Below are 136,143 nucleotides of genomic sequence, written 5' to 3' on the forward strand. Positions count from 1 at the left end.
AAAAAAAAAAAAAAAAAAAACGAAAATTCAGCCCTCAAAATGCGAACTTTTTTCCAAATTAACTCCATAATATTGACTGAAACATGGCAAACGTGGTTTAGAATCAATCCTCAAGGTGTTTTTCCACATATCTCTTCAATGATATATCCTTCGTGGAAGCCTGGTTTCTCCTTGCTCTCAAATGGAAAAATAATTGCACCTGGCTTTACGCTCCAATTTCGACGCAGGGACACCAGGCGGACACTTGGAAAATGTAGTCTCTTATGGTCAATCTTCCAATGATATGCCTACAAATACGTCACAATGCTGCTAACACTTTGGGGGAACGACAGAAAGTGTAGGCTCATTCCTTGCGCAATCACAGCCATATAAGGAGACAATGGAAAACAGAGCTTCAGAAATTCTGCTCATTTCCTGGTTGATGCATCATCTTGGTTTCGCCTGTAGAATGAGTTCTGGGGCACTTACAGACAATATCTTTGCAGATTCTGAAACTTCAGAGTGTTTTCTTTCAAAAACTGTCAAGAATATGCATAGTCGAGCATCTTTTCGTGACAAAATATCGCGCTTAAAACGGGAACGTTTTTTATCCAAAAATGAAATAGCGCCCCTAGAGATCAAAGAGGTTAAAGTGGCTAGTGATACATGTATTACATAAGGATACAGTCGATGATATAGAGTACAGTATATACGTATGCATATGAGATGAATAATGTAGGGTAAGTAACATTATATAAGGTAGCATTGTTTAAAGTGGCTAGTGATATATTTACATCATTTCGCATCAATTCCCATTATTAAAGTGGCTGGAGTTGAGTCAGTGTCAGTGTGTTGGCAGCAGCCACTCAGTGTTAGTGGTGGCTGTTTAACAGTCTGATGGCCTTGAGATAGAAGCTGTTTTTCAGTCTCTCGGTCCCAGCTTTGATGCACCTGTACTGAACTCGCCTTCTGGACGATAGCGGGGTGAACAGGCAGTGGCTCGGGTGGTTGATGTCCTTGATGATCTTTATGGCCTTCCTGTGACATCGGGTGGTGTAGGTGTCCTGGAGGGCAGGTAGTTTGCCCCCAGTGATGCGTTGTGCAGACCTCACTACCCTCTGGAGAGCCTTACGGTTGAGGGCGGTGCAGTTGCCGTACCAGGCGGCGATACAGCCCGCCAGGATGCTCTCGATTGTGCATCTGTAGAAGTTTGTGAGTGCTTTTGGTGACAAGCCGAATTTCTTCAGCCTCCTGAGGTTGAAGAGGCGCTGCTGCGCCTTCTTCACGATGCTGTCTGTGTGAGTGGACCAATTCAGTTTGTCTGTGATGTGTATGCCGAGGAACTTAAAACTTGCTACCCTCTCCACTACTGTTCCATCGATGTGGATAGGGGGGTGTTCCCTCTGCTGTTTCCTGAAGTCCACAATCATCTCCTTAGTTTTGTTGACGTTGAGTGTGAGGTTATTTTCCTGACACCACACTCCGAGGGCCCTCACCTCCTCCCTGTAGGCCGTCTCGTCGTTGTTGGTAATCAAGCCTACCACTGTTGTGTCGTCTGCAAACTTGATGATTGAGTTGGAGGCGTGCGTGGCCACGCAGTCGTGGGTGAACAGGGAGTACAGGAGAGGGCTCAGAACGCACCCTTGTGGGGCCCCAGTGTTGAGGATCAGCGGGGAGGAGATGTTGTTGCCTACCCTCACCACCTGGGGGCGGCCCGTCAGGAAGTCCAGTACCCAGTTGCACAGGGCGGGGTCGAGACCCAGGGTCTCGAGCTTGATGACGAGCTTGGAGGGTACTATGGTGTTGAATGCCGAGCTGTAGTCGATGAATAGCATTCTCACATAGGTATTCCTCTTGTCCAGATGGGTTAGGGCAGTGTGCAGTGTGGTTGAGATTGCATCGTCTGTGGACGTATTTGGGCGGTAAGCAAATTGGAGTGGGTCTAGGGTGTCAGGTAGGGTGGAGGTGATATGGTCCTTGACTAGTCTCTCAAAGCACTTAATGATGACGGATGTGAGCGCTACGGGGCGGTAGTCGTTTAGCTCAGTTACCTTAGCTTTCTTGGGAACAGGAACAATGGTGGCCCTCTTGAAGCATGTGGGAACAGCAGACTGGTATAGGGATTGATTGAATATGTCCGTAAACACACCGGCCAGCTGGTCTGCGCATGCTCTGAGGGCGCGGCTGGGGATGCCGTCTGGGCCTGCAGCCTTGCGAGGGTTAACACGTTTAAATGTCTTACTCACCTCGGCTGCAGTGAAGGAGAGACCGCATGTTTTCGTTGCAGGCCGTGTCAGTGGCACTGTATTGTCCTCAAAGCGGGCTAAAAAGTTATTTAGTCTGCCTGGGAGCAAGACATCCTGGTCCGTGACTCGGCTGGATTTCTTCCTGTAGTCCGTGATTGACTGTAGACCCTGCCACATGCCTCTTGTGTCTGAGCCGTTGAATTGAGATTCTACTTTGTCTCTGTACTGGCGCTTAGCTTGTTTGATAGCCTTGCGGAGGGAATAGCTGCACTGTTTGTATTCGGTCATGTTACCAGACACCTTGCCCTGATTAAAAGCAGTGGTTCACGCTTTCAGTTTCACACGAACGCTGCCATCAATCCACGGTTTCTGGTTAGGGATTGTTTTAATCGTTGCTATGGGAACGACATCTTCAACGCACGTTCTAATGAACTCGCACACCGAATCAGCGTATTCGTCAATGTTGTTATCTGACGCAATACAAAACATCTCCCAGTCCACGTGATGGAAGCAGTCTTGGAGTGTGGAGTCAGCTTGGTCGGACCAGCGTTGGACAGACCTCAGCGTGGGAGCCTCTTGTTTTAGTTTCTGTCTGTAGGCAGGGATCAACAAAATGGAGTCGTGGTCAGCTTTTCCGAAAGGGGGGCGGGGCAGGGCCTTATATGCGTCGCGGAAGTTAGAGTAACAATGATCCAATGTCTTTCCACCCCTGGTTGCGCAATCGATATGCTGATAAAATTTGGGGAGTCTTGTTTTCAGATTAGCCTTGTTAAAATCCCCAGCTACAATGAATGCAGCCTCCGGATAAATCGTTTCCAGTTTGCAGAGAGTTAAATAAAGTTCGTTCAGAGCCATCGATGTGTCTGCTTGGGGGGGGGGGATATATACGGCTGTGATTATAATCAAAGAGAATTCTCTTGGTAGATAATGCGGTCTACATTTGATTGTGAGGAATTCTAAATCAGGTGAACAGAAGGATTTGAGTTCCTGTATGTTTCTTTCATCACACCATGTCACGTTGGCCATGAGGCATACGCCCCCGCCCCTCTTCTTACCAGAAAGATGTTTGTTTCTATCAGCGCGATGCGTGGAGAAACCCGTTGGCTGCACCGCTTCGGATAGAGTCTCTCCAGTGAGCCATGTTTCAGTGAAGCAAAGGACGTTACAGTCTCTGATGTCCCTCTGGAATGCTACCCTTGCTCGGATTTCATCAACCTTGTTGTCAAGAGACTGGACATTGGCAAGAAGAATGCTAGGGAGTGGTGTACGGTGTGCCCGTCTCCGGAGTCTGACCAGAAGACTGCCTCGTTTCCCTCTCTTTCGGAGTCGTTTTTTTGGGTTGCTGCATAGGATCCACTCCGTTGTCCTGTTTGTAAGGCAGAACACAGGGTCCGCGTCGCGAAAAACATATTCTTGGTCGTACTGATGGTGAGTTGACGCTGATCTTATATTCAGTAGTTCTTCTCGACTGTATGTAATGAAACCTAAGATGACCTGGGGTACTAATGTAAGAAATAACACGTAAAAAAACAAAAAACTGCATAGTTTCCTAGGAACGCGAAGCAAGGCGGCCATCTCTGTCGGCGCCGGCTGTAGCCACTCTTTGCCTTGATGACAGCTTTGCACACTCTTGGCATTCTCTCAACCAGCTTCATGAGGCACGCTTTTCCAACAGTCTTGAAGAAGTTCCCACATATGCTGAGCACTTGTTGGCTGCTATTCCTTCACTCTGCGGTCAGTTCGGGTGATTGTGGAGGCCAGGTTATCTGATGTAGTACTCCATCACTCTCCTTCTTGGTCAAATGGGACGGCATATCACCGTAGAATTCTGTGGTAGCCATGCTGGTTAAGTGTGCCTTGAATTCTAAATAAATCACTGACAGTGTCACTGTAAGGGGTGTGTATCTGGTGGCAGGGAAGTCAGACGCAGGAGAGCAGAACTTGATATTAGCTGGAGCAGTTTAATAGTAAAACCAACAGCATATGAAATACAAAGTATATGCACAATTACCCGACGCGCACAAGTCAAACAAAATGTGCACAAGCACTTACAATAAACAATACCACACAAAGACATGGGGGGGAACAGAGGGTTAAATACACAACACATAATGAGGGAAATGAGAACCAGGTGTGTGGGAAAACGAGACAAAACAAATGGAAAATTAAAAATGGACTGCCAAACACAGCCCGAACAAGGAGAGTCATCGACTTCGGCAGAAGTCATGACAGTATCCCCCCCTCCAGCTGCGCGTCGACACCGGCCTCGGGACGACACGGAGGGCGAGGCGCAGGGCGATCCGGACGGAGACGGTGGAACTCTCGCAGCATTGAAGGATCCAACACGTCCTTCACCGGAACCCAATATCTCTCCTCCAGACCATACCCCTCCCATCCCAATCCACGAGGTACTGAAGGCCCATCGCCCGACGTCTTGAATCCAGGATGGAATGAACGGAGTACACCGGGGCCCCCACGATGTCCAGAGGGGGTGGAGGAACCTCCTGCACCTCAGACTCCTGGAGCGGGCCAGCCACCACCGGCCTGAGGAGAGACACATGGAACGAGGGGTTAATGCGGTAATTGGGGGGAAGCTGTAACCTGTAACAAACCTTGTTCACTCTCCTCAGGACTTTAAATGGCCCCACAAACCGCAGACCCAGCTTCCGACAGGGCAGGGAACCAGACTCAGTCCCCGGGGCCTCACTGCGGTTATGGTCTGCACCAACTTTCTGGCGCAGCACGGCGCGCTGAAGGTGAACATGGGCGACATCCCATGTTTCCTCCGCGCACCGGAACCAGTCGTCCACCGCAGGAGCCTCGGTCTGACTCTGATGCCAAGAAGCCAGAATCGACTGATACCCCAATACACACTGGAAGGGGGAGAGGTTAGTGGAGGAGTGGCGGATCGAGTACTGGGCCATCTCTGCCCAGGACACGAATGCTGCCCACTCCCCCGGCCGGTCCTGGCAATAGGACCTCAGAAACCTACCCACATCCTGGTTAACTCTCTCCACCTGCCCGTTACTCTCGGGGTGAAAACCTGAGGTAAGACTGATCGAGACCCCCAGACGTTCCATGAACGCCCTCCAGACCATCGAAATGAACTGGGGACTTGATCAGACACTATATCCTCAAGCCGTGCCGGAAGACGTGTGTAAACAAGGCCTCCGTAGTCTGTAAGGGCCGTTGGGAGATCGGGCGGAGGAAGGATATGGCAGGACTTAGAGAAACGATCCACAACAAGCAGGATCGTAGTGTTTCCCTGTGATTGGGGAAGATCAGTCAGGAAATCGATCGACAGGTGCGACCATGGCCGTTGTGGAACGGGTAAGGGATGTAGCTTACCTCTGGGCAGGTGCCTAGTAGCCTTACACTGGGCACACACCGAGCAGGAGGAAACATAAACCCTCACGTCCTTAGCCAAAGTAGGCCACAAGTACTTCCCAGTCAGACAGGGCACCGTCCGACTAATGCCTAGATGACCAGAGGAGGGTGATGTGTGGGCCCAATAGATCAACCGGTCATGGACAGCAGACGGAATATACAGATGCCCAGCGGGACACTGGAGTGGAGCGGGCTCTGCACGCAACGCCTGCTCAATGTCCGCGTCCAGCTCCCACACTACCGGCGCCACCAGGCAGGATGCCGGGAGTATGGGGGTGGGATCCATGGGCCGCTCCTCTGTGTCATACATCTGGGACAGTGTGTCTGCCTTCATGTTCTAGGAACCTGGTCTGTAAGAAAGGGTGAACTTCAAAACGGGTGAAAAACATGGCCCACCTTGCCTGGCGAGGATTCAGTCTCCTCGCCGCCCGGATGTACTCCAGATTGCGGTGGTCAGTCCAGACGATAAAAGGGTATTTAGCCCCCTCAAGCCAATGTCTCCACACCTTCAGAGCCTTGACGACAGCCAACAGCTCCCGGTCCCCCACGTCATAGTTTCACTCCACCGGGTTGAGCTTCCTCGAGAAGAAGACACAGGGGCGGAGCTTCGGTGGCGTGCCCGAGCGCTGAGAGAGCACGGCTCCTATCCCAGCCTTGGACGCGTCCACCTCCATGAATGCCAAAGAGGAATCAGGATGGGCCAGCACGGGAGCTGAGGTAAACAGAGCCCTCAGGTGACCAAAAGTCCTGTCCTCCTTCCCCACCACTGCAAACGCACTGGTCCTCCCTTCAGCAGTCAGGTAATGGGAGCCGCTACCTGCCCAAAACCCCGGATAAACCTCCGGTAGTTATTGGTAAACCCTAAAAACCGCTGCAACTCCTTTACTGTGGTGGGAGTCGGCCAATTACACAGCTGAAATGCGGCCACTCTTCATCTCCGCGGTAGCGGAGTATATCAGAATGTCATCAATATAGACCATTACACCCTACCCGTGCAGGTCCCTGGTGTGCAAGGTGCTTGGTCAACTGTTGGAGCATGACCTGTACGCCAAGGCTGAGAAAAGCCTGTTCTTTCAACAGTCCGTCTCCTTCCTAGGGTTTCACATTTCCACCTCGGGGGTGGAGATGGAGAGTGACCGCATTTCAGCCGTCTACAAATGGAAGACTGATGGAGCATTCATCAACCTGTACGGCATGACCAGCTCCTCATAATGCCCTTAGGTTGTACTGAATGCCTTCTTCCACTCATCTCCCTCCCAGATACGCAGCAGGTTGTTAGCACTCCTGAGATCAAGTTTGGTGAAGAAGCGCGCCCCCTGCATTGACTCAATCGCCGTAGTGATTAGAGGTAGCGGGTAACTGTACCCCACAGATATCTGATTAAGGCCTCGATAGTCAATACACAGGCGCAAACCTCACTCCTTCTTCTTCACAAAAAATAATCTCGAGGAGGCGGGTGATATGGAGGACCGAATGTACCCCTGACGCAGGGATTCTGAGACATATGTTTCCATAGCCACCATCTCCGGGGATACACGTGACTCCTGGAAAGTGCGATGTCTACCAGGAGACCCATCGCCCCCGTCGACGGGGTGGTAATTGAGTCGCCTTCTTTTTGGAGAAGGCTAGAGCCAAATTAGCATACTCGGGGGTAATGCGCACGGTGGAGACTGGTCTGGACTTTCCACCATAGTAGAACCTATGGAAACCCCTAAGCACCTCCCCGAGCACGCTCGCAACCACAACGTGAGAGCCCTCCGTTGCCATGAAATAGTGGGGTTATGACAAGCTAACCAGGGTAGACCTAGCACCACTGGAAACGCAGGAGAGTCAATGAGAAAGAGACTGATTTTCTCCGTGTGACAGCTCTGCGTCACCATGCCCAGAGGAGCGGTGGTCTCTCTAATCAATCCTGACCCTAATGGTCGACTATCTAAGGAGTGAACTGGGAAGGGAATTTCCACAGGAACGATGGGGATCGCTAAACTAAAAGCTAATGATCTGTCTATAAAATTCCCAGCCGTGCCTGAATCGACGAGTGCCTTATGCTGGGAATGCAAGGAAAATTCAGGAAACGTAACAAACAAAAACATTTGTGCAACAGAGGGCTCTGGATGAGAATGGTGCCTTCTCACCTGAGGTGATGCCAGAGTGCCCTGCCTGCTGCCTCGACTCCCAGAGGAACCAACCCGGCACTGACCGGCAGTGTGACCTCTGCGGCCACAGATGGTACACGAGACAGAACCTCTTCCGGTCTTCCTGAGTGCAGCACCTCCCAGCTCCATGGGCATCCCGTTCCGGCGGCCAGGGTCCGAAAGTCCAAAGCGAACTCCTGTGCGCTCCTCGTCCCGAACACCGCCCGAACAAGGAGAGGCTTCGACTTCGGCAGAAGTCGTGACAGTCACCAGCAAAACACCCCCACACCTTCACACCTCCTCCTCCATGCTTCATGGTGGGAACCACAAATGCGGAGATCATCCGTTCACCTATTCTGTGTCTCACAAAGACACGGCTGTTGGAACCAAAAATCGCAAATTTCGACCCATTAGACCAAAGGACAGATTTCCACCAGTCTAATGTCCATTGCTAGCGTTTCTTGGACCAAGCAAGTCTCTTCTTATTATTGGTGTCCTTTAGTAGTGGTTTCTTTGCACCAATTTGACCATGAAGGCCTGATTTACGCAGTCTCATCTGAACAGTTGATGTTGAGATGTGTCTGTTACTTGAACTCTGTAAAGCATTTATTTAGGCTGCAATTTCTGAGGCTGGTAACTCTAATGAACTTATCTGCAGCAGAGGTAACTCTGGGTCTTCCTTTTCTGTGGCGGTCCTTATGAGAGCTAGCTCCATCATAGCACTTGATGATTTTTGCAACTGCACTCAAATTTTTCTTTTAAGTTCTTGAAATCTTCCAGATTAATGGACCTTCATGTCTTAAAATAATGATTGACTGTCGTTTCTCTTTGCTTATATGAGCCATAATACGGACTTGGTCTTTTACCAAATATCTCCTGTATACCACCCCTATCTTGTCACAACACAACTGATTGGCTCAAACGCATGAAGAGGGAAAGACATTCTACAAATTAACTTTTAACAAGGCACACCTGTTAATTGAAATGTATTCCAGGTGACTACGTCATGAAGATGGTTGAGAGACTGCCAAGATTGTGCAAAGTTGTCATCAAGGTAAATAGTGGCTACTTTGAAGAATCTCAAATATAACACATATTTTGATTTGTTTTAACACTTTGTTGGTTACTACATGATTCCATATGTGTTATTTCATAGCTTTGATGTCTTCACTGTTATTCTACAATGTAAGAATGAAGAAAAACACTGGAATGAGTAGATGTGTCCAAACTTTTGACTGGTACTGTAAATAAACAATATCTTGCCAAAGGCTGTTCTATTTTGAGAATACATCATATTCTTAGTTAAATCTTACATAATGGTTGCTTTTCCAACAGTCCATATCACAGTGATTAATGGTAGGCCTAACCTATTGAACATTAAGAGATACAAAATCATCAGAAAAAAGTGATATGACAGAGCAATTTACTCGGGCAATCTGCCTTGCAAATCCACATGTTCAAGCGATTCAATTTACAATGAAGGTCACTCGCCACCATTTATAGCCTGCCATACCTGCATCAAACACATTTAAACCGAGCCGTTTTTACCTCCTCAATAAAGACCAAGCGAAAGAGGAGGGACTTGAAGGTGCAATTTGCTGGGAATACCGAGGTCTCGCTTTCCAAGCATTACATCCACAGAACAGCGCGAGGTGCCCCACGCGTACGAAACCGTCCAGCCATTCACATTTGCGCTCATACTTCCGACTGCGCTCAGGATACATGGACAACTTTTTCGTTTTGTGAATGTCAGCAGGGAACATCTCTGAAATTGTAGTCACAAAAAAACTGTTCACTTCTTAACTGTGTTTTGATACAAGTCGAAAATGTGATTTCTCTCATGGGGATATAGCGTCGTACCATGGTTTTGGAACCCGGCGTCTCCACCAGGACATGGTAAGTGTACTGTACGATTATAATTGTACCTTATTAGTTACCCCTTTATGTGGAAATAGCTTAAGTCATATTTGTATTGTATAAAGTGTGTATTATTGACGCCTTTATACACATTATTATGAAAGTTTATTCTAAGAAGGAGGACAGGGCAGCTACTATTTGCTGTTGTCCCCAACTTTTACACTCTAATTATGAAATTGCCATTCTCTTAAAGTTGTAAATCAATTTATTGATTTGTTTAGGAATCATGCTGTGGTATGGCCCCAGCTTTTCATACATGTGTTGTGAGAGCTACTGTATATCGGAGATGGCCCCCAGCACTGTCATAAGGTGTTGTAGTGTAGATAGCACAAATATGGATGAGTTATGGATTATGGACTGCTGTTACATATGACCATCAACGTATCATAGTTATTAAAAACTCAGACCAAATGTATACAAGGAGTATTGGAAACTATCTATGTTGAAGAAGATGAAACAGCACTGCATGCCTATAGCTACTCTAAAATAAATAATTAGAACAGTCACATTTTAGAAGGTTTCAAAGTAGCAAAACCCTCTTAATTTAACTACACACATTTTGTCCACATGTTGCCTACAGTACTATGTCATAACTCATTGTTATTAGTGTGTTTTTCAATGTATTTATATGAACACGGCAGTAACGTTACATCTGACACTTACGTGGACTCGTTCTTATTAATTTATTATTGAACCTTTATTTAACTATGCACACTGACACATTACGTACGCTAGCCATGCAGTCTATTTGTGAAAGCAATCAAGGCTAACCAATGTACCTTGATCAAAGTTTCTCCAGACATGCCTCTCTTCACCTGGCTCTGATAACATCCTGATTATCATTCAACTGTTTCCACACACCCTGTTATGTTTAGTTCCGCATTTATCTGTAATGCAGGCCTATATCATCCTTCACTTTCAGTCAGTATTTCCGTTGACTGACAGTCATATGCTACACTGGGCAGTAATTCCACTCTCTGACTCATCAAATCAAATGTATTATGCCTAAAAGCTTCACAAGAGTACACCTCTGATAAACCACAATAAATCTTTGGGCACTGTTTATGAATTCTTACGGGCACTGTTTATGAATTGTAATCAGTATCTACAGCAGCTATGCTTCTGTTGATGCAGGGGTTATAGATCACATGTGGTAATGTCTGTTTGGCTGATTCTCCGAGACAGACAGCGATCAGAGGTGTATAAAGCTGAGACTGAGAGCCAGGGGTCAAGGCAAGGCGAGTGTGTGCTGATGATTAGCTGGGACGACTAGAAGGGTGTTAATCTCTGCTCCATTGTGAGCTTCCCGTCTGTCCGCCCACCCGTCTGTTTGTCTGTCTATCTGTCTGTCTGTTTGTCTGTCTATCTGTCCTCCTGTCTACCTTACTGCTTGTCTTCCTGTCTGTCTATCTGCCTGTCTGCCTGCCTGACTGCCTGTCTGCCTGGTCAAAGTGAGCTTACGCAACAATCCAGGGGCCAGTCAATAAGCTGGTGACGGTGCCATGCGATGGGCATGGTAGATACTAGTGAGAGGATGTGTCCTGATTAATGGCACGGAATGGAGAGGGCCTTGTTGAAGGGTCAATAGTCTCCACTTTCACATCACATTAGAACTCTGTGGAGCTGAAGGTTAGACATGAAAACAAACTCTCTTATAGCTTCCATTCGAATGTACACTTTACTGCCAGTCCCAGAACTCCCTGGGAAGTTCTATATAATCTGAAGCTCTCTGTCTGTCTCATGGCCCGTACACAGCCAAGACTCACACCGTCCTGTCCTGTCCCATGAGTTGAGCTGAGGAGAAAGGGAGATTTCTCTCTATTCGATTACAGGACTCAGTGTAGACATCAAACTTTATCAAATGTATTTTTGATAGGTAGAGGTCTACTCCGCATGTTCACTTTGTAGAAGTCAGTTCATGGATTCGGCAGAGGAAGTACAGCACAGGATTCCTGTCCTTATACTCAGTTTGTAAAAAGAATAACTTGTTTAATGACTTTCTGCATTGCCATTTCTTCCACAATTACTCTCGGGCTCCTGAATACCGTTATCAGTGTGACGTGCGGAACATGAAAGCTGAATATAAGACTTTGTTTCACCCCAGTTGCTAATTCTAGACAATTTGCGCTGACCCCAGAGATGAACAGTGAGAGAACAATTAGGCATGTTTCTGTCTCTGCGGTTTCTCACCATTTCTCCTGTTGGTCCAACCTCAGTACTGTAGACAGATTTGCTGGGTAATATTTTTTTTTAACCTTTATTTAACTAGGCAAGTCAGTTATTAAGAACAAATTCTTATTTACAAGGTGTTGCTATTAATTTTTTATTGCAAGTGTTCCTACTATCGGTTATAATTACTGAACTGAGCCTCGACTGACTGTGTGAATGAAACAATTATCATAAGATTACTGAGGGAGTGGAAAACATTTAAAAAAGAAAACTAGTTTTCACAAAGTATTTAAAATAGTCCATAAAGCTTGTGAAAACAGTTTTAAAATAATTTGTTGGTTGTGGGTCATTTATGAGAAAAGAGGACTGAGACCCAATCACATTTTGTAGGAAAACCACAAGAGGGGAAAGTAGCTATTCAGCTTGCATACTGTAATAGTCCCTTTTGTTAATCCTCAGTAAACATAGTAAGTAATTGATTAAGTTATATCATTTGCATCATTGTGGAACAAATGTTTCAAAATCGGGCATAGAGGAATAAATAGATAATTATTATTATTTTCATTCCGTTATGGCAGTGCTGTACTTTCCCTAAGTGCTTCCCTTTTTTGATTCCATCTCTTGTATTTGCCCTGGGTGGAGAGAATCTTTTTTGATTCCATCTCTTGTATTTGCCCTGGGTGGAGAGAATCTTTTTTGATTCCATCTCTTGTATTTGCCCTGGGTGGAGAGAATCTTTTTTGATTCCATCTCTTGTATTTGCCCTGGGTGGAGAGAATCTTTTTTTTTGTGAGGATTTCTAAAACTCAGACAAGCAAGTAAGTAGTGGATCACCACAGGCACTGTCCTCATTATGAACATCCTATTTTTAGAGATGTTTTCACAAAACAGATATGCTGGCACACACACACACCCCCCCACACACACACACACACACACACACACACACACACACACACACACACACACACACACACACACACACACACTGAATTAACATAATATTTATATTTACATATAAATAAATGATATGCTATGATAGAGAGTTGAGTTCCACTCTAAATGTTATGAATGAAAATCATGAATTGGGGCCATGTTGACATAAAACAAGTCCTGTATGACACCTCTAAGTAATGTTTGTCACACATAAATATAATGATGTCACTTAACCATCACAGTACACCTGAGTGAGCAGGTGTAGACTGTAATGAGGGTAATACTTCCTTGTGTTTTTGTCATTAGAACCTTCTAACCTTCAGAGTTCCAAAATAATATGTTACTGTAAATATTATGTTACTGCAAATAATATGTTACTGTAAATAGTATGTTACTGTAAATAATGTTACTGCAAATAATATGTTGCTGTAAATAGTATGTTACTGTAAATAATGTTACTGCAAATAATATGTTACTGTAAATAATATATTACTGTAAATAATATGTTACTGCGAATAATCTATTTCTTCTAGACGTTTGGGGTTGGAATGGTGGACATATTTGTCAGCCTCAAACAAATTGTCAGCCTCAGACACCCAGTAGATAGATAACAAACTGTCAGCCTCAGACACCCAGTAGATAGAAAACAAATTGTCAGCCTCAGACACCCAGTAGATAGAAAACAAACTGTCAGCCTCAGACACCCAGTAGATAGAAAGCAAACTGTCAGCCTCAGACACCCAGTAGATAGAAAACAAATTGTCAGCCTCAGACACCCAGTAGATAGATAACAAACTGTCAGCCTCAGACACCCAGTAGATAGAAAACAAATTGTCAGCCTCAGACACCCAGTAGATAGAAAACAAATTGTCAGCCTCAGACACCCAGTAGATAGAAAACAAATTGTCAGCCTCAGACACCCAGTAGATAGATAACAAACTGTCAGCCTCAGACACCCAGTAGATAGAAAACAAATTGTCAGCCTCAGACACCCAGTAGATAGAAAACAAACTGTCAGCCTCAGACACCCAGTAGATAGAAAGCAAACTGTCAATCACAGACACCCAGTAGATAGAAAACAAACTGTCAGCCTCAGACACCCAGTAGATAGAAAACAAACTGTCAGCCTCAGACACCCAGTAGATAGAAAACAAACTGTCAGCCTCAGACACCCAGTATATAGATAACAAACTGTCAGCCTCAGACACCCAGTAGATAGAAAACAAACTGTCAGCCTCAGATACCCAGTATATATTTAAACAAAATGTCAGCCTCAGACACCCAGTATATATTTAAACAAACTGTCAGCCTCAGATACCCAGTAGATAGAAAACAAACTGTAAGTCTCAGACACCCAGTAGATAGATAACAAACTGTCAGCCTCAGACACCCAGTAGATAGAAAACAAACTGTCAGCCTCAGACACCCAGTAGATAGATAACAAACTGTAAGTCTCAGACATCCAGTAGATAGAAAACAAACTGTCAGCCTCAGACACTCAGGAACCAAAGTACTTGTAATTCCGCATGTATTCCCAAGAGCCAGGCCCTGAATAGACTCACAGAACCCTGCGTAAACACCCAGAGCCTGGCCCTGCATAGACTTTCAGAGCCTGGCCCTGCATAGACTCCCAGAGCCTGGCCCTGCATAGACTCCCAGAGCCTGGCCCTGAATAGACTTTCAGAGCCTGGCCCTGCATAGACTCCCAGAGTCATGCATAAACACCCAGAGCCTGGCCCTGAATAGTCTCACAGAGCCTGGCCCTGAATCGACTCACAGAGCCTGGCCCTGCATAGACTCCCAGAGCCTGGCCCTGCATAGACTCACAGAACCAGGCCCTGCATAAACACCCAGAGCCTGGCCCATAGATTCCCAGAGCCTGGCCCTGCATAGACTCCCAGAGCCTGGCCCTGCATAGACTCACAGAGCCATGCATAAACACCCAGGGCCTGGCCCTGAATAGTCTCACAGAACCAGGCCCTGCATAAACACCCAGAGCCTGGCCCATAGATTCCCAGAGCCTGGCCCTGCATAGACTCGCAGAGCCTGGCCCTGCATAGACTCACAGAGCCATGCATAAACACCCAGGGCCTGGCCCAGAATAGTCTCACAGAGCCAGGCCCTGCAGAAACACCCAGTGCCTTGCCCATAGACTCCCAGAGCCTGGCCCATAGACTCTCAGAGCCTGGCCTAAAGACTTGCACAGCCTGTCCCATAGACTCCGCGAGCCTGGCCCATAGACTCCCAGAGCATGGCCCATAGACTCCACGAGCCTGGCCCATAAACTCCCAGAGCCTGGCCCATAGACTCTCAGAGCCTTGCCCATAGACTCGCAGAGCCTGGCCCATAGACTCCCAGAGCATGGCCCATAGACTCCACGAGCCTGGCCCATAGACTCCCAGAGCCTGGCCCATAGACTCTCAGAGCCTTGCCCATAGACTCCACGAGCCTGGCCCATAGACTCCCAGAGCCTGGCCCATAGACTCTCAGAGCCTTGCCCATAGACTCGCAGAGCCTGGCCCATAGACTCCCAGAGCATGGCCCATAGACTCCACGAGCCTGGCCCATAGACTCCCAGAGCCTGGCCCATAGACTCTCAGAGCCTTGCCCATAGACTCGCAGAGCCTGGCCCATAGACTCTCAGAGCCTGGCCCAAAGACTCTCAGAGCCTAGCCCATAGACTCCGCGAGCCTGGCCCATAGACTCCCAGAGCCTGGCCAATAGACTCCCAGAGCCTGGTTCTGCATAAACTTGGGTGACTCGCTCTCCTCTCTTGAAATCTATTGCGCTCTGTTTGAGCGAGACTTTACTGAACAATTCTCCAGTTTATAGGTTTGTCTGAAATGTTAAAGCGTTCCTTATGTTATGTGCCAGATCAATTTGTCCACTGTTCCGGAATGAAAATGTACATTTGGTGAAGTTCATAAGAAAGAGAGAGATATGTGCCAATGGGAGCACTAGAGGTGGGCTAAATACATGGGATAGCATTCCACGGGATATCATGCCACGGGGATAGCATGTCACGGGGATAGCATGCCACGGGGATAGCATGCCACGGGAATAGCTTGCCACGGGATAGCATGCCACAGGGATAGCATGCCACGGGATAGCATGCCACGGGGATAGCATGCCACGGGAACAGCATGCCACAGGAACAGCATGCCACGAAGATAGCATGCCATGGGATAACATGCCGCAGTGATAGCATGCCACAGGAACAACATGCCACGGTGATAGCATGCCACAGGGATAGCATGCCACGGGATAACATGCCACAGGGATAGCATGCCACGGGATAACATGCCACAGGGATGGCAGAGTTTTAAGGATCCGTATCTGAATTTTGTTATACACATCACTGCCTTTATGAATTAGCTTTGTTGCTACAGCACCTGCTCTTATACTGACGTCAAGGAATGTCAACATAAACTTAGCCAGTCATGTATTCACGCAAACAAATGACTCTTATCTTTTCCCCTATCTTCAGTTTATTTGAGTTGAAGAAAGTTGCTCTACATTAAGTAAACACATTATTTATTCACTGTAGAACATCAGCAATTGAACAGTATTGGCAATCCTTCAATGAAAAGTTGTACCAGAGCGTTAACCGATATTTTTATACTTCAGAAGCTTGTGGTTAGGAGACCAGTCATACATTAGTTTTAATACACCTTCTTTTACACTCAGTGTAGTTAATGATATGTGCAATAGGAGGAACTACACTGAGTGTGAAAACATTTTGCATGGCGAAATATGAGCTGAAGTTTTCAAGGAAATGTCTGGCACAAAGCTGTAGCAACAGCAGCTGCTCTCAGTCTCTCTCTCGCTCTCTCTCCCTCTCTCTACCCACCACTGACACTTCCCATCTCTCTCTCTCTCTCTCCCTCTCTCTCCCCACCACTGACACTTCCCATCTCTCTCTCTCTCCCTGTCTCTCCCCACCACTGACACTTCCCATCTCTCTCTCTCTCCCTGTCTCTCCCCACCACTGACACTTCCCATCTCTCTCTCTCTCCCTGTCTCTCCCCACCACTGACACTTCCCATCTCTCTCTCTCTCTCTCTCTCTCTCTCTCTCTCTCTCTCTCTCTCTCTCTCTCTCTCTCTCTCTCTCTCTCTCTCTCTCTCATCTGTCTCTCTCTCTCTCTCTCATCTCTCTCTCCCCTCTCAATATTCCCGTCTCTCTCTTGCTTTCTCTCTGTCTCTCTCTCTCCCTGTCTCTCTCACGCTTTCTCTCTCTCTCTCTCTCTCTCTCTCTCTCTCTCTCTCTCTCTCTCTCTCTCTCTCTCTCTCTCTCTCTCTCTCTCTCTCTCTCTCTCTCTCTCTCTCTCTCTATATATATATATATATATATATATATATATATATATATATATATATATATATATATATATATATATATATATATTTTTTTTTTTTTCCCCCTCCGTCCAGACTTCAAACCATTCATTTACTCTACCCCCCTGACTGGCCAGGACAAGTCTCCCAAGTTTTCTTAGACCCCGGATGGAAGAGACAGGGCTTCATACACAGCAGACAGAGGCAGAGTACCTCTTTCTATAATCCATCACAACCTTCTACTCTCTACTCTGCTCAGTGGGATGGTTTGTATAAATTTGCACAGGAGGCGTGGAGCAGAGTAGAGTGGAGGCAGAATTCCTTGGCCTTGCAACATCGGATTTGACAGAAGTCCATGACAACCAGACTGCAAACTGTGAGCTGTGTTTACTCTTAACGCAAAGCAAGTGAGCAATCATGCTAGTTTATTACCCCAGGATGAGATGCCTGCCACTCTGTCCTCAACCCCATGACCTCTGAACTATGCTATAAATACACATAGCTCTGTCCTCCCTGGACTCTTCAACTGAATTTCACAACGCAGCATTCTCCCCTGTGAGTTGCATCAGTAATATCACAAATATGCACCCTAGCTTACTGTACAAAGGTTATGGGACTTTATTGTGAGATCAAATTTTCACTCTAGTCTGATTCAGGATGATATATGTCCAATTTCAGTTCCCATCAAGAGTTTAGTGGAGTCTAGTGTTGTTTACAGTTATAGTGCATTAGGAAAGTATTCAGACCCCTTGACTTTTTCAACATTTTGTTACGTTACAACCTTATTCAAAAATGTATTTTCCTCATCAATCTACACAATACCCCATAATAACAAAGCAAAAACAGGACATGAGATTTTTTGGGCAAATTAATACAAATTTAAAACTGAAATTTCATATTTACATAAGTATTCAGACCCTTTACTCAGTACTTTGTTGAAGAACCTTTGGCAGTGATTACAGCCTCGATTCTTCTTGGGTATGACGCTACAAGCTTGGCACACCTGTATTTGGGACGTTTCTCCCATTCTTCTCTAGAGTACCTCTCAAGCTCTGTCAGGTTGGATAGGGAGCGTCGCTGCACAGCTATTTTGAGGTCTCTCCAGAGATGTTCAAGTCCGGGCTCTGACTGGGCCACTCAAGGACATTCAGAGACTTGTCCCATATCCACTCATGCGTTGTCTTGGCTGTGTGCTTAGGGTCGTTGTTCTGTTGGAAGGTGAACCTTCGCCCCAGTCTGAGGTCCTGAGCTCTCTGGAGCAGGTTTTCATCAAGGATCCCTCTGTAATTTGCTCCATTCATCTTTGCCTCGATCCTGACTACTCTTTCAGTCCCAGACACTGAAGAACATCCCCACAGCATAATGCTGCCACCACCATGGTTGACTGTAGGGATGATGCCAAGTTTCCGTCAGATGTGACTCTTGGCATTCAGGCCAAAGAATTCAATCTTGGTTACTTCAGACCAGAGAATATTGTTTCTCTTGATCTGAAAGTCTGTAGGTACCTTTTGGCAAACTCCAAGCGGGCTGTCATGTGCCTTTTACTGAGGAGTGGCTTCCATCTGGCCACTCTACCATAAAGGCCTGAAAGGTGGAGTGCTGCAGAGATGATTGTCCTTCTGGAAGATTCTCCCACCTACACAGAGGTACTCTAGAGTTCTGTCAGAGTGACCATCGGGTTCTTGGTCACCTCCCTGACCAAGGCCCTCCTGATTGCTCAGTTTGGCCGGGCAGCCAGCTCTAGGAAGAGTCTTGGTGATTCCAAACTTCTTCCATTTAAGAATGATGGAGGCCACTGTGTTCTTGGGGACATTTAATGCTGCAAACATTCATATGTTATGAATTTGCTTTGCTTAAGATCCCAGAGTGTTGTCTTTAATCGTAGGATATAATGTTGATATAGGCCAGCTCTTTATTTTGGTCTGTTCTGCGGGAATTCCTGTCATGTTATTGTGTTTCTTGGGGAAATCTTTCATTTATTCGTATTATTTTTTAATATTGTGAAGAATGTTGCTTGTTTTCAAAGTGATCAACGCAACAGAGTTGTCTGGACAGCACCTGACTGGACCTAGATGGTGGTGGAACCTCCCTACATCCGGACACATAAAACATGTTAAATAGCGAAAGCTCCCAATATCTCTATCATGTGCTCATGTTCTTTTTAAGAATGATGTTTTTCCCATGAGAAAGGTTTGCAGTATGTACCATTCATTTTTATGTTCGGTTTTTGATTAGCAAAAAAAGGTTAAGGGGAAAGAGAAAACATTCTATTAGAGGAAGTGTCTAAATTTCAAATCAATAGCAAACTTGTTTCATTTTATGAAGCTCAAAGAGCCTCAGCATGCTGCCAATGGGAATGGGAATGACACTGATGCCAGCTGCTATTATTGATTTGTTTAAGCCACTGTTTTTAGAGGCTTTGGTGTGAATGGTGACGCTGCTTGACATCGGCTGAGTCATACAATTCACTATTCAGACCACCTGTGTCTGTGTTTGAAAGGCTCTGATCTTCCGGTTGAGCTTTCCCTGTTCTTTAGTCAGTTTTATGGTCAAATACTGCACATTTTTGACAGACATAGACCAGAAAACATATTTTCCATAAATGTTCTATTCATCCATTTGAAATGTTGTCCATAAAGGTTCACATTCACCCCCAGTATAAAGATAGGAAAATGTATACTAACACATTTGTTTTTAGGTTAATGTTTAATTCTAACCGAACAGGAACTGAATGTTAGTCGAGGTAATTGAGATAATATGTACATGTAGGTAGAGTTAATGTGACTATGCATAGATAATAAACTCTGAGTAGCAGCAGCGTAAAAAAGGGGAGAGGGGGGCAATGCAAATAGTCTGAGTAACCATTTGTCCAGCTGTTCAGGAGTCTTGAGGCTTGAGGGTAGAAGCTGTTAAGAAACCTTTTGGACCTAGATTTGGATCTCCGGTATGCCGTGCGGTAGCAGAGAGAACAGTATATGACTAGGGTGGCTGGAGTCTGACACTTTTTAGGGTCTTCCTCTGACACTGCCTGGTATAGAGGTCAAAAGCTGAGCAGTTGCCATACCAGGAAGTGATGCAACCAGGATGCTCTCGATGGTGCAGCTGTAGAACTTTTTGAGGATCTGAGGACCCATGCCAAATCTTTTCAGTCTCCTAAGGGGGAATAGGCTTTGTCGTGCCCTCTTCACGACTAGGGATGGGTATCGTTAAGATTTTAATGGTATTACTACTCATAACCGATACTGCTTATCGATCCAGTACTTTAACAGTATTCTTATCGATTATTTTTGTTATTTTTTTACAAAAACATTTTTACAAATTAAGAACCGAATTAACATTGCTTTATTTTCTGAAATGTAAAATAAATAAATAAACAATTATTAACAGCAAAATAAATAGCAATGTTTTGAACAAATCACTATTATAGACTCTATTGTGGTGAGGGAAATATTAAAAAAATGAAATAAGCAACATTTTCCTGCAAAAGATCTGGCAACGAGAGATGAACTACAAGCTAGGGAGTCAAACTGTGCATTTCTCTGCCTGTACATGATGCACTTTCCATAGATGTTTGGACAAATTGCTCGTGTTTCCGCCCTTACAAGCAAAAGTCGTATTGCACTTGTGGCAACAAGCATTGTCAGCATCTACTCTGGTGAAGCGTAACCACACTTTTGAACGTTTAGCTCTCTCCGCCATCGTCACTAAACCTCGACTCTTTCTTACTATTAGATGTCGTGCACCAGCTGTTGTTTACAAATATACACAGACCGCCACTCCTTGTCTTACCAGAGGCTACTGTTCTCTCCTGCTGATACTGTGTATAATCCGCCAGCTGTATGTTATTCATGTCGTCGTTCAGCCACGACTCGGTGAAACATAAGATATTACAGTTTTTAATGTCCCGTTGGTAGGATATACTGTATGTGATCGTAGTTCGTCTATTTTATTATCCAATGATTGTACGTTGGCTAATAGGACTGATGGTAAAGGCAGATTACCCACTCGCCGTCAGATCCTTACAAGGCACCCCGACCTACAGTATGTCCCCGATATCTCCGTCTCTTTCTCCAGCGAATGACGGGGATGAGGGCCTTGGCGGGTGTCTGAAGTAAATCCTTTGTGTCCGGCTTGTTAAAGAAAAAGTATTCTTCCAGTCCGAGGTGGGTAATCGCTATCCTGATATCTAGAAACGTTCCCAGTTCCTGCTTCTCCGTGTTAAACCGGCTGGCACAGACCAATGGGCCAGAGCCTCATTGGTTCATTGTTCCAAGTTTCCAACACTTTCCAAAGGAGGTATTTATAGTCTCGGGATTATTAGTGCATTCATAACTGCACACTACATGACATTTGGACAGACAGTCACATGAATCTCCCGTTTTAGTCATTTGTCTTTAATCAGGTTCATATGCCAGCCACACAGTCATGCAACACTTGTACTGCTTGCATAATGTCACCAGGATTATGGCACCAATAAACCGACTCATTCATCTTTGCCCCCAATTTCTTTATTATATGGCTTTGTGCTCTATACAGTTAGGTTAGAAATACACATTTATTTGGCTGTTAGTGTAGCCTACATAACTGTTTGGGTCTCAGGATCAAGGGATTTCACATACTTGTCAACATGTCTACGTCAAACTGGCAACCCGACAGTGTACATGAACATGAATTATATGACGTTTCTGTTGCCGTCACCCGTTTCCCTATTATTTGGAGCCGTTTATATCAAGGACCGTGTAATTGTCAAGTAATAGACCCTACAACTCTTATTTGTTACTTTTTTTGTTACGCTAATCAGTGTAATGGTCGTCATTATACTTGTGTATATGGCCCAGTAATATCATATCAGGCAGCATAGGGGCTACCTTTATGTTTGTCAATGTTGAATGATTATTACTGATGCAATGGGCCATAAAGTATGATGGGATAAACAAAGTGGTATCTTTCCCATTTCAGGATGCCAGGTTGGGCTTTTAGTAATCCTATACTCGATAAAGCTTTTTTATACCTTTAATGTACAGGCTCTTACGATGCTCTGACAGCATTCATCATTATTAAATATGCTTAACCCTTGAGGGAAGTTGATCGTTTTTTGTTGTTGACTATGCCTCGGATAGCTTTATTCTTCACAGTCAGGGACAACAATAATGATTTGCTCACTTTGAAATAATTAGAATATTGCCAATGTATGGCCGACGGGACTGAATAAGAAATGATGGACATTCTGGAAGACTTTGGACTTTGCTCAGAGGTCTTGAATACAGAGGAGGGAACCCAGACTGTTTCTTAGTGAATCGTAAAATTGTAGGGCGTGTTAGGTTGTAAAAATATGTAAACCATTCAAATCAGTGTGAGACAGGAGGTTGTATTGTTCGGAGGTGAAGCAGTCAGCTTGTGGTTAAATATACGCTCCTTTACAAGGCATTCTCCCTCCCATGTATTGGTGAGCAGGTCTGTGAAGTTGCCCCTGTACTCTTTTTAACGTGTTACTGTAAGGCCACCTCGATCAGCAGCACATTATAATGATATTGTAGGCCATATTAGTAAAGGTTCTTGCATATACACCCTTTTATGGTCTTTGTGAAAGTACAAGTCAACAGCACTCAAACAGTTATACAGGAATCCCATCTACTCTACTGGGAACGTTACTGAGGTTATTACTGTTTATGTCTGTGGCGTTATTAAAAACGTAGACATGAGAGGGACCTATAGGGATTTTAGACTTACCCATAAAGATACTGCATTCCAGATGGGAGGCCCAATACAAACCCTGACGATAAGTAACTTTAGCACTACCTCGCTGTTCTAAAACCCACTACCGCCAATGTCCGTGACCCAGAGGAAATGTAATTAGCATAATACAACAATACCCATCAACATCCATCTGTTTAAGCTAGAGATCTGGGTTTTTTTGTCAGCCCACCGCGTCCATCCATGTCGGCCTTCTGTATCTGCTGTGGAAGGTGGCAGAGCTACAGTGGTGTTTATTAGGCCTGGAGACATCCCCGAAATATCCATCTTCTCATGAAAACGTCTGTAGCGTCCAAATGGTATGGGCTATGGAAAGATGGTACTCTCACGAACACCATGGTGTTCTCTGTTTCATTCTACAACCGCCACAAGTGTCACAGGCCTGGTCTGAAGCAGAAGAGGCTGCTGAGGGGAGAACGGCCCGTAATAATGGCTGGAACGGAGCAAATGGAATTGTATCAAACACCTGGGATACCATTCCACCTCTTTCGCTCCAGCCATTACGATGAGCCTGTTCTTCCCAATTAAGGTGTCAACAACCTCCTGTGGTCTGAAGATAACCTGGTACCAGACTGAAAAATGAATGAAGTGAAGGTATACGGGTAATTCCACAATATTTTTTTCTTCTTTTTTTCTAACTTTCTTATATCTCTCAGATATAATGCAGGCACTTCAAAACGTACTTCCTTTTCATTTATTTTTGGACTATCTGTTTTTCCATGTGTGAGTCTGTTATTCACTGTGTTTCTATGGGATAATAGCAGTATGGCAAAATTCAATGTTTCATCAATCATTTTTTAATATATATCTTTTATATCTACAGGGGTCGTAAAATTTTCCATCTGAAAACAATTCCATATGTTAGCTTAGTTGAAACCCATCCCCGGGGCCCTTAGGCCTTTATTTATTTTTTATTTTTTACTTTGTTTAAAAAAAAAATATTTGTGTTTTTTATGTAACTTTTCTTTGGATTTCTTCCACTTTGACATACAGACAATAAATGGGCCTATGCTGTGTTACTATAGTGCTGAGGGTGCTTCACTTTGAAGTGTGTGTGTTTTTCAATTATACTTCTGCATTGAATGTGTGGCTTTTCAATAGTCATGGCAATGAGCATACCTTATAGGAGATGGAATGAGAGGGTACTAAGTACTGAATGGGACCGCTTTAGTTGTTACATCCCTTCAACAATAGCCACATTTCTAACACCACTCTAAAGTGTCTTCAGCCAGGTTGTCACAATCTGCCCTCGAGCCAATAGGTGCAGTTAGACTTTTATATCTTTGGCTATAGAATTTTAAAAGGCTCTGAGTCAGAATATTAAGGCCTACAATGAATTTATTCCTCTCAAGGCACTTCTGTAAAGTCCAGTGTTTTTATTGGTCCTACTCCTGCAGCTGGTATTCTATCAACAGAAGAGTCATTCTCTAATATTAGCAGCTCTAAGTAATACTGTTGAAACACACTGGTACAGTTTATTGCTATTTTGAACATTTGGGGATCACTTCAATCTGAGTGTTTGCTTTAGTGAATGGTTTGACAATCATCTCAGGTGTTGTATTTATACCTGCTAAAGTTCAGCTTCTTTCTGTTTCATAGAATCTTCCGAACTCTTTTTGGTGCTCTGAACCGTTCTGTCATTTACATTCGGGGGGAAAAAGTCTATGAAATATCATCGAATGACTTCTATTATATTGAATCAATATCATGCTGATAAACAACCCGAGAGGGGTTTAAGATAGTCAGTCACAGCAGAAACTTCTCTCTGTAATCTCTCGCAATGATATGAGTGGATTGTTAATTAGCCTACTGACTCCATAATCAATCATTAAACTCTCCTAATTCATTTTAAATAGTTGTTCTATACTTATAGGAAGTAATGTATGTTTTTGGAGATAAAGAGATACTCTGGAGGCATGGCTGCACACTGTACCCACATGATGTGCATTATTAATGGTTTGGCAAATTGCTATTTTAATACTCGGCTGCATCCACATGCCCAGAGCAGAGAGAGCGTTGGTGCCGTGCAGGAGAACTCAGTAAATATGATGTCAGGAGGAGCACAAGTAAGAGCATTAGGAGCCCCAAAACCATCATTAAACCCAAATTAGCATTTAAATGAAATTGGAAATCCATCAGGGAGAGTGTGTGTAGTATTCAGTATAATGAGAAAGTTTCCTTGAGGCTGATGCTGCTTTTGTGGCATGCGGCATCCCCCACCCCCAACAGTAACAGGCTGGCTTCTTTCTACCTGACACATATTAGGGAAAAGTTGAAAGGAAAATGTCTTCAATTTGTTGAGTAGTAATATATAAAATATCATTATATCATGGTAAGTGAAAAAAATACAGTTATATATCTTTATGTTTGAAGCCTGAAATGTGGCAAAAGGGCAGGGTGTCCCTCCACAGTCAGACTCGCAAAGTTCTACAGAGGCACATCCTTACTTGTAAGATTTCAAGGGGGCCCAATGTTGACCTAAATGAATACCTTCGCAAGGCACTGTATATGGCTTTTGGCAAAAAAACGTTAACAAATTACAAGCACAATATTTACAGTGCATTTGGAAAGTATTCAGACCCCTAGAATTGTTCTACATTTTGTTACGTTACAACCTAATTCTAAAATGGATTAAATTATTATAAAAACCTTATTCACATAAGTATTCAGACCCTTTGCTATGCGACTCGAAATTGAGCTCAGGTGCATCCTGTTTCCATTGATCATCCTTGATGAGGTCCATCTGTGGTAAATTCAAATGATTGGACATGATTTGGAAAGGCACACACCTATCTATATAATGTCCCACAGTTGACAGTGCATGTCAGAGCAAAAACCAAGCCATAAGTTCAAAGGAATTGTCCGTAGAGCTCTGGGACAGGATTGGGTCGAAACACAGATCTGGGGAAGGGTACCAAAGAAATTCTGCAGCATTGAATGTCCCTAAGAACACAGTGGCCTCCATCATTCTTAAATGGAAGAAGCTTGGGTCCACCAATACTCTTTCTAGAGCTAACTGCCTGGCCAAACTGAGCAATCGGGGGAGAAGGGCCTTGGACAGGGAGGTGACCAAGAACCCGATGGCCGCTCTGACAGAACTCCAGAGTTCCACTCCTCAGTAAAAGGCACACGGGAGCCTGCTTGGAGGTTGCCAAAAGGCACCTGGTCTGATGAAACCAAGATTGAACTCTTTGGCCTGAATGCCAAGCGTCACGTCTGGAGGAAACCTTGCCCCACCCCTACAGTGAAGTATTGTGGTGGCAGGGACTGGGAGACTAGTTAGGATTGGAGGTAAAGATGAACAAAGCAAAGTACAGAGGGATCCTTGATGGGAAACCTGCTCCAGAGTGATCAGGACCTCAGACTGGGGTGAAGGTTCACCTTCCAACAGGATAACGACCCTAAGCACACAGCCAAGACAATGCAGGAGTGGCTTCGGGACAAATCTCTGAATGTCCTTGAGTGGCCCAGCCAGAGCCCGGACTTGAACCTGATCAAACATCTCTGGAGAGACCTAAAAATAGCTGTGCACCGATTCTCCCTATCCAACCTGACAGAGCATGAGCGGATCTGCAGAGAAGAATTTGAGAAATTCCCCAAATACAGGTGTGCCAAGCTTGTAGCGTACTGAGTAAAAGGTCTGAATACTTATGTAAATGTGATATTTCCATTTTCTAAAATTTCTAATGACCTGTTTTTGATTTATCATTATGGGTTATTGTGTGTAGATTGATGAGGGGGGGGGGGGAACTATTTAATCCATTTTAGAATAAGGCTGTAATGTAACAAAATGTGGGAAAGGTCTGAATATTTTCCGAATGCTCTGTATGTTAGTCTGGAACGTTTCAAAGACTGAAGATATGGTGAGATGGAAGAGCAGATGAGACAGACATTATCTACAAAACACATTAGAGTTTGAACCGTGTAATTGTAAAGAGAATGGGTGATTGAAATAAAAGGGTGTTAGTATTTAAATTGTCTTCATCTTCAAATGAAAGACATTCCTCTCTGTTCCTCAAAAGGTTTTTGATATCTGGTTACGGCATATTATAGGATAAGTAATTAAGCAGTTTGACACCTCACCACTCAGAAGTTCCAATTATACCTACGATATCATGTATGAAATTGGTGTACATAATTTCATTTCTAAAATGATTAATGTGAGCAGAGAAACAAAGCTTGGGCACACTGTGTTAGCAAACACATTTGACAGCTATTCAGACAGACTGGTAATGAAGTCAAGGAATGCTGCAAGGCTCACTCTGTCAGATGTTTTAATTGTAAAGAAAAGGGAAGAACACATTAAAACATCACAGGATCTCAACGCACGTGAAATATATCAGGCTCATAGGGAATGTTTTTCACTTATTAAAATAGAAGAGAAATAAACACATTCCGTAAAAGGTCTTGAAAGTGACAAAATATGTGTTTAATGAAAACAAGGGCAGATTGTTCTATAACGCAACTGTAGACAATACCCTGTCTGGTGTACCTTTTCTTTCCCAAATTGATACAGTCCAGACTCCATGCAGCCAGTCCAGACTCCATGCAGCCAGTCCAGACTCCATGCAGACAGTCCAGACTCCATGCAGACAGTCCAGGCTCCATGCAGACAGTCCAGGCTCCATGCAGACAGTCCAGGCTCCATGCAGACAGTCCAGACTCCATGCAGACAGTCCAGACTCCATGCAGACAGTCCAGACTCCATGTAGACAGTCCAGACTCCATGCAGCCAGTCCAAACTCCATGCAGCCAGTCCAAACTCCATGCAGCCAGTCCAGACTCCATGCAGACAGTCCAGACTCCATAAAGACAGTCCAGACTCCATGCAGACAGTCCAGACTCCATGCAGACAGTCCAAACTCCATGCAGCCAGCCCAAACACCATGCAGCCAGTCCAGACTCCATGCAGACAGTCCAGGCTCCATGCAGAAAGTCCAGGCTCCATGCAGACAGTCCAGATTATCTGCAAACAGTCCAGTCTCCATGAAGCCAGTCTAGACCATGCAGACAGTCCAGACTCCATTCAGACAGTCCAGACTAGATGCAGACAGTCCAGACTCCATGCAACCAGTCCAGACTCCATGCAACCAGTCCAGACTCCATGCAACCAGTCCAGACTCTATGCAGTCAGTCCAGACTCCATGCAGACAGTCCAGACTCCATGCAGACAGACCAGACTCCATGTAGCCAGTCCAAACTCCATGTAGACAGACCAGACTCTATGCAGCCAGTCCAAACTCTATGCAGCCAGTCCAAACTCTATGCAGCCAGTCCAGACTCTATGCAGCCAGTCCAGACTCTATGCAGCCAGTCCAGACTCTATGCAGCCAGTCCAGACTCCATGTAGCCAGTCCAAATTCTATGCAGCCAGTCCAAACTCTATGCAGTCAGTCCAAACTCCATGCAGCCAGTCCAGAATCCATGTAGCCAGTCCAGAATCCATGTGGCCAGTCCAAACTCTATGCAGCCAGTCCAAACTCTATGCAGCCAGTCCAGACTCTATGCAGCCAGTCCAGAATCCATGCAGCCAGTCCAAACTCCATGCAGCCAGTCCAAACTCCATGCAGCCAGTCCAGACTCCATGCAGCCAGTCCAGACTCCATGCAGCCAGTCCAGACTCCATGCAGCCAGTCCAGACTCCATTCAGCCAGTCCAGACTCTATGCAGCCAGTCAGTGCTGCTGACACAGTTTCAGTGTGCTGACTGTTGTTTATCCATGTGTATTGAGCTGGTTCTGTGGCAGGACTTTTGAATGGAGTGAATGGAGCACATGTGTGGTGTATGTGTGATTGTGTGTACATGTGCAACGTTTGTTTGTGCAGCGTATGTGTTTGTAACATATACTGTATGTGTGTGTAGTGTGTCTGTCTGTGTCTGGAGAAAGACCACCTGTGACCACTCTGTCTGGAGGATATGGAGTCAGGGACCCCCGCTGCACAGTCTCTCCACCTAGAGGGTTGAATGACGCTATACCTGCCCATACCGTCCCTTTGAGAAAGCCAATAGCCTCAGTATAGCACATCATCATCTGCACATCTATCACTCCAGTGTTAATACTAAATTGTAATTATTTTCACCTCTAGGGCCTTCTACATTTGCACACACTGTACATAGGCTTTTCTATTGTGTTATTGGCTGTACTTTTGTTTTTGTGTAACTGTGTAGTTGTTTTTGTCGCACTGCTTTGCTTTATCTTGGCCAGGTCGCAGTTGTAAATGAGAGCTTGTTCTCAACTGACCTACCTGGTTAAATAAAGGTAAAATAAAATAAATGAAAATGTGTTTCCTTGTAAATATTGCCTTTCCCAGGTGTATATTTCAGCACATCAGAGATGTCAATTTTCGTGCTGAAAGACAAAGGCCCAGTGATGCTAACTGATGTGTTTGTGTGTGGAGCCAGGTGTTTATTGCTGACTGCTACAAATCACTTCATTCTAAACCAAATAACACATATCAGAGACCTGCCCGCTGCCTCTGGGCTCAGAGGAGAACCAATCAGGTCAGCTCTCAAGGTGTAAAGGTGTCATCGGTTGACAGTTCTAGTTAAACCTTACGTCCGTGCTTCATTCATAAACAACTGTAACAATTGTTTCCGTATGAATGAGAAGGGGTCATCTTAAGATCACAGGATCAGTTTTAAAGTCAAGGTATTGCATTGGCCATCATAAAGTTTTGACCTCAGCTCTATAGAAAGTTGTGGGCAGAACTGAAAAAGCGTGTGTGAGCAATGAGGCCTACAAACCTGACTCAGTTACACCAGCTCTGTCAGGAGGAAAGGGCCAAAATTCACCCAACTTATTGTGGGAATCTTGTGGAAGGCTACCCGAAACGTATGACCCAAGTTAAACAATGTAATGGCAATGCTACCAAATACTAATTGAGTGTATGTAAACTTCTGACCCACTGGGAATGTGATGAAAGAAATTAAAGCTGAAATAAATCATTCGCGCTAAGATTGTTCTGACATTTAACATTATTTGTCACACCCTGACCTTAGAGATCCTTTTGATTCTATTTGTTTGGTTAGGTCAGGGTGTGACCGTTATGTTATTAAAATTAAGTAGTGATCCTAACTGACCTAAGACATGGCATTTTTACTAGGATTAAATGTCAGGAATTGTGAAAAACAGAGTTATGGTGTATGTTTACTTTCGACTTCAACTGTATGTACAGTAGAACTACAATAGCACCAATCAACCACAATGTGAACTATGTCATTTTTACATTACTGTTTAGTCATTTAGCAGACAGTCAGTAGTGAGAATGTACATTTTCATACTTATTTTTCTCGTACCAGTCCCCAGTGGGAATCAAACCCACAACCCTGGCCTTGCAAATGGGCTACATGGGACCTTGTATAAATTAGATTTGAATCATGTTTTTAGAAATCAAACTGACACGATCACATGAAATTGAGAGAAATTACACACACATATATTATTACTCTAGAGGTAATCCTTCTGACGACATAGTATGGAAATACTCTGTATAATAAAAATATTCATATTTTGTAAATACATTCATAGGGATATATTTGCACACTGTACAGGGCCAGGCCCAAGTGACCAGATGCAGCCACGGTCAATGCGGTCAATGTGCAACCCTGTGACAAGTCATCTGGAGATTTTCCTTGTCCATTTTCCAAAAGGGAATTCCTGATATTGTAATACATGGAGATCATATCAGTGACGGTACAGATATGCATTTATCTGTTCACTCCACTAAGGGTGAAAAAACAGAAATGAAGTGTCTTCTCCACATTTTTAACAACTACCTCCTACTGTTGCTTGTGTTGCAGGACTGCTGCATAGCCCCCGTGGCAGCCTATTGTATTCATGCATCCCAAAAGGACACGCGAATACAATGAATTTCTTGAACAAAACGGGATTATGTGACCCAACCAGTAATACAACCAATAGCTCATATGACCATGGCAAGTGAAAACACAATTCAATATCTGCTACACTATTCTTGCATGCATTTAAACAATGAAGCGCAATCATTTGTCATTGGCTTCATGAATATGAAGTGGCATGTTCATGTTAATCAGTAATTAGAGGCATATTTTCATTTAGATTTTTTGATAAATATTTAAAGAACACTATTTTATTTTCCCTGGTCTCCTAAATCATCTAAATCATAGGTTCAAAATCTGGGCAGTTGTCAAACAATAAATCGCTGCTGACAGCCTTACAAAATGTGGTATAGTGAGTCATTTTCGGGGCATATCTATAAGGTCATAATGAATCCTAACTGCCTGAGTAACCTCTATTTCTCCTTGTTTCATAGGGAGTTTTGGCATTGATGGGTACATGAATCTAAGTTCCGGGGGCCCGATGCCTGTGATGGAGGAAGTAAATATCAGCAACAGTGAGAGGTAAGGACAGTACATGCCATCCATGAACACATTACTCTTAAATGAATAGGTACATTCCTCATTCTTTCATTCATTCAAGTGTTGGCACACATACAGGAGTGATTAGGTGTCATACACACATAGGGTAGCGTGAGGGATGGTGATGCTATGGGTAGTCTAAGGCTGCGTCCAAAATGACTTCCTATTCACTACATCAGTGGTTCTCCAACCCCTCCCCAGACATTTAATCATGTTGTTCTACAGTAGCGCTGAACTAGCTCACCTGATTCACCTAGTCAAGCGCTTGATGATTAGTTGACAAGTTGAATCAGGTGTGCTAGCTCTGGAATAATTCAAATACATGGAACGGATGGGTGTCCCATAGGAGAGAACCACTGACCTACATAATGTACTGCTTTTGACCAGGGCCTATGGGGCTCTGTGCACTATGTAGTGAAAAGAGTGCCATTTGGGATTCAGACTACAGTGCTTGGGGAAGGACATGCACTGTGGTCAGCTCTGCAGTAACCAGAGGCTTCCTCCTCAGGAATCATCTTTCCCTGCTTTTGTATCTGCTTGCCTTCTCACTGTATTCACGTGGTATCCTGTGACAGGCTTCCTATTAGGAGGAAATGTTTCTATAAAAAAATAGCATTATACAGAACATAGATCTTAAATGACAAGAGCACTTGGGCACTTACAAATGGACCCATTGCCCTCTCGACCTGGTCATCTTTTTTGACTGGATGACATACATAATTGTATACATGGCGGGTGTTAGAAATAGTTGGTATCATAAATGCAATGCAATGCAAATGCAATGGCTTTCCAGAATCATGTGTACAGTAGAAAACATGTGGCACGGCTTGCAAATTATCATGGATTACAAAGGGAAACCCAGCCGCGAGCTGTCCAGTGACACAATCCTATCAGACGAGCTAAATATCTACAATACTTGCTTAGAGGCTAGCAACACTGAACTATGCATGAGAACACCAGCTGTTCTGGACGACTATGTAATCCTCCTCTCCGTAGCCAATGTGAGTAAAACCTTCAAATAGGTTAACATTAACAAGGCAACAGGGCCAGACGGATTACCAGGACACGTACTCAGAGCATGCACTGACCAGTTGGTAATTGTCTTCACTGACATTTTCAACCTCTCCCTGACCCAGTCTGCAATAGCTACATGTTTCAAGCAGACCACCATAGTCCCTGTGACCAAGAACACCCACGTAACCTGCCTAAATTACGATTGCTTGTTAGCACACACATCTGTAGCCATGAAGTGCTTTGAAAGGCTGTTCATGGCTCAACACCACCAATCCAGACACCCTGGACCCACTCCAACTCGCATAACAGCCCAACAGATCGACAGATGATGCAATCTCTATTGCACTCCATACTGCGCTTTCCCACCTGGACAAAAGGAATACCTATGTGAGAATGCTGTTCATTGGCTATAGTTAAGCGTTCAACACCATAGTGCCCTCCAAGCTCATCATTAAGTTAAGGAGCCTGGGATTAAATACCTACCTCTGCAACTGGATCCTGGACCTCCTGACGGGCCACCCCTAGGTGGTGAAGTTAGGCAACAACACATCCAACATGCTGACCCTCAACAGGGAGTCCCCTCAGGGGTACGTGCTTAGTCCCTTCCGGTACTCCCTGTTCACCCACATCTGAGTTGCCAAGCACGACTCTAACACCATCATTAAGTTTGCCGACGACACGACGGCGATAGGCCTGATCACCGATGCCAATGAGACAGCCTACAAGGAGCAAGTCAGAGACCTGGCAGTGCGGTGCCAGGACAACAACCTCTCAGCAAGTCAAAGGAGCTGATCGTGGACCACAGGTCGAGAGCTTCAAGTTCCTCGGTGTCCACATCACTAAGGAGCTATCATGGTCCACACACATCAACACAGTCTTCAAGAGGCCACGACAACGCCTCTTCTCCCTCAGGATCGGCATGGGCCCTCAGATCCTGAAAAAGTCATACAGCGGCACCATTGAGAGCATCTTGATTGGCTGCATCACCGCTTGGTGTGGCAACTGCTTGGCATCCAATCGCAAGGCGCTGCAGAGGGTAGTGCGCACAGCCCAGTACATCACTGGGGCCAAGCTTCCTGCCATCCAGGACCTAAATAATAGGCGATGTCAGAGGAAGGCCATAAAAAGACTTCAGCCAGCCAAGTCATAGGCTGTTCTCTCATTGTGTATTTATTCCTTGTGCTATTATTTTCCTATTTTTCTACTATTTCTCTGCATTGTTGGGAAGGACCCGGAAGTAACCATGTCACTGTTAGTCTACACCTTTTGTTTACGAAGCATGTGACATAAAACAATTTGATTTGATTTGAAACATGTGTAGGAAACATATTCTCTAGACTAGAGACTGCTTTCATAGACAGTGTGTTTATTCAGCTCATGTTGATGTGCTCCTGATAAGCTGAAACCTATTGAAGAATGTACAAGAGACAACAACAACACCATGTGGTGCTGATTCGCTATAGTAATGTGCCTAACAAAGCTGCCAAAATATCCATTGATAAACGCATGTCCCCTGGGGCTCGGCTAGCAAATTATTTTCAGCTCAAGCAGTTGTGAGAAGACTGTTCCATTAGACATTGTTTAGGACACATTTGTGTGAACGTCTCGTGGCGTGATTTATGGCATATGTCAGTGATATCAGAGTACACCACATGTACAGTATCATCATTCCTTTTTCTACTCACTTTTTCGGGAAATGGTTTAGCAATGAAAAAATGCACCCATCTAAGACATTTGGCAGTACAAGAAGCTAGTGTTGTGAGAAAGTTTGAACACAGACTAACCACTTTTCTGCGATTCATCATCTTTCCTGTTCAGATCAATTACATATATAAGATATTCATTTGAGCCAGTTTGCTACAGCAGGAAAATAATACTGCATCAAAAGGAAATGTTAATAATTATGTGGCCGTTATTAGGGGTTTATAATACAGTTTTTTAGGGTAAATCAAGTCTGACATTTTAAAGTGGAAATTATGAACTGTAGAAGCCTTTTTAAACCTTGCATTCACTACAAGTATGCATTTCATTAAGAAAATAGTGATTACATTAAGATCCTACATCTGTGACTAAGGTGTTGGTGACAAGTGAAGTTAAGCCATGGTCTGCTGCATGTTTTTTTCCCAGATGTATTTGATACAGTCTCTCAGGACTGCAACTGTATTATAAAAACTTACTGTATTACTAAGTGAATGTTAATTATATTACAGATAGAAACACATGCTTGTGCCTGTCTAACCACTGTGAGTAACTGGTTGGGTTGTCGCACCTGGAGGGGGGATAATATGTGTTTGTTAAACAGAGTAAAAGACTAGAAGTAGATAATAGTATGCTAATACAGTAACTCTATCTCCTGGCAGTAACTATATCTCCTGGCAGTAACTCTATCTCCTGGCAGTAACTCTAGCTCCTGGCAGTAACTCTAGCTCCTGGCAGTAACTCTAGCTCCTGGCAGTAACTCTAGCTCCTGGCAGTAACACTACCTCCTGGCAGTATGTGCTGCTCATACTATTACAGTAACTATCTCCTTGCAGTATGTGCTGCTCATACTATTACAGTAACTATCTCCTGGCAGTATGTGCTGCTCATACTATTACAGTAACTATCTCCTGGCAGTATGTGCTGCTCATACTATTACAGTAACTATCTCCTGGCAGTATGTGCTGCTCATACTATTACAGTAACTATCTCCTGGCAGTATGTGCTGCTCATACTATTACAGTGACTATATATTCTGGCAGTATGTGCTGCTCATACTAACTGACTTGGTGTTTTCTGGAGGCCACAATGTTTTGTTTTGTCAGCTTTTTCATAATTGACACTAACATTATGGATAATGAAAAATGGCGCCGGAGGAGATGGGCCAGACGGATTAACAAGGCCGCAGGGCCAGACAGATTACCAGTACGTGCACTCCAAGAATGCGCTGACCAACTGGCAAGTGTCTTCGCTGATATTTTCAACCTCTCCCTGACTGAGTCTGTAATACCGACATGTTTCAAGCAGACCACCATAGTCCCTGTGGCCAAGAACACTAAGGTAACCTGCCTAAATGACTACGTGCTTTAAAAGGCTAGTCATGACTCACATCAACAACATTATCCCAGAAACCCTAGATCCACTCCAATTTGCATACCGCCCCAACAGATGCACAGATGATGCAAACTCTATTGCACTCCACACTGCCCTTTCCCACTTTAACAAAAGGAACACCTATGTGAGAATGCTATTCATTGACTACAGCTCAGTGTTCAACACCATAGTGACCTCAAAGTTCATCACTAAGCTAAGGACCCTGGGACTAAACACCTCCCTCTGCGACTGGATCCTGGACTTCCTGACGGGCCACCCCCAGATGGTATGGTTAGGTAACAGCACGTCGGCCATGCTGATCCTCAACACGCGGGGCCCCTCAGGCGTGCATGCTCAGTCCCCTCCTGTACTCCCTGTTCACTCATGACTGCATGCCCAGGCACATCTCCAACACCATCATTAAGTTTGCCGATGACACAACAGTGGTAGGCTTGATCACTGTCAATGATGCGACAGCCTGGCCGTGTTGTGTCGTCAGCAAACGTGATCAAGACAAAGGAGATGATTGTAGAATACAGGAAAAGGAGGACCGAGCACGCCCCCATTCTCACTGACGGGGCTGTATTGGAGCAAGTTGAGAGCTTCAAGTACATCACTGGGGCCAAGCTTCCTGCCATTCAGGACCTCTATACCAGGCGGTGTCAGAGGAAGGCCCTAAAAATGGTCAAAGACTCCAGCCACCCTAGTCATAGACTGCACGGCAAGCGGTACTGGAGCGCCAAATCTAGGTCCAAAAGGCTTCTTAACAGCTTTTACCCACAAGTCATAAGACTCCTGAACAGGTAATCAAATGGCTAACCAGACTATTTGCATTCTCCCCCTCCCTCCCTCTTTTACGCTGCTGCTTCTCTCTCTCTTTATTATCAATGCATAGTCACTTTAACTCTACCTACATGTACATATTACTTCAATTACCTTGACTAACCGGTGCCCCCGCACATTGACTCTGTACCGGTGGGATGTCTATGTTCCTTTTTCTCTGTACCCTGTATATAGCCTCACTACTGTTATTTTACTGCAGCTCTTTAATTATTTGTTATTTATTTTTTTTACTTAACACTTATTTTTCTTAAAACCTCATTGTTGGTTACGCGCTTGTAAGTAAGTATTTCACGGTTGTATTCGGCGCATGTGACAAATACAATTGTATTTGATTTGATTACATGTTCCTCAAAATCTGAATCAAAATACTATAGTCTTCATTTAAAATAAAGTTAAATCATTAGGTCAAACCTATGTTGATTTGTCCATATCCATAGTAGAACTCATGCTGTTTTCCAGTAATTATATACTGTAGGTAGCCTATTTGTTCTTGTGTTACTGTTCCTTTTCATTCATTTCCTCAACAATGATGAAACCAACAGTCTATATTCTATGCTTATTTAGTCTCATCCTGAAATATCATATTTTATTACCAAGATCCAGTTAATGGATTGAATGAGCAGTTGAATACAGTGAGCTTGCTCTGTCTCCTTCCTCTACGGCCATTGCAGTGGGAGTTCATGTGTGGGTCATTGGAATGACAGTGTGTAGAGGTCCAACATAACTCTATGTAAACAGAGCCCCGTTTCGAAGTCAATGACTCCTGCAATGTGACAGAGAGAGAGTTTCTCATGTGTTGGAATGACAGGACAAAATAAAAGTATCATCAAAGGCTTGCATTGAATTGAACCTTTATGTTTATATTATGCAAAAGCCTGTTTGTTGAATAATGATACATGTTTTGGGATGGATAATTGCTGTTTAGTCATTTATTACATGAGTCATTTCTGAGTCATTTCTTCAAAAGGGTTGTACCTGGAACCAGAAAGGATTTTACCTTAGACCAAAAAGGGTTCTCCTTTGGGGACAGCCGAAGAATCCTTTTGGAACCCTTTTTTCTAAGAGTGTAGCACTTCCGCTGAAAAAGTCAGGGTTCCAGAGCCACAAGTAGAACAGCATAAACTGGATCAGCAGCATGAACAGATGGACTGGGGATGGGGGAAACCAGGAGTCAGGCAAGGTATTCCTGAGGCATGGTCCTAGGGCCCAGAGAGAGGGAGAGAGGGAGAGAGAGAGAGAGAGAGAGAGAGAGAGAGAGAGAGAGAGAGAGAGAGAGAGAGAGAGAGAGAGAGAGAGAGAGAGAGAGAGAGAGAGAGAGAGAGAGAGAGAGAGAGAGAGAGAGAGAGAGAGAGAGAGAGAGAGAGAGAGAGAGAGAGAGAGAGAGAGAGAGAGAGAGAGAGAGAGAGAGAGAGAGAGAGAGAGAGAGAGAGAGAGAGAGAGAGAGAGAGCACACAGTTGAAGCCAAATACATTTAAACTCAGTTTTTCACAATTCCTGACATTTAATCCTAGTAAAAATGCCCTGTATTAGGTCAGTCAGTTAGGATCACCACTTTATTTTAAGAATGTGAAATGTCTAAATAATTGTAGGGAGAATGATTTATTTCAGCTTTAATTTCTTTCATCACATTCCCAGTGGGTCAGAAGTTTACATACACTCAATTAGTATTTGGTAGCATTGCCTTTAAATTGTTTAACTTGGGTCAAATGTTTTGGGTAGCCTTCCACAAACTACCCTCAATAAGTTGAATTTTGGCCCATTCCTCCTGACAGAGCTGGTGTAACTCAATCAGGTTTGTAGGCCTCCTTGCTCGCACATGCTTTTTCAGTTCTGCCCAGAAGTTTTCTATAGGGTTGAGGTCAGGGCTTTGTGATGGCCACTCCAATACCTTGACTTTGTTGTCCTTAAGCCATTTTGCCACAACTTTGGAAGTATGCTTGCATTGTCCATTTGGAAGACCCATTTGCGACCAAGCTTTAACTTCTTGACTGATGTCTTGATGCTGCCACCCCCGTGCTTCACGTTTGGGATGGTGTTCTTTGGCTTGCAAGCTTCCCCCTTTTTGCTCCAAACATAACGAATGTCATTATGGCCAAACAGTTATATTTTTGTTTCATCAGAGGACATTTCTCCAAAGATTATGATCTTTGTCCCTATGTGCAGTTGCAAACTGTAGTCTGGCTGTAACGCTTGTCTCTGACGAGGAGGAGTAGTAGGAAGGATTCCAAAATATTGGCTTCCAACCGTGCTGCCTCCTCATACCATCAGCTCTCGCTGCCTCCAGCTCTGCCTTGGGGTGGCGATACTCTCCCGGCTGTGCCCAGGGTCCCTTGCCATCCATGGTCTCCTTCCATATCCAGGAGTCTGGAGATCGCTGCTGCTGCCCATTACCATGCTGCTTGGTCCTTTGGTGTTGGGGGATTCTGTAATGCTTGTCTCCTCCTCTGACGAGGAGGAGTAGTAGGAGGACCAATGTGCAGCGTGGTAAGTGTCCATTTTAATATGCAAAACTGAACACTACAAAAATACAAAATAACAAAGTGAAAGAACAAACAAAAATCAAAACAGTCCCGTATGGTGCAAACACAGACACAGGAAACATAATCACCCACAACTCAAAAGTGAAACCAGGCTACCTAAGTATGATTCTCAATCAGGGACACCGAATGACAGCTGCCTCTGATTGAGAAGCATACCAGGCCAAACACAGAAATCCCAAATCATAGAAAAAGGAACATATACATTCCACCCAACTCACACCCTGACCATACTAAAACAAAGATGACGACGACACTGTGGTCCTTTCCAAAGTTACCCCTGGACATGGGCAACCAGGCGGGATATAACCCCACCCACTTTGCCTAAGCACAGCCCCTACACCGCAAAAGGGATATAAACAGACCACCAACTTTCTACCCTGAGACAAGGCCAAGTATAGCCCACTAAGATTTCCCAAACTGCACGAGCCCGAGGGGACAGGAAGATCAGCCTGACTCAACCCACTCAAGTCGAGTATTGTGAAAAAAGCCTGGCATAATGTAATGCAACCCTCTAGCAAGCCAGCGACTCATCCCCCGTAATAGGGTCAGAGGCAGAGAATCCTAGTGGTGGATCCCCTGTAAACAGTTTCCCTCTCCACTTGTTTTTACCCCCGTTTGAGGTTTTCAGATGTCAACTATAGATTTGAATCTACAGTATAGTTCAGGCAGAGACAGTAAGGGTTGTTCGTCACTCTAGAGTCTTACCGTTCACATTAACACCCCTGGGCCAGACTACACTTAATCATAGGACCTACTGAAGAGATGAGTCACCAGTAAAAACTTAAAGGTTGAGACCGAGTCTGCGTCTCTCACAAGGGTAGGCAGACCATTCTTTAAAAAATGGAGCTCTATAGTAAGAAAGTCCTGCCTCCAGCTGTTTGATTTGAAATTCAAGGGCAATAATGAGGCCTGAGTCTTTTGTCCGAAGCGTTCGTGTAGGTATGTACGGCAGGACCAAATCTGAGAGATAAGTAGGAGCAAGTCCATGTAATGCTTTGTAGGTTAATAATTAGCAGTATGGTGAAAAACTAAGACACAGTGCTTCTATTGGCAGATAACTGCTCAGTCTCTTAGTAGAATATGGAAAGTTGTTAGAGGCCACTACAGTCTAGGACAGGTCAGTGAGAACAATACACTCAGTTCAGTTTTAATTTGACTATATGCTTGAACTTTCCGATCGAGGCAAGCACTAAGAACATTATTCAATTTTAATAGGACAAATGGAAAGTGCTGGTTTAATTCTGTCTGCCTTTTTACCAAGGTGAAGACGTATCCAAGCAACAGAAAGGTTGCCCTTGTCTTACCTGGCCATTCTCTTGGAGAATATGACTCACTAGCTGTAATCCCTCACAGAAAAAACACATGATTCCTTATGTGGTAAATCACATGAGCAATCATGTGTTTTTGGATCACTTCACATGTGAAATGCATGTGTTTTTGGATCACTTCACATGTGAAATGCATGTGTTTTTGGATCACTTCACATGTGAAATGCGGGAGGGATGTGACTGCTCGGACTCTGATGCCTAACATTCAGCACACACAGATTTCTGAGTTTAGTGTCATTATTTTGATCATGATGTCCTTCCACACAGAGAGCAGAAGCGCTTTCCTTGATCTCTCCTCCTATCATTGACTCGAGCAGTTCTTCCCACCCAGGAGTCTTGTATGATCTGCAGCCTGGCATGGAGCATTGCTTTTTGCAAAACCATCTACATATAATGCATAACAATGATACCATGTTGTCCAGTATTCATTGTGATGACTGTCTGGATGGGCTTTATGGCAGGAGGTCTTCTTAATGTGTGTCTAGTTCATGATGTTGAGCTGCAGACTGGGTACAGATAGAGGTAGAATGGCCAGGAATAGAGGCAGAATGTGTATGGATAGTCCCTGTAGACAGACTGCGTACCATATAGGCCAGGAATAGAGGCAGAATGTGTATGGATAGTCCCTGTAGACAGACTGCGTACCATATAGGCCAGGAATAGAGGCAGAATGTGTATGGATAGTCCCTGTAGACAGACTGCGTACCATATAGGCCAGGAATAGAGGCAGAATGTGTATGGATAGTCCCTGTAGACAGACTGCGTACCATATAGGCCAGGAATAGAGGCAGAATGTGTATGGATAGTCCCTGTAGACAGACTGCGTACCATATAGGCCAGGAATAGAGGCAGAATGTGTATGGATAGTCCCTGTAGACAGACTGCGTACCATATAGGCCAGGAATAGAGGCAGAATGTGTATGGATAGTCCCTGTAGACAGACTGCGTACCATATAGGCCAGGAATAGAGGCAGAATGTGTATGGATAGTCCCTGTAGACAGACTGCGTACCATATAGGCCAGGAATAGAGGCAGAATGTGTATGGATAGTCCCTGTAGACAGACTGCGTACCATATAGGCCAGGAATAGAGGCAGAATGTGTATGGATAGTCCCTGTAGACAGACTTGTGGCACACCGTTGGATGGGTGAGGTCTTTCATGCATTGTATGGGTAGTAAAGTACAGAAGGTGGTACTTAGAACCACAAAGAGTTATTCAATTGTCCCCATAGGAGAACCATCTGAATATAAAAAAGGTTGGTTCCAAGTGCAACCCTTTCACCACTTAAAGGTTCTAAGTAGAAACTTTTTCACCACCAAAGGGTTCTACCTTGAACCAGAAAGGGTTCTCCTATGGGTGACAAACGAAGAACCCTTATTTTCTAAGAGTGTAGCCTTGCGATTCACCATGTCGAACATGCAATGTTGCTAGGCAACTCATACTGGTTTATGATGATGGTCAACATAGATGTGATTTCACAAGAATGTCAAGCATTGAAGTGACAAAAGAATGTATCACTGACACTGTATACAAACTGCCATATTCTGCTGTCCAGTATGATCTTGTAAAGCCCTACTCCGCTGCATGCTGCTGCTTTCACTGCTGCTCCTGACAACACTGGATGACATCGCTGAGGAATGGTGATCATCATCATTGTCAATCATCACCATCATCATTATTATCATTTATAATGATTACAGCGGAGGTGGTAATGTGGATTTTGACACATTTCTGAAATGTTTGGCAAAACCTCAACAATGTGAAGCATGCATGTTTATTTCACACAGTAATGTGAACAAATTGACTGTGTGCAGTGACTATACTGTTGGTGTGTAATGGAATAACGTGGTATAGTAGGCTTGGCTACGTCTGAATACAAGACAGAGAATGGAAGGCTTAAAATAAGAAATAATTCCATTTTAGAGTGTGTCAATCGTCTTTTCAGCATCAGCGCTAATTTAGTTCCACCCTAAAGGACCTTTTGTCCACTGGGACTGAAGGAAGTCACATTCATAGACAGTTGAAATGAGGAGCAATGAAATCCCATCCCAGGTGCAAGCCATTTACAGATGTCTTTTCCATTACATGCTACGCTGCAAACAGGAGGCAAATAAATGGTTGATAATGGCAAGGAAATCAATGTGTTCCTAAGAATCCGTCATATGTGATTGGTGGAGTTCAGCTCAATTGACCTGAATTTAGTTACACTGAATGCTGGAAGTTTTACTCATGATGAGAGTATTTACTTATAAATCATGTGCCTGAAATGATTATGTTCCTTGAATTATGCTCAACATTTAAATGTCTGTCTTTCTTTCAAAAGCATTTGCATTATTTGTTATTTGCATTATAAAGTGAAATACTCATTTGTACTTATTTAGACAGAATTGCCAAAGTTCTCTCATCACAACACATATCTTATTGCAGTCAGTCAGTCACATTCTCTTCACAGAAAGTAGAGATCTGATGTAGCTTATCTACCAGTCTGTCTGTCAGATGGCTAGCCAGTGTCTGGCATGATGAAGTACAAGAGGTTGATTATCTCAGTCAGAGTTCATTAGTTTTAACCAGCATGCCTGACACACTTTGCAGAGAGGAAGACAGCCTTGTCACATAGACTCTGCTGTGCCATTTCATGTGGCAGTTTGGGGGCCAGATCCCTGTGACTTGAATTGGCTCTTTGTCAACTGTCTTTACAGAAAAGAGGACTAGCACAAGTTAACAGAATGGAACATTATGGAATGCCTATGGTCTTGTCCTGTGTCCTTTTGGTGGGTCTGTACTGGGAAATATGAATCAAATGGCACCCTATTCCAGTGCACTAGTTTTGACCAAAGCCCTGGTCAAAGGTACTGTAGTGCACTACATAGGGAATAGGGTCCTGTCCAGGACATCCATTTAAATATCCATTAAAACAGAGACTCATCATTGATATGTTTTGGACAAGGAGATGGATCATTTTTAGTAACTGATGTAACTGATGTAACTGATGTAACTGATGTAACTGATGTAACTGATGTAACTGATGTCAAAATCTAACTTTTAACTTTGAGGGCTAATTTCAGGTTCCTCAGGGTCATATTATATTTCAGAAGATTGCTGTTGTCTGCCAGGGCTTGAAAGCTGAATATGCACTGAATATGTAGTGATGTAATTGTACTGTTTTATCAGTTCCTAGACCTACAGTATAGACCTGTTGTTCATCTATATGAAGTGATGATATAAAGAAACAAATATGGAAGAAAATTACATTCATTCTTCAAGAACCAATATCACTCCCTAGAAATACGACCCTACAGAACAATCCTTGGATAGAATTCACCAATAAAACTGGTCCACACGGAAAACTAAAGGCATAGAAACCGCAAATGACTTGGTAACAGGAAATACATTTATTTCCATGACAGAATTAAAAAGCCATTTTGGACTGACCAATGTAGATGTTTTCCAACACATGAACTTAAAAGTTAGATATCATGACATTTTGATTTGAAATCTTTTAGACATCAGAGCAACCTTAGGGGAATCTTATTTGAGTCAGGAAAAAATATGTTCATATGATAGGGAAGATATACAAAACCTTGCAGAGAGCATATCCATCTGACAATCTTTTAGAAAAAAAATTATAAACTATTGGAAACGAAAAGAACTGATGTTGTCACAAAATGTAGGGAATGTTGGAACATAACTAACTGAACAAAAAAGTATGCTTAATCCAGCATAAACTAATGCATAGAATGTATTATACAAGAGACACAAATCACACATTCTACAGCACAACAGCAGTAGAAGTCTTAAGTGTAAAACTAATAATCACGCAATAATTCATGCTTCTGGGAATGTCATGAAGTCCAGAAGTTATGGGTGGACCTAGAAAGTTATCTTTCAGAAGTATTCCAATGTAAACTCACATGTAATCTGTCTGTCTGCATATTTCAAGACATGTCATATGGGGGTGTAGTGAGATACCAATGGGCTGGACAATTCTCTTCTCATCACTCATCTTAAAAAACGTATTGTAAATACTAGGAAATTAATCTGCCATCATTAACACAATGAAAAAAAAGAATGATTTATTATTGCGATATTGAAATAGCATGAGTGACTGAGAAAAACTCATTTGTACAATTTAAGGCCAGGTGGAAAACAATGATGCAGCACAAGGGATGGGCACTGGAGATGTAGTTGTTGTTTGTGGATGTCTGAGAGTTATTGTTCGTATGTGTATGTTTATACGCCTTTCCTTCCAGTTCTCTGCTGCCTGTGACTGGAACGAATTGCAAAAATCGTTGAAGTTGGAGACTTTTATCTCCCTCAACAACTTTAAACATCTGCTATCTGAGCAGCTAACCGATCGCTGCAGCTGTACATAGTCCATCGGTAAATAGCCCACCCAATTTACCTACCTCATCCCCATACTGTTTTTATTTATTTACTTTTCTGCTCTTTTGCACACCAGTATCTCTACTTGCACATGACCATCTGACCATTTATCACTCCAGTGTTAATCTGCTAAATTGTAATTATTCGCCTACCTCCTAATTTCTTTTGCACACAATGTATATAGACTTTTTTAAATTTTATTTTTCTACTGTGTTATTGACTTGTTTATTGTTTACTCCATGTGTAACTCTGTGTTGTCTGTTCACACTGCTATGCTTTATCTTGGCCAGGTCGCAGTTGTAAATGAGAACTTGTTCTCAACTAGCCTACCTGGTTAAATAAAGGTGTTCTCAACTAGCCTACCTGGTTAAATAAAGGTGAAATAAAAAAATAAATAAAAAATATCTGGTGTAGAAAAAAATAAATATATAATAAACAAGGTGTCTCTTTCAAACTAGACATTTACAAACATAACACTAAGCAAATAGACACTGTGTTTGACTGAATCTCTCATTTAAGTTTGATGTTAAAATGCCTATTTACTCTGTTCCATCTGACTACACAATCCACTGTCTTATCAGCCCAGACAGGGAAGATGTAAACTTGATGTCCACTATAAAAAGCATCGAGACATGATCTCACATTTCTTTTCGACTAACATTTTGTTTTCAACAGCAGAGATTTGTGCGGAGATAAAACAAAACACAGCTAATTTACAGCCTTTCCAGCTTCAGTCTGAAGTGATTGTGTTACTTTGAAGTGATTGTGTTACTGTAGCTGTGTTGTTGGCTAGCTTCTCTGAACAACAGTGTCCAGACGAGTGAGCACATTTTCTATGCCAGGGGATATTGTGCCTCATTAGCTCATTGTTAAGGATGTATCCAAATAAATGTCACTAGAAAACAGCTTCAACAAATGCAATAGAAGCTACTTTGCTGTTATTCTGGCTGCTTTTTTGACGTGACTGTAAATTAGCCGTAGTTGACTAGCTAGCAAGCAGGGATAAAAACGTAGCCAGCCAGCATGACAATGGAACATTTATAACGAATGACTGAGTTGCGTCTATAGACACAGAACAAAAAGACTGAACAACTGGGTCGCGTCTCGAGCAACCCTAGATTTGTGTCGGCACTATATCTTGTGGAAGGATAAAATAGTAAGAGTAAATTAATAAAAATAAAGTTATTAATGAAAATATGTCAATCATTATTTGAATATGTTGGTAACCCATTGTATAAAAGTGATAATGCCTTCGAAGCCGGTGTTTGGAGGATATATTGGCACGGTTTGCCAACATAACAACATAACAATGCCAATAACGTGCCCATATATCCTCAAACACTGGCTTCTCGGGCATTATCACTTAACTAGGAAACTGCTTAGCAATATACCTCTCCAAAGTCCGAACCATGCATTTTGATATGTTTTCTCTGGTGTACTTGACATCTAAAATGTTTCTACCATATTGTATTTCAAGCATTCATTTATTTTCTCCCCTCCTAAACAATTTTTCACGAGAGGTAAAGATAACAGTAGGAAATTAGAATTACACTTGTCTGAAGCATTCTCCATCACTTAAATGTGTGAACATAAATGTGCCACAAGAGGCAAATGCAAGCAGAAGGGGTCTCGCAGAAAGGCTATGTCTTTGAAAAGAAAATAATCATTGGGAATAAATTAACATAGGTTGCTGCCTGGGGCCACGTAACTTCAAATCACAGCCTGGGTGCACTTTCAACCAAATCTTTACAAAAAATTATGTGTTACAAAAATGACGGATTAAGTCAAACTATTATTGACTATAGCTATAAATAACACGATTGTAAATGCAAGATCATCCTTCTTGTGTTTTTGTCTGTCAATGTCTGTGACCACCTGGATTGATGTTTCTCATAAACATATTCATTCATTTATTGAGTTGTATATATTCAGTTGTACAGATAGCAACACTCCTGAAAATAGACAAAACATTATTTGGTGTTTTTTAGAGGAATATAGTTGGGTTTATATTATTTTATATCATTTTCTCACCCTAGCTAGCATTGACATAAATTGTTCCTGACAGGTTGTGAGAAATCTCTCTGTATGAGTAAACAGGGTAGTGATTCCGTCGGATAGTTTGTCTAACAGTTTCTATGGTTGGTTCATGTTGAAACAAGGACTTACCCTTTGATTAATTGACTTCAGTTATATTTCAGTTATTTCTCTGTCAAACTACACAACTCTGCTTAAATTCACTTTTACGTTAAAGCTTTTAAGCTTAAAGGTACAGTGCTGTTAAAAACTAGTTTTTTCCTGTGTTTTTTTCACACTATAAGGTTGGAATAATACCGTGAAATTGTGATATTGGTGATAATGCCCTTCTAGTGTAAGAGCTGTTTGAAAAGAGCAGCCTGTTTTGGTGGAATAGAGTTTTGCCCTGCCTGGTGACATCACCAATTAAGAAAGAAAGTTCCAAAACGATCTGCTAGTTTTCAGTTTCTCCACTCAGACCACTCCCAGACAGTCCTACCAGCATTCTTGCTTTAGAGATTGCTCTTTGCTAAAAAGATATCTTTGAAGATACCATTTTAATTAAAAACAATCACAGTAGGGTACGTAATTGTTACCCAGAAATGATTTGATACTGAGATAAAAACAGGTGCATTGGACGTACTGCCCTCAATTTCTCCACGTCACACCAGTAGAACATTAGCATGGTCAGGGTTGATTGCAGTAGTGAGTGAGTGAATTTTTGGAGCAGACAGACCGATAGACAGACACTTTGCCCTGCAGTAGATGTCTACATAGTAGGTCGCTAGGACACTCCCGCTGAAAGGGAGCACTAATTCAATTTTCAAGCCCCGACAGTTTTTGTTTATAATGAACCATTTACATCAAGGACATCAGCAAGGCCAAGGGGCTATTTGTGGTTTGATAATATAAACCAAATCATTTCCCCGTGAATTTTTATAACGCCTCTGGCTTAGGTGTGATAATAAGAAAGAAATATGCAAAGTACCATATTGCGGTTGATTGTGACAGGGTACCCACTTGCACTTGTCCGTAGTGTGAGAACAGTATGTGGGTTAACAAGTCATTCAGAGTTAGATTCTGGTTTTAAAACTTGAGAGCTTTTGAGATTGTTTTAGATTTAAGACCACCATGCTGAACATCCAATCACCCGAGCATGTCTGCCTTTAAGCTTTTACATAAATCAAAGAACACTTAATATTTATATATATATATATATATATATATATATATATGGAGAGTGCTGTCATGTGACATTTCTATTTTTGTAGAAGTTTAAACTACTGGGCTGGTGTGGTCATTGAGCCTTGGGTCCTCAGTCCTGGAGTTGGAACTTTGATTGTGCCTGTTGCTGACTGATTGCCTGTTACGTATAGCTCAATTGTAGGGTTGAGGGTCAACTGTTTCAGGTGTCATCATCACACACGTGTAGCTGCATCACGTTAAGAAGGCTTGATATTCACAGGCTTCAATCTGAGTTCATCTGAGGGGGTTTGGGTAGGACCTTTGTACCATAGGACTTCCTTCATGCACTCTTAGAAAAAAGGTGCTATTTAGAACCTAAAAGGGTTATTCCTGCTGACCCAATAGGAGAACCCTTTACATAATCCTTTATTTGGTTCCATGTAGAACTCTTTTGGGTTACATGTAGAACACTTTTCACAGAGGGTTCTACATGGAACCCAAAATGGTTCTACCTGGAACCCATAAGGGTTCTCCTATGGGGACAACCGAATGACCCTTTTGGAACCCTTTTTTCTAAGAGTGTGGCGTCATATTAGTAGCGGGTCGAATATGAGAAGTACATTTAAAATGAAAATCAAACACTTACTAAACAATACTTGTCACGTTCTGACCATCGTTCGTGTGTGTTTTCCTTGTTTTAGTGTTGGTCAGGACGTGAGTTGGGTGGGCATTCTATGTTGGATGTCTTGTTTGTCTATTTCTATGTCTGGCCTGATATGGTTCTCAATCAGAGGCAGGTGTTAGTCATTGTCTCTGATTGGGAACCATATTTAGGTAGCCTGGGTTTCACTGTGTGTTTGATAGCCACCGTGCTTCTACCGTGCTAGTTTTTAGTAGCCACTGTGCTTCTACACCTGCATTGCTTGCTGTTTGGGGTTTTAGGCTGGGTTTCTGTACAGCACTTTGAGATATCAGCTGATGTACGAAGGGCTATATAAATAAATTTGATTTGATTTGATTTGTTTGTGGGTGATTGTCCTTGTTCCTGTCTCTGTGTTTGCACCAGATAGGACTGTTTAGGTTTTCACATTTCATTATTTTGTAATTTATTCATGTATAGTTTTTCCTTAATTAAACAAACATGAATCATCACAACGCTGCATTTTGGTCCGACTCTACTTCACCCGAAGAAAACCGTTACAATACTAGGATTTGTTAGAGGATAGATGAAAAAGCTATCAAGAAAGGCAGTATAATTTGTCTGCTTTCATCGTCAACTAGACGTTAGAATAATGCGTTAATGTTCTTGAAAGTAAATTGTCATCAGGAAGAGGTGGAAGACATTTTGACAACAAATCCTAGATTAAGTTTGTTTCATGTTGAGTTGACATCTTTCCCCACCTCTAGAACTAGTGGGTGTTGTTGCAATGCTAGAGGAACTGGATTCACAATGTTTCTGATTAAAACATACTCATATAAGCTGATGTCAAAGGGATGCAACATCTCAGAGAAATTATACTGAACAAAAAATATAAACGTGACAATTTCAACAATTTCAAGGAGTTACAGTTCATATAAGGAAATCAGTCAATTGAAATTAATTAATTATGCCCTAATCTATGGATTTCACATGACTGGGCAGGGGCGCAGCCATGGGTGGGCCTGGGAGGGCAAAGGCCCACCCACTTGGGAGCCAGACCCAGCCAATCGGAATTAGTTTTCCCCAAAAAAGGGCTTTATTACAGACAGAAATACTCCTCAGTTTCATCAGCTGTCCTGGTGGCTGGTCTCAGGCAATCCTGCAGGTGAAGAAGCCGGATGTGGAGGTCCCGGGCTGGCGTGGTTACACTTGGTCTGCAGTTGTGAGGCCGGTTGGACGTACTGCCAAATTCTCTAAAACGATGTTGGAGGTGGCTAATGGTATAGAAATTAACAAATTCTCTGGCAACAGCTCTGGTGGACATTCCTGCAGTCAGCATGCCAATTGCATGTTCCCTCAAAACTTGAGACATGGGTGGTATTGTGTTATGTGACAAAACTGCACATTTTAGAGTGGCCTTTTATTGTGCCCAGCACAAGCTGCACCTGTGCAATGATCATGCTGTTTAATCAGCTTCTCGATACGCCACACCTGTCAGGTGGATGGATTATCTTGGAAAAATACTTTTACTAACAGGAATGTAAACAAACTTGTGCACAACTATTTTTTGAGAAATAAGCTTTTTGTGTGTATGGAACATGTCTGGGATCTTTTATTTCAGCTCATGAAACATGGGACCAGCACTTTACTTGTTGCTTTTATATTTTTGTTCAGTAATACATTTCCTTCAAAAGTTTTTGTAATGCTGTGGGCATTCCTATTTGGGAAGTAGCTACATTAATAATTTGGTGATAGACAAATTCTTAAGTGAGGTACTTTTAAATTTGAGGTAAATTGAGGTAAAGCGACAGAACATAATGGCAAAAATGAAGGCAGCAAATATGATTGATCTGAAACTGATACCGGAACCATTTTTAAATATTGTACAGCTGGGTTGATACATGTATTCTACTATTTTCTGTATAAGCTACCATGAGTGACTACTGTAGGAGTGACGTCTTGTGTGAATACTGTAGATTGTAAAACCTGGAGTGTGAAAACCACAAACGTCAAGGGATTACAGTAATGTATTACAATTGTCAAACATTCACAAGCATACAAATCATTTTGAGGGATTTAAATCATTATCGTGACAGCTACTTACCTTGTATTACATACATGACAAATTAGCCTGGATTCTGGCAGAGTTTTCTGGACAATGCCTGCCCACACTGTCATGTTACCATGGGGACAATGGTAACATGATTTTTTCCCCTAGCACTACACAGCTGACCTGTGCTGCTCTCAGCTAGGGTTTTCCCCCTAGCACTACACACCTGACCTGTGCTGCTCTCAGCTAGGGTTTTCCCCCTAGCACTACACACCTGACCTGTGCTGCTCTCAGCTAGGGTTTTCCCTAGAACTACACACCTGACCTGTGCTGCTCTCAGCTAGGGTTTTCCCCTAGAACTACACACCTGACCTGTGCTGCTCTCAGCTAGGGTTTTCCCCCTAGCACTACACACCTGACCTGTGCTGCTCTCAGCTAGGGTTTTCCCCCTAGAACTACACACCTGACCTGTGCTGCTCTCAGCTAGGGTTTTCCCTCTAGCACTACACACCTGACCTGTGCTGCTCTCAGCTAGGGTTTTCCCCTAGCACTACACAGCTGATTCAAATAACCAACTCATCATCAAGCTTTGATTATTTGAGTCATGTGTGTAGTGCTAGGGCAAAACCCAAAACGTGCACCCAGGGGGGGCCCCAGGACTTTGGGAGTTTGGAAAACCAAGATTTACAGTACACTCTGCAATTCTGAACAAATACGTAACTTCAACTCACTATAAATTATAGTGTCAAAACAAACTTATACCTGTAACAGGTATCATGACGTTCCAATAACTCAGAATGTGTACTAATTTGTCCGGTTGACATTTACGTATTATTCAGAAATGGAAGGTTATGTATTCCACATTTAAATAACTTTCCAATCAGTTATTAATCTTGGCTTGTTTTTTATATATTCACTGACTGGTTGTCCCCTCTCCTGTCGTAACCACAGCAACAGCATGCCGAAGAGCATTGCTCTCATCTGCTTCCTGTCCCTGGTGATGCTCATGAGTGTCCTGGGGAACCTCCTGGTCATGACGGCTGTCTGCAAGGACCGCCAGCTCAGGTTAGTCTCTCCCTACGTCCTGCTCCCTCCGTCCGTCTGTCTGTCTGTCTGTCTGTCTGTCTGTCTGTCTGTCTGTCTGTCTGTCTGGCTGTCTGTCTGTCTGTCTGTCTGTCTGTCTGTCTGTCTGTCTGTCTGTCTGCAGCAGCAGCTCAGGTTAGTACAGCTATTGCTATTCTCTGTCTCTCTTTCTTCACTAAAGCTCTCTCTCTCCCTCTCTCCCTCTGTCTGTCTGTCTGAACTTTACTATCTTTCTCTTCTCTCCCTCTCTCCCTCTCTCTCTCTTTCTTCACTAGAGCTGTCTCTCTCCCTGTCTCTCTCTCTCTCCCTCTCTCCCTCTGTCTGTCTGTCTGAACTTTACTATCTTTCTCTTCTCTCCCTCTCTCCCTCTCTCTCTCTTTCTTCACTAGAGCTGTCTCCCTCTCTGTCTCTCCCTCTCTTTCTTCACTAGAGCTGTCTCTCTCCCTGTCTCTCTCTCTGTCTCTCTCGGAGTGTGTTTGTGAACAGAACAGAACAGTGTGCTTAACTATCTCGCTCTCCTCTCCCTCTTTCTCCTGCTGCTCTAGCCAAAGCAAATAATGTTCTTTCTTGTGCTTAGCACCTTATCACCTAGTTGCACTAGACTAAATAAATCAGCCCCAATTTGAATAATCCTGCTCTGAGAGTATTATGGAGTAATTGTTTTCTCGTTAAAAGAGAGCCTGCTACTGAGTGGTCGATTGCGATCCCAGTCCCTTGGTGGTTGAGCTATCAGCATGGCATGCAGTGACTATGGCATTACAACACACTCTGATGCTGAACTGCTGTTCAGTCTTTCTGGTAACCTGGGGAAAGTATCATCCCTCAGCACTCCTGTGCTTTGCAACTTTCACTTCAGACTAGAATGTATCTTCTGCATAATTGACTGTCAATCACCAAGCCAGTGTCAATACATGAAGAGCTGTGCGGGCAAAACACTTAAACGTGAGTCACTTTTGCTATTTCATTCTCCCTCAACTTTTTAAAGGATACATACTGTAGGTATATGTGAGCTTTTGTTATGGATGTGTTGACATGTAGAGTTAGAGAGAGTGACAGTATTCCATAGGGAGACATGTAGAGTTAGAGAGAGTGACAGTATTCCATAGGGAGACATGTAGAGTTAGAGAGTGACAGTATTCCATAGGGAGACATGTAGAGTTAGAGAGAGTCACACTATTCCATAGGGAGACATGTAGAGTTAGAGAGATTGACAGTATTCCATAGGGAGACATGTAGAGTTAGAGAGAGTGACAGTATTCCATAGGGAGACATGTAGAGTTAGAGAGAGTTACAGTATTCCATATTGAGACATGTAGAGTTAGAGAGAGTGGCAGTATTCCATAGGGAGACAGGTAGAGTTAGAGAGTGACAGTATTCCATAGGGAGACATGTAGAGTTAGAGAGAGTGACAGTATTCCATAGGGAGACATGTAGAGTTAGAGAGTGACAGTATTCCATAGGGAGACATGTAGAGTTAGAGAGTGACAGTATTCCATAGGGAGACATGTAGAGTTAGAGAGTGACAGTATTCCATAGGGAGACATGTAGAGTTAGAGAGAGTGACACTATTCCATGGGGAGACATGTAGAGTTAGAGAGTGACAGTATTCCATAGGGAGACATGTAGAGTTAGAGAGTGACAGTATTCCATAGGGAGACATGTATAGTTAGAGAGTGACAGTATTCCAAAGGGAGACATGTATAGTTAGAGAGTGACAGTATTCCATAGGGAGACATGTATAGTTAGAGAGAGTGACAGTTTTCCATAGGGAGACATGTAGAGTTAGAGAGTGACAGTATTCCATAGGGAGACATGTAGAGTTAGAGTGACAGTATTTCATATTGAGACATGTAGAGTTAGAGAGAGTGACCGTATTCCATAGGGAGACATGTAGAGTTAGAGAGTGACAGTATTCCATATGGAGACATGTAGAGTTAGAGAGAGTGACAGTATTCCATAGGGAGACATGTAGAGTTAGAGAGTGACAGTATTCCATAGGGAGACATGTAGAGTTAGAGAGTGACAGTATTCCATAGGGAGACATGTATAGTTAGATAGAGTGACAGTTTTCCATAGGGAGACATGTAGAGTTGGAGAGAGTGACAGTATTCCATAGGGAGACATATAGAGTTGGAGAGAGTGACAGTATTCCATATGGAGACATGTAGAGTTAGAGAGAGTGACAGTATTCCATATGGAGACATGTAGAGTTAGAGAGTGACAGTATTCCATAGGGAGACATGTAGAGTTAGAGTGACAGTATTTCATATTGAGACATGTAGAGTTAGAGAGAGTGACCGTATTCCATAGGGAGACATGTAGAGTTAGAGAGTGACAGTATTCCATATGGAGACATGTAGAGTTAGAGCGAGTGACAGTATTCCATAGGGAGACATGTAGAGTTAGAGAGTGACAGTATTCCATAGGGAGACATGTAGAGTTAGAGAGTGACAGTATTCCATAGGGAGACATGTATAGTTAGATAGAGTGACAGTTTTCCATAGGGAGACATGTAGAGTTGGAGAGAGTGACAGTATTCCATAGGGAGACATATAGAGTTGGAGAGAGTGACAGTATTCCATATGGAGACATGTAGAGTTAGAGAGTGACAGTATTCCATAGGGAGACATGTAGAGTTAGAGAGTGATAGTATTCCATAGGGAGACATGTAGAGTTAGAGAGTGACAGTATTCCATAGGGAGACATGTAGAGTTAGAGAGAGTGACAGTATTCATGTAGAGTTAGAGAGTGTGACATAGGGAGACATGTAGAGTTAGAGAGTGACAGTATTCCATAGGGAGACATGTAGAGTTAGAGAGTGACAGTATTCCATAGGGAGACATGTAGAGTTAGAGAGAGTGACAGTATTTCATATTGAGACATGTAGAGTTAGAGAGTGTGACAGTATTCCATATGGAGACAGCATATATAGGGAGACATTAGAGAGAGAGTTAGAGAGTGACAGTGTTCCATAGGGAGACATGTAGAGTTAGAAAGAGTGACAGTATTCCATAGGTAGACATGTAGAGTTAGAGAGTGACAGTATTCCATAGGGAGACATGTAGAGTTAGAGAGAGTGTCAGTATTTCATATTGAGACATGTAGAGTTAGAGAGTGTGACAGTATTCCATATGGAGACATATAGAGTTAGAGAGAGTGACAGTATTCCATAGGTAGATATGTAGAGTTAGAGAGTGACAGTATTCCATAGGGAGACATGTACAGTTAGAGAGAGTGACAGTATTCCATAGGGAGACATGTAGAGTTAGAGAGTGACAGTATTCCATAGGGAGACATGTAGAGTTAGAGAGTGACAGTATTCCATAGGTAGATATGTAGAGTTAGAGAGTGACAGTATTCCATAGGGAGACATGTATAGTTAGAGAGTGACAGTATTCCATAGGTAGACATGTAGAGTTAGAGAGAGTGACAGCATTCCATAGGGAGACATGTTGAGTTGGAGAATGACAGTATTCCATAGGGAGACATGTATAGTTAGAGAGAGTGACAGTTTTCCATAGGGAGACATGTAGAGTTAGAGAGTGACAGTATTCCATAGGGAGACATGTAGAGTTAGAGTGACAGTATTTCATATTGAGACATGTAGAGTTAGAGAGAGTGACCGTATTCCATAGGGAGACATGTAGAGTTAGAGAGTGACAGTATTCCATATGGAGACATGTAGAGTTAGAGAGAGTGACAGTATTCCATAGGGAGACATGTAGAGTTAGAGAGTGACAGTATTCCATAGGGAGACATGTAGAGTTAGAGAGTGACAGTATTCCATAGGGAGACATGTATAGTTAGATAGAGTGACAGTTTTCCATAGGGAGACATGTAGGGTTGGAGAGAGTGACAGTATTCCATAGGGAGACATATAGAGTTGGAGAGAGTGACAGTATTCCATATGGAGACATGTAGAGTTAGAGAGAGTGACAGTATTCCATATGGAGACATGTAGAGTTAGAGAGTGACAGTATTCCATAGGGAGACATGTAGAGTTAGAGAGTGATAGTATTCCATAGGGAGACATGTAGAGTTAGAGAGTGACAGTATTCCATAGGGAGACATGTAGAGTTAGAGAGAGTGACAGTATTCCATAGGGAGACATGTAGAGTTAGAGAGTGACAGTATTCCATAGGGAGACATGTAGAGTTAGAGAGTGACAGTATTCCATAGGGAGACATGTAGAGTTAGAGAGAGTGTCAGTATTTCATATTGAGACATGTAGAGTTAGAGAGTGACAGTATTCCATAGGGAGACATGTAGAGTTAGAGAGAGTGACAGTATTTCATATTGAGACATGTAGAGTTAGAGAGTGTGACAGTATTCCATATGGAGACATATAGAGTTAGAGAGAGTGACAGTGTTCCATAGGGAGACATGTAGAGTTAGAAAGAGTGACAGTATTCCATAGGTAGACATGTAGAGTTAGAGAGTGACAGTATTCCATAGGGAGACATGTAGAGTTAGAGAGAGTGTCAGTATTTCATATTGAGACATGTAGAGTTAGAGAGTGTGACAGTATTCCATATGGAGACATATAGAGTTAGAGAGAGTGACAGTATTCCATAGGTAGATATGTAGAGTTAGAGAGTGACAGTATTCCATAGGGAGACATGTACAGTTAGAGAGAGTGACAGTATTCCATAGGGAGACATGTAGAGTTAGAGAGTGACAGTATTCCATAGGGAGACATGTAGAGTTAGAGAGTGACAGGTAGATATGTAGAGTTAGAGAGTGACAGTATTCCATAGGGAGACATGTATAGTTAGAGAGTGACAGTATTCCATAGGTAGACATGTAGAGTTAGAGAGAGTGACAGCATTCCATAGGGAGACATGTTGAGTTGGAAATAGTGACATCTCAGATTTTAAGTAACTTTGACAATTAAAGTTTAGCCCAGACACGCATGCACACACGACACACACACACACACACACACACACACACACACACACACACACACACACACACACACACACACACACACACACACACACTCAGGAATTGACAGCACCGGGTAATGTTATCCTCAAATCTCCATTCATTAACATGTTCAGCCCCCAAAAGATCTCACATCTGTTCTGTTGATATGATCTCTGATAATGAAATACTTCATTACCACACACTTCACACACATCAAACCCCAGTTTGCCATTTCACTGCCCACCAGGACTTCCCAGCAGCTCAGAATAACAGTGACGTGAAGCAGTACCTCCACCACTATACCCTGGGGAATTCATCAGCAATCACCAATTTCCCTTTCAATAGCACACCTGTTACAGCCATCTGTAAAATGAGAGTTGTCATAAGACAGCTTCGCCATAATTGAAGACATTGTGCAGCTGGAGGCAGAGCCACAGAGCCAGGCCTATATTTGGACAACCTCTGTGACTTGTTTTGATTAGCAAACTGGAAAACTGGAAATGACCTTATTGACATTGACACATTGAATTGCCTCATCATGCCACACTATCAATCTAAACCTGTTTCTGCCATGTCCTCTCTCTCTCTCTCTGTCTCTCTCTGTCTCTCTCTGTCTCTCTCTCTCTCTCTCTCTCTCTCTCTCTCTCTCGCCTCATCCAGTCACTGGTTCAACACACATTTTGCCTAATTAATTTTTAAAAAGCATCTAATCAACAATGTGATTTTTTAAAATGAACTCTGCAACTTCTCCAACTATTAAACTGCCAACAGTTTAAATCCAAAACATTGACAGCAGATACATATTGACAAAGCTGTTATATTCTGAAGTTCTTAATAGGGCCACGAGATGTATTGTGATAGATTACATAAAATCCTTGAAAGATACCATCATTCTGGTAGTTTACTGGTAAACCTTCAACATTTCCAGTAATATACCCTCCCTTTGACAAGATGATATAGCTTTTTATGTTTAAAAATTCAGATTTATTTACTTCCTTTGCATCAATGCAAACATGATCTTCCATTCATTCGACAGTCCATCCAGTTTTGAGTCAAAGCCAGTGGGTTGAACATGTTTTATATGTTCTGCTCAACATGAAAGCATGTTGTTAACAGACAGCTGTTAAACAACTTTTATTGCATGTTTTCGTGAAATGACAACGTGATTTGATTCAACAGCCGTTAGCTGTTCTCAGTCAGTTATTTTTAGCTGAGCGGGCTCTGAGTGGTGTCCTCACCCAGAGTTGTATTAGTCATTAATGGCCCATGGCTCTGGTCTATATCAAATAGACTGAGAGGGGGGACGCCGCCACACCAGAGGCTCACCCGGTGGCTCTACATCAATGATTCTTTCATTCTCGTTCTCTCATTCTCTCCTCCTCTCGCTCTCTCTCTCTCTGATTCCCTCCCTCCCTCCCTCCCTCCCTCCCTCCCTCCCTCCCTCCCTCTTCTCTCTCTCTTTTCTCTCCTTCTCACCTCTTCTTATTTCATATATTTCGCTCCCTGAGTCTCTCTCTCTCTGTCCTTATACCTTATCCTCAGTCTCATACAGTTATCACAAATATTTACTGCAAGGTGGCAATTTAAAGTGTTTACAGTGAATGCTTATACAGTACTGTTCCATTAGCTAAATATGGTGAATGTGTTGTCATGGGTAACAGGTCCTTCAAAAATGGTTGTTGTTTAGTACATACTTCAGTACAGACTCTGACATGCCTATAAAATTGTATGTTTATGTGCATTTACCACTAGTCGACAGTTTGCTCTCTTCAGTGTGTTCTGAATTATTTCATATTTTTTTCCCAGTATGCCTCTAACATACTGTCGCCTTCGGATGAAGACCTTATCTCCAAAACATAAACTTTTCAGGAAATTAGATTAAAAGGCCACATTTTTCCAGTATTTTGAGTAAATGTTTTTGGTCCTATAGTCATGAAATGTTCAGAGTACATTGAGGGGTTACTGCTTTCATATAGCCTACGTCTGTATTTTTGGCAAAAGTGGAGTTAGGAGGTTTTCATCCAACAGCGACGATACCTGCTACCACATGATACACCTATGATTCAAGTGAACAATGGCAATCATATTTAGATATATAGTCAATAAGATACTTCTCATTCCACTTCTCTCCCAGAAAAATCAAGACCAATTACTTCATAGTATCGCTGGCCTTTGCAGACCTGATGGTGTCGGTGCTGGTGATGCCGTTTGGTGCCATTGAGCTGATCCACCAGAACTGGATATATGGAGAAACCTTCTGCCTGGTCCGAACATCTCTAGATGTTCTGTTGACAACAGCCTCCATATTACACCTGTGTTGCATAGCCTTGGACAGGTAAGCACCACTGCTGAACACCTGGCTTGGAAAGACACTTCTAGTCAACATTTAGTCAGTAGTTCTAGTATTTCATACTAACACTATCAACCTATCAACACATTTTAACATGCTATTTAATTAACTGATTTATGATGGCACTTCCTGTAATTGACTTTACCAAGATGCCGAGGGCTACTGTATGAGACCAGCTTTATGATGACATAATACATCTGCTGGGCTCACATGTGAACACCCAATGCATCAGCTCTCCCACCAGACCAGTGTGTTCTTGGTCTTGCCTTGCTGCAAAAGATGAAATTGTAGTTTTATTCAATGATGTGGATGGAGAGCAAAACTTGTGCAGAGTGTGTAAGTAGCACTAGTAACTGACTGGCTGCAGTGTGGAGAGACACAATGTGCCATAAACGAAATGATTTAGATGTCATTTCCTCTGTAGTGAAGATCCTCTTTAATTATCATCCTTATTGTCCACATTAAAATGATTAATGAGTCTGATGATGAAAGCGAATGGGAAATGAAGAGAGAATGCTTTTAAAGAATTACAGGAATATTATGCATTAATATATTAATCAATGCATTAATATGTGTTGTAAAAAGCTGCTGGGAAAATCCTGGTTTTGCGTAAAATGGTGGATAACATGTCAGCGTAATAGCTGCATGGTCAATCTGACGTCTGCATTGACCGTGCAGCATTTACAGTGATACGGCCTTTGTAGAAGTCAGGGCATTCATACTCATTGTGCTTCAAGGAGCAGTGCAGACCTGTTGAGCAGAGCTGTTGTGAAGGAAGTTGTCAAGGAATTTGTCAAGGAAGTGAATTTGTGTTTATACAGGACATCCCGCCCCCACCTACTTTCAACCAATCATGTCAATGCGAAGCTATACAGAGCCCTCCACATTGTTACAACATTTGTGTGGACGCGGCGATGTGGTACAGAGCTTAATTTGGCCTCTGCATGCCTCCGGAGGCTCCACAATTGATCACACCCTCCATATGGAGCCTCTGACCACACCTCTGAATCAAGCATAAATGGGCTTTTCAGGATTCTAACCATACACAACTATAGGATGCATGACTTCCACTGCATTGCAGAGTAGCTAGTTCGTTCAAAGTGCTTTCCATGCTGAGCTAAGTATTGGTGAATTCTATCAACAGAGGGGGCCGGTTTATGGCAGCTGAGCTCTGAGTGCAGCGATGGATAGGATTGGGTCACTCCGTCCCCTGCAGTTATTATTATGAAAGCAATGTTACAATAATAATGGTTCTTACCGGGGTCATAGGGCCAGACAGTAGGACGGAGAGAGAAGAGAGAAAGAAAAAGAGAGGGAGAGAGAAAAGGAGAGGATTTAGCCTTTTCCTCTGTCTCACTCCCTCTTATTTTTTTCTCTCTCTCCACCTCTCCTCTTAGCCCAGAGAAGAGAAGTGTTTTAAGTTTAAACCACTGACAGCTCTTCAATTAAATGGTAGTTTAAACCACTGACAGCTCTTCATTAATGTTAGTGGAGGATGGAATTTTGCCGTCCACATATTTTTGGGAGAGCCACACCATTCCCTAGAGACGACACCATTCCCTAGAGATATGAGTGTATATGAAATATAATTGTGTTTAAGGTGAAAATTGGATTTTATTATTTACGAATGAATGGTGAGATGTTCCATTTATTCATTGTTTTGTTCCTCAATGCTCAGTGAAGGGAAGTACGTTTTCCTCCAGTGTGTGGATTAATAGTTGTGTGCGTCAGGCACTAGAAGTTCCAGTAAGCTACGACCGCTAGCAGACAGTTATTACAATCATGAATCTTGCAGGAGGCTCATTTTTGGCTATTTCACAACCCATTTACCATTCCAAGTGTTTACAATGAGGAAGAAACATGCAACAAAAATGGTCTCTCGCCTGCCAGTCCTTTGGGCAGTCACTTAGTTAATGCATAAAACAATTTTAGCTATGTCAATGGTGTAAAACATGGAGTGCCCTGAATCCAAATGGCTCTGTCATCTCATATTTCCAATCTGCCCTTCAAACTTTAAATGTTCAAATTCTATTCGTCGGTGTTGTAGAAAGTGTGGTGTGTTTACTGTAGGTTGTCTTTGTGTTGTTCTCCAAACGGTCTTCTTGTCCTTCTTGTTGTGTTTTTTTGAATAGGAATTTCAATGAGCCACCAAATGATTTTGGGTCTTGTAGATGAATGTTATCAGTTCACACATCCCTGCTCTCTGTGCTTCCCTGTATACTATTAGTCTCGCGTTTTTGCACATGCTCAGACAGCCATACTCTTTCTAGAACAATGGCGATCCACTGACGGCGTGCAACATGCTTCAATGTGCCAGTAAATCAGCACAAGCTACTTTTACATTTTTTCAAATTGCCAGCTTCTTGGAGCTAGAATTGGGATTATGTATACTGTGCTAATGCCAATAATGCCAAAAGAGTAACAGAGATCAATGTATAATACAGCAAACTTAGCAAAACCAGGATTTTGTGGTAAGTACAGTACATGGGGGCTGCCATCGTAATGCAGATGAAGAATCACAGTCATTTCCAGAGATTGGCCGGGTAACATTACTTTTTGAACATGCAAATTGTATTGTTCCTCCTAAAAACCAATATACCTTGTACTTTATTATCGATACGTCGTCTTTCTGGTACCACATATTACTGTGACAGTAAGGCCTTGACATTGGCCAAGAGAAAGGAAGAGAAAAGCTTCAGGACATACAGCCATTCATTTGTCTCTGAGGGAATACAAACTTAAAGGATTCAAAATAGCTACAGTGAATGCTACACTCCTATGGTTCCAAAAGGGTTCTTCGGCTGACCCCATAGGGGAACCCTTTTTGGTTCCCGGTAGAACCCTTTTTTTCCCCCTGAGATAGCACCTTTTTATCTAAGAGTGTAAAAAGGCTAATGTGCGTTCTTAATGGAGATGTCTTCCAGTAAATCCTGTGTCTCTGTACAGATAAATAGAAAGGCAGTACTGGTTTGCTAAGAGTGGTGTATTTAAAAAGGGAAAGAATGCGCAGTGACCCTGAATGGACAATCTGTTTTTCATAGAACAGGGTTGAAATAAAGTGTTGGTAGTTAACGTTTTGGTCTCTGCTCTTACAGCACAGATGTCTGCTTTTCCTTTGCCTTCAGGTTAACATCTCCATAATGTACATTTGTGCGGTGCCAGCAGAGCTTGGAATTGAGTTTTACACAAGTTCCTATAATGCCCCCCCACTGGGCACAGACGTCAGTTCAACGTCTAGTTTTGATTTACATTTGGTTGAGTTGTGAATTCAATGTAAAATGTCAATTCAATGTAAATTCAACAAATCATTTCACCAAGTCATTGGATTTAGGTTAAAAGTTGGGTGAAAGAAATACTAAATGCCTTTACGTTGATGACTTTCTGCAAATCCATTCAGTTAATTCAACATCATCACATAGATTTGGGGGGTTGAAATGATGTCTAAATAATGTTGATTCAACCAGTTTTTGTCCAGCGGGCCTTTTCCAGCGTAAGACCAGAAGGAACATTTCAAATGAACGATGGATTGTTAAAACTCTTAAATCCGATTTACTAACAGCAGAATTCTGGATCACATGGAATTGAAGTTTAAGTACCTGGTTTGTTGATCCATCTGTTTTCCATTGAGGCTCTCCTTTAGGTAGCTATTGGTGGCCAAAGTTAGCTTAATAAGCAAGGTGAACAGATGTAGAAGGTTGGCCTGGTGTCAACAAACCACACGGCTGCTGTGCTTCTGGCCTTCTGACAGACAGGCTCGGTTTTGGCTAGGTGAGACAAGAAGTGGCGCAGTGCACGTACACAACCATGCTCCATCTAACCTAGACTCACAAACATGTTATTAATGAAGTCATGCTGTTTCAGAGCCATAATACACTCATTACTCAAGCAATACAGGGCAGGCTCACAAGATATCCTCGTCTTCTGAAAACCTGAGTACAAAACTGATGGAAGATGCCTCTCTGAACTTGGTAAACTGGCCTGGCACTATTTTCTTTCTAATGTGTCAGCTTTGTGTAGCAGTCCGACCGATCAGGTGCTCTCTTTATTTATTGATGTTGTTAACAGTTGGTGGCTCCAGTTCAGTTGACCTGCAATGAAATATTAAATGCCCTCACTAACATCTCTCTGAGTCATGAAGGGTGACAGAGAGAGTAAGCATAGTAGGTCCTTGAAGACATGGTGGGCTGTGGTGCTGTGGCATAGTGATACAGACTGCAATGGGCTGCAGTGGGCTGTGGTACAGTGATACAGGGTGCAATGGGGTGTGGTACAGTGATGCAAGGTGCAGTGGGCTGTGGTACAGTGATGCAAGGTGCAGTGGGCTGTGGTACAAGGTGCAATGGGCTGTGGTACAGTGATACAGGGTGCAATGGGCTGTGGTACAGGGTGCAATGGGCTGTGGTACAGTGATACAGACTGCAATGGGCTGTGATACAGGGTGCAATGGGCTGTGGTACAGTGATACAGACTGCAATGGGCTGTGGTACAGTGATACAGGGTGCAATGGGCTGTGGTACCGTGATACAGAATGCGATGGGCTGCAATGGGCTGCAATGGGCTGCAATGGGCTGCAATAGGCTGTTGTACAGTGATACAGGCTGCAATGGGCTGCAATGGGCTGTGGTACAGTGATACATACTGCAATGGGCTGCAATGGGCTGTGGTACAGTGATACAGACTGCAATGGGCTGTGGTACAGTGATACAGGGTGCAATGGGCTGTGGTACAGTGATACAGACTGCAATGGGCTGTGGTACAGTGATACAGACTGCAATGGGCTGTGGTACAGAGATACAGACTGCAATGGGCTGCAATGGGCTTTGGTACAGTGATACAGACTGCAATGGGCTGCAATGGGCTGTGGTACAGTGATACAGGCTGCAATGGGCTGTGGTACAGTGATACATACTGCAATGGGCTGCAATAGGCTGTGGTACAGTGATACAGGCTGCAATGGGCTGCAATGGGCTGTGGTACAGTGATACAGACTGCAATGGGCTGCAATGGGTGGCAATAGGCTGTGGTACAGTGATACAGACTGCAATGGGTGGCAATAGGCTGTGGTACAGTGATACAGACTGCAATGGGTGGCAATAGGCTGTGGTACATTGATACAGACTGCAATGGGCTGCAATGGGTGGCAATAGGCTGTGGTACAGTGATACAGACTGCAATGGGCTACAGTAGGCAGGCCCAGTCTTGCCATGAGAAATCACGGTGTGATGAACCCATTCCAGGAATGTAACACCGAGGCCAGGGGAAAGCGACTACATTGGGGATGTCCGTTCTGGAAGAGAGGGAAAGTAGTCTTCTCCCTTTGACAACGGCCATAGGAGTTGGCAAGACAGAACAGATCTGAGACCAGGCTATGCAGAGAGGGAGAGGTTTACCACTTTATATCCATTGTGTATCAAAGCTGACATGACAACCTGGGGACCAATACCCACCACCGGGCAGCCATCGCCGTGATCCTGTTGACTATTCATGTGATGTTTCAGCTAATCCCCATCCATTGTGGAGGATTGCCTGTGTCTTTTTACACAGTGAAATGGTGTCGGCGTACGCAAGAAATGATCGATATCAAGGTCTTTTTGTTTAGTGGAATAGGAATTAATTGAACTGTCAAACGTCAACGATCAGTTAAATACCACTCAGAAAGCAATCCCGTCGACAATGAGAGCTTCGACCTGGTTGCTGTGTGTTCATGTTGCCATAGTAACCTGAAGTCCCTGAAAGAGGAAGAGCAAGTCAAGTGAGGCCTCTGGGACATTAACCTCTCAAGCTCCACAGACAGAGGGTTCAGCCAAGTCAAGTAGCAATTTGTGACTGACGCCATTTCAGCAATTTTTTTGCCCCTTGTAAATAATTTAATGATCATGAAAAGTACACTCTAATATCACTTTCCCAGAAAAGAGGTAGAGATGTTTGATGTTGAAAATGTCCAAGATTAAGCAAATCTCTCAGCTACGCTCTGAACATGATAAGCACAGCTTTAAAAAGATCTCAGATAGCAACATCAAACCCTTTGAGATCACAACTATACCTTTTATCTGTGTTTCTCACAAGGATCATGTGGTTTTAACAAGGTGTCAATTTCAGGTGCAAGATACACTTGTTGACCCGGATTTTGTCCACTGAATAAAAAGCTTGCATTAAATATAATCATATCTATTTCCGATATGGAATCTTCCTTAGAAGTGTATCCTCTTCTTCTCTAGGTACTATGCCATCTGCTGCCAGCCGCTGGTCTACAGGAAGAAGATGACATCACTGAGAGTGGCTCTAATGTTAGGAGGATGCTGGGTAATCCCCACCTTTATATCCTTTCTACCCATTATGCAAGGATGGAACAGTATTGGAATAGACCATTTGGTGAGTTAAAACTATTTTCAGTTTTTATGTGTGTATACACTGTGAATATTTGACAAACCATGCAGTAAAACAAGGTCAAATTAAACGTGTTGTTTTGACTGTGCTACCTATATTGTAACCAATTCCATATGATGTCAAGGACACCTTCACACAACCAAAAGGGTTTTAGTGAAGATCTGTTCCATGCGCTATAGGGCACATGCTACCTGTTTCAGAGGATCACCTCCCAGCAGACTGAGATTGAATCTGTGTCTAGGATATGATACTGAAGCAGTAAAGCCCACCTCCCACTGCTGCTCATATGAAAACAATGGCTGAAGCAGTAAAGCCCACCTCCCACTGCTGCTCATATGAAAACAATGGTTGAAGCAGTAAAGCCCACCTCCCACTGCTACTCATATGAAAACAATGGCTGAAGCAGTAAAGCCCACCTCCCACTGCTGCTCATATGAAAACAATGGTTGAAACAGTAAAGCCCACCTCCCACTGCTGCTCATATGAAAACAATGGTTGAAGCAGTAAAGCCCACCTCCCACTACTGCTCATATGAAAACAATGGTTGAAGCAGTAACGCCCACCTCCTGCTACAGCTCATATGAAAACAATGGTTGAAGCAGTAAAGCCCACCTCCCACTGCTGCTCATATGAAAACAATGGTTGAAGCAGTAAAACCCACCTCCCACTGCTACTCATATGAAAACAATGGTTGAAGCAGTAAAGCTCACCTCCTGCTACTGCTCATATGAAAACAATGGCTGGAAGTGAAAGCTCAATGAAAGGCATTGGAGGACTGATACTGTGTGATGATTATGCTCAAATGAAACAACAGGGAGTCTGAATCGAAATGTCAGACCCAATTCTAATGTACCAACCCAAAACAAATGGACAGGGGGAGAGGGTGATGTAATGAAAAGTATTGGTCGAGATGGGGTAACCCTGTCTATGTCTATCATAATCATGAACTAGGGAATGGGATGAATATATTTAAAAACAGAACAACACAGACCCTGAAAAACTGGTTTTGTTAGATTTGTTTAAATGGAGGACATCTCTTTCTAATAATACTGTTCAGGTATGAACTGTGATTTGACTCCAGAAGGTAGGAGGTTATGTCATAAAGTTTAGTTTAATAATCATATTATTTGGTCCGTTGTTGAGTATTTACATCAGGGATTGGCAACCTACCCCCTTTTGAAGGCCCTCGGATCACCCCCCCAAAAAAATAATTACTCGCTGCACCTACTGTAACATCTACTAATGTTTGTGCGACCAATAAACTTTGATTCACATTTTTGAATACAGCACGTCTCTGATCTTGTCAATATCAAAGGATTTTATTTCATCATAATAGTACATTACAGTATATATCGTACTTTATATGTTTCTACTATACAGATATACATTTTCATTATGTAGTTCTCAAAATCTGTAGTAGATAAACCAATATGCATCTAAAATTGGTTGGCTTTAAATGACGAGCAGATTATAAAGGCTTTATATAGCGTTCAGACAGAACATACATGTGTTACAAATGATCTGTAACATATCACATGCTTTATATAGCGTTCAGACAGAACATACAGATCATTTGTAACACATGTAACCATGTGACATGCTTTATATAGCGTTCAGACAGAACATACATGTGTTACAAATGATCTGTAACATATCACATGCTTTATATAGCGTTCAGACAGAACATACAGATCATTTGTAACACATGTAACCATGTGACATGCTTTATATAGCGTTCAGACAGAACATATATGTGTTACAAATGATCTGTAACCATGTGACATGCTTTATATAGCGTTCAGACAGAACATACATGTGTTACAAATGATCTGTAACCATATGACATGCTTTATATAGCGTTCAGACAGAACATACATGTGTTACAAATGATCTGTAACCATATGACATGCTTTATATAGCGTTCAGACAGAACATACATGTGTTACAAATGATCTGTAACCATATGACATGCTTTATATAGCGTTCAGACAGAACATGTGTTACAAATGATCTGTAACCATATGACATGCTTTATATAGCGTTCAGACAGAACATATATGTGTTACAAATGATCTGTAACCATATGACATGCTTTATATAGCATTCAGACAGAACATACATGTGTTACAAATGATCTGTAACCATATGACATGCTTTATATAGCGTTCAGACAGAACATGTGTTACAAATGATCTGTAACCATATGACATGCTTTATATAGCGTTCAGACAGAACATACACGTGTTACAAATAATCTGTAACCATATGACATGCTTTATATAGCGTTCAGACAGAACATGTGTTACAAATGATCTGTAACCATATGACATGCTTTATAAAGGGTAGATTTTCCATATTCACAACATTACTTAAACCACATCAGGGGCGACTTTTGAAGTCTGTATAATGTAGTTGCCGTTTAATTCAGTGCACATGCCCTCAATGTTGTTTGATTAGAGGTTTTTCTGTAGCACTGTAAGAGGACATGTGGTGATTGTGTATTCCATGTACAATGACTTGAATTTGATATAGACTTGGTCTTTTACCAAATATGGCTATCTTCTGTATACTGTAAAATACATTTTGATATCTTTAGTGTTAGAGAAAATGTGCATGTTTTATAAAGGTCTCTCTTGATCAAAACGTCTGCCCTCATCGCTGTGAACGTCTCAAGGAGCTAAAGCTTGGCTTCCTCTTCTCATATTAATCTTGTCCATCTATGACAAACAGATAGTGTTTCGATTATCTATATTTTTTAATCGCTATAAATCAATCTCTGAATGTACAATAGGGATGAAACGATTGTCCCCTGATGCACTACGATGTAAGTATTGCAGGTATGCGCTGTCACGTTCCTCTCCTTGTTCGGGCGGTGTTCGGCGGTCGACGTCACCGGTCTTCTAGCCCTCGCCGATCCATTTTTCATTTTCCATTTGTTTTGTCTTGTTTTCCCACACACCTGGTTTTCATTCCCTCATTACGTGTTGTGTATTTAACCCTCTGTTCCCCCCATGTCTTTGTGTGGTATTGTTTGTTGTAAGTGCTTGTGCACATTTATGGTCTGGTGCGCGTCGGGTTTTGTACCCGTTCTTTATTATTCTGGATGCCGGTGGTTATATATATGTATAGTAAACTGCTCCGGTTATTACCCAGTTCTGCTCTCCTGCGTCTGACTTCGCTGCCACCAGATACACACGGCTTACATGCGCTTTGTTAGTGGTTGTGATGTAGGGTTGAGGCAGGAGGTGATGGACAGTGGGAGCAGATTAAATGGTAGGAGGGACATTCCAGCTTCAAGTGGTTTCAGATTTCAAATCCTACGTCACACAGGCAAAAAACATATGTATATTTCGATCTACGGTGTCCACAGATCGATTTATAAGCAAAATAGTTGGTTAGAACCAGTACCAGAACCACGCAGATCCCCTAAACAGGGGACTTTAAAATTAAGAGATTGTTAACAAAAGAGAAGAGAATTATATCAAAGTAATGCGAGCAGTGCATTGTAAAAGTCAGTTACTTAATATGAACATGTATTGCATTGTGAAATATGTATTTCCAGATGAAACACTGATTAATCTTGGTGAAGAAGTGATTTTATATGATTTTGTGTTTGCGTACTTTTACGCTGCTGCTACTCTGTTTATTATCTATGCATAGTCACTTTTCCCCTACCTACACATACATAATACCTCAATTACTTGGACCAACCGTACCCCTGCACATTGACTCGGTTCTGTAACCCCATGTATATAGCCTTAGTTATTGTTATTTTATTGTGCAACTCATTTTAAAATTGTTATTTAGTAAATACTTTTTTTACTCTTATTTTTCTTAAAACTGCATTGTTGATTAAGGCCTTGTAAGTAAGCATTTCACTGTCTGTTCTACACCTGTTGTATTTGGCGCATGTGACGAATACAATTTGATTTGATGTGCTTAGAGTTTTCACAACTGCCCCTTAGATGATCTGTTTTGAGTTGTGCACTAAGAGTTGTGAAAATGTACCACATGGTTGTGAACATGTACCCCATAGTTGTGAACATGTACCACATAGTTGTGAACATGTACCACATGGTTGTGAACATGTACTACATATGTGTGAACATGTACTACATATGTGTGAACATGTACTACATACGTGTGAACATGTACTACATAGTTGTGAACATGTACCATACATGTGTGAACATGTACCACACAGTTGTACGCATGTACCACATATTTGTGAACATGTACCATGCCATTGTGAACATGTCTCACATAGTTGTGAACATGTACCACATAGTTGTGAACATATAGTTGTGAACATGCACCATACAGTTGTGAACATGTACCACACAGTTGTAAGCATGTACCACACAGTTGTAAACATGTACCACATAGTTGTGAACATGTGTCACGCAGTTGTGAACATGTACCACATAGTTGTGAGACTTCCGGCGCCGACAGAGATGGCCGCCTCGCTTCGCGTTCCTAGGAAACTATGCAGTTTTTTTACGTGTTATTTCTTACATTAGTACCCCAGGTCATCTTAGGTTTCATCACATACAGTCGAGAAGAACTACTGAATATAAGATCAGCGTCAACTCACCATCAGTACGACCAAGAATACGCTTTTCGCGACGCGGATCCTGTGCTCTGCCTTACAAACAGGACAACGGAGTGGATCCCATGCAGCGACCCAAAAAAACGACTCCGAAAAAGAGGGAAACGAGGCGGTCTTCTGGTCAGACTCCAGAGACGGGCACATCGTGCACCATTCCCTAGCATTCTTCTTGCCAATGTCCAGTCTCTTGACAACAAGGTTGATGAAATCCGAGCAAGGGTAGCATTCCAGAGGGACATCAGAGACTGTAACGTTCTTTGCTTCACGGAAACGTGGCTTACTGGAGAGACGCTATCCGAAGCGGTGCAGCCAACAGGTTTCTCCACGCATCGCGCAGACAGGAAAAAACATCTTTCTGGTAAAAAGAGGGGCGGGGGCGTATGCCTTATGACTAACGTGACATGGTGTGATGAAAGAAACATACAGGAACTCAAATCCTTCTGTTCACCTGATTTAGAATTCCTCACAATCAAATGTAGACCGCATCATCTACCAAGAGAATTCTCTTCGATTATAATCACAGCCGTATATATCCCCCCCCAAGCAGACACATCGTTGGCTCTGAATGAACTTTATTTGACTCTTTGCAAACTGGAAACCATTTATCCGGAGGCTGCATTCATTGTAGCTGGGGATTTTAACAAGGCTAATCTGAAAACAAGACTCCCCAAATTTTATCAGCATATCGATTGCGCAACCAGGGGTGGAAAGACCTTGGATCATTGTTACTCTAACTTCCGCGACGCATATAAGGCCCTGCCCCGCCCCCCTTTCGGAAAAGCTGACCACGACTCCATTTTGTTGATCCCTGCCTACAGACAGAAACTAAAACAAGAGGCTCCCACGCTGAGGTCTGTCCAACGCTGGTCCGACCAAGCTGACTCCACACTCCAAGACTGCTTCCATCACGTGGACTGGGACATGTTTCGTATTGCGTCAGACAACAACATTGACGAATACGCTGATTCGGTGTGCGAGTTCATTAGAACGTGCGTTGAAGATGTCGTTCCCATAGCAACGATTAAAACATTCCCTAACCAGAAACCGTGGATTGATGGCAGCATTCGTGTGAAACTGAAAGCGCGAACCACTGCTTTTAATCAGGGCAAGGTGTCTGGTAACATGACCGAATACAAACAGTGCAGCTATTCCCTCCGCAAGGCTATCAAACAAGCTAAGCGTCAGTACAGAGACAAAGTAGAATCTCAATTCAACGGCTCAGACACAAGAGGCATGTGGCAGGGTCTACAGTCAATCACGGACTACAGGAAGAAATCCAGCCCAGTCACGGACCAGGATGTCCTGCTCCCAGGCAGACTAAATAACTTTTTTGCCCGCTTTGAGGACAATACAGTGCCACTGACACGGCCTGCAACGAAAACTTGCGGTCTCTCCTTCACTGCAGCTGAGGTGAGTAAGACATTTAAACGTGTTAACCCTCGCAAGGCTGCAGGCCCAGACGGCATCCCCAGCCGCGCCCTCAGAGCATGCGCAGACCAGCTGGCCGGTGTGTTTACGGACATATTCAATCAATCCCTATACCAGTCTGCTGTTCCCACATGCTTCAAGAGGGCCACCATTGTTCCTGTTCCCAAGAAAGCTAAGGTAACTGAGCTAAACGACTACCGCCCCGTAGCACTCACTTCCGTCATCATGAAGTGCTTTGAGAGACTAGTCAAGGACCATATCACCTCCACCCTACCTGACACCCTAGACCCACTCCAATTTGCTTACCGCCCAAATAGGTCCACAGACGATGCAATCTCAACCACACTGCACACTGCCCTAACCCATCTGGACAAGAGGAATACCTATGTGAGAATGCTGTTCATTGACTACAGCTCGGCATTCAACACCATAGTACCCTCCAAGCTCGTCATCAAGCTCGAGACCCTGGGTCTCGACCCCGCCCTGTGCAACTGGGTACTGGACTTCCTGACGGGCCGCCCCCAGGTGGTGAGGGTAGGCAACAACATCTCCTCCCCGCTGATCCTCAACACTGGGGCCCCACAAGGGTGCGTTCTGAGCCCTCTCCTGTACTCCCTGTTCACCCACGACTGCGTGGCCACGCACGCCTCCAACTCAATCATCAAGTTTGCGGACGACACAACAGTGGTAGGCTTGATTACCAACAACGACGAGACGGCCTACAGGGAGGAGGTGAGGGCCCTCGGAGTGTGGTGTCAGGAAAATAACCTCACACTCAACATCAACAAAACTAAGGAGATGATTGTGGACTTCAGGAAACAGCAGAGGGAACACCCCCCTATCCACATCGATGGAACAGTAGTGGAGAGGGTAGCAAGTTTTAAGTTCCTCGGCATACACATCACAGACAAACTGAATTGGTCCACTCACACAGACAGCATTGTGAAGAAGGCGCAGCAGCGCCTCTTCAACCTCAGGAGGCTGAAGAAATTTGGCTTGTCACCAAAAGCACTCACAAACTTCTACAGATGCACAATCGAGAGCATCCTGGCGGGCTGTATCACCGCCTGGTACGGCAACTGCTCCGCCCTCAACCGTAAGGCTCTCCAGAGGGTAGTGAGGTCTGCACAACGCATCACCGGGGGCAAACTACCTGCCCTCCAGGACACCTACACCACCCGATGTCACAGGAAGGCCATAAAGATCATCAAGGACATCAACCACCCGAGCCACTGCCTGTTCACCCCGCTATCATCCAGAAGGCGAGGTCAGTACAGGTGCATCAAAGCTGGGACCGAGAGACTGAAAAACAGCTACTATCTCAAGGCTATCAGACTGTTAAACAGCCACCACTAACATTGAGTGGCTGCTGCCAACACACTGACACTGACTCAACTCCAGCCACTTTAATAATGGGAATTGATGGGAAATGATGTAAATATATCACTAGCCACTTTAAACAATGCTACCTTATATAATGTTACTTACCCTACATTATTCATCTCATAGGCATACGTATATACTGTACTCTATATCATCGACTGTATCCTTATGTAATACATGTATCACTAGCCACTTTAACTATGCCACTTTGTTTACATACTCATCTCATATGTATATACTGTACTCGATACAATCTACTGTATCTGCCTATGCTGCTCTGTACCATCACTCATTCATATATCCTTATGTACATATTATTTATCCCCTCACACTGTGTACAAGACAGTAGTTTTGGAATTGTTAGTTAGATTACTTGTTGGTTATTACTGCATTGTCGGAACTAGAAGCACAAGCATTTCGCTACACTCGCATTAACATCTGCTAACCATGTGTATGTGACAAATAAAATTTGATTTGATTTGATTTGATTTGATGTACCACACAGTTGTGAACATTGCACCAAAGTGATAAAAAAAAACTGTAGCATGCAATAATGTAGCCTAAATCAAGTGTATTGATTTGCTCTTGACTCAAGTAGTAGTCTTAAATGCTCTATTCACCCTCGAGCTGAGGGTGTGTCCTGTTTTATCTGTCTTCACGTAACTTAGCCTAATTCAATATAATCAATCAATCGTTCATTCATGTCATACGAGTCATTCATGCCTTTGAAAGAGGGACTCAGCTAAATGACGTTGCCACGAGCAGCACCGCAGATATTGAGATGAGTGAGACACAAGACTTCGCTCTCACACAGTCACACACAGTATCTGCGCATGTGCACGAGCCAGGGAACCAAAACAGCAGAGGAGTTGAGCCTCACGCTTCAACGCTCTTAGTTGTTGTGAAAATTGACCCACTATGATGTTCACTCTGCATCTAAGTCATATCGCTGAGTATTCCTTTAAATACAAACAAGCATTTTATTTTGAAATGAAATAACAAAGGGAGCCTTGAATAATTAAACAATAAATAAAGAATGAGCTTTTCTGCCAAACACCTATTTGAATAATCGTTCAAAAGCCTGGTGATTTGAATACATGTTTGATTAGTAAAACATTTGGATCAGTTATGGGTCTACTTTGATAGTTTACAAGATCCAGCAAGGCACATTAGCAGGGCAGTCATACGCTGTGCGTACTGTATATATGCAGTGCGTATACCTATCAATCGTAGACTAGTGTCATTTATTTTCTCCAGAGTAGAGACAGGTATGACCTGAGGTGGCCAGAGATTCTGGCAGGGTGCCGGTGGAGGACAGTGATTAATGATCTGTTTCAAAGCCCTCATCTTCCCCACTCTGGACCTAGTCGCTACTTTCAGGAAATAGCATTGATGGAAGTTTGGTTTTGCACCATTCATCATTGCTCTCCTAGATACGTTTAAGGGTTTAGAAAATCTACTTGATGAACAGGAGCCTACAGGACTCCATTGTAAATGGTAGAAAACCCTGACAAGCTCAGTCCTCTTACCATAGACATAATTAATTGACAACATTTTTCACTGAACTGTATTGATCTGATTCATATAAACGTGCCATGTCATATACTTATTCTCTGAATGATTACTGTTCTGTGTCCGTGAAACTAATGTTTCATGAACTGACACATTAACCATGTGTTTTTTCTTCTTCTGTGATGTGTCTCTGTGTGTGTGTGTGTGTGTGTCTGTGTGTGTGTGTGTGTGTCTCTGTGGTGGTGGTGGTGTTACCACATCCCAACCCCTTGGTAGATAGAGGAACGGAAGATCAGCGGTGGTGCAGCCAACGCGACGGCGTGTGTCTTCATGGTCAATAAGCCCTACGCTCTGACGTGTTCCGTGGTGGCCTTCTACATCCCACTGGGGTTGATGGTGCTGGCCTACCAGCGCATCTATGTGACTGCACGGGAGCACGCACGCCAAATCAGTATGCTGCAACGGGCGGGGGCCGCCTCGGCAGACAGCGCCGACCACCAGCGCAACCACCGCATGCGTACAGAGACCAAGGCGGCCAAGACTCTGTGCATCATCATGGGCTGTTTCTGCCTGTGCTGGGCCCCTTTTTTTATCACCAACGTGGTGGACCCCTTTATAAACTACACAGTGCCGGGCCAGCTGTGGGCAGCATGCCTGTGGCTGGGCTACATTAACTCCATGCTTAATCCCATTCTCTATGCCTTCCTGAACAAGTCCTTCCGCCGTGCCTTCCTCATCATCCTCTGCTGTGGGAGAAAGCGTTACAGTGCCAGGCGACCATCCATACTGGGGCCGGGGCCCCCCTGCTCGGCCACACAGATCAACGGCTCCACCCATGTGCTCAAGTAAGTGTCTACTTCCTCCTCACCTACCTGAGAGCCCTTCACTAACTCTCTACAGCCCACAGATACTATTCAGATGGTGTTGGTGGCAGCTTGAGGTTTTATTATTAATATATTGAATGGGTTCTTAGGCAGAGGAGACATGGATCAAGTCCATGTGGATGAACTGTAGCCTACATGACCACCATGCAGCTGTCTTAACATTCCCACCATGTTCCTGGATCTGAGGACTGATGAGACATATTAGTTTACACAGATGACCATCTACAAAAGACTGTTTGCTTTTGTGTGAGACTTGGTGAGCTAGAGACTTGCAGTAGTACATCAATCAGCCGGCTTATTACATTTCAGCCACCCACCCAACTGTCCAATTTTAGAATTCTCAGACTATAATGGAATAAAAACTGTATTGCTCTGTCCACTCAATGCATAATTAATTTATCCCCTTGGCTGTTCTAGAGGAGGGACCTGATTTATGTTACATGGCTATTATACGGTCACTAGAGGTTAGACCTGATGTACGCTACATGGCTATTATAGGGTCACTAGAGGTTAGACCTGATGTATGTTACATGGCTATTATAGGGTCACTAGAGGCTGGACCTGATGTAAGCTACATGGCTATTATAGGGTCACTAGAGGTTAGACCTGATGCATGTTACATGGCTATAATAGGGTCACTAGAGGTTAGACCTGATGTATGTTACATGGCTATTATAGGGTCACTAGAGGCTGGACCTGATGTACGCTACATGGCTATTATAGGGTCACTAGACATTGGACCTGATGTACAGTACCAGTCAAAAAGTTTGGACACACCTACTCATTCGAAGGTTTATCTTTATTTGTACTATTTTCTACATTGTAGAATAATAGTGAAGACAACTATAAAATAACACATATGGAATCAAGTAGTAATAAGAATATATTTATATTTATATTCTATTTGAGATTCTTCAAAGTAGCCACCCTTTGCCTTGATGACAGTTTTAGCACACACTTGGCATTCTCTCAACCAGCTTCAACTGGAATGCTTTTCCAACGTTCTTGAAGGAGTTTCCACATATGCTGAGGACTTGTTGGCTGCTTTTCCTTCACTCATCCCAAACCATCTCATATGGGTTGAGGTCGGGTGATTGTTGAGGCCAGGTCATCTGATGCAGCACTCCATCATGCTCCTTCTTTGTCAAATTGCCGTTACACAACCTGGGAGGTATTTTGTCCCATTGTCCTGTTTAAAAACAAATGATAGTCCCACTAAGCGCAAACCAGATGGGATGTAAGTATCACCACCAAGCACCCCCCACACCATCACACCTCCTCCTCCATGCTTCACTGTGGGAACAACACATGCAGAGGTCATACATTCACCTACTCTGAGTCTCACTAAGACACAGCGGTTGGAACCAAAAATCTCAAATTTGGACTCATCAGACCAAAAGACAGATTTCCACCAGTCTAATGTCCATTACTCGTGTTTTTTTTTCTTATTGGTGTCCTTTAGTAGTGGTTTCTTTGCAGCAATTCGACCATGAAGGCCTGATTCATGCAGTCTCCTCTGAACAGTTGATGTTGAGATGTGTCTGTTATTGATGTGTCTGTTATTGTTATTGAAGCATTTATTTGGGCTGCAATTTCCGAGGCTGGTAACTTTAATGAACTTGTCCTTTGCAGCAGACGTAACTCTGGTTCTTCCTTTCCTGAAAGCCAGTTTTCATGGAAAGCCAGTTTTCCATGAAAGCCAGTTTCTTCACAGCGCTTTATGGTTTTTGCAACTGCACTTGAGGAAACTTTCAAAGTTCTGGAACTTCAAACTGGCTTCTGTATACCACCCCTACCTTGTCACAACACAACTGATTGGCTCAAACGCATTAAGAAGGAAAAACATTCCACAAATTCCATAAAGGGGGGGGTTATTAGCCAATACAAACGCACTGAATAACAGATTCCCTACATGGAACAACAGATAGGTGTAAGGTTCTGTATATATGTTCTTAGTCAACCTTGTGTTCTGTTTTGTTGTGTTCTTGAACGTAACCCTGTTTCTGTGTGTTCTTGAACGTAGCCCTGTCTTTCATTTTTGTTCATTGATTTCACCTGTGTTAGTTACTCACCTGGTCTCATCAACTCCTTATTTACTTCAGTTCATTCTGTTTGTGCCTTTGTGAGGTATTGTTCATTTTGACTCTACTAAGCCTTTTCCTAGCTCGTTTGTCAGAACCAGTTAGCCTTCAGTCCCAGTTTTGATTCACCTGGATGTTTGCCTACCTGTGTATGACCATTGCCTGCCTGTGACCACGATTCCTGCCTTCTGTGAAGGCAAAATAAACACCTGCCTATCCCTACTCCTCCGATGCCAGGTATCGTAACCCATAGCCCTCCTTCATTCATATCCATGCCTGGAAAATATGAAGGTTCACCTGGGAAATGTCAGGGATTTCTGATGCAATGCAGCAAATACATTGAGCACAACCCCACTAACTTCGCCGCCGACAAGAGCAGGATGGATTTTGTTGCGTCTCGACTCACAGGCAAAGCCCTGGAATGGGCCACCGCCATTTGGACTGCCAACAGCACAGAACTCGGATCTGTCACCCATTTCCACACCCTCTTCAAAGAGGTATTCGATCACTCTCCTTCCGGTCGTCCTATTGGAGACCTCTTAGAACTATAACAAGGATGCAATTCAGCTGCCCGAAGAGCTCTACCACCCAGGAACGCGACACCTTCTCTTTCCGTGATCCCTTCCTATTCTTTCAGAGCCCATGTAGTTGGGCCATGCACCTCTCCCATTTATCGAACGTCAAAGGCGGATCCAAGAAGGGCTCTGCCTATACTGTGGAGGGAAAGATCATCTTCTCAGCCATTGCCCTGTTCGTCCCCCACGGAGAGATGAGAAGGGTCCCTCCGCTGCCATGCAGGTAGGCGTGTCCTTATTTCTAAATATCTCCCAGAAGAAATTCTCCATCCCAGTATTGATAACCGTGAAGGGGGTTACTAAGTACATAAAGGGCTTGATAGATTCGGGAGCAGCAGGTAATAATATCGATCACCAGCTAGTACAAGAGTTTGACATTGATCTGACACCTGTCACCCCTCTCTTAAGGATTAACACCCAGGACGGGCAGCCATTGGGCACAGGCTTCATTACACACCTGATACAGAGCAGACTCCAGATTGGAGTCTTCCACACTGAAACCATTCAACTAATGGAACTCTCATCCACCAAACAGCCACTCATACTCAGACACCACCTGACTTTGTCGTCATAAGCCTGCCATGTCGTGGTGACAAGGCGAACGACAATCCTGGTCTTCTACCTGGAAGTTGTCCCGTCCTTCCCTGCAGAGCCACCACCATTGAGGACTCTTCCACTGCAGTGCCACCCACCATACCATCTGAATACGCCCAGTACAGCAATGTCTTCAGCAAAATCAAGGCCTCCACTTAGCCACCACATCGCCCAGGAGACTGTGCCATTGACTGACTCCCTGGAGTGTCCCCACCGAAGGGCCGTGTTTACCCCCTATTTATCCCAGAAAATGAGGCAATGGAGACCTACAGTACTACAGTGACCTATCACCTACAGTGATGAAACACTCAAACGGTTTCATTCGTCCTTCTTCCCCGGCTGTGTCCAGCTTCTTCTTCATTGGAAAAAAGGATGGTGGTCTCTGTCCATGTATTGATTACCATTCCCTAAATTATGTCACAATCAAGAACCGTTTCCCTCTTCCTCTGATCCCAGCGACTCTTGAACAAGTGGGCCGCGCTAACTTCTATACAAAACTCGACCTGCGAAGTGCATATAACCTTGTCCCTATACGTGAAGGCGGCGAATGGAAGACGGCCTTTATCACCGCACGAGGGCACTACAAATACCTGGTTATGCCCTACGGCCTTACTAACGCCTCCGCCGTCTTCAATCCTTCATGAATGAGTTTTTCCAGGATATGATCAACCGCTTTCTCATCGTCTACATTGATGACATCCTGATTTACTTCCACTCCCTGAAGGAACACATACAGCATGTGCAGGTTCTTCAACGGGTCCTTGACCATAACATTTTATGTTGAGACTGAAAAGAGCACCTCCATGTAACCTCAAATAACTTCCTCAGTTCCGTACTGACACCTGGAGGGGTCAGCATGGATGAGAACACAGTCACTGCCGTCAGTAACGGGTACAAACCCACCACCGTTAAGGAACGTTTCATTGGGTTCTCCAACTACTATCGCTGGTTCATTCGGAACTCCAGTTCTACTGCCGCTCCCCTCACTGCCCTTACCAGCCAAAATACCCAGACCCTTCAATGGACTGATTCCACCCTGACTGCTTTCAACAACTTGAAAACGCCTCTTCACCTCAGCTCCTGTACTTCGCAAACCTGTACTGCCAACCTGTACCTGCTCCTGTACTTCCTTTCACCCTGGAGGTGGATGCCTCCGAAGTAGGAGTAGGAGCCATAGTCTCTCTCAGCGGGTGGGAACACCTCCCACATCACATCCCTGTACCTTCTTCTCCAGGAACAGAACTCCTGGCTATTAAGCTGGCCATTGAAGAATGGCACCACTTGTTGGAGGGCGCACAACATCCCTTTCTCGTCCTACAGATCATTGTAATCTGGAATATATCAGAGGGGCCAAGAGGTTAAACTAGAGACAAGCCTGCTGGGCTCTCTTCACATGCTTCCATTGTCATGTGACTTACATCCTTGGAAGGAAAAACGTAAAAGCTGATGCTCTCAAACTGCTATCACCAGTCTGACCTTCCGACCAGTAACTCAGACCCTACACCTATTCTTCCTTGCTCTTGCATTATGGGCCAGTGGGAGGTTCCCTCTGCCATACAAGAAGCCCTAACCTCAGACCTCCTCCTGAGACACCAGCTGGGAGGAGTTACGTACCAGCAGCTGTTAGACCTCAACTGATGCAATGGTGTCACACGTCCTTGGGGTCAAGACATCCGGGCATTACACGAACCACCAAACTTCTAGCCCGGAAGTTCTGGTGGTCCTCACTGGCATCCGACGTAAGGGATTACGTACAGTCTGCACCCAAACCAAAAGCCCTCATCATCTCCCTTCCGGTAAGCTTCAACCTTTGCCAATCCCTCACAGACCCTGGTCCCACATAGCTGTTGATTTTTATCACAGACCTTCCTGAATCCTCTGGTAACACCACCATCCTTGTCATAGTAGACCGTTTTTCAAAAATGTGTCATCTGGTTCTTCCTCCTCATTTACCTAACGCCATGGAATTGGCTGAGTGTATGTTCCAGCAGGTGTTTTGTCTTTATGGGACTCCGGAGGACATAGTCTCTGACCGCAGGCCCCAGTTTGTCTCCCTGGTGTGGTGAGCCTTCTGTGACCGACTGGGGGTCGCCCTCAGCCTCTCCTCCGGGTGCCATCCCCAGACCAATGGGCAGGCGGAATGCCTGAACCAAGAAATAGGGAAGTACCTTCGCCAACAATGTTCTGCATCGCCACACGACTGGGGTCGGTATATGGCCTGGGCCGAATACGCTCAGAACTCACTCATGCATTCATCCCTCCACCCTAATCCGTTTCAGTGTGTACTTTATTTCGGCGTAGTGAGCGGGTATGGCAGACCGCTCACCAGCATCTGCAGGAAGCCTCTAATACCCAGAAACGCTTTGCCGACAGATGCCGCCGACCTATGCCACTCTTTCACCCCGGACAGCATGTGTGGCTCTCTACCAGAGACATCCGCCTCCCCTGCATGAGTTCTACCTGGAACCAAAAAGGGTTCTCCTAGGGGGACAGCTAAATAATGCTTTTGGAACCCTTTTTTCTGAAAGTGTTCGCATTTATTTAGTTCATAACTGCTTTTCCCTGACTGAAATATTACAACACAAGAGACTTCTTATTACACAATGTACGAATGCAGATATTACTGCAGACAAACTGAAACTTGATTTGTTTGTTTTGTTGCTACGGCGACATGAATGTTATTACCATTAATCAACAGGAAAAAGACAGAGTAGATATGTTAACTGACATAATGACTTTAAACTTGCTTTAATATTTGTAATTATATTGTCATGGGACTAAATTAAATAAGAGATCAAATAAAACAAATTATGTTTTGTCAACTTGCACCAGTCTCTCAGGCAAGTGAACCTCTGATATGGTCAGTTAACAATTCACTCTTTCTCTTCTGTCCTGTTGTAAAATACAGTTTACACTGAAACCTAGACAAAACACACATACCAAGTCTTGTTCGAACAGAAAAAGAAGGAAACTTCAAGTGTGCGTGTTTGAAAAACATTCACTACTGACAACCCTTTTGTTGCCATAGAAATAAGAAGTGTTCAGAAACAGACCATAGGACTGGGCCCTGTGACACTTGACTCTTTGAACTGGCAAAAGGGCTGAACATGAACACATAAGAAAACATAAATATGTGACTTATATTTAGTCAAGTGTGTAAGATTGTGTTTTTGTATGAAGTTATTTCAGAAAACTCAGGTGTGGGTACATTCAAGTATATATTGAATTTCTAAGTTAAGTGGTTAATGTTTTATAATACTAAATAGATTTTAAGAACTTGGGGCTCACGTCTAAGGGTTGAGAGACAGATTGTGCTAACAATCCTTAATTGAAAGCATATACGTTTGTAGTTTAGCAATGTTCTCCTCCGCCCTGGGAGCCTGCGCTGTAAACAGAACATGTTGAGAATATATCCAGATTGAAAAGTATAAATGACCATGAAAGACTCTCCACAATGTCCCCGCAAAAAATCGTTGTTTTCTGCTGCGGCACTTGGAAACTCTGGGAGAACATAAATCCCCGGAACAGTTTCCAAATGGTGGAGCTGTCAGCATGTTAATCGGGCTGATAAACAGAGAAGTGAAGTATGCTGGGATGTCTGTTGGTCGGAGCAGCTGTGGAGAGGCGCAAGGCGGCGGGCCCCAGCCCCTGTTGAGAGGCAACCACACTATAGACCTGAGAGAATTAGTTGTGGAAGGAACCCATGTAAAATGTAATGATCAGTGATTACTGAACACAGTAGAGTGTGATTAAAATACAGGCCCTACTAACAATCTCCTTCTGTCTTCATTCTTCACTCAGTGGGGCCCTGCTCCCAGTTAAACAGACTATATCAATATGTGGCTAGAGTGAAGGATGCATTGATCCTTCTCAGCAGCCAGGTGTAGATACATTGCACCGTAAAAGTACATTATTACCCCTGCTAGGAGCAGCTGATTCCTGACCACACCCCAAACTCCACCTTTACCGAGACAGTTTTTAACCCAGATGGGTAATAATGTCAACGTCGTGCTTGCGAGTGATCAAATGCTGTCTAGGGGCCAAGACCAGGCTATATAGGTGTACTGGGCAGAATGCCAGGTAGAGATACTGTAGGAAAACTGAACGTTGTGCACAAGTTACTCAAATTGGTGTAATTTGCTGCTGGCCACCACAGCTTCTTTAATAACACTAATTACCGCAGTGAATGGGGAGAAAGGTCATATTGTTGATCAAGTTTGATCTTTGGTTCTAGATGATTACCTCTGCAGTAAAATGGGAAAGAACAGCATGAGAGAGCACCACAAAGTCCATAATGAACAAAAGTTCAGAGGTAGAAATAGAAACCAGCCAATAGATTACATCACTAAGTGGTGAGTTGAAATGGGAATAAACTAAAGGAAATTAAAAATGAAGACATTAACTCAGATACTTTTACCTTCTGTCTGTTGTGGTAATTATGCAGAGTACATTTCAAATGTAATATTTAACAGCAATAAATGCCTGAAGTTGGTCACATTTTTCCCGACCTGTTCAAGAATCAGTACTTTCTCTCCTCTGGGACACATGGAGTTAAATACTGGTCGGTGTGATGCTCACAGGAGCTGACATGTACCCAGATGCAATGGTCAGATTCTTATCTACCACATGAATGAATGGGGCACATTTGGCCTCCTAGTAGTTATTTCTCTCTTGGCATGCTCCAACCTCATCTAACTCTAACCACACGATCCACATGATCACACAGCTTCCCTTCATTCTATTTCTATGGTTACGCCTGCTGCAGTTCCAGTCAGTTGTATGTAAACAAATAAGGATATGCAGGGATGTGAAGCCTTGACCTTCTGAGTACTGGAGTCACGCGTATGCCTTTTTGACTCCTGAGTAAAAGCAGATGAAATTGCCACCCACCCACACGGCTATTCAGTTGACCCCTTAAGTTAATCTTAAATCTACAGCATCATTACAAACATCTTGAATTTCAGGCCATTAAATCATATTATACAATTCTTTGTATACATTGCATGAAAACAACTGTCCAGAATAAATGCTGACGTCTGCAATCTGATCACGTACAATGTATTTGAAAGCTTTTATTTTTTACCCTCATTTAACTCGGCAGGTCAGTTAAGAACAAATTCTTATTTTCAATGACAGCATAGGAACAGTGGGTTAACTACCTTGTTCAGGGTTAGAATGACAGATTTTTACTTTGTCAGCTCTGGGATTTGATCTGAGCCTTTCGGTTACAAGTCCAATGCTCTAACCACTTGGCTACCTGCCGCACCAAAAGCTTGTTGAAGCATAATAGCCTGTTATGGTTTAAATGGCCAAATATAGAACACTGAAGCCGTTGATACAATCAGACTGTTGAAGTTAATATATTGGCCATTTTATACTTCCCAAAAACAACTAACAACATTCATAACAATTTCTCCAGAATTTACTAAGCCTTTAATGTACTACCTCATCACCTTGTGGGTCTAGTGGTTGTGGGTCTAGTGGTTGTAGGTCTAGTGGTTGCGGGTCTAGTGGTTGTAGGTCTAGTGGTTGTGGGTCTAGTGGTTGTGGGTCTAGTGGTTGGTAGGTCTAGTGGTTAGTGGGTCTAGTGGTTAGTAGGTCTAGTGGTTAGTAGGTCTAGTGGTTAGTAGGTCTAGTGGTTGTAGGTCTAGTGGTTAGTAGGTCTAGTGGTTAGTAGGTCTAGTGGTTGTAAGTATAGTGGTGTTAGGTCTAGTGGTTGTAGGTCTAGTGGTCTAGCGGTTGTAGGTCTAGTGGTGTTAGGTCTATTTGTTGTAGGTCTAGTGGTTGTAGGTCTAGTTGTGTTTTTCTCCCAGGAGCCATATTTCTAAGCCATGTTAAGTGAGCGTAGAGAGAAAGGCCAGCTCAGACGGTCGTTATGTCTGAGGCGCTAGAAGCCACTGTTTGTGTTGGTTCGCACTCCCTGGCTCCCTTCTGTGTGCCATAAATTACATTTATTCTGATTTATATTTTAAGTTAAAGCTCAATTATTTTATGACGTTTTGCTACTAATAATTTTCCCTGTTACTATATTACAATATCCACTTCTAAAGAGAGTTGTCAGAGGGATTTTGTGGTTATGTAAACATATTAGTTGTTCATCACAGGGACAGCTCTGAGAGAGGAACATTTGACCTTTTTCCACACTTTAAAAAAATGTATTTTTCAAAGACATGCTGACATACTGTCACTTGCTCTTGCCCCTCAGTGTTGACCCCTACATATGCTTCAAAGTTTCTCTAGAAATATTGAATAGTATTTTAAGGACTAGGTGGAAAGAGCATTCAGCTATAGATCAACAGCTCTAAAGACCTAGGAACTTTTTTTTCATCTGACCACATTTATTATGAATATATAAAACTGAAGGGGTTGCTGTTTTTCAGATGTGGAACGGTTGTGATGCATTATTCAGTCTACTCTTCCACAAGGTGTCTTACCTTGAACAAGAATGCCTCCTCTTTGACCTTCTCCTTTTTTTATGCGTGAGTAGAAGAGCTGTTATTGCGTGATTGTTGTATAAACTAATCCTTGGCCAATGTGTGTGTAGGGGAGATAAACCACATGGCAGTATCATGAACCAACAGCAGTGTTCTGCATCAGCTCCAGTGTTAATAGGGATTATACAACAGTATATGGACAGCTGCTCATCAAACATCTCACTCCAAAATCATAGGCATTAATATGGAATTGGTCCCCCCTTTGCTGCTATAACAGCCTCCAATCTTCTGGGAAGGCTTTCCACTAGATTTTGGAACATTTTTGCGCGGACTTGCTTCCATTCAACAACAAGAGCATTAGTGAGGTCAGGCACAGAAGTTGGGCGATTGGGCCTGGCTCGTAGTCAGCGTTCCAATTCAGCCCAAAGGTGTTCGATGGGGTTAAGGTCAGGGCTCTGTGCAGGCCAGTCAAGTTCGTCCACACCGATCTTGAAAAAACATTTCTGTACGGAACTTGCTTTGTGTAAAGGAGCATTGTCATGCTGAAATAGGAAATGGCCTTCCCCAAACTGTTGCCACAATGTTGGAAGCAAAGAATCCACGAGAATGTCATTATATGTTGTAGCATTAAGGGGCCTAGCCCGAACCATGATTTTACACACCTGTCAGCAATGGGGGTGGCTGAAATAGCCAAATCCACTCATTTGAAGGGGTGTCCACACACTTTCATATTTATTTTTACCTACGCAAGTCAGTTAAGAACAAATTCTTATTTACATTGACGGCCTAGGAACAGTGGGTTAACTGCCTTGTTCAGGGGTAGAACGACATATTTTTACCTTGTCATCTTGGGGATTCGATCTAGCAACCTTTTGGTTACTGGCCCAACGCTCTAACCACTAGGCTACCTGCCGCCCCTGTATATATAGTGTATATAGAGAAATAACAGAGAGCAGAGCCAGCAAAACCCAGTCCTACATTTGGTTTTCTCCCAGTCGACACTGCCACAGCGATGACAGCTCACCCCTGAGCTTAGCATTATTCTGTCAGGGGAGTGTGTAGCGATGCAAAGAAAACATGTACAGTCTCACAGACGCGGGGCTGCTTGTGAGCACCGGCTGGCATGGCATTGCAGATGAGTTTCACTGTGGTGGGCACCAACTGGGCACATTTGAAACCCTCTCAGTTCAGGATGATCAAATGCCCTTGGACTCCATCCCTCATTATGAATACAGAGCTATCAAATAACATAGACATATTCTAAACAGATATTTGCTCTACTGTGGTCCCCGTCTTATAGGCTACAGTGTACTGGATATATTATGGAGTATCTCTGGGTTAGCAGTCTTCACCAGATGCAGTGTGTCCCTCCGGGGTATTTGACCTCATTTTCACAGATTGCTTACCGGCTCCATCAGGCAGCATGTACAACACTGAGCAGCACACTGTATGCTATCTGTAATAGACTTCCTGTACTCACTCAGTCTGGACCTGGATGTTTGGTTCTGGTAGAATGGCTTTGAAACAATGCCACACATATGTGTGTATGTGTCAGGTCTGGACCAGACAATGTCTGGACAGCGTGGGGAGTCTGGGTTGTTTTGTCTGCTGGCAGAAGATAAACACAAAGAAACAGGAAGTTGCCAAAGCAGTGGTAAATATATTGACAGGAGTATGACATTGTCACCTGGCACCAAAACCGCATTGTGCATAAGAGCAGCCCTTACCCGTGTGTTGTTCACAATAATCAGTGGGTTCTCATGGCCTATTGCTTAATTATTACAATGTGATCACAAACTGAACTACATGTTTTCAGATCTTGTAAATTTATTTATGGGCTAAATGCAATGTATAGAGCATCTTGATTTCTCAGTGTGATTTGTGCTATATTTCTGTTTTAATAACCCTTTTTCCTCCTTACCATAACATCAATCAATAGCTATATAAGTTTGTCCGAGGACCTTCTTTAATTACCATATCATGATTGAGGAACATCAATCAATGTATGTACTGTAGGTTTGTCTGGGGACTCAGTAACATGTTATTGAGTGGGGACGGCTGCTATAGAAAGTGGTCAGGCTCACTCTATTCCTTAGACCTCTAGAGCAATTCAATACACCCTCCTCTGTCAACAACAACAACCCAACTCTCACTGTTGGGTAAAGACAATAAATGACGTTGAATCAACGCGGAATGGATGTTGACTTTAGCCCAGAAATAAAGATTGAGCCAGTCTGACTGATTTCATGGTCCCTGTTATCTCTGTTTTGTTGTCACGTCCTCTCAAAGCTTCTTCTATGTTATTAGCTACTGTACATATTTTTATATACATACTTTTTCAACCTCTCCTTTCATTCACTTTAATGATGGTGCATTAAATTTTCTCTGTTTGTTTTTTAATTAATCTAACTGCTTGAATAAAGCACCGTAATGAAACCAACATGATTAATGCTCTGACGAAAGGTCTTCCTAATTAGAGGAGAGCTGCCTCATACAGGACCTGGCTGCATGTACGCTAGCTGTGGGTTAGTAACTGCTGAATGAGTCACTTGGGTGTTGATTAACCAGATTTTTCCCCGCTCTCTTTCTCTCTCCCTCTCACCTCTTCTCCTCTGCCTTTTCCTTCTTCTTCCTTTTATGTTATTTTCCTTCCCTCCCTCTGCTCTCTCTTCCTCTGTCTGGACTTCTGCTCCTGCTACCCTGTGCTGCCTCTTCCTTCCCCCTCCTTCTCCGCCTCCCCCTCCCCCTTCTCCTCCAGTGGCTGCTCCTCTCTCTCCAAACTCCTGCTCTGGTTCTGCAACACTAGGCCTGTTCCTGTCTAGTGCTGCTTGACAACCTCTCAAGTGAGTCTATTTCACACAAACCTCACCCCCTCAACCTGTTCTGTGTCCCACTGTCTGAAGTGAGTCTATTTCACACAAACCTCACCCCCTCAACCTCTTCTGTGTCCCACTGTCTGAAGTGAGTCTATTTCACACAAACCTCACCCCCTCAACCTGTTCTGTGTCCGCTGTCTGAAGTGAGTCTATTTCACACAAACCTCACCCCCTCAACCTGTTCTGTGTCCGCTGTCTGAAGTGAGTCTATTTCACACAAACCTCACCCCCTCAACCTGTTCTGTGTCCGCTGTCTGAAGTGAGTCTATTTCACACAAACCTCACCCCCTCAACCTGTTCTGTGTCCGCTGTCTGAAGTGAGTCTATTTCACACAAACCTCACCCCCTCAACCTGTTCTGTGTCCCACTGTCTGAAGTGAGTCTATTTCACACAAACCTCACCCCCTCAACCTGTTCTGTGTCCACTGTCTGAAGTGAGTCTATTTCACAGAACCCCCCCCCCACCTGTTCTATGTCCGCTGTCTGAAGTGAGTCTATTTCACAGAACCCCCCCTCAACCTGTTCTATGTCCGCTGTCTATCTTACATGCTAGTTCAGATTGCATGCATGACTTGTAGGGGCCTGTATTTTGGACAATCATGTGACTTGCCTGGATCTGAACATTTATTGAAAAGTTTTTCATCAAACTGTCCCCTTTTCTTTTTATGTCAGATGGTCCAGCACCATCCTCAGACAATGCCTTTTATTTTGTGTATTTCTCATTTCTGGATAAGGCTTAAAATACAGGATAAAATTGTTCTCTGTCACATGATTGTGCAAAACATAGGGCCCCCTTATGATGTGTGATTTAGGGGGCCATTAGCATAGCGGTTAAGAGTGTTGGGCTAGTAACCAAAACATTTCTGGTTTGAATCCTGAGCCAACTAGTTGAATAGTCTGCATGTAAGTCGTTCTGGAAAAGAGTGTCAGCTAAATTATTAAAATATGATGTGCATCGATTTAATGGTCAATTGCATGTTTTTATGTCCAATTGCACAATTGCATTATCATTATCTGTATTTCAAGAAGGATGTTGATCATGTGTCTGGCATCTGTTCTGTGTGTGCTTGCGTGCCCACCTCTCCATATCTTGACAGTTTTTAATTACCAGCCAGTCAGCCAGATTACCCGTTGAGCCTGTTGAGCAGCTGAATAGGCCTGACTGACCACTTGTTGTTAATCTGATTCTGGCCCCTGATACAGTATAATCCAATGGGAGCTATCTGCTCCTTAATACACAGATGTTTGATTAGATTGTAATATAAACTCTATATCAATGTAGTCCCTCAGTGCAAGATACAGTATTATGCATTCAGGGCATCACTTTTACTGTTCATGTTTACACGTGATGTTTATTGTGAATTAGGCTCAGGGTGGCAGGGAGCCTTGTGGTTAGAGTGGTGGACCAGTATCCCCAAGCCGACAATGTGAAATATCTGTTGATGTACCCTTGAGCAAGGCACTTAACCATACTGTAATTTACTCCAGGGATGCCATACTACTATGTCTGACCCTGTAAAACAACACAATTCACTGCACATATCTGGTGTTTGTTACAATAAAACATGTTTATTTTTGCATGCAGTACTTCCGGTGCAGGTTGCTGGAAGAGAAGAGCCCTGCTGTAATGTAGAGTTAAAGCTTGGTGAGATACTGTATGTGGTTGTCCCACCTAGCTTTCTTAAGATGAATGCACTAACTGCAAGTTGCTCTGGATAAAGATGACTCAAATCTAAATGTGTTATTGTCTCAAAGCTTAAACGGTTTCTGCTTCTGGAATGACACAAAGAAACACAATTCAAAATGATGTTATGAACAGCCAAGACACAAATTATATCACTGGCTAATTCAATGGCAGTCCTTACAGTCTCAGAATAAGAGATGATTGCGATAATTAAAGTCTACTCACAGAACGGTGGTGCACAATACTGTGTTTCTCACTATCATTTAAGAAACAGATCTCCAGAAAGACAGAACACCAGCCTTGAATAGCACACGCTGGAACAGACATTCGTCAACAAAGAGGAGATCAGATATTCCATAGTTATTCCAGTGTACGGGCAATTGTTCTTGTATTGTATAGATAACAAGGGTTGGGTAGGTTACTTTTTTAAATGTAATCCGTTACAGTTACCTGTCTAAAATTGTAAATTGTATTTAACTAGGCAAGTCAGTTAAGAACAAATTCTTATTTACTATGACAGCCTACTGGGGAACAGTGGGTTAATTGCTTTGTTCAGGGGCAGAACGACTCGGGGATTCGATCCAGCAACCTTTCGGTTACTGGCCCAACACTCTAACCACTAGGGTACATTCTGCCCCCAGTAGTATACCTTTTTTATTTTGTATTATTTTATTTCCCCTTTATTTAACCAGGTAGGCCAGTTGAGAACAAGTTCTCATTTCAACTGCGACTTGGCCAAGGTAAAGGAAAGCAGTGCGACACAAACAAGACAGAGTTACACATGGGATAAACAAACGTACAGTCAATAACACAATAGAAAAATCTATATACAGTGTGTGCAAATGTAGTAATATTAGGGCGGGTAGGTCATAGTGGCGAAATAATTATAATTCAGCAATTAAACACTGGAGTGACAGATGTGCAGTAGATGAATATGCAAGTAGAGATACTGGGGTGCAAAGGAGCAAAAAAAGAAATAACAATATGGGGATGAGGTAGTTGGGTTGGCTATTTACACATGGGCTGTATACTGGTGCAATGATCGGTAAGCTGCGCTGACAGCTGATGCTTAACGTTAGTGAGGGAAATATAAGACTCCAGCTTCAGTGATTTTTGCAATTCGTTCCAGTCATTGGCAGCAGAGAACTGGAAGGAAAGGCGGCCAAAGGAAGAGTTGGCTTTGGGGATGACCAGTGAAATATACCTGCTGGAGCGCACGCTATGGCTGGGTGCTGCTATGGTGACCAGTGAGCTGAGATAAGGCGGGGCTTTACCTAGCAAAGACCTATAGATGACCTGGAGCCAGTGGGTTTGGCTACTAATTACATTTTGGATTACCTTAAATAGTAACGTAATCGGATTACTTTCAGTTACTTTTGGATTACTTCACCCATAAAACACATAAGGAGAAAAAAAATATTATTACCAATTTAACAACATTTATTGCAGGATGTTTGAGCAACTAAGCAGAGCCACATTAGAACACATCACAAAACGTTGTGACAAAAATGTATTTAAGCCCTGTATACCTGCCTCTAACATGCGTCCTTCATCCTTTGTCCATTTACACCTATAAAATCTGATCACAGTCACACCACAATGTGTTTTTGAATCATATACACCTGTCTAAAATTGTGGGCACAAACACATTGTGCAGAACAAAGGATGCATGTTAAAACCAGGTATAAGTAAGGGCTTAAGTAACACAGCAACATGGATGGTGCTGAACACGTATCCCATCGGACAGTACAAAAAAAGTATGAAAATGTATGCACTCACTACTGTAGGTCGCTCTGGATAAGAGCGTCTGCTAAATGACAAAAATGAGAAATAGAAATATGAGGACAATGTTTTTTTACAACATGCACAGTGTAATCACACATTTAGCCCACCAGGTAGTTGATCATTTTAAGCAAAAAAAGTGCAGCTAGATGCAATCTACCCACATATCCGACATGACATTGCAGTAGACTTGTTCTGAAGCTAGCCCACTCGGATGATTGCTGTTGTATCACAGCAAGAGGAAATCCTCTAGATGAGCATCAGACATCCTGTTTGGCTGAGGGGTAAACAGGTTTCCACCATAGCTGAAAAGGTGCTCAACTGGGGCACTGGAGGGCAGTGTAGTCTTGTACTTCAGAAACAAGTTCTGGACTATGGGGGACGATTTCAAGGAGTCAAAAGACTTGTCTTTGTCTTCAAAGTACTTCCTCACCTCATCCTCTGCAATGCCTAGGCCCTTGTTGTTGCACCGCCGAACGCAAAAAAAAAGTGTCTTGACTCATCAGACTCGTTCTGTGCTCCCTCACCACCTCTTCGGAGTGTGTGTTCTCCATAGAAGCTGTTTCTTGAACTAATGTGCTCCGCATCTCCTCTCTCTTTCCATGGTTGAGCCAAAACAGTGAAAACTTTGGCACGTTAGCAGTTGCCATTTTTGATTCACTTAGCATAGGTCCAAACCGGCGATCTATAGCCTCAATGACTGCAGTGAGGATGTGTGCATAGAATGTTGTAAGAGGTACTTTCAGTACTTTCTCTGGGAGCTTAGACTTCAAGTTTATGATTGTTGGGGAAAGCCAAGAAAACACTTCCTCTCCCTGAAGAAGATCAATAGAGAACGTGAGTGGCTGTAGGACTGTACTGTACTTCTTGAGAAAAGCAATCTCACAAGGATGTAGTTTGCTGCTCACACCTAGGTCTTCACAGATTTGCCCCAGCTGGTCATCTGTGAGGGCTATGAGTTTGGAGATGGCACGGTACTCTGAGCTCCATCTTGTCACACATGGCTCAGTTACTTTCTTGCTTGCAATGTCCTCTGTTGCCTCTGAAGCTAATGTGGACCTGTATGCTTTGCTCCAAATGCTGGAATATTTTGACATTGCACTTCTGTACAATATTCGTGACGGACCTTGGGATTCAGCTTTGTCCACCTCATTGGTGGAGATAAGGTTGAGGGTGTGTGCATCACAATGTTGATGTGGAGGGAGAAAAAAAGTTCAGTTTTTGCTCAACCTCCTCAAGAATCTCACCCACATCAAACCTCACTCCATCATCCGTCTCATCTTACTCGTCTTCATTTCCACTGAACTCCCGGAATGCCTTTACAAAGATCCTTCAATTATCTGTCACTGTGGCCCTCACTTTGTGTTGAATTTTAAAGTCTGCATGTATTTCACTTAACTTGGCAGCAGTCACATCGTAGGTATGACATCCTCTCAGTCTCGCACAAGTCAAAGCAGCTGACTTCCTCTCCAAGGTGACCTTGGCTAGCTAGCTAGAAATCTGACTAACTAGCTAGCTAGTGCTCTCTGAAATCTCTGACCTATGCTGGAACATTGGTAACATTGTGAAGACAACCTGTCTGTCTCCAGAGACTAGCTAGCTAAGCAAGCTAACGCGCCACACCTGCCAATAGTCATCCTTGTTTCTTCAGGTTGGAAGTGGAGTCTGGATGTTGACAGCAGCTTTACCGTGGGCAAACATAGTTTCCATTGAACTGTTACATTCCTGCCCTCTTCATTGAACACAAATTGTTCTTTGAAACGCCATCCAAAAAGTGCAGGGTGTTGACGCACCATACCTTTTTCTTTTGTGACCGTGTATATTGCTCAGGCGGGAAGATCAAAGTAGCACGTTTTCGGTTAATAACTGACGTTAATTTGAAAGTTAATTAAGAAAACATGCAATCGTTTCATGGACATTTTCTGCAAACATCCCTTCTAAATTTGAAAGTAATCCTAGAAGTAATTTTCTACTTTTTCAAAAGTATCGGTGATCTGATTACAATATTTTTGCTGGTAACATAACAGATTACAGTTACAGTTTTTTTGTAATCCATTACATGTAACAGATTACATGTCATCCATTACTCCCCAACCCTGTGGATAACAAGCCGTGGGAGATGGAAGCCTAACATATTTTAAACCATAGAGATAGAATCCCCTTCTATGTTTTAAGCCATCTGCTGATTGCAGGTCAGATTTGTATTTTTATTTCACCTTTATCTCTACTTGCACATGATCATCTGATCATTTATCACTCCAGTGTTAATCTGCTAAATTGTAATTATTCGCCTACCTTCTCATGCCTTTTGCACACAATGTATATAGACTCTTTTTTTTCTACTGTGTTATTGACTTGTTAATTGTTTACTCCATGTGTAACTCTGTATTGTTGTCTGTTCACACTGCTATGCTTTATCTTGGCCAGGTCGCAGTTGTAAATGAGAACTTGTTCTCAACTAGGCTAGTTGAACAGACAACAACACAGAGTTACACATGGAGTAAACAATAAACAAGTCAATAACACAGTAGAAAAAAAAGAGTCTATATACATTGTGTGCAAAAGGCATGAGGATGTAGGCAAATAATTACAATTTAGCAGATTAACACTGGAGTGATAAATGATCAGATGATCATGTGCAAGTAGAGATACTGGTGTGCAAAACAGCAGAAAAATCAATTAATAAAAACAGTATGGGGATGAGGTAGGTAAATTGGGTGGGCTATTTACAGATGGACTATGTACAGCTGCAGCGATCGGTTAGCTGCTCAGATAGCAGATGTTTAAAGTTTGTGAGGGAAATAAAAGTCTCCAACTTCAGCGATTTTTGCAATTCGTTCCAGTCACAGGCAGCAGAGAACTGGAAAGAAAGGCGGCCAAATTAGGTGTTGGCTTCAGGGATGATCAGTGAGATACACCTGCTGGAGCGCGTGCTACCATCGTGACCTGTGAACTGAGATAAGGCAGAGCTTTACCTAGCATGGACTTGTAGATGACCTGGAGCCAGTGGGTCTGGCGACGAATATTGTCCCATATTGTCACGTCCGTCATAAGGAGTAGACCAAGATGCAGCGTGGTATGTTTCCATCCTTTATTTTGGAAATTAAAACTTCAAACAACAAAACAAACAACCGAAACGTGAAGCTAATAAAAATGCTCACTGGCAACTATATCTAGACAAGATCCCACAAAGCACAATGGGAAAATGGCTACCTAAATATGATCCCCAATCAGAGACAACGATAAACAGCTGCCTCTGATTGGGAACCATATCACGCCGCCATAGAAATACAATTCCCCTAGATAACCCACCCTAAATCACACCCCGACCCAACCAACATAGAGAATAAACAGCTCTCTATGGTCAGGGCGTGACACAATTGGTCAAGTGACTTCCACAACTTTCTTGAGAGCTTTCTTAACAATTTAACCAAAGACATCACACACCAAAAGGTGAAAGTGAATACACAGCTAGGGTATTTGACGAATAGATTTGACTGAAGTGGGGGCCGTTTACTCTGACAACACAGGGGTTCATCTGACACAATGGTCAATATAGCTCCCTAAACCTGTGTTACATTTACTGTAAGGACAGCTTAAGGGCATTAAAGTGTCAGCTCAGCGCGTTTGTGACTTTTTTAAAAGTACAACCGGGAGGGACAGACCACAGAGTATCTAGAGACTTTTTCTACCCACCACTCAGCTGTCCTCTCATTCACTGGTTTCTTCTTCCTCTTCTTCCAAAGACAGATTGGCAGTACATAGTGGGTTAATTACAAAAATCCTCTACACAGTGAGCTCACCAGTTGTGTTGTCAAGCTGTCTGTTCCCATGGGGGAGATAGATATTTGTTTCAGAAATTAAGGAAACGTGTAATGTGTGAGCGGAAAGGGGGGAGGCACAGATGGTTGAATTCATTAAGAGATGAAGACTGTATTCCTGTTTCAAAAGCACAACTGTTGAACATCCCAACTCTAATTAAATGCAAACAGACGCTGGCTCCTGGCTTATAATACCTTTCCCATCATGTCGTATTTTCTGTGTTAATTTGCTGCATCCAGACTTGACAGGAGTACTTTCAGACAACAGCAGTGTGATACTTGACAGATCATGATAACTGGATTACTTAACCTTTTCTTGCTTTGCTTGACTGACTTTTGCCTGCCAGAAGACGCCCAGATGCAGTGTGGTACAGATTGCAGCGCCATTTACAGAGCTATAAGCATGATGGTTGTCATAGCTCTTTGAATGGTACTGCCATATGTGCTGAGATACCAGCTCTATCATCCACCAACGCAGGCAGGCAGACATCTGCAACTTCACTTATCATTACTTGATGCATGTGTATAGAGTATGTGGAAATATATTTGTTTTTATGTCATGGTGAATATGGATGAATGATGAATTATGTAAATCTGTGAATCTGTTGTGCCCTTTTATGCCAAGTGTATCAATGTTCAGGAAAGTGATACACTTGTGTTTCACAAGAGGATTGTATCAGTAGTAGCAATGATAGGATCACATGTTACAAGTCGTCAGAAGTATAAAGTCACACAGATACAAGGTCACTAACTACTGCTAACACAACGTTTACTCGGTATTATGCAGGATTACAGGATAGTTTACAAGATGTTGGTAACGTTGAAATCTGACATACAAAACAAACGTGTTTTACTAGTGGATTTATTAAGACGTGCATGTGCAACTTTACATATTCACCAGGTTTTAAAGTATGTAAACCGAAAGTGAAATCTATTATTAGTTTTAAATGAGTAAAGTTCCCGGTGCTGCTGGTTTTCAGCATCAAGGACCTTTAACATCATTTTTTCTCTGTCTGTCATTGTATGGGTTCTGGAGGACATGCCTGTCTTTGTACTGGTCTCTGAGTAGCGCTTCTCAACTGTTAGTTGATCGTTGAATGAAAGGACTGCATTTACTTGAACCTTCTCAACATGTGACGGCTCTTATGTCAACAGCAGTACTTTAGCCGACATGTCATAGACATTTCCACTTACACATTGTGAATTAGGCCAGCACATTTATTTGACAAATTGTAGAGAATATCACCAATCCTCCCACCTGTGGCAACTCTACCTACATGGACTATGACAAAAACCATGTAGGCAACATGAATGCACCTGTGATTTAAAAAAAAATCAAAGTTGACATATAAGTTGACCTATGAATTAAAGAACACAAGTGCAAGCTTGACATTCAACACATGCTCCCCTAGTTCCAGAAAAGAGCACCAACCAATCAGTTCATAGCCTATCTGATGGAAACATTGTTGAGCCGTAGAGGACAAGCTCTACCACGGAATTCACAGGAACGGAACCTCGCTCTCTCTCTGTGTTTCAACCTTAACAATGAGTTTCATTTTTTTTATTAACTCCGTACATATGATTCAAAGATGTTTGTTTTACACTGTCAGGGCATCACATAAATATGAGGATTTTTCCTCTTTAAATGGACTGTAGGAAGTGAATTTTTTTCTACATAGAAAAGAAAGCACCCTGGGCTACATTGGATGCAGTCCAGCTGCAGGTTTCTTGCAGAGCCCTTTGATTTGTATAGTTACTGGGCTCTGCTCATTGTCATAGTAATGCATAATGTATAAATTATCACTAAAGGAAATGTTTATAGCTTGAAAAGTAACTTGTGTATGAAACACCCCACTTTGTTCTAACCATCTGAATCATAAACGCCAAGGCTCTTCTGTTAGCTATGAGCAGGTAAACAGCAGCTGGTTGTTTACTATCTTGTGTTTGCTAACTTTTCCTATATTCAAATGCACTGAGTGGACAAAACATTAAGAACACCTTCCTACTATTTAGTTGCAACCCCCTTTTGTCCTCAGAACAGCCTCAATTAATCTGGGCATCGAATCTATAAGGTGTTGAAAGCGTTGCACAGGGATGCCCGCCCCTGATGACTCCAATGCTTCCCACAGTTGTGTCAAGGTTGCTGGATGTCCTTTGGGTGGTGGACCATTCTTGAGACAAACAGGAAACTGTTGAGCATGAATAACCCAACAGCGTGGCAGTTCTTGACACAAACCGGTGCGCATAGAACCTACTACCATACCCCGTTCAAAGGCACTTAAATATTTTGTCTTGCCCATTCACCCTCTGAATGGCACACATATACAATCCATGTCTCAAGGCTTAAAAATCCTTCTTTAACCTTTCTCCTCCCCTTCATCTACTCTGATTGAAGTGGATTTAACAAGTGAGTCAACACTCTTCACCCTTCCCTTGGCTTCTCTGGCTCTGTGGCTCACAGTGATGAGGTAGATGTTCTGTTTCCCCTAGGGGATGGAAGGGAAGGGACTTCCTTTAGTGCTTCCCTCATGTAAACTTCAGGCAATGGGGCCGGCCTGTGAAAATTTATAGCAAGATTTTTATCTGCAGGCAAAAAGGAATCAGACTTGCACATTTACAGCACACTTCACTCCACAACATACTTGTATTATCATGTTCACACACAAAGGTGTACCCTTATGTCTTATTCTCATGCTTCAACACTCTCTCTCTCTCTCTGTCTCACACACACACACACACACACACACACACACACACACACACACACACACACACACACACACACACACACACACACACACACACACACACACACACACAGTCCATCTGAACTGAAGAGGGTGGTGTGTATAAGGTAAACACAGACTTCTTCTCTCCCAGGGGACTTGTAGGTACTTTTCTTCTCTCTATGTTTGCTCTCTCCATGTCTGCTCCTCATTCCAGTCAAAGAAACAATCAGGTCAGGAATGCTGCACCACTGCAACTCAACCGTCACTCAGCTAAAAGTAATCAACCTTCTACCTTTGTTCCATTGAGAGATTCAGCATGTTCAGCAGCATTCCTCCAACCACCACAGCTGTCTGCCCTGTGTGTTAGCTAGCCTGGACACCCACAGCTGTCTGCCCTATGTGTTAGCTAGCCTGGACACCCACAGCTGTCTGCCCTGTGTGTTAGCTAGCCTGGACACCCACAGCTGTCTGCCCTGTGTGTTAGCTAGCCTGGACACCCACAGCTGTCTGCCCTGTGTGTTAGCTAGCCTGGACACCCACAGCTGTCTGCCCTGTGGGTTAACTAGCCTGGACACCCACAGCTGTCTGCCCTATGTGTTAGCTAGCCTGGAAACCCACAGCTTTCTGCCCTGTGTGTTAGCTAGCCTGGACACCCACAGATGTCTACCCTGTGTGTTAACTAGCCTGGACACCCACAGCTGTCTGCCCTGTGTGTTAGCTAGTCTGGACACCCACAGCTGTCTGCCCTGTGTGTTAGCTAGCCTGGACACCCACAGCTGTCTGCCCTGTGTGTTAGCCAGCCTGTCTGGCCCTGATTGTGTGCGTGCAAGTCTAGCCAGCGAGCTGTCCGTACCTTGGACCCTTCACTTAGAGATCAATCACACTGCTTAACTTCTCCCCACAGCCCTGCCAGGCTGGCACTGGGCCCTTTTTGGAGCTGCATGTCTATATCCAGACTAGCATACAGTATGGGAATTCTGTATGATGGAGCTCCGTTTCTATATCCAGACTAGCATACAGTATGGGAATTATGTCTGATGGAGCTCCGTGTCTATATCCAGACTAGCATACAGTATGGGCATTCTGTCTGATGGAGCTCCGTTTCTATATCCAGACTAGCATACAGTATGGGAATTCTGTATGATGGAGCTCCGTGTCTATATCCAGACTAGCATACAGTATGGGCATTCTGTATGATGGAGCTGCATGTCTATATCCAGACTAGCACACAGTATGGGAATTCTGTATGATGGAGCTCCATGTCTATATCCAGACTAGCTTGTGGGCATTCTGTATGATGGAGCTCCGTGTCTATATCCAGACTAGCTTGTGGGAATTCTGTATGATGGTGCTCCATGTCTATATCCAGACTAGCATACAGTATGGGAATTCTGTAAGATGGAGCTGCATGTCTATATCCAGACTAGCTTATGGGAATTCTGTATGATGGAGCTCCGTGTCTATATCCAGACTAGCATACAGTATGGGAATTCTGTCTGATGGAGCTGCATGTCTATATCCAGACTAGCATACAGTATAGGAATTCTGTATGATGGAGCTCCATGTCTATATCCAGACCAGCATACAGTATAGGAATTCTGTATGATGGAGCTCTGTGTCTATATCCAGACTAGCATACTGTATGGGAATTCTGTATGATGGAGCTCCATGTCTATATCCAGACCAGCATACAGTATAGGAATTCTGTATGATGGAGCTCCATGTCTATATCCAGACTAGCATACAGTATGGGAATTCTGTATGATGGAGCTCTGTGTCTATATCCAGACTAGCATACTGTATGGGAATTATGTCTGATGGAGCTCCATGTCTATATCCAGACTAGAATACAGTATAGAAATTCTGTATGATGGAGCTGCATGTCTATATCCAGACTAGAATACAGTATAGGAATTCTGTATGATGGAGCTCCATGTCTATATCCAGACTAGCATACAGTATAGGAATTCTGTATGATGGAGCTCCATGTCTATATCCAGACTAGCATACAGTATAGGAATTCTGTATGATGGAGCTCCATGTCTATATCCAGACTAGCATACTGTATGGGAATTCTGTATGATGGAGCTCCATGTCTATATCCAGACTAGCTTATGTGCATTCTGTATGATGGAGCTCTGTGTCTATATCCAGATTAGCATACAGTATGGGAATTCTGTATGATGGAGCTCCATGTCTATATCCAGACTAGTATACAGTATGGGCATTCTGTATGATAGAGCTCCGTGTCTATATCCAGACTAGCATACAGTATGGGAATTCTGTATGATGGAGCTCCATGTCTATATCCAGACTAGCATAAAGTATGGGCATTCTGTATGATGGAGCTCTGTGTCTATATCCAGACTAGAATACAGTATGGGAATTCTGTATGATGGAGCTCCATGTCTATATCCAGACTAGCTTGTGGGCATTCTGTATGATGGAGCTACATGTCTATATCCAGACTAGCATATCGGCAATCTGTATGATGGAACGTCTCATTTAAGTCTTTCTTCAAAAAGAGATTCCTATGTTAATTACTACAGTCGGCTAAATCATACCCAATTTTGAGTTTCCATCCCATTATTATACTTTATATACATCACAGAAAAAGCCACTAGGTAATTTGACTGCAGGAATGGGCTACTGCGACAGCATACATAAATACTAGAAACAACAGTGGGTAGTGGCTGAGGCGGAGTATTATTCATTCAGCCTGCATCCCTAGAGAGACAATAGCTCACTTAATCAGGCTGGTATCATTCAAGTCAAATCTGGGGCCCCCTGCCCGTGACCCCCTGCCGTCCTGCCTGTCCCTCTTCTGGAGAATGACAAGTGGAATGTGAGCCCCAGTGAAATGAAGGGATGCTGTTCCTGCTGTGCCCTGATGCCCTCCCTGTGCCCTGGTGTGAACTAGAACATGTTGGAGTAGATTAGTATATAATAGATTTCCTCTCCCCCTGCAAAGGAAGCTTGGAATTGCAGGATTGCAGATCACCAAGAGGTGCAAGTTGTCTGGGTTTTACTTTTCTAACTAATCCCATACAGCTCAGTGAGGAGGCTCCTGGTCCTTAGCAGGAGGACAATCTATAGCAGTGTTTTTATTCTTCACTCTGATGTTCCCAAGGTAACCAGAAAAACAAAATCGAGAACATGTATTGATCTAATCCTTTTTCTTTTTCTTGTTGTTTAGTTTCCCGGTCATTTCATTTCACAGTTTATATTTTCAAACTGATGTCCAGCTGTTTAGTCATTCTCCGAACAAAGGTGTTCATCCAAAATTTGTCAGGATGAGCAGATTTATTCTACTGGGTCAAAGTTGAGAAGTTAAATCCCTCTTACAGTAAATTATGGAGTTCACTTTGAACTGCCATCCTCTACCAGAGTAGCTGCAATTGTATACAATAATTCCTAATAGAGTTGCCAGCCTTCTACTCTCAGTGTATGTGATTGGCAGTATTCTACAGTTCACAGTATGGAGTAGGTTGTGGTCTCTGTAGTGTGTGGGTCCCTGGGCAAGAAGCGTCTATCCCACAGTGCAGCATATGGCACAGATCAAACACTTGACTGCTGTGGTCAAATCTAAGTGGCTGCTATGCTGTAGTCAGTGGTAAAGAGCCATTATTACCAATAAGATGAGAGCTGAGTTGGATGTCTTTAACACATCTTTGATCATCCAGCGCTAGTTTGAATACAGAGCAGGTAAAAGAAGGCAGGTATTTGTTCTTATTTGTAAAACTTGGCCAAGTAACGCTATTGGATTCAGGAAGCCTGAGTATGTTTTAGATTGATTGTATTAAAATGTCAGTCTTTTCAAAGGTATTTACAATACACACACTACTAGTGAAAGTACAGTAGGCTAAATATCTGATCTGAGCTCATTGATGTCATAGATTGTTTTGTTTGTGTAATTGTAATTGTGGAGATTGAGGCTACCATTTCAACACGATAGATCATGTGAGCATGCATACATGAGGACAAACTGAAGACCATGAATAGATGAGATGTACTGTAGTCAGCCTTGGCTTGAAAGACCAACATCCAGCCATATGACTTGTTTGGTGAAAAGAGCGGTTAAGTGTTAGGTGTTAAGTCAGGATGAGAGTCAGAGAGAGAGCAGTGGAGAGTGGGCAGCAGAGACATCCCAGTCAAGCGGAAGGAAGGTCAGACAGACAGACAGACAGACAGACAGACAGACAGACACACGGCGGGGGCTCTGGCCTATGGCAGCGTATATGTTTCTGTAGCCCCATCCTTAGTATATAGAGCTTAGGGCCTGGCCCGTATCCACAAAGCATCTCAGAGTAGGAGGGCTGATCTAGGATCTGTCCATACAATCATAAAATATAAAACTGATCCTAGATCAGCACTCATACTCTGAGACACTTTGTGGACACAGGCCTAGGACCTGAGGGGCTGATATAGGGACACATAGAAAAAGAGGATCTCCCCCTTGAACACAGTCATGTGTTTCCAGAGCATGTGATCCATTAGGAGCAGTGTCATCATCTTCCGTTCAGTCTGTGGTCCTTTCTGTGGGTAGGTGGTAGCACTTGTTGGGTTAAACACTGCAATGTGGCAGCAATTTTGGTTTCTGCTAAACATTAGAGAACATTAGAGAGATCTGAGTTTTTTTGAAGGTACATTTCACGGCCAATTTCTAAGCAGGAATCACCTTTGGTTTGGTTGTTTATAAAAACATCTCCTAATGAGAGAGTGAGTCTACATTACAGGGAAATATTTAATTCACTTCTGTGTAAGCAATTTACTCCAGAGAAATCACTCATTATATGGTTTCCAAATGGTCTTTTTTTATCATCTGTTTGATGAATTTCTGTTTTGCACGTTTAAAATGTAATTTAGTGAGTATGATTGTTAATGTAATGGTATCACCCATAATTCTGCCAATCCAGGATTTTGCTATATTCATTTATTAGAGTTAATTACCTTACCTTATTGAATATTGCCTAACCAGTATATGAATATCATTCTGAAACCCTTGGTTGGAAATAAAATCCAAGATGCCATTGGTTTAAATGTGGTGTCTGTCTTGACCGATGCAACTGGCCTTATTAAAATTATACCCATGTTTAACACAGAACTCAAACCGGCGCACACGCCATCGTGCGCCATTGTGCATAAATGTATTTTGTCACCCCACACCAAACGTGATTACGACATGCAGGTTAAAATATCAAATCAAACTCTGAACCAATTACATTAATTTGGGGACAGGTTGAAACATGCACATGCTAGCTAATTTGTCCTATTTAGCTAGCTTGCTGTCGCTAGCTAATTTGTCCTGGGATATAAACATTGAGTTGTTCTTTTACCTGAAATGCACAAGGTCCTCTACTCCGACAATTAATCCACACATAAAACAGTCAACCGTATCATTTCTAGTAATCTCTCCTCCTTCCAGGCTTTTTCATCTTTGAACTTTATGGTGATTGGCATCTAAACTTTCATAGTATTACCACGTCGACCGGCAAAACAGTTTGTCTTTCAATCACCCACGTGGGTATAACCAATGAGGAGATGGCACATGGGTACCTGCTTCTATAAACCAATGAGGATATGGGAGAGGTAGGACCTGCAGAGCGATCTGCATCAGAAATAGGAATTACTTCTATTTTAGCCCTTGGCAACGCAGACGCTCGTTGGTGCGCGCGGGCACTGTGGGTGCAATAATTGAATAACATGGATTTCAAAATGTATTTTGCAACGCTCGCACACGCGACGTGTCCGGTCTGGTCAGCATGTTAGACATTAAAACCACAGGCTTTAATTGGTCTTTGGGTTAATAGGATTCAAATTCTCCCTCTACAACCACCCCCATTACAACCCCAGTCATATGATATCTCAAATATGAAGTGAAAGAGAGGTTATTTCTGGACAAGCCTTTCAATCATGCAGACATAGTCCTATAGCATGGTCATTTGACTGCTTTTCCAAAGCCTTGGACCATGTCAAGAAATGTCTCAATTTTCCTCAATAGAATGTTATATGAGTCAAGTGAATGTATGATCACATTACAGTAAATGGGAGTTCATGCCAGTTTCTGATTGTATGTCCTTTGCGGGGAGATGATCAAAACATCCCTGAAATTGAACTCCATATGAAACAGTTGATCATCATCTTCCTCATCTGAGAGTCACCGTGTCCGGAAAAATAAGGATTAATAAAACATCTGTGGCCCTAAACTTGTCAAAGTAAATTGATGGCATGACTAAAATGTGCAGCTCGATGGTTTTAAATCATCATTCTTTATTGTCTCGATTCTCCAACATGACACTATTTCAGTCATCCATTAAAGTCTAAATGTCTGCCTATATGCCAATCTGGTGTATCTTCAAGTTCTCATGATGCCAGATGGTGAAAGGGAGAGTTGTCATCTCAAGTAGGAGTCTCGCTGTCTTGACTCAGCCTTACATCCCACTTGTTCATGTCACATCATATAATTGGAGGGGTATAGTTGTATACTGAACAGTGTATGTGTATATGGTCGTTATAAAGCACTCTGACTACATTATAGCTTCCTCACTAATCCTGGTTGACCATGGCCCTTAGGGAACCAGTTAAGGTTTCACTGTAGTTCCACTCGTGTATTGCTGCCAACAACAACCTCAGAGAAGAGAAAGTATGGCTCATCTCCTCAGAGCCAAACCCAATGTACTGTCATCCCAGAGCTTCATGTTAACCAGACTGCTTGAACCTGGCAGTAGAGACGTGCTGCTCTCTTTATGTGGGATTTAAGTTACTCAACAATACCTCTCTTCGTTCCAGGGTTGGCTATAATTTCAGCAAAACAGTGAATCCTAAATTAAATATATTGTTATGCACTTTCTGTAATCTGTGTGCTGTGTGTGTCTTAGGAATGTTGATACATCTCAGAATATTGAAGCACATTGAATGATAACCCCATGTCACTTTGAAACTAATGTTACATTCTGTGTTTCGTATCATTTCAGGTATGCTGCCCTGCATAATGGAAACCACATTGAACAGGAAAAGCAGTCGTTGCAAAGAGAGGACACAGAGTCACAGGAGTCCTGCTTCTGACAACCACAGACAGATAGACAGTCAGACAGACACCTCCCCATGCAGGCTGAGACAGGGACTGGGTCAGAACCATCCCTAGAGGGGGTCATTCTAAAACAGCCTCTCCAACTGAGAGACAGCCAACTCGACAACGTCTCCGGACTTCATTCTTAGTAGCAGGATTTGATTATGGACTGTGGAACACTACAAGGTGAACAATGTTGCCAAAGCTATTTGATATGAACTTGGTTTTAAGATATGTCCTTCCATATTTCCTTTGCTTAGAAAAGGAAGGAAAACACTCCAAATCTCTCTGGTCCACTATAGCTCCGTTAGAAGAGAGAATGTTTCAGTAAGGCTTAGTGTCACTTAGAATGAAGCATTAACTTGAAATGTTCTAATTTAAAAAATGTAAAGGTCTCTTATCTCTCCCTGTCATTGGTGCCCTGTACTCAATCACTAGCAGCCTACATCATCTGATTTCTCTTGATGTTCTGCACAATCTTCAAAAGCCGAAAGGGATAGAAAGTAATTGAACACACCTACGGTAAAGTATGAAGTAATTCAGCTCTTGATCGACTCTTGATGAGTATTATTAGCTGCTAAAATATATAAAGGATCCATCCCTTCCCTGTCATGACTCATCTCTCATATGCCTACAAGGATGGTCCATGCAATAAGATGGACATGTTTCCATGAAAGCTTTTAAAAAGTTCTGGTTGCTGGAGTAATCTTGGTCACAGTATTTTGCCTCCTACTGCTGCTGTGTGGTAGTACACTATCGTACTCTGTACAGTACGTGTGTGCATACTTGAGATCATGTCCTCTGCTTTTTGAAGTGCCGCTCTCAAAATCACGTGTGTTTAGTCCAGTCCACAGTAACATCCAACGTCTTATACATGACTAACAGTAGCCTGTAAACATGTGCCAGAATGTACTCACATTTTCATTCATTTTATATTCATAAACAATCAAAGGTGTCCTTGAAATGTATACGCAGCACTTCAGTCAATGTTTACTTGCACCTGAAATGTAAACATTGGCTTTTTCACTTAGGTTATTTTCCTGTGCAATTTCAGAGCAAACCAATCCACTTGCTGAGTCCTTCAGTAGGCTACCAATGAGGTCTAGCTCATGTAAGGTATTCGCCACCAAAGCCAGCATTTAATTTTCTATGAGTCACCAAATAGAGGACCAGTGGTTCAGTTAATTATATTTTCTGTCCAAAGCACTGGGAATATTTACTTTCAGTAAGCAATGTAAAGAGATCAACCAACAGAAATACCAACTGTATTTTCCCCCACACATCCATTCTGTTAAACACACATTCAATTTAAACTAAATGACCCTGTTGGTTGAACTTCCTGATGAAATGTCCAACTTTTGTAGATATCTGCTTTTGATGGGCTAACAGTACGGTCCTCATGTTTCTGTAATGCATAGAATGTAGATGACCAATCAGATGTCTCAGAGTGGGGTGTTGACGGCAGGGTCAAGTGTGTTACACAGTGTCCAGAAGCATTAAGCCATTTATCATTACATTCATCCCGTCTTCCTCCTTACAAAACTGAAACTTCAGTCACACACTCCTTCATCCTGTCCTTGGATTCAATCGTTCCCCTGGAGATTAATGAGAAGTAATAATAACGATGAATTTTATTTTAGGAATATTTATACTTTTCAGGGGAAGGTTTTGACAGTTCTGCTATTCCAGAGGGTCTTGGTCGATACAAATGTTCTTGTTTTTTCCTGCAGTAACTGACAGCTAAATGTATTTAGAATATATAGTCAGAGCATTTACAGTGCTATACCCTCCCGCTACAGACATCAAAACAATGTTTTTTTGTTCGTTTTTTAAAATTCTCCTTTTAAAAAACGATTTCACTCACTGTGACCTCTTCCTTAATTGAAGCACTAGCACTTTTGTAAAATATAGATGATAATGTAAAAAGATGATTCCATAGTCTTCTCATCTGTTGATTGTCCCGAGACCAACATGATGTAAACCATGAATAGGTATTTTGATCACTTAAGTTATTAACTTTCCTTTTCATTCATCCTGAGGATTTAATTTAATTTTTTATTTTATTTTTGGTGATACATTCAGAAAATGTTGTTATGTCATTTAAAAGAAAAAGATGAATATAAAAGTAACTACAATGTGTATAATCCATTCTAATTATATAAACATCTTCTCAAATGATTCCTTTTGTGCGTAAGACCGTGCACTTTGTACAAACAATGCAACATCATGTTAGTTCACGGACAATCTTAACATTTCATTTGTCTATTTTGTTTTGTGTTTGTGTTTTTTAGAAAGTGAATTCAGCCAATGAAGCAGATTATGCATCGTTCTGTCAGCATAATGAAGGCTTCTGTTTCTGAGATTTTAAAGTTTAAATAGTGATGTATTTTTCTGCAAAGAGTGTAAAATGAGTCTGTGTCTGTTCAGTGGGCAATTATAATGACTTTATATTCTCCATTCCAGTAGCTCTGCTGGCCTATCCTTCAGTATATTGGTAAAGGCTGAACATGTATGCTACCATATACTACGACTGATGCAGTCTCATACAGCTGTTGATTGAGCTTTGTTATGTTCAAGATGTTTATAAACCTTGTACATCACAACATTCTATTGCCAGTTTTCAGTGGACGTGGCCACCATAATCATTTCAGCCAAACTAAAAAGTGTGTCCCATCATGTTTTGTTTGTGATAATAGGTACAGGATTCTGCATACGCACTCCCCCGGGCCTGGCGGTTACCATGACACCTGGAATATAAAGCTATGTGATCGACATGGTACATTATGTGTTGGTGGTTGAAAGTCCAGAATTAGAATACTGCCTGTAGAGATTTAAAAAGGACAACCTCCTGTGTTAATAACACACCTTTCATGTTTAATATAGTACTTTACATGCAAGAGGTAGATTTGAAAGGAGAACCATCCACTAGCACGTATTTGACAGCTGATAATGGGAAGTGTGGAAATTCATTGTATCATCTGCTTTGTCCAGTAGGAGCTCCTTTTAATCCTTTGTGGATAACATACACATATGTAAAAGGTCAAAGTGATGATATATTCAATGATTCACCTGTTCATTAGTGATAAGAACCACAGGCATCTTCTAGTCCCTGTGGTGTATTCTAACACCCCCAGACTCTGCATACTCAGGACATCTGAAGCCCCATTTATACCTGCAGCTAACATGCATCCTTCGTCCTGATCTTGTCCGTTTACACTTATAAGATCTGATCAAAGTCTTTGAACCGTCCATACCTGTCTGGAAATGTGGGTACAATCAGAATGTGGAGATGATCCGGACACAGGACGCATGTTAACCTATAAACCTATAAATGGGTCTTGAGAGAGGCTGAGCTTTGAGGTCAGTTGTCAAGAGGCGAAAGTCAAGGGACTGCACCTCACATAGAGCTACAATGTAATAGGCAGATCAAGTCAGTCGTACATAACTCATCTGGGGAGATATTAGACAATGAGGAAGAAAAAATGAAATGTGCAGTTTCAATAAACCATTTTTGTTAAGCCAATTTAAAACATACACAAATGTTGGTACTTTTAAATCTCAACAAAGCATTGCCTTCTAGATGCAACAACGTCATAGAAAGAGTTGTATCTCAAAGCCATACATTCCCTTACGGTTTGGACATTTTGGTTCAATCCTTTTTCCGTTTTCGTCATGTCGTCACCGTCACCACAACTCTTAGGGTGTCGCCTCTGAAAGCTGCCCTGAAGGCAGAGCAAGCTCACAGCATGAAGGTGCTCTACAGTAAATCTCCCAACAAGGTTGTTGAAGAATAAACTTTTGTAATAACACTCAGTATTTCTTTTGATGGAAGAAAGATGGGTCACTATTTTCATGTACTCTGGCTTCTTCTCTGCCAGGGAGCTATAACGTGGATGACTTTCTCTGTTGCTATGTGACAGCTTTAATAAATGATAATGAATGATAATTGAAGACGGAGAGACGGAGAGACGTTACTTACCCCTGGCGTCAGGTTTCCTTTTGGCGTCACCTGGCTCTGATAGAGAGCATGCTAGTCATTTACATTACAGATAATAATGTCCTTCAAGCACTCCATAAACAATTCCTGTTAGTTCCAAATGCTAAGCATTCAAAGTCTCTCCCTCTCTTTCTACAGAATCAGCGAGGGAGGGATTGGAGTGTTCATTGGCTGCCTGGCTTGTTATATAATAGTGAATAGAGCAGGTAACATAGGTTGGGACCTTTTGCCCTTTTCCCATAAGCAATGGCCCTCAGTTCCAGTCCAGTTAGAATACAGCCTGTTGATTCAGAAAGCCGGAGCTCATTTCTCCTTCAGCCAATACAAGATAAATGGTATGCGTCACTTCCAACCTCTCAGTACATGTGGAATGCATCTGACTGAGAGTCCTTAGAATAAGTATACCTCATGTACCAGGTAAAAGCAAACTTATGTGTGTGTTCCTCTTATCATGTTCTACATTGGAGTCCCATGGGTCAGTAATTATGCTAGTCATGTTAGCATAACGTCACATTAATGTCTCCTTAGGTGTACAGTAATGTTAACGCTAACCAAATCACACACATAGGTCATCAAACATGTAGTTTCTTGTACAAGATGGGTTGCTGCCGTCATTCTGGTCCCAAAGCTGGTGACCATATGGCTCAGCTTGGTTACAAGCAGACCTTTGACAGACAAGTACCACACATCCTGGTTCCCAGACAGACTTATGACAGACAGACGTGAGCCTCATCACACGATGGCATGTTTAAATCAGATGGAAACCATTACAGAATCACAATATCTTGCAGATGTCAAAGCAACAACGTTTTCCATAACTGGTTTAACAGATGGACTTGCCACCTTGGGGTTTTGTCTCCCCATTCTGGACTACAGTAGGCTATGTGCCTGACACACAACGTAGTCTCCTTCTTTCTTCGTCTGCTTCTTTGCTTTAAAATTAATTTACTGTGTATCCTGACACTCTATGCATAAGCTAACATACACACTCATACTCACACCAAACTACAGTATGAGGCATCCTGCTGTAGATTAATTTTACAGTGCAATGACAGGTTGGACTATTATACCACCATAGAACAAAATGTTTGGCAGCTAGCACAGATACAACTGGTTCCAGGATATACAAAACTTTTCTCAATAAGCAATCACATTGGCAAAGTCAAGGAGGTTTTTCCTTTCTGAAGCTGATTGGCCATAGCATGCAGAGACTCATTTCCTGCTTATTGATTTGATCTACTTCCTCTTTATTTCTCATACCTGACATTCCGTAATTTATTTCTCAGTCTATTCAGTGTGAATATAATTTGGAGAGAGTTGTTCGCTCCTCAAACACTATTGTTTTGAGATAAACTTCAGTTTAAATGGAAACAGTTATCTATTGATTTCCATTACCATGCTGAGGTTAACCGACATTGATGATACAAGCTTCATCAAGTATTTTCTACAAAATCGTTGAGCCAGTAGAACTTCAGCTCTAATTCCTGTGGAGTTCACAGTTTGGCCTGATTACAAAGAGGATTCTTGGTCCCTAACAGTTATCAAGCACCATGCAGAAGCCAACCGTATAATTATTGCATGGAAACTGAACAATGTCTCTCCCTGATTGTCTCGTGGAGGAGTTTCAGAGCCCATTCATCATTCCCTCCCTCCCTGTGAGGATCAGGCCATGTTTCATTTAAAAATAGAGTAGAAAAAGCAGCATTATAACAAGCGAAAATGTCAGAGTACTAATGGACTGTGCACTTACTGACGTAGTGAGCCTCTCCTTGGGTCGTCACTAGTTACCACAGCCACAAAGTCATAAACCCCACCTATTTCTAACATTTCTGTTCTTAAAATCTGATTTTAAACCTAACCCTAACCTCAACCCTAACCTTAGCTACACTGTTAACTTTATGCCTAACCTTAACCTTGAGTAGAGAGATCGTGACATCGCAACTAAAGCTTGCCTAACATGGTAAAAATGCTCCTTTCACCGATTTATTTAGCTGATTATTTTTCCCGGGTGCTATTTCCCATGGCACTCTCTCATAACTGTCTCAACTTGACCTTTAAACATACATTCTAGATTTTAATGACTTTGTAAGCTTTCTAATAATGCATCTAACCTTTAGAACAGGGATGCGCAACTCCAGTCCTCGGGGGCCAGAGATGTCAGACTATTCCCCCCATCCCTAGCAAACACAGATGATTAAACTAATTACATTCTAAGTCCTTAGGAGTCTAAGCCGGGGGGGGGGGGGGGGCATATGGAATTGTTTTAAGAAGGTCAGACCAAGGATAATTTAGCCATTTGATTTTGAATTGTAGAACACCTTTAGGTATTCAAATATAAAACAATTATTAGATGAAACATTGAATTTGGCCTTACTGCTATTAGCCCATAGAAACACATTGAATAACATATTTATACATGCAATAACACCTGTGGAGTCTCAAAAATGTAATAAAAAAATGACGTTTTTTTGTGTAGTGTCTGTCCTATATCTGAGAGATAGAAAGATCAAGTTTTGTTTGACACCTGTTATCCATCTTATTTTAGGCACTAAACTACTTTCATATATTCTATACATCCATCATTTTTTTAAACTGGTACCAGGCTACCTTCTGACGAATCTTGAGAGGCTTGTGGGGCATCCTAGAGCAAAACACGTACGTGTTCATGAGAGTCTCACCTTTCCTCAGAGGGGTCATATTAGTGTGTAGCCAAACTGTTCAGGCGCTACAGACAGACGTTGGCAGATCGGTGGTACCGACTTCAGGCGTGTCCAATACCGCATCTGGGGGTTATAGAGCAAAATGGAGATCGCCATCGTGTTTTTGAGTCTCCTCTTTCCATAGAGTGGTCATACTATTTCGGATGCTACCGACGTTTTCGTGAGAAGATCGATTTTCAGGATGTCTCTTGGTCTGACAAAGACCTCTGTACTGTAGTTCGGCCACCTTCCAATGCAGATGTGGAAGGTCGACATCGGCGAATGCAGTGGATTGAGATGCAGCCCGCGCAACAAAACAGATCTTCAACAGACAGACTTCAATGGGGATTTTCTCATTTTGCTGATTAGATTTCCATGTGTGTTAGCTGGGGCTGGGGAAAACGTGACACCAGTTAGACCCCTGAGAACTGGAGATGCTGATCTCTGCTTTAGAGGTTCAGAGGATCTCACTCTCTCAGCTCAACTTGGATGAAGGTTGGCCCTTATACTATGGGGCTCTCCAGTGTAATCCAGAGATGAGAGCTATGTTCGTTTGGAACAGTACACTCCAATGTGAGGAGACGCTCAAGGGACAGCCAAGTTGAGCTAACCCTTCTCTTCCTCTGGTAGGATTATGGAGGATGGTGCCTCTCAGGGATCAAAAGGTGATCGAATGAAGATTTTAGCTGTGTTTAGCTTTGTTTGATGTACTGTTATCGTGTTCTGTATTTGCTCTTGGTAGAAATGGGTATGAAGGAGAGCTCTGAAATGTGAATGGGAAGCAGTTGTCCAAGAAGTGCTTATTATAACGCAACTGAATAAAGAGATGTTTTGTCAGGAGCACTGTCTGTGAACCCCCGCCACTCACTTAATGTCTTCATCAAATGTGTCCTTTCGTCTTTACGTTTTGTCTGCCTTGCTTGGTGCACCAACTCTTCCCCTAATACATTTTTTTAAAGGCCAGCCTGTCAAAGCAGGGTAATGCTTCAGCATATCCTTTACAGTTTAAGATGTTTTGTTTAAGATACTAGTTGCCATTCTACTCAAATAAATCACAGGAAAAACATTGCACCCCTTTTAAAGTAGCTGCAGTGATGGCATACTAAGCCAAATGTATGTTCTTTCTCCCACACATTCCATAGATATTTAGAGCGCGGTCTCTCTGCTTGGAATGGGTTTACTAGTAGTGTCCTAAAGTGTCTCCTGCTGATTCCTATCTGTGAAGTGTTTTACGACAGACGCTCCCTCCTTCATTCTCAGCAGCACCTCTGTCCTCTTTTATTTTACGAGCTTTGAGCTGGGGGAGAGGTGAAGAGAGGTGCCAAAGTTCCACTGGACTGATGCAGATGATGACTCCCACAGGCATGAGTCTCAGAGTATGACTGCTGAAATGGTAGTATGCCATTTCTGCCCCATGCAACATTGCACAAGATCACATTTTCTACATGAATTGTTAACAGAAACAGCGTCACTTGTCTTTCTACTTGAAATTCCAATCTTTAGGTGACTTTTTGGCAAACTCCAAGCAGGCTGTCTTGCATTTTACTGAGGAGTCGCTTCTGGCTTCCTGTCTCAGACTCTACGACAATTCCTTCGACCTCATGGCTTGGTTTTGGCTTTGACATGACCTGTCAACTGTGGGACCTTATATAGACAGGTGTGTGGCTTCCAGGGCATCTCTTTGGCCTGAATGCCAAGCATCACGTCTGGAGGAAACCTGGCACCATCCCTACTACGGTGAAGCATGGTGGTGGCAGCATCATTCTGTGGGGATGTTTTTCAGTGGCAGGGATTACAGGATTTACTTTTAGATAATATTGAAGAACATTACATGGACAGGGGGAGCCTGATCCTGAATCAGCACTCCTATACTCTAGAGCCCCCAGAACATTGTCAATACAGGGGGGGACTCAGTTGTGCTTTGACTCCAGGTATCATATGAACATACATAAGACATGGTAAAATGTGCAGAATGGCAGGAAATGAGCATTAAAAATGCAAAACAATTGTGTAAACAGTTTGAATATTTTGGGATTGCATGGGTTGAGAGGTGGGGTTTGTTGCTACAATGATAAATGATAATATCCATCCGGACCTTTTCCACCTGGGAAATCTGTGTGATTTGACCTTCTCAGATAGTAGTTGAGTACCCTGATGTAGAGTCTGAGATGAGCACTGAGCCATGGAGGGAGATGAAGAACTGACATACCTACTTCCATGCTGATGTGGCTCCTTTTAAACAGAACATACCAGGGCATCTCAGAGTAGGATTGCTGATCTAAGATCAGTTTTGCTATGTTGGTCAAATGAATGAGATTACATGGACAAGGGCGAACTGATCCTAGATCTGCATTCCTATTCTGAGACTGCTTATTCTGACGGAGCGCTGAGGCACAACTTTGTTGTTATGTCTGGTTTTCCATTACTTTAACAAGAGAGAGATTCAATGATGCCATGGCGTGTAGTAACATACTGCAGAATCCCAGTGTCTGATGAGGTTCCAGGGGATCAATGTAAGATCCAGATCCATCCTAACTTCAAGCTCAGAGCTAATTATATCTTTCCATGGCCTTCAGTCATTTAGGTCATATTCTTTCAGATATCAAGTCATGTACATGCTTTTGCTTCCTCCAGTCTAGACATAAGTGAGTTTAGAATTCATTTGAATGTATTTTTGTTTCTTTGGGACCACACTGTTTGTCAAATAATGTGCTCAAAGTGAGTGAAGGACTTGTCTGTCTGCAAGGGATATTGAATATGTTCCATGTCAAACGCCCCACAGTGACAGCAGGAAACCACTACCAGGCACAAATCATAAATCACAAAGCCATATTATCCACTTTGACTGGAGAAATGTTTAAGTCCAGGTGTTTTTCCTGAAATAAAGCCTTGTTCTACTCCTCTGTCATGATTTATAGAAACCTATATCCCTAGATGTGCTGTTGTACTTTTATCCCAAACCAATCTCAACACAATCAACACTGATATCTGAGCTACCTCTGTTTATCAGTAGATTCTACTAGGTAGTTTTCAGCAAAGACTCCGGTTGCAATAGATTCAATTTGCTGGGCTCTGTGTAGTTTGGCACAAGCCAGGAGAACCCACTGTTGTCAGCGCTGTGGCAATTTTGAGTGTGTGTTCCCTTCCCTCCAACCCTGCAAAAACACTTATGGTTAAGTTGGATCACAAATCAAGCCAACTCCCAACTCAATGAAGAATGCCCCTGCTTTCCACATAATCAGATTTAGTTAAATAGAAGTAGGAGCAAGTTAATTCAACAATGTGTTGGGCGGATTTCCTTTTGAATGGGACATCAAGTGGCTAGTGTTGAGCACTTGATGGTAATGGCTTTGCCGGATTTGACCACAGGATTTACAGCCATAGGACAAGCTGAATATTGGCCTACCTTATCATTGGTTTACAAAGGCCAATGTCACAGCCATTTCTAGTTTTCATTCCTACACACATTGAAAGCTCTGTATGACACTTAGAAAACCAACTAGGTGTTTATAAACCCTTTAAAATGTTTCTAAATGTAGCCACTCAGACATTGAGATTAAATCAAAGCTATGATACACTTTAGGTTGGTAATTAAAACTATAAAAAGACGATCAGGATATTTATAGATCCCTATGGATACATTCCTTAATTGCATTTCATATTTCATTTAAATTGACAGCAGATTAACATATGTTTCAAGTTTTGTTGTCACATGCACCAGTACAGTGAAATGCCTTTCTTGCAAGCTCTAAACCCAACAATGCAGTAATCAATAACAATGTAATCAAATCAAAACAAATGTTATTGGTCACATACACATGGTTAGCAGATGTTAATGCGAGTGTAGCGAAATGCTTGTGCTTCTAGTTCCGACCGTGCTGTAATATCTAACAAGTAATCAAACAATTTCCCACCTACTACTTTATACACACACAAGTGTAAAGGAATGAATAAGGAATATGTACATATAAATATAATGATAAGTGATGGCCGTGCGGCATAGGCAAGATGCAGTGAATGAAATAGAGTACAGTATATACATATGAGATGAGTAATGTAGGGTATGTAAACATTATATAAAGTGGCATTTTTAAAGTGACTAGTGATGCGTTTATTTCATCCAATTATTAATTATTAAAGTGGCTAGAGATTTGAGTCAGTATGTTGGCAGCAGCCACACAATGTTAGTAATGGCTGTTTAACAGTCTGATGGTCTTGCGATAGAAGCTGTTTTTCAGGCTCTCTGTCCCAGCTTTGTTACACCTGTACTGACCTCGCCTTCTGGATGATAGAGGGGTGAACAGGCTTGCGTGGTTTGGGTGGTTATTGTCCTTGATGATATTTTATGCCTTCCTGTGACATCGGGTGGTGTAGGTGTCCTGGAGGGCAGATAGTTTGTGATGCGGTGATGCGTTGTGCAGACCTCACTACCTTCTGGAGAGCCTTACGGTTGTGGGCGGAGCAGTTGCCATACCAGGCGGTGATACAGCTAGACAGGATGCTCTCGATTGTGCATCTGTAAAAGTTTGTGAGTGTTTACGGTGACAAGCCAAATTTCTTCAGCCTCTTGAGGTTGAAGAGGCGCTGTTGCGCCTTCTTCACCACGCTGTCTGTGTGGGTGGACCATTTAAGTTTGTCCATGACGTGTACGCCGAGGAACTTAAAACTTTCCACCTTCTACACTGCTGTCCCGTCAATGTGGAATGGGTGGTGCTACCTGTTTCCTAAAGTCCACGATCATCTCCTTTGTTTTATTGACGTTGAGTGTGAGGTTATTTTCCTGACACCACACTCCGAGGGCCCTCACCTCCTCCCTGTAGGCCGTCTCGTCATTGTTGGTAATCAAGCCTACCACTGTAGTGTCATTTGCACTCTTGATGATTGGCGGCGTGCATGGCCACACAGTCATGGGTGAACAGGGAGTACAGGAGAGGGCTGAGAACACACCCTTGTGGGGCCCCAGTGTTGGGGATCAGCGGGGTGGAGATATTGTTTCCTACCCTCACCACCTGGGGGCGGCCCGTCAGAAAGTCCAGGACACAGTTGCACAGGGCGGGGTCCAGACCCAGAGTCTTAAGCTTAATGACGAGTTTGGAGGGTACTATGGTGTTAAATGCTGAGCTTTAATCGATGAACAGCATTCTTACATAGGTATTCCTCTTGTCCAGATGGGTTAGGGCAGTGTGCAGTGTGATTGTGATTGCGTCGCCTGTGGACCTATTGGGGCAGTAAGCAAATTGGTGTGGGTCTAGGGTGTCAGGTAGGGTGGAGGTGATATGATCCTTGACTATGGTGGCCCTCTTGAAGCATGTGGGAATAGCAGACTAGGATAGGGATTGATTGAATATTTCCGTAAACACAACAGCCAGCTGGTCTGCGTATGCTCTGAGGACGCGGCTAGGGATGCCATCTGGGCCGGCAGCCTTGCGAGGGTTAACATGTTTAAATGTTTTACTCACGTTGGCTGTGGTGAAGGAGAGCCCACAGGTTTTGGTAACAGGCTATGTCAGTGGCACTGTATTGTCCTCAACGCGACCAAAGATGTTGTTTCATTTTTCTGCGAGCAAGACTTTGGTGTCCGTGACGGGGCTGTTTTTCTTTTTGTAATCCGTGATTGACTGTAGACCCTGCCACATACGTCTTGTGTCTGATCCATTTAATTGTGACTCCACTTTGTCTTTATACTGACGCTTAGCTTGCTTGATGGCCTTGCCGAGGGAATAGCTACACTGTTTGTATTCGGTCATGTTTCTGGTCGCCTGCCATGATTAAAAGCAGTGGATTGCACTTTCAGTTTTGTGCGAATGCTGCCATCAATCCAAGGTTTTAATAGTCACCGTGGGTACAACATCACCAATGCACTTGCTAATAAATTCACTCACCGAATCAGTGTATACATCAATGTTGTTGTCTGAGGCTATCCGGAACATATCCCAGTCCATGTGATCGAAGCAATCTTGAAGCGTGGAATCAGATTGGTTGGACCAGCATTGAACAGACCTGAGTATGGGTGTTTCCTGTTTTAGTTTCTGTCTATAGGCTGGGAGCAACAAAATTTAGTTGTGGTCAGATTTTTTGAAAGGAGGGTGTAGTAGCCATGATCCAGAATGCTGCCAGCCCAGGTCGCGCATTCGATATGCTGATAAAATTTAGGGAGCCTTGTTTTCAGATTAGCTTTGTTAAAATCCCCAGCTACAATAAATGCTGCCTCGGGATATGTGGTTTCCAGTTTACATAGATTCCAATGAAGTTCTTTCAGGGCTGTCGAGGTGTCTGCTTGGGTGGGATATACACGTCTGTGATAATAATCTAAAATAATTATCTTGGTAGATAATGTGGTCGGCATTTGATTGTAAAGATTTCTAGGTCAGGTGAACAAAATTACTTGAGTTCCTGTACGTTGTTATGATCACACCACGACTCGTTAATCAAGGCATACAACCCGCCCTTCTTCTTACCAGAGAGATGTTTGTTTCTGTCAGCGCGATTTGTGAAGAAACCGGGGGGCTGTACCGAATCTCATAACGTATCCCAAGTGAGCCATGTTTCCATGAAAAGAAAATGTTACAATCTCTGATGTCTCCCTGGAAGGCAACCCCTGCTTGAATTTCGTCTACCTTGTTGTCAAGAGATTAGACATTGGCGAGTAGTATACTCGGGAGCGATGAGTGATGTGCCCGTCTACGGAGCCTGTCCAGAAGACTGCTCCGTCTGCCCCTTCTGCAGCGCCCTTGTTTTGGTTCGCCTACTGGGATCCGATCCATTGTCCTGGGTGGTGGACCAAACAGAGGGTCCGCTTTGGGAAAGTCGTATTCCTGGTCGTAATGTTGGTAATTTGCTCTTACATCCAATAGTTCTTCCCGGGCTGTGTGTTATAAGACTTAAGATTTCCAGGGGTAACAATGTAAAACACGTAAAAAAACAGAATACTGCATAGTTTCCTAAGAACGCAGAGCAAGGCGACCATCTCTGTCGGCGCCATGTTGATATTAGAAATAACAAGTTAGAACAAAAACACATGACAAATAAAAATAAGAACACAATCAAGTAAGTAAGCATGCAATATACAAGGTCAGTTCGAGTACCATATTTACAATGTGCAGGGAAACTGGATGGATAGAGGTAGATTTGTAAAGGGATATGGTGACTAGGCATCAGGATATATGATAAATAGAGTAGCAGCAGCGAATATAGTGATTGTATGTGAGTCTGTAGAGTCAGTGTAAATGTATGTGCATGTGTGTGTGAGCAAATGATGGTGTGAGTGTTTGTCTGTGTGTTGGAGTATCAGTGTGCGTAGTGTGTAAAGCCCACAGAGTGCAAATATAAGAATCAAATACAAAGGTAATCTCAGATAGTCTGAGTCATTTTGTTAGCTATTTGATTAGCTATTTAGCAGTCTTATGGCATGGGGATAGAAGCTGTTAAGGAGCCTGTTGGTGTCTTGATGCACAGGTAGCAGAGAGAATAGTTTATTGCTTGGGTGGTTGGAGTCTTGAACGATTTCCTGGGTCTTCCTTTCACACCACCTGATACAGAGGTCCTGGATGGCAGGAATCTGGGCCCCTGATGGCAGGGAGCTGGGCCAATCAAAGGTGGTGCTATTGTCATACCAAGCAGTGATGCAGCCAGTCAAGATGCTCTCAGCTGTATAACTTTTAGAATATTTGAGGGCCCATGTCAAACCGTTTCAACTAGCATATATTTTGATGATAAATGACCATGGCAGACACAAGCATAAGAGACAATGTGCTTGTGCTGCAGAACATGTCAAGTATATCTACCAAATCAGTTTAATGCAAGTCTGACTCACCACCCATCCATCAGTGTGTATGTACAAGCCTACAGTTAGTCGTCAGATTTACAACCCTGTGATTTCTTTTGACCATAGAGATGTAGGTCTATATATGTAGAGATATGTAGGTACATGTAGGTCTATATACAGTGGGGAGAACAAGTATTTGATACACTGCCAATTTTGCAGGTTTTCATACTTACAAAGCATGTAGAGGTCTGTAATTTTATCATAGGTACACTTCAACTGTGAGAGACGGAATCTAAAACAAAAATCCAGAAAATCTCATTGTATGATTTTTAAGTAATTAATTTGCATTTTATTGCATGACATAAGTATTTGATCACCTACCAACCAGTAAGAATTCCGGCTCTCACAAACCTGTTGTGAGGCTGGGATGGGCTACAGGACAATAGGCAAGCAGCTTGGTGAGAAGGCAACAACAGTTGGCGCAATTATTAGAAAATGGAAGAAGTTCAAGATGACGGTCAATCACCCTTGGTCTGGGGTTCCATGCAAGATTTCACCTCGTGGGGCATCAATTATCATGAGGAAGGTGAGGGATCAGCCCAGAACTACACGGCAGGACCTGGTCAATGACCTGAAGAGAGCTGGGACAACAGTCTCAAAGAAAACCATTAGTAACACACTACGCCGTCATGGATTAAAATCCTGCAGCGCACTCAAGGTCTCCGTGCTCAAGCCAGCGCATGTCCAGGCCCGTCTGAAGTTTGCCAATGACCATCTGGATGATCCAGAGGAGGAATGGGAGCAGGTCATGTGGTCTGATGAGACAAAGATAGAGCTTTTTGGTCTAAACCCCACTCGCCATGTTTGGAGGAAGAAGAAGGATGAGTACAACCTCAAGAACACCATCCCAACCGTGAGGCATGGAGGTGGAAACATCATTCTTTGGGGATGCTTTTCTGCAAAGGGGACAGGACGACTGCACCGTATTGAGGGGAGGATGGATGGGGCCATGTATCGCAAGATCTTGGCCAACAACCTCCTTCCCTCAGTAAGAGCATTGAAGATGGGTCGTGGCTGGGTCTTCCAGCATGACAACGACCCGAAACACACAGCCAGGGCAACTAAGGAGTGGCTCCGTGAGAAGCATCTCAAGGTCCTGGAGTTGCCTAGCCAGTCTCCAGACCTGAACCCAACTTCTCATTTTGTCTGTCATAGTTGAAGTGATGATGATGAAAATTACAGGCCTCTCTCATATTTTTAAGTGGGAGAACTTGCACAATTGGTGGCTGACTAAATAAAGGGAACACTAAAATAACACATCCTAGATCTGAATTAATTAAATATTCTTATTAAATACTTTTTTCTTTACATAGTTGAATGTGCTGACAACAAAATCACACAAAAATGATCAATGGAAATCAAATGTATCAACCCATGGAGGTCTGGATTTGGAGTCACACTCAAAATTAAAGTGGAAAACCACACTACAGGCTGATCCAACTTTGATGTAATGTCCTTAAAAGAAGTCAAAATGAGGCTCAGTAGTGTTTTGTGGCCTCCACGTGCCTGTATGACCTCCCTACAACGCCTGGGCATGCTCCTGATGAGGTGGCGGATGGTCTCCTGAGGGATCTCCTCCCAGACCTGGACTAAAGCATCCGCCAACTCCTGGACAGTGGTGCAACGTGGCGTTGGTGGATGGAGCGAGACATGATGTCCCAGATGGGCTCAATTGGATTCAGGTCTGGGGAACGGGCGGGCCAGTCCATAGCATCAATGCCTTCCTCTTGCAGGAACTGCTGACACACTCCAGCCACATTAGGTCTAGCATTGTCTTGCATTAGGAGGAACCCAGGGCCAACCGCACCAGCATATGGTTTCACAAGGGGTCTGAAGATCTCATCTCGGGACCTAATGGCAGTCAGGCTACCTCTGGCAAGCACATGGCTGTGCGGCCCCCCAAAGAAATGCCACCCCACACCATGACTGACCCACCGCCAAACCGGGCATGCTGGAAGATGTTGCAGGCAGCAGAACGTTTTCCACGGCGTCTCCAGACTGTCACGTCTATCACATGTGCTCAGTGTGAACCTGCTTTCATCCGTGAAGAGCACAGGGCGCCAGTGGCGAATTTGCCAATTTTGGTGTTCTCTGGCAAATGCCAAACGTCCTGCACAGTGTTGGGCTGTAAGCACAACCCCCACCTGTGGACGTCGGGCCCTCATACCACCCTCATGGACCGTTTGAGCAGACACATTCACATTTGTGGCCCGCTGGAGGTCATTTTGCAGGGCTCTGGCAGTGCTTCTCCTGCTCCTCCTTGCACAAAGGCGGAGGTAGCGGTCCTGCTGCTGGGTGTTGCCCTCCTACGGCCTCCTCCACGTCTCCTGATGTACTGGCCTGTCTCCTGGTAGCGCCTCCATGCTCTGGACACTACGCTGACAGACACAGCAAACCTTCTTGCCACAGCTCGCATTGATGTTCCATCCTGGATGAGCTGCACTACCTGAGCCACTTGTGTGGGTTGTAGACTCCGTCTCATGCTACCACTAGAATGAAAGCATCGCCAGCATTCAAAAGTGACCAAAACATCAGCCAGGAAGCATAGGAACTGAGAAGTGGTCTGTGGTCACCAGCTGCAGAACCACTCCTTTATTGGGGCTGTCTTGCTAATTGCCTATAATTTCCACCTGTTGTCTATTCCATTTGCACAACAGCATGTGAAATTTATTGTCAATCAGTGTTGCTTCCTAAGTGGACAGTTTGATTTCACAAAAGTGTGATTGACTTGGAGTTACATTGTGTTGTTTAAGTGTTCCCTTTATTTTTTTGAGCAGTGTATGTAGAGATATGTACAGTTGAAGTCGGAAGTTTACATACATCTTAGCCAAATACATTTAAACTCAGTTTTTCAAAATTCCTGACATTTAATCCTAGTAAAAATTCCCTGTCTTAGGTCAGTTAGGATCATCACTTTATTTTAAGAATGTGAAATGTCAGAATAATAGTAGAGAGAATTATTTATTTCAGCTTTTGTTTCTTTCATCACGTTCCCAGTGAGTCAGAAGTTTAAATACACAATTAGTATTTGGTAGCATTGCCTTTAAACTGTTTAACTTGAATCAAACATTTCGGGTAGCCTTCTACAAGCTTTCCACAATGAGTTGGGTGAATTTTGTCGCCTTCCTCCTGACAGAGCTGGTGTAACTGACTCAGGTTTGTGGGCCTCCTTGCTCGCACTCTCTTTTTCAGTTCTGCCCATATATTTCATATGGGATTGAGGTCAGGGCTTTGTGACGGCCACTCCAATACCTTGACTTTGTTGTCCTTAAGCCATTTTGCCACAACTTTGTATGTATGCTTGGGGTCATTGACCATTTGGAAGACCCATTTGCGACCAAGCTTTAACTTCCAGATTGATATCTTGAGATGTTGCTTCAATATATCCACATAGATTTCCATCCTCATGTTGCCATCTATTTTGTGAAGTGCACCAGCCCATCCTGCAGCAAAGCACCCCCACAACATGATGCTGCCACCCCCGTGCTTCACGGTTGGGATGGTGTTCTTCTGCTTGCAAGCCTCCCCCTTTTTCCTCCAAACACAACAATAGTCATTATGGCCAAACAGTTATATTTTTGTTTCATCAGACCCGAGGACATTTCTCCAAAAGGTACAATCTTTGTCCCCATGTGCAGATGCAAACCGTAGTTTGGCTTTTTTATGGCGGTTTTGGAGCAGTGGCTTCTTCCTTGCTGAGCGGTCTTTCAGCTTATGTCGATATAGGACTCGTTTTACTGTGGATATAGATACTTTTGTACCTGCATCCTCCAGCATCTTCACAAGGTCCGTTGTTGTTGTTCTGGGATTGATTTGCACTTTTCACACCAAAGTACGTTCATCTCTAGGAGACAGAAAGTGTCTCCTTCCTGAGCGGTATGACAGCTGTGTGGTCCCATGGTGTTTATACTTGCGTACTCTTGTTTGTACAGATGAACGTGGTACTTTCAGGCGTTTGGACTTGTGGAGGTCTGCAATTGTTTTTCGGAGGTCTTGGCTGATTTCTTTGGATTTTCCCATGATGTCAAGCAAAGAGGCACTGAGTTTGAAGGTAGGCCTTGAAATACATCCACAGGTACACCTCCAATGGACTCAAATTATATCAATTAGCCTATCAAAAGCTTCTAAAGCCATGATATCATTTTTAAAAAAAAGTCCAAGCTGTTTAAAGGCACAGTCAACTTACTGTATGTAAACTTCTGACCCACTGGAATTGTGATACAGACATTTAAAAGTGAAATAAAATGTCTGTATTGTTGGAAAAATTGCTTGTGTCATGCACAAAGTAGATGTCGTAACCGACTTGCCAAAACTATAGTTTGTTAACAAGAAATTTGTGGAGTGGATGAAAAACGAGTTTTAATGTCTCCAACCTAAGTGTATGTAAACTTCCGACTTCAACTGTAGGTCCATGTAGGTCTATATATGTAGAGATAACTAGGTACACGTAGGTTTATATACATTATGTAAAGATATGTGGGTACGTGTAGGTCTACATAAGTAGAGATATGTAGGTGCGTATAGGTCTATATAGACAGTACCTGTCAAAAGTTTGGACACCTAGTCATTCAAGGGGTTTTCTTTATTTCAACTATTTTCTCCATTGTAGAATAATGGTGAAGACATCAAAACTACGAAATAACACTTATGGAACCATTTAGTAACCAAAAAAGTGATAAACAATTCAAATATATTTTATAATTGAGATTCTTCAAAGTAGCCACCTTTTGCCTTGATGACAGCTTTGCACACTCTTGGCATTCTCTCAACCAGCTTCATGAGGTAGTCACCTGGAATGCATTTCAATTAACAAGTGTGCCTTGATAAAAGTTAATTTGCGCAATTTCTTTCCTTCTTAATGCATTTGATTCGATCAGTTGTGTTATAAGGTATGGGGGATATACAGAAAATACCAAGTCCATATTACGGCAAGAACAGCTCAAATAAGCAAAAATAAATGACAGTCCATTACTTAAAGATATGAAGTTCAGTCAATCTGGAAAATGTCAAGAACTTTGAGTTCCTTCAAATGCAGTTGCAAAAACCATCAAGCGCTATGATGAAACTGGCTCTCATGAGAACCACCACAGGAATGGAAGACCCAGAGTTCCTTCTGCTGCAGAGGATAAGTTCATTAGAGTTACCACTCCAAATAGACTGGTACCAGTCCAAATAGAGTGTCCAAATAACCAGCCCAAATAAATGCTTCACAGAGTTCAAGTAACAGACATATCTCAACATCAACTGTTCAGAGGAGATTGTGTGAATCAGGCTTACTTTGATTTACTTAGAATTCAAGGCACACTTAACCAGCATGGCTACAACAGCATTCTGCAGCCATACACCATCCCATCTGCTTTGCGCTGAGTGGGACTATCATTTGTTTTTCAACAGGACAATGACCCAACACACCTTCAGGCTTTGTAAGTGCTATTTGACCAAGAAGGAGAGTGATGGAGTGCTGTATCAGATGACCTGGCCTCCACAATCACCCGACCTCAACCCAATTGAGATGGTTTGGGATGAGTTGGACCTGAGAGTGAAGGAAAAGCAGCCAACAAGTGCTCAGCATATGTGGTAACTCCTTCAAGACTGTTGGAAAAGCATTCAAAGGTGAAGCTAGCTGAGAGAATGCCAAGAGTATGCAAAGCTGTCATCAAGGCAAAGGGTGGCTACTTTGAAGAATCAAAATTATTCCATATGTGTTATGTCATAGTTTTGATGTCCTCACTATTATTCTACAATGTAAAAAATAAAGAAAAACACTTGAGTGAGTAGGTGTGTCCAAACGTTTGACTGGTACTGTATGTGGAGATTTGTAGGTAGGTCCATATATGTAGAGATATGTGGGTACATGTAAGCCTATATACTATATGTACCGGCAAATAGCTATAAGATATTAATCTGTTGCAATGTGAACTCCCTTCACTTCTTTCCGAATGCCGAATACTAACTTGACAACATGATAGTTTTCTCATGAAGGACATGAAATCTCAATTTGCCTCCACCTAGGCCAAAGGAATCATGAAGGGATATTTGCTGTTTAAAGAGGAAACTGTTGTCTGAAAAATGTGGACTTTTAACAAATTGCAGTAATTCCTTTACCCCATAGCCCTACATAAAAGAGGTGATGGCATTGTTTAATTGAACTACCATTAGAGGGTTTGGTGCAGTAATTGTGTCTATAGCAGAAAAAGCCAGAAGGAAAATAAATTGTTAATCGCTTGATTTAATTAGTATGACTACTGGGAACAAATTACAATTAAGCAATGACGCCTGATGAGGTGTGGTATACAGCTAAGGGCTGTTCTTAACCAAGCCGCAACGTGGAGTGCCTGGATACAGTTTTAGCCGTGTTATATTGGCCATATATCACAAACCCCCCGAAGTGCCTTATTGGTATTATAAACTGGTTAACAATGTAATTATAAGAGTAGAAATAAATGTTTTGTCATACCCATGGTATACGCTCTGATATACCACGGCTTTGAGACAATCAGCCTTCAGCGCACGTACCACCCAGTTTATAATTAAGCAATAAGGCATGCGGTGGTGTGGTATATGGCCAATCTACCATGAGTAAGGGTGGTTCTTATGCATGATGCATCATGGAGTGCCTGGACACAGCCCTTAGCCATGGTATATTGACCATATACCACAAACCCCAGAGGTGCCTTATTACTATTATAAACTGCTTACCAACGTAATTAGAACAGTAAAAACAAATGTTTTGTCATACCCGTGGTATACGGGAGCTCTATTGGGCTTTCTCCTATAGAGCTCCATTTTTATGGAATGGTCTGCCTACCCATGTGAGAGACGCAAACTCAGTCTCAACCTTTAAGTCTTTACTGAAGACTCATCTCTTCAGTGGGTCATATGATTGTGTGTAGTCTGGCCCAGGAGTGTGAAGGTGAACGGAAAGGCTCTGGAGCAACGAACCGCCCTTGCTGTCTCTGCCTGGCCGGTTCCCCTCTTTCCACTGGGATTCTCGGCCTCTAACCCTATTACAGGGGCTGAGTCACTGGGTTGTGCCTTGGGTTGTGCCATGGCGGAGATCTTTGTGGGCTATACTCGGCCTTGTCTCAGGATGGTAAGTTGGTGGTTGAAGATATCCCTCTAGTGTTGTGGGCGCTGTGCTTTGGCAAAGTGTTTGGGGTTATATCCTTCCTGTTTGGCCCTGTCCGGGGGTGTCATCGGATGGGGCCACAGTGTCTCCTGACCCCTCCTGTCTCAGCCTCCAGTATTTACGCTGCCGTAGTTTGTGTCGGGGGGCTAGAGTCAGTTTGTTATATCTGGAGTACTTCTTCTGTCCTATCCGGTGTCCTGTGTGAATTTAAGTATGCTCTCTCTAATTCTCTCTTTCTTTCTCTCTCTTTCTTTCTTTCTTTCTTTCTTTCTTTCTTTCTTTCTTTCTTTCTTTCTTTCTCTCTCTCGGAGGACCTGAGCCCTAGGACCATGCCTCAGGACTACCTGACATGATGACTCCTTGCTGTCCCCAGTCCACCTGGCCGTGCTGCTGCTCCAGTTTCAACTGTTCTGCCTGTGATTATTATTATTTGACCATGCTGGTCATTTATGAACATTTGAACATCTTGGCCATGTTCTGTTATAATCTCCACCCGGCACAGCCAGAAGAGGACTGGCCACCCCACATAGCCTGGTTCCTCTCTAGGTTTCTTCCTAGGTTTTGGCCTTTCTAGGGAGTTTTTCCTAGCCACCGTGCTTCTACACCTGCATTGCTTGCTGTTTGGGGTTTTAGGCTTGGTTTCTGTACAGCACTTTGAGATATCAGCTGATGTACGAAGGGCTATATGAATACATTTGATTTGATTTTGATTTGATATACCACGACTGTCAGCCAATCAGCATTCAGGGCTCAAACCACCGAGTTTATAATAGTATATAATTTATTTTTCCACTTACTATCATGAAGTAATCTAGTGGCACCGTCTAGTTGAGAAAACAAGTATGTTTCCAAAGTGGTATATATGGATTAGCTGACAACATCACAAAAATGATGTGCAGGCTTCAATGTGGCACTAGATTAGTTTGTGAGTTGTTTTTATTCTGAATGGCCAGATAGCTAGCAACAATGACAAGAAACTGCCTGTGGGGAATCGTTTCAGCTAGTTTCATCTTGTTCTTGATACCATGTCTTGAGATTTTTTGACTGACTTCATGTCAATGCTAATATGGCTAAAATGTGTTAACTAGCTAACCAACAACTGTTGTTTAGCTATGTCTTTGAGCAAATGTCTTTGTTTTTAATATACCTTGAAGACTAAATACAGTTTACATGTTGTCAACAATCTAAGCCAACCCTAACCTCTATGAATCCAAGAGTGGAAGACTCCTTCCTCTCTTGTCTCTAAAAGTAGGTTCACTTTATGTGAACAGTCCCATCACAAGTCAGACTGTTGAATTAACTTAATTTGAACGTACTTTACCTGTTGTCTGCTGATTTAGTCCTTATGTACTGTTGGAGGTAATCTGAGACCAAATATCCACAGACTAGTGTTATAAACCCAACTTTCATTACGTTGGTCTGTATGTCTCTTAATATTTCTGATTTTGGCAAATTTCACAAGCACTTCCAGCTGATTGCGAAGGAACACGCTTTGGTCAACAACGTTCGGTTACATTTGGCCAGTTTTGTAGTACTCGAGTCGGGTCTCGACACCACATATTGAGTATCTCGTGTCGGTTACATTTTTACTCTGTCTTGACTTGGTGTTCCCAAGACCTGCAGAGTAAAAAACTCATAATCAACCTCCATTTAGTCAGCGCATAAAATCCTTCGCCAGGCCAAATATATACACTCCTTTCTTGAAACAATATCTTACGGTCTATAGAAAGCTACTTAACTCATAACATTACTGTCCTTTACTGTCATTGAAACATTGCCTTGACTCTCTGACAGGGAAGAGTTGGGGAAACTGTTGGATAGTTGGGCGCTTACTATTAGTAAAGGGGAGACAGGGTGAAACTGTAACAGTCTTTATATCTATTATAGGCATGTCTTAGCAGTGGTGAACCTATTGGACCTAGGTCTTCAGTGTGTGACAGGTTAGTACAGTGGTGAACCTATTGGACCTAGGTCTTCAGTGTGTGACAGGTTAGTACAGTGGTGAACCTATTGGACCTAGGTCTTCAGTGTGTGACAGGTTAGTACAGTGGTGAACATATTGGACCTAGGTCTTCAGTGTGTGACTGGTTAGTACAGTGGTGAGCGTATTGGACCTAGATCTTCAGTGTGTGACAGGTTAGTACAGTGGTGAACCTATTGGACCTAGATCTTCAGTGTGTGACAGGCTCGTGATGCTGAAAGGACAGCAACAGTAATACCAGCACACTCATGTAGGAGAGGTCACTTTTTATAAAACACAAAGGGCCAGTGGTGGTATACGCCAGTACCCCTTTTTTTCAGTGGACATTTCCTATACTCACTTCTTAATCCCTTCTGTTGTGTATCAAAGTAGTGCAGTGGAGGTATACGACTTATTCATTATGTTGTACAGTAGAGAAATCATGCACAAAGTAGCCTACATACTGTAGCCTATTTTCAGCTGGATATCCTCTACAGGCAGCAAGACTGTGCAGCCCTCAACTGTCTGTTTCAATGAGCAGCTCACAGAAGAACCGGTTGGTAGGAAAGACATTTCAACTGATATCTACCAATAAATGCTAACTAAGGCAACCATGGACATGCAAACCAGGTGTTGAAAAAGTTTGGTGTTTAGTCTTGGTTAGAAGGCTATTTGTGATGTGTATTTCAGTCATCATGACTGTTTGCATGAACATTTCTAAAGGCTTTCCCCAAAACAACTTCCCAATGAAATGTTGACTGCAATGTAGTAGGCCTACCTGACATAATGATATCATGATGATTTGTATCAATGGGGAGGGCATTTGTTTTGTTCAATTCAATTAAAGGACAACTACAACCTCCACAAATATATTTTGTAGATTTTTCCCAGACCTTAAAAGTGGTCTCCTGTTGTGGACTTAGAACATCAAGTTTTGTTGTAAATGTTTTTTTAAGTGTGATTTTGAGACTGAAAATCTGAAAATCTGATAGGAAAACAGGATTTTTCACACAGGGTGCCTTTCCTTCACACAGGACCCACTTTTCCAGGCATCACTGCACCACTACATAAGGCCGATGGAAAGACAGCAGTCCATTCACTCTGACATAAGAAGCCAGTAGGTCCCAATCATAAGAATACAAAAACACAACCATTAGGCTAAGCGCTTCCCAATTGAAATGTACAACTATTACTTACCATTGCAAAAAACTTTTAACGTTTAGCACACAAATAACTGTTGATCTAAAGTTTAAATGCATAACATAAGATATTTTCAAAGAGATGGCCAACAACAGCATGTGAGCTGCAATAAAAAACACAGCTCCACTCACCAGATGATGAGAATTTGAAATGTAACTTCTTGCTGAAAGTTATTTTTTAAAAGGGAGAAGCTAACAAATTAGCAACAACATCCTCTTTGCTAACACCCACTGCAGCTGCTGCAAACTAGCCTACAGCAAAAGCTAGCTAGACCGTGGGAAAACTACTGCTCACTATTGCACAGTGACCTGTTGGCCATTACAAGTCAATGTGATTGGCTGATTCCACTGTCACTCAAAAAGGTTGCCCTATTACAATTGAATGGCAGATGCCTTCTATCACGCTTATGATGCCCTAGCCAATGGCTGACTTAGCTAGCCAGATGTATCTCCCTTTTTCTCTTCATTTTAACATTTTCCTTAATAACAAAAACTGAAGCGATTAAATCGTTGGCCTTTCTCTGAAAGTGTAGAAGGCCCTCATTGTTCCCCAATGTGTTTGGGATAGTAAATATGTGTAGAGTGTCTCTATTTTCCATCAGCATGTATTTATCCACCATTCTGAATGTCTAAAGATTCCATATGTTCTGACATATCAACACAGAAATACTGGACATTTTAAGACTTATTATTATGACAATTTTACACAATTACAGTCATGGTCTTGAATTGGTTTTGCTCCCTCTCAGGTCTTGGTCTTGACTCGGACTTGATTCGCTTCCGGCTTGGTCTTGAATCAGTCTCGCTTTAGGTGGTCTCGAATACAATCCTGCATTCGGCTATTGTTTACACATTGTGCGCCATGCGAAATGCGTCAGGAGATGGAAAATACAAGCAACAGCACCTATCGGTGCCACCTCCTATCGCCAAAAGGACCAACAGCACCTATCGGCGCCACCTCCTATCGCCAAAAGGACCAACAGCACCTATCGGCGCCACCTCCTATCGCCAAAAGGACCAACAGCACCTATCGGCGCCACCTCCTATCGCCAAAAGGACCAACAGCACCTATCGGCGCCACCTCCTATCACCAAAAGGACCAACAGCACCTAGCGGCACCACCGCCTATCACCAAAAGGACCAACAGCACCTATCGGCGCCACCTCCTATCACCAAAAGGTCCAACAGCACGGACAATCTGTAAAATGCGTTTAAATATAATTTGCATCCTTTTTTACAGCGACTTCTTTGACTGATATCCATGGAGTAACCATGGTAACATTCTGATGTTTAGACAAAGTCAACCCGTCTGTTTTGTCCAATAGTTGCACACGCGTCGGTTGTGTCGTTAAACAACCAACATGTCCTTGATTTTCTTATTTTTGATCACCTTGGCACATTTTCAGATGTAAGTGGTATATTTATAACACTCTAAACTGTCTACTTGTTGAGCCCCCTTTCTTTTGTTCAGGAACCTTTGATGGTGAAGTCATTGGGGTTTCACACATCTTTCACCACGGAGTCCTTGATGCAACGTCTAAGTTAAAATCATCAGATAATGATAGGCTCACCATTTCATTTGAACTACCATTTAATCCAATAGCAAAAAATACAAGATAAACATTTCAAAACTGTTCTTTTTGAAGTGCTGAATAGAACGAATGGTAGATTGTAAATATCCTTTTCCATACAGTATTTGACTATAACATGACAGGCACCATTTTCTGTAAATATTCTATTCAATGGCAGGTTGTGAGCATGTTGACAAATACTTCAGTCTAACAGTTTCATTATCCGTATACAGTAGATGTCAAATTGATACATTTGAGGTAGAAATATAGACATTTAGAGCGTTCAGGAGATCTGAAAAAAAATATAGATTATCTAGACCTCACATGATTGTGTTTCTGTAGTTATCCGTGTTGAGCAGTTTCATTAAATTATAGTTATTTGTATTGTTAACAAATGACAAGAAAATGATAGCAAAATTGAAGTGAATATTGCATTTTGAAAAGTTGATACACAGATTCAACATATATCCAATTTGAAAGAGTTGGTGCAGTGAACAAGAGACTGTGAGTTTGTTTGTTGTACTCAGCCAATTAAAAATATGTGTAGTTCTGAAACATGAGCCATTTTGATGATCTGTTTATATTTTTGTGCTTAAGAGATGTGAAAATGTACCACATTCTTGTGAAAATTCCAGCAAAGTAAATGATCTCAGCTGTAAAGGAACAGTGTCAGGCTGTCTCCCTCTAGTGGCTGTAAGGATGCAATATAGACCTCTCGAGCCAGAAGCTCCTTCTGGGGGAGGTGGAACAGTGGAAGGTCATTTCTAGAACCTCTTACTGATTTTCTTCATGGTCACACCATTCTTTCCAGTGGTTGTGGTGTGCTGGAACGCACGAGAAGGATAAGCGAACAGACAGGGTCCAGGCCCTAGAGGGAAGGAACTTGGTCCAGACGAAGTCATTTCCATGCTGGACTATCTCTCACCGCCTTGATGTCTGTCTTCACTGCATCATCGCGTACAATCCCTGGGGGAAAGTTGAGGAAAGGGTGGAAGAGGGGAATGTGAGCGTGGAAGATGGGGGTGCGAGAACGATTGAGGTCAACATTCGGTGAAATCAATTATCAAATACACATTATCTAAAATGTTAGTTTTGCTCATTCCAACAGAGGTTAACACAGAATAACTTGTCCAAATGTTGTTCTCTGTTTTTGAACAACATTTATGTCTACTAAACCTCATTGAAAATGATAGCTTTGGTACTGACCAAAGTGCATGAGGAACACAACTTGGTTCTTCTGAAACTTCATCTCATATCTGCCACTGAATGACATGAGGGGAGGTCAGAGTAGAGGGCTGAAGAGAGAGGTGGTGTTCTCTGTAGAGCGAGGTGGTGTTCTCTGTGGAGAGAGGTGGTGTTCTCTGTAGAGTGAGATGGTGTTCTGTGTAGAGAGAGGTGGTGTTCTCTGTAGAGCGAGGTGGTGTTCTCTGTAGAGAGAGGTGGTGTTCTCTGTAGAGCGAGGTGGTGTTCTCTGTGGAGAGTGACGGTGTTCTCTGTAGAGAGAGGTGGTGTTCTCTGTAGAGAGAGGTGGTGTTCTCCGTAGAGAGAGGTGGTGTTCTCTGTAGGGAGAGATAGTGTTCTCTGTAGAGAGAGGTGGTGTTCTCTGTAGAGACAGGTGGTGTTCTCTGTAGAGAGAGGTGGTGTTCTCTGTAGAAAGAGGTGCTTTTCTCTGCAGAGAGAGGTGGTGTTCTCTGTAGAGAGTGGGGCTGTTCTCTGTAGGGAGAGGTGGTGTTCTCTGTGGAGAGAGGGCCTTTCTCAGTAGAGAGAGATAGTGTTCTCTGCAGAGCGAGGTGGTGTTCTCTGTGGAGAGAGGGCTTTTCTCTGTAGAAAGAGATAGTGTTCTCTGTAGAGAGAGGTGGTGTTCTCTTTAGAGAGAGTTGGTGTTTTCTGTAGAGAGAGGTGGTGTTCTCTGTGGAGAGAGGGCCTTTCTCTGTAGAGAGAGATAGTGTTCTCTGCAGAGCGAGGTGGTGTTCTCTGTGGAGAGAGGGCTTTTCTCTGTAGAGAGAGATAGTGTTCTCTGTAGAGAGAGGTGGTGTTCTCTGTGGAGAGAGGGCTTTTCTTTGTAGAGAGAGATAGTGTTCTCTTTAGAGAGAGGTTGTGTACTCTGTAGAGAGAAGTGGTGTTCTCTGTAGAGAGAGGTGGTGTTCTCTGTAGAGAGAGGTGCTTCTCTCTGCAGAGAGAGGTGGTGTTCTCTGTAGAGAGAGGTGGTGTTCTTTGTAGAGAGAGGTGGTGTTCTCTTTGGAGAGAGGGCTTTTCTCAGTAGAGAGAGATAGCGTTATCTTTAGAGAGATGTGGAGTTCTCTGTAGAGAGAGGTGCTTCTCTCTGCAGAAATAGGTGGTGTTCTCTGTAGAGAGAGGTGGTGTTCTCTGTGGAGAGAGGGCCTTTCTCTGTAGAGATAGATAGTGTTCTCTGTAGAGAGAGGTGGTGTTCTCCGTAGAGAGAGGTGGTGTTCTCTGTAGGGAGAGGTGGTGTTCTCTGTAGAGAGAGGTGGTGTTCTCTGTAGAGAGAGGTGGTGTTCTCTGTAGAGATAGGTGGTGTTCTCTGTAGAGAGGGGTGGTGTTCTCTGTAGAGAGAGGTGGTCTTCTATGTAGAGAGAGGTGGTGTTCTCTGTAGAGAGAGGTGGTGTTCTCTGTAGAGATAGATAGTGTTCTCTGTTGAGAGAGGTGCTTCTCTCTGCAGAGAGAGGTGGTGTTCTCTGTAGAGATGTGCTTTTCTCTGCAGAGAGAGGTGGTGTTCTCTGTAGAGAGAGGTGGTGTACTCTGTAGAGAGAGGTGGTGTTCTATGTAGAGAGAGGTTGTGTTCTCTGTGGAGAGAGGTGGTGTTCTCTGTAGAGATGTGCTTTTCTCTGCAGAGAGAGGTGGTATTCTCTGTAGAGAGAGGTGGTGTTCTCTGTAGAGAGAGGTGGTGTTCTCTGTAGAGAGAGGTGCTTCTCTCTGCAGAGAGAGGTGGTGTTCTCTGTAGAGAGAGGTGGTGTTCTCTGTAGAGAGAGGTGGTGTTCTCTGTAGAGCGAGGTGGTGTTCTCTGTGGAGAGAGACGGTGTTCTCTGTAGAGAGAGGTGGTGTTCTCTGTAGAGAGAGGTGGTGTTCTCCGTAGAGAGAGGTGGTGTTCTCTGTAGGGAGAGATAGTGTTCTCTGTAGAGACAGGTGGTGTTCTCTGTAGAGAGAGGTGGTGTTCTCTGTAGAAAGAGGTGCTTTTCTCTGCAGAGAGAGGTGGTGTTCTCTTTAGAGAGAGTTGGTGTTTTCTGTAGAGAGAGGTGGTGTTCTCTGTGGAGAGAGGGCCTTTCTCTGTAGAGAGAGATAGTGTTCTCTGCAGAGCGAGGTGGTGTTCTCTGTGGAGAGAGGGCTTTTCTCTGTAGAAAGAGATAGTGTTCTCTGTAGAGAGAGGTGGTGTTCTCTTTAGAGAGAGTTGGTGTTTTCTGTAGAGAGAGGTGGTGTTCTCTGTGGAGAGAGGGCCTTTCTCTAGAGAGAGATAGTGTTCTCTGCAGAGCAAGGTGGTGTTCTCTGTGGAGAGAGGGCTTTTCTCTGTAGAGAGAGATAGTGTTCTCTGTAGAGAGAGGTGGTGTTCTCTGTAGAGACAGGTGGTGTTCTCTGTAGAGTGAGGTGGTGTTCTCTGTAGAGAGAGTTGCTTCTCTCTGCAGAGAGAGGTGGTGTTCTCTGTAGAGAGAGGTGGTGTTCTCTGTAGAGAGAGGTGGTGTTCTCTGTAGAGAGAGGTGGTGTTCTCTGTAGAGAGAGGTGGTGTTCTCTTTGGAGAGAGGGCTTTTCTCAGTAGAGAGAGATAGTGTTCTCTGTAGAGAGATGTGGTGTTCTCTGTAGAGAGAGGTGCTTCTCTCTGTAGAGAGATGTGGTGTTCTTTGTAGAGAGAGGTGCTTCTCTCTGCAGAAAGAGGTGGTGTTCTCTGTAGAGAGAGGTGGTGTTCTCTATAGAGAGAGGTGGTGTTCTCTGTAGAGAGAAGTGGTGTTCTCTGTAGAGAGAGGTGGTGTTCTCTGTAGAGAGAGGTGGTGTTCTCTGTAGAGTGAGGTGGTGTTCTCTGTAGAGAGAGGTGCTTCTCTCTGCAGAGAGAAGTGGTGTTCTCTGTAGAGAGAGGTGGTGTTCTCTGTAGAGAGAGGTGGTGTTCTCTTTGGAGAGAGGGCTTTTCTCTGTAGAGAGATAGTGTTCTCTGTAGAGAGAGGTGGTGTTCTCTGTAGAGAGAGGTGCTTCTCTCTGCAGAAAGAGGTGGTGTTCTCTGTAGAGAGAGGTGGTGTTCTCTGTAGAGAGGTGGTGTTCTCTGTAGAGAGAGGTGGTGCTCTCTGTAGAGAGAGGTGGTGTTCTCTGTAGAGAGAGGTGGTGTTCTCTTTGGCCAGAGGGCTTTTCTCTGTAGAGAGAGATAGGGTTCTCTGTAGAGAGAGGTGGTGTTCTCTGTGGAGAGAGGGCTTTTCTCAGTAGAGAGAGATAGTGTTCTCTGTGGAGAGAGGGCCTTTCTCTGTAGAGAGAGATAGTGTTCTCTGCAGAGCGAGGTGGTGTTCTCTGTGGAGAGAGGGCTTTTCTCTGTAGAGAAAGATAGTGTTCTCTGTAGCGAGAGGTGGTGTTCTCCGTAGAGATAAGTGGTGTTCTCTGTAGAGAGAGGTGGTGTTCTCTGTAGAGTGAGGTGGTGTTCTCTGTAGAGAGAGGTGGTGTTCTCTGTAGAGAGAGGTGGTGTTCTCTGTAGAGAGAGGTGGTGTTCTCTGTAGAGAGAGGTGGTGTTCTCTTAGGAGAGAGGGCTTTTCTCAGTAGAGAGAGATAGTGTTCTCTGTAGAGCAGGGGTGTCAAAGTCAAATGGACGGAGGGCCAAATAAAAAAATCAGCTACAAGACGAGGGCCGGACTGTTCGAATGTTCATTGAAAAATTTTTAAATGACGCATATAGTCTAGTGAACCTAATTGAACCTACTGAAAACCTAACAAATATATTACAATATGATCAGATAAATAAAGCAATATTTTCTTATGGCTCTGTCAGTAATCTTTAATTTTCAACAGACACAAAAGACAAATTTCCTTTATATAAATATCCCCATAACATGAACATTAAATGAAAGAAACCGGTATTCAAGGCACCATCAGTAGACTATATTTTCTATTTTAGCAAAAGTGGGCTAAATTTACTTCAAAGAAAAAACAATAATAGCAATTTTCTATCATCCACTCAACTGAAATATTTTTAAAATATAATTGGATTGAAATACAAAAAAATAAACTGCAAAAATCTATT

General features: G+C 43.0%; 1 protein-coding gene across 2 annotated transcripts; it reads left to right on the plus strand.

The window, feature by feature from the left end:
• Window positions 1–9,375: 9,375 nt before the first annotated feature.
• On the plus strand, window positions 9,376–107,140 carry LOC139391129 (5-hydroxytryptamine receptor 4-like). 2 transcript variants are annotated; one of them, XM_071138677.1, is made up of 8 exons: window positions 9,400–9,643; window positions 31,152–31,239; window positions 51,278–51,391; window positions 58,473–58,673; window positions 64,907–65,060; window positions 74,284–74,852; window positions 87,334–87,418; window positions 104,442–107,140. In XM_071138677.1, exons 2-7 carry the CDS (start codon window positions 31,175–31,177, stop codon window positions 87,395–87,397), a joined length of 1,167 nt encoding a protein of 388 aa, XP_070994778.1. In that variant the 5' UTR covers window positions 9,400–9,643; window positions 31,152–31,174; the 3' UTR covers window positions 87,398–87,418; window positions 104,442–107,140. The 2 variants fall into 2 exon arrangements, with proteins under 2 accessions (XP_070994777.1, XP_070994778.1); XM_071138676.1 differs by lacking the exon at window positions 87,334–87,418 and having other exon boundaries at window positions 9,376–9,643.
• The last annotated feature ends 29,003 nt before the right edge of the window (window positions 107,141–136,143 follow it).

The sequence above is a fragment of the Oncorhynchus clarkii genome, chromosome 31, assembly GCF_045791955.1.
Source record: "Oncorhynchus clarkii lewisi isolate Uvic-CL-2024 chromosome 31, UVic_Ocla_1.0, whole genome shotgun sequence".
Classification (NCBI taxonomy): domain Eukaryota; kingdom Metazoa; phylum Chordata; class Actinopteri; order Salmoniformes; family Salmonidae; genus Oncorhynchus; species Oncorhynchus clarkii.

Excerpts from the sequence above, each read along its gene's own strand:
- LOC139391129 (XM_071138676.1), top strand. The coding sequence starts at position 31,175 with ATGAATCTAAGTTCCGGGGGCCCGATGCCTGTGATGGAGGAAGTAAAT. Across the intron at positions 51,392-58,472 it reads TGCAAGGACCGCCAGCTCAG|AAAAATCAAGACCAATTACT; the intron begins GTTAGTCTCTCC and ends CTTCTCTCCCAG. Across the intron at positions 74,853-104,441 it reads GGCTCCACCCATGTGCTCAA|GTATGCTGCCCTGCATAATG; the intron begins GTAAGTGTCTAC and ends GTATCATTTCAG.